General features: G+C 40.8%; 1 long non-coding RNA gene across 1 annotated transcript; it reads left to right on the top strand.

Annotated features, from left to right (window-relative positions):
* The first annotated feature begins 47,404 nt into the window (after positions 1–47,404).
* Positions 47,405–143,369, top strand: LOC125882745 (uncharacterized). Its single transcript, XR_007448407.1, has 3 exons — positions 47,405–47,514; positions 142,959–143,016; positions 143,193–143,369. It is a non-coding gene; the product is annotated as an uncharacterized LOC125882745 (long non-coding RNA).
* Positions 143,370–144,179: the final 810 nt, after the last annotated feature.

The raw sequence follows: 144,179 nt of genomic DNA, 5'->3' as shown, positions 1-144,179 counted from the left end.
AAAGGAGCAGCAGCTCTACTCCGAGTTTCCTTTGGCTGTCTGAGCTCCTGATGCTACCTCAGAGGCTGAGCCCAGCTAGCCTATGGTGGAAACTCATTTCGGCCCCTTGTATCCTCGATCTCATTCTTTAAGTCGCTACCCAAAGCTCATGACTATACGCCTGCATCACTGCTAACGCCGTGCCAAACTGCCTGACCATCTCATGCTCCATTTTACCTTCATTCCTGGACAAGACCCCAAGATACTTGAACTCCCTTGCTTTGGGCATTAACTCTCTCCCAACCCAGAGAGGGCAATCCACTGTTTACCAGCAGAGAACCGTGGCCTCAGACTTGGAGGTACTGACACTCATTCTGACCGCTTCAAACTGCCCCGATGCATGCTAGAGGTTGGGGAAACCAAGAGAACTGTTTCTCTTGCCATTTCTCATTTTCCTTGACCGCAAAAAACTCAGAGGGTTTGTGCTGATTGGGATTCAGCCCCTGGAAAGCACTACATTTATATCACACTGCAAGACAAACAAAATGCATTTTGTATTGAGAATGAGATGAAAAATGTAATGCGTTTTGTCATAGCATCCCGCATAAAAAAAATTGGGTAAACAACAGCAATGCTGGAGACAGTGTGAGCAGGAGAGTGCCAATCACATGTATACAAATACATACATTCTGGGACAGGGTTGTTCAGGGTCTTGAGCAGGTTTTATGCAACAAGGTGGATTGTTAACCTGGGATTTTTTCCTTTATTAACTGCCTGGTCTTTATTTTGGAGCTGCTACAATAAAGCTATTAATGGATCAGTCAACAGACAGAAAATACATCACCAACTTTCTCCATCCATCAATCAAAATATGTCCAATACCCTCCAGCACAAGATTATTGATATAATATATAAACTGGATGTTGGACTCCAAGATGGTGTCCATTCATTTCAATGAAAACTGCCTGGCTCGTGGATAAGCCAATAAAGTTTTGCCACCTCCCGGTTTGATTCTGTGTCATGCAGCCTACTGCACATGCACATTATTACATTTTTTCTTGATTGCTAAAAGATGCTTAATGAAACTGGGATTCACTCGGTCTTCACTATTACCCTCCTCGTGCAGCAGAAGTCTTTTCTTGTTAACACTTTTTTATTGGTTTCACACATTTTCAAAGCAGATGTTACAACCCAGCTCGCAGGGGAAGGGGAAGCAACACAAAAACCCAGATGTTAAAAGGTAAAGCAGTTTATTGTAAGTCAAATTAAGGAGAACTGGTTAACAATAAAAGGAGAACAAACCAAGGAAAAGGGCTGGTGGGTGCTGTTTAACTCAAAAGCCAAATATAACAAAAAGAGGACTCACGAGGAGCTTAACCTATGATCTAACAAATCAAAAATCAAAGGAAAACAAATTCTGATTATCTAATTTTTAAAAAAACAAAACAAACAACAACAAAACCACCCCTGCACCTAGTGTCTCTCATACAAATAATTATCTAAGTGTGGATGGAAATATTTGGAATCAGTCAAGAGGGTAACAATTTCTAACAACCTGGCCGCACTTGAAAGGTTCACAAAATCTACAAAAGCTTATGACAAGCTACAAATGCTACAAGTTGGCTGTCTAACACAACACAAAGTTCTCAGACAAAGAGACGAGCTGCCACCAACCAGACTGACAGGCTGGCAGGGCACTTAAAGATGCTGACCTTGGTTGAGTGGCTGGGATTAGCCCACTGAACTCGTGGATAAACTGTGTCAAACAAAAGAACATCTATTCACAGCTGATAGAATTACTTCTACATTTATGAATCTCTAATGCACCAGTGGGAAACTCCTTTGCACAACTCTTTAATCAGCGATCAGTTCTTATCCATCTATAGAAGATGTCATCCCGGTCTCCACCAAACACTTCCGGTATGGTACCTCTGGAACCAACAGTAACCCTTCAGACATGGTACCTAGACCCTAATGTTTCCACCGCAAACAGAACTCTTAAATGTGGGCGGGGTTGTTGTCACTCACTGCTTGGTCCAGCGCTCACTGTATTTCCTCATTACCGATGACACAGATGGAAGTCTACACCTTGTTTATCGTCCACGGACTGAGTTTGCACACAGACACTTTCAGAACAAAATAAAACAGGCTGCAGTGAGAGTCTCTCTCCATGGGATATTTAAAAATAGCAGGTTTGTGTATTTAGTCATTCTCAGGCAAACTCAGGGGTTTAGTGTTGCTGGAGCCCACAGGAACAACGCTCCACGACGCTTTTTCTTCTGTGTGTGAGGATTGGGACATGTGCTGTCATGGTATGAATTAAACGCATGAAGATCCACTCAATACTAAAAGTGTATGTCATATAAAAACTAATGAAATGGTCAAAGTTGTCACAGTGAAATTTAAGGTGTGTTGATGGATTCACGTCATCAACTCATGTATTGAGTAACATTACATGTTAATGTTCCACCTTAAAAGTCGCCGGCAGTCGGCCCAGTGAATCAAATAATTTTTTTCTCCGACTCCAGCTGCTGCGAGAGGCAGCAAAACATCCTTTATTTTTACAGTTATAGTTTACTAATGTAAAACTCTCCACAGTATGAACAGTGTTTACAACACCAGCCACAACTCAGCCCTGAGCAGAGTCACCGTCTGCTATTGACCAATCAACAGACTGCAGTGTTCACAGCTCCACCTTTTAGTACCAAATCTGTGTGAGCCTCATCCTTTATCTGTGATCAGTCCTGTGCACATGCTTGCCTGGTGAGCCAAGCAAACTTTGTAGTGTAGTGATGCAAGCACACCCCGAGGTACTGGCTTTTTAAGTGTTACTATTAAATTTGCTGTATTTTTAATTGCAAAAATTACAATTACAAAATATGAGTCTGCAGTCTACAGTCCAGGAGTGGTGGCAGAGGAAAGGTATGAGTGTCTTTTAATATTAAACATTTGCCTGTGGTTGGACAAAGATTAACATGTGTTCAATTCACAGGCAAAGTGCTGCTCGCTGTTTATTTTCCATTATATTTTCCATGACTCATTGCAAATTATTTTACTTGTAAACTAGTACATTTATCTTTTAGTGCTGCAGTTGGTGTTGGCTCTTGTCACAGGTGCAGCTGGTGCAGTGGGAGTTCACTTGTTGAGTTGTGGTGCTATATTTTAAGGTTTGATGTGTCACTGGTAGTAGTTTGGGTTTTTTTTCTGTTGGAAAAGGGGATTTATTCTGTGTCTAGTTTTGGTTATCCATGTATAATATACTTCCAGTGCACTGGCCCCTGCAGCAAAATGCTCTACCTTTTAGTTGCTTTTATAATGTTGCTGTTAGGAACCCCGCATTTAATAAAAACCTGTTATGGCATTTTGACTCACACTGACTGTTGGCTTTGTTGTTAAAGTTCACCTGTAGATATATGAACGTTAACCTGGGTGTTCCACTTGCTTGCCTTTTTTTGGCACATAACTATGTAAAGTATCAACAGATGGCACAGGCACACAGCACAGATTACAGTTTCTTAGTGTTTAGGCACTATCTTTGAAACATTTTTAGTAACGCTTGTACTTATCGTACTCCTATTGTTACTCTATTAGGCACTGGTTTTTGCTCCTGCTCCTTAAAAACACTTCTGTCCTGTATATTTGTATATTTTGCCAAATTTAATACTCTATTGTTCCAAAACTGGGCCCAGTGAGTGACCCGGACCCAGGGAACCCACTGGTTGTCTGGTTGGTACTGGTTGTGAATCATTATAATTGTGGCTGCTGTACTCAGTGTTACTGTAATTTGAAGCATTCTCTAGAGCAAGAGTTTCCTTTTGGGATAAATGAAGTTCTATTGAATTGAACTGAAATGAATTTGCAGCCCGCAGGCCAAATCTGGCCAAGAACCAACTTCCCTGTGGCCCAACTAGGGATGATTACCAAAAGCTGGTGTAACATTTTTTCCCAAGTTTTTAAACACATTTTGTGAAACTATAATTAAAATTTTCAAAACACTGAACACTGAAAAGTTAACTATTCTGTCATAACTCCACAAATCTCTTGCGAAATTAAATGCTGCAATCGAAATCGTGTTCTCTCTTCTCAAAACTGATTCTTTATGCCAAAACAGTTCACACAGCTGCCATATGAATATCTCTTACAGAGCATCAATTAAACACTGGTAAAATAAATATAAAACGCTACCATCAAAATACTGTTTATATATGTTATGGCTTCATGAGTCCATGCTACATATTCAAATGTATAAAAATGTGTAGAAATCGTTTACCTTTTCTTCTTCTTTTTTTTTTTTTTAAAGTTAAGGGGGTTTTGTATCAAAATAGTCTGCAATTCTATGGTGCACAGAGTCTGACTGTTGCCATGTTGTAATACAATACTGTCAATCTATCATATGAATACTGCATTGACATAGTCTCTGTATCACCATAGGATACAATGCACAATTGTCTATACAGTCAGCTCCAATTGGGCCAAACTCGCAACCCAGCTTCCCCGTGTCCCACTGTTAAATTACAGGATGGTTGATACTGCAGCACTGTCAAAGTTCTAAGAATACACAAACGCTACCATCCATCCATTTTCATCCGCTTATCCAGGGCCGGGTCACGGGGCCAGCAGGAGGCCAAGCAAAGCACCCCAGACATCCCTCTACCCAGCAACGCTTTCCAGCTCTTCCTGGGGGATCCCAAGGCATTTCCAGGCCAGATAGGATATGTAATCTCTCCAGCGTGTTCTGGGTCTTGGGACATGCCCGGAACACCTCCAGTGGGAGGCGCTTGGGAGGCATCCTGATCAGACGCCCGAACCACCTCAACTGACCCCCTTTCGACGTGAAGGAGCAGCAGCTCTACTCTGAGCTCCCTCCAGATGTCCAAGCTCCTTACCTTTTCCCTAAAGCTGAGCCCAGACACCCTTCTGAGGAAACTCATTTCAGCCGCATGTATCCGCGATCTTATTCTTTTGGTCACTACCCAGAGCTCATGACCATAGGTGAGGGTTGGGACGTAGATGGACCAGTAAATCGAAATCGAAAGCTTTGCCTTCTGGCTCAGCTCTCTCTTCACCATGATGGTCTGGCGCAAACGTTACCTGTTTTGGCAAAATTAACAAAAATTGCACAAGGAAAATGAGGAAATGTACAGGGAGGAAATGTTTAGACTGTCTTGGGGCTGTAATGAGGAAATCGGAGCACAAATTACTGTAAAAAAAAAAAAAAAAAAAAAAAATTAACAAGGCATCTTCTTCTTCCTCCTCTTCCTCGTCTCTATTTTCCATGCTGCTCCACTCCCATACTCACTTCTCAGTTTTTATTGTTAAGAGCAACTGAACAACTTGGTATGGGGGCGAGAAAACCAGAATATGAAAAACGAAGTCAAGGAAGACAAAGAGGAGAGGAGAGTAAGACATGAAGAGAATGAAAAGAAGACAAAGAACAACAGTGATTGAGAGAGGTGACAAGCAGATAGTAGGAAGTAAAAGCAACGGCCAAAAAAGGGAGATGAAAGAATGGAGAGAGGGCAACGAAAATCGACAATTAAAGACAAGGAGGGAGAGATGAATTATGCATCGGTGTGACTGCAGAGGGCAGGAGGAAACCAATCTGGAGGGGAGGAGATGCCAGACTGATACAAGCTCCATTTATCTCTACACTGACCTTCTCTATCTTTCCCACACCTCCGCTAAAACCAACAGTCTGAAAGAGAAGGTAGAAGATGACTGCTGAAAAAGATGAGCGTGCGAATGTAAGACAGTGAGCAGGAAAGAGAGTGATGTGTGAATAAAAAATACAGTGGACTACAAAAAGACAGTGTGGACAAAAATAAATAAAGGACAGCGAGAGGGAATACTGTAAATAGAGCGAGGAAGATGAGGCTTTTAAGGATAGAGGAAGAGGAAAATGAAAGCAGATGAGGGGAGGAAGGGATAAAGGGACGGGACACTGGGGAGGGGGACGCTTTGACTTTGACTGCAGAGGTGAGAGGGGATGATGAAGTTGATTGCTATCTTTCTTTGGCTTAAGTGGAAGTATCGCTCCCTCTGCTTTGACCTGGGCAAACACCACAGACAGCAGCTGCCATCCTAACACACACTTAAAGGCCTTAAAGAGATACTTCACCCACAGATTGAACCTTTGTATAGCAATTGCTCACCCCCTCTTACCCTGGATTTAAGGACACTTTTCACTTTTCAATTTGACTCCATCCCAGGCCACCCTGTCCATGCAAACAAGGGCGTAGGTTTCATTGAGGGGGCGCATATCATTTTGAGCATCAAACACTTAATTTTCTGCAGTTTATGCACCAATTTTTGCCTTTTCCACATTCATTTATGGTAACTGCCTTTACTTTTATCAAAATAATCTGCTACTTTCATGTTTTCTTGATGTAGGCTGGCAGTGTCAGGACAAGGGGCTCAATAAAAAAGTCTACGAACTTAGACAATGGAGACCATGGGGAGTATGTCTGTGCCACAGTCGGATGGCCTGGAGGGTTGGTGAGTGATTTATGTACTTAACTTCAAGGACTCCTGACATCACGAGGCTTTACACTAACATACCCCATGAAGGTAGTGTGGAGGCCTTAAGTTTTTATTCACAAAACCATGACGGCACTTCTAATCGACTTCTCATCGACTTAGCCAAATTTGTTATGAAATACAGCTACTTCAGTTTTGAAAATAATTTCTATTTGCAGGTTTCAGGCACTAGTATGGGCATTCAGTCAAGACCAGACGTTTGTCTAAGACTAAAATGGTAAAGATTGATGGATGACATCTTCTATATTTATGATGGAAGTCCTGATGAATTAGCAGACTTTGTCATTTTATTAAACAGTTTTGACAGTAACTTACAGTTTACATCAAGCTATAGTACTGAAAAAGTAAGTTTCCTAGACATGTGGGTTATTTAAAAACAATGGCTGTATCACTACAACACTCGGTGATAAAAACACCTTGTCAGTACGTTTTTACCTTACCCCCCCGAAAAAGGGTCTACCCATCAGTCAGTTTTTCCGATTGAGAGGGATTTGTCACTCCAAGGTGGACTTTATAGAGAAGGCTGTGGTTATGAAAAATAAATTTGCACAGCGGGGATACCCATCACAGTGGACTGACCAAGCGTTCGAGTTGGCTCTAAAAAAGACGCCCTCGGACTTACTTTAAAAGAGTCAAAAAACAAAAGAACTTTTTTGTTTCATGCATCACTGAAAACTCTGTCAAAACACTGGGACAGACCCAGAACTTTCTCATCTATTTTGCAGATCCATCCCATTCGTAAACAAAAGGGGGGATCGAACGAGAGAGATCGTTTGGTCCACGCCAATTTTGACTACAAGACAAGCTCGTCATTGTTTTATGTAGGATTCGTTGGCCTGGTTGCAACCTAACCAGGTCATTTCAATTTAAAGTCCCATCGGATTGGAATAATCTTCCTCTTTCACTGTGATCTGTTACCTCTTTCTGTTGTTTCAGGACTCATCTATATTCACATCTCAAAACAAATTGCTTATGTTTGTAATTTGATGCAATATAACTTGTTTTGTGCTGCTGTTATAATTGATTTATTATCCAGGTCTTGATTGATTTACTTATCTATTTTTCTATCTATCCTTTAACAACATAAAAACTAATTATTTCTCCCATCCCCATACAGGTAAAACGTTTCCCATCAACCGCGTCATCACCTGTGTGTCCACACACGTGATCTATCTGATACGCTGTCCATGCGGGCTTGCATATGTTAGAAAAACTACCAGAAAACTCAAACAGTGCATCAGTGAGCACAAAAGCACTGTACGCAGAAACAATATGGACTATCCCATAATAGTGCATTTCATTTGACACTCACCATGGCATCTCATTACGTTTGTGTGGTACTGAATAGGTCACTCTACCACCTGGGGGGGGGGGGTGACCATGACAAACTACTAAAACAGCGGGAGGCATACTAGATTTAAATTCTTCAGATGTTGGCTCCAAAAGGACTGAATGATGAATGACTTCTCAGTATCTACCTGTGATCCTGTATATACTAAACATTCCCTAAGAAAATCTGGAAGATCTGGATGAAGGTCTAGTTGCTGAAACGTTGCAGCATTAATCATTATTTTTGCAACTTAGACAGTGTGCGGGAGTTTTTCTCTCCTACAATAAGCACCTGTTTGGAACGAGATGTGCGAAGTATTCCTTTGTGCTGTTACTCATCTGACACTTCATGCAGAAGTTTTTAGTAAGGTTTCAGCAAAAATGCATGTGTTTGGTGAGAACTGATTATACAGTACAAGTTGTCTGAGAGTTTGTTGCTAAACGCGGTCCCCATTTATTTGAATTCATTAAGAATTTTCTCAGTTTTTGGATTCTCATGGAGGCATGCAAGAAAAACAAAGTTTGTGGGTGAAGTATTCCTTTATTTTTTTTTCTCAGCCAGCTTCTTACTATAAGTGATGGAGTGCATGAACTTGCTATTTTCTGCAAAAGTTGGAACAAGTTTGGCATGTCAAATCTGAACTGCAGTTGACCCAGACAGAAATTACTAATGCAATTATAACTTTTTTTTTTTAATCAAGCTCCAGTTAAGGAGTCATAAATGATGAGTGCCCAGAGAAGGGCAGCTATTACAGGGATACAAAGATAGCCAATCCTGCTTGTGTCTGGATGACAGAAAACTCCTCACCTCCAAAACACAACATGACCCGAACATGACCTCTGTGACCCTAAACAGCTTGGCATCGCTTTGTCACTGAGATGTCTCCACAAGTCCGTCCACGTGTGATCCGACCAACTAAACCGACTCATGAGTCAGCAACCTAATCACTCAGCCACAGCATCCAGCTCCGGTCAAACCAGTCGGGTAACAGAGGAAGCTGGCCAGCTTATTAAGTAACAACTGCGTGACTGGTCACTCAGCCTGCTGGACAGCCAGTCACTGACTCAAGATGGACAGATAGACAGCCAGTCAGCCAGATTTACATCCAGCCAATCACTCTGTCAACAGAGCAGACAGTCAGTCAGTCTGTCACCGAGTCAAATGATGCTCAAACAGTCAGCAAACCACTCAGCTGTTCAGTCACTCTGTCAGATTTGTCACAACACAACCCTTCTGAGCGACACAGCAAGAAAGCAATTTTTGCCGGCGCCGAACACATCAACACACGGCTCAGAAGAATGGATTGAATTTGTCAACGAGTTCGAATGGAAGGAGGGAGGAAGAGGAGAAAACCCAGCCGCATGAAAGACACAAATCACCATCTCAGCTTGACATGAAACAAACAAAAGAGGACGGGGCATAATGTAGGAGTCAGGACACATGTGAGCACGTCAGAACTGGGCAAGCGAGCAATTAAAAATGCACATACACGAGTGAACAGACGCACACAGGAAGTGACACATTAAGAAGGCCACACATGCACACACACACGTCAGCGTAAAGAATAAGATGTGATGGGTGAACAAAAGCGCCATCATATTCACATCAGAAAGGAGATTATATGCTTCATACAAATGTATTTTAGGATGACAGGTGGACACACACATGTAGTCTAAAAGCACAAATGCACAGACATGCAGGCTTATTCAAAAGCATGCTTTTTAAAAACACACAAGTAAACAAGCTATGACAGGAATTCAAAAGACATAATGGCATCCAAATTCCCAGGGTGGAAGCCCAATTATTTACCCCGTACAAAATGCTCATTGCAGGCTGTTAACTCACACAAACACAGCTCAAACCTGTCAATGTCTCCCCGGATGATTTTATGCTCTCTTGGCAGTTTTCAAAGTTGGAGAAACGGAAGAGACGTTGCCTCGTGAGACTCGCAGACAAAACACTGTCGATTTTCAACCATATCCAAACAGAACCCAGAGCTGCTGCCGTGGTTGCTTCATCTTCTACCATTTCACACACTGTCTGCCAAGAAATGTCTGCTGCACGTCTGTCTCCTACGTCTCCTGTTGCCTGTTCACTCATAAAATCTTGTCTTTATTGAAAAGTGTTTAAATTCAAACCATTGGAGTTTTTGGGGGTTGATACAAGTGTAAATATCCTGAAGCAATAACAGCAACCACAGATCAGTGTATGATAACAGCAGACAGGACAACTTGGAAGTACATCTTAAACCATATATCTCTCAAAAAATAGTTCCTGACTTTGCCTCATGAGGCCTCCTGTGACTGTTCGTCAAAACAGGCTGTTTGTCATGGCTGCCAGTGTCCTACCCACTCCTATCTTCCAGCACCAATAACCAAAGCCATTTTCATGTCATTCCACACCCGTCCAGCAGCCGTCACTGGAGAGCTTTCCAGCTTCAGACTTCACCTGCTCAACCACCTGATCCCACAGCTGTTGCCCATTTCCCCTTGAGCTCCATCAGGTTGCACTGCAAACAAAGATTAGCCACAGGATAACATGGAGCCCTCAGAGATGTCTCCTGACCTGGTAAGATCACAATTTGCTAAGAATGCATTAAATCTGCATGTGCCGGATGGCCACGTTGGTTGTGTGATTTCTGCTCAAGTTGATCTCAGTACAAGTTGTCTAGTCTTTGAAAACCTTTTTGGAAACCGTAACAAAAGAACCAAAGAGCATCTAGAGGGAACGGCTGTAAAGGAGGTGTACTGATTACTTCAGTTTGTATACCATGTGGACTGTTTTACCAAACCAAAATAGTTTTTGGATGTGTGATTTTACGGCCTTTGATAGATTTGGGATGGTTGTGCCCCAAGTATGGACTGACATGTCCGTCTCACATTTGACACAGGGGCTTTGGTAGTAACTGATGGGACCAGTTAATGGCATAGTCCATGTTGGCAGAAGAAATATGTTGCTTTCAGGAGTGTCCAGTCTTTTGGTGGCAATTATGGCTGACAAAGCATTTAAAAGCTATGGTTACAATTTTGTTACTGATTATTCTGACTGATTAGACCACAGGGTGAATTTGGCTGGAGCAAATGTTGAAATTTGCAAACTTTACAAACCAATAAGGATCATAAAAGAGTAGCTTTTCCCACCCAAACAGATGCAACAAAACAAAGAGGAGGGTCAGACAGATCTCAATCACATGAAGTCTGTGCACACCCCAACACAGGAGGAGTCTAATTGGTCAAAATAAGTGATCCTGACACCTCTGTGGGTGGACCGTGCTTGTGAAAGGCCTTTCAAGGTATCAAAGTTAAGGTTAGGCAACTTTGAGGCGTTTAAGTAAATAGAATTCACTTAACTTGACATAAACTTTCCATTTAGTAAAACAAACTGGAAAGATACAGGGTGAGCATTGACGTTAAAGGGACAGTTCACCCCCAGATCAAATCTGGATTTTTCCTCTTACCTGTAGTGCTATTTATTAATCTATGTTATTATTATTATTATGTGAATTATGTGAGTGTTGGAGATATCAGCCATAGAGATGTCTGCTATATGTGATATTAGTATATTATTTATTTATTTAGTATATTAGTATTAGAGTATTTTATGCTATGTAGTTGGAAGATGATGGAACTACTCTGAATATGTCTCATAAAAGACTTTAAAGAAATGCTAGACTGGTCCTGTTATTGAGTAAAGAGTGGAAAAGTGGTTTATGACTGATGAGGTCTGTATGACCAAAATGTTGCATTTATAGTAACTATACTAACGGGAGCCAATTAACAGTGTGTGCATTATTTCACTGATAAAATATTTTCTTTCTTTACCTAGCTCTCACGTCACAGGTGTCTCATGTTATTCTGAGCTGCAGTGATGGAATCAGAATGTAAAATAGCAACGCTATCACTGAGCCCTAAAATAAGCTTTGCATAAATTAAATTACGGCTAAAATCATGTGTTAAGTGTTGTAAACAATCTTTCTGTTTACATATCGGCTCTGGATCCTTTTTTCTTCAGTGATCTGATTGGTCAGAGGTCAGGGTGCTGACAGGCTGTGATCCAGTACTCTGAAGTTAACCAGCTCTGGAGCAGGTAAGATGATCAGCAAGTTGCCATGGTGATTTATCCTGATATAAAGAGAATCAGCTTCGAATCGTTCGAAAACCCAGAGTTAACCCAGAAGTTACCTCGCTAACTTCAAATTCTGCTTCGTAGTACAGGCCTCAGGTCATGATTTTTGGAAAGATTCATTAATGTTGAGTTTTTCTCACGTGTTTTTTTTCTTGGCACTTTGAGCACCACAAGCTGAGTGCCATCTAGTTGCATTATAGTGGAGAGAAGGCAGACATCTCTACAGCTGATATCTCCAACACTCTGCAACTCACACCAAAACAATGTAGACTGATAAATAGCATGACAGGTAAGAGGAAAATTATGTATTTTTGATTTTTGGGGTGAACTGTCCCTTTAAGGTAAGGCAGTTAAAATGTGACAAGTGACTTTGGAGCATATAAGCAAATAAAAATTACTTGACTTGATATAAATTTGCATGTAGTAAAGCAAACAAAGGCACAAGCTGATCAGTGACAATAGACTTAACTCGTAGAAACCTGTCCTTTTAATTTATGAATCTGGATTTGGGTGTTTACTGGTGTTGGTGTGTTTGTTACAAGGACACTTTAACACTTTCCGATAAAACAGATGAGATTACAAAGTTTAGATCCGACTGTCTCCTCTCTGCTCCTGCTCCCGTTTGTTTTTCTTCTCCCTTTGTCTTTGTTCCTCTGCGTTCTTATCTTCCCTTTCCCCCCTTTTCTTTTCATCTTTTTTTTTTTACCAGTTTCTGTGGGCTTTCTCCAACTTTCTCTCATTATCTCCTTCTATCTCTCTCAATCTATCCCCCTTCTCTTTGGCTGCGGTCCTGTTTGGCCCATTCTCTCACTCTCTTAGATCACTGATCTCTCTGTGCTGAAGCCTGAGGAAATCAGCATCCGGCGAGGCTGCCTCCTTCCACAGCTTGACATCGATTTTAAAAAAAAAATAAAAAATGAAACAAAAAAACCCATGCTGGCCTGCTCTGACCAAAACAGTAATTTCTGGTTGAACTAGAGTCACAGCTGGAGGACGCAGGAACTTAAACTTTTTGGAATACTTTAAGGATGTATTGCAAAAGACAAAACCACATATTTGTGTTTACAGTACATTTGGTGCAAAGTGCCTGAATCTAATAGAATTAATTTATGGAGAATTCCAGTTAACTTGTGGCTCTGAGTGTGAGAGAGAGATTCAGATGGATATATGGATTTGTTTGTTGCTATGCAGCTGTGGAGGAGGGAGCCACTTGTGTGTTTAGTATTATAGTGGACTGACAGGAGGCAGTGGAGTGATGAACGAGTGGTCAGCATGCTTCTGGCACACACCCACACACAACTGTTCTATTACATGTCTGTACCAAACATGCAAACACTTCTAGATGTGAATATGTTAAACGGTTGTGCCCACATTTTCATATGTTTGCATTATACCTAATCAAATCTAGAATGTAAGAAGTACTGAAGAACATTTGTTCATTAGCTGGTTCCAGTCTGTCTTGTTTAATCTACAACACATTACTTCTCATCTGCAAAAATATTCATAAGGTTGAAGCACTGTACATGCAATAATGAGAGACAGATAGAGAGACAAGGAGAGGCAGAATAAGACAGAGATAGACAATAAATGCATGAAATAGATTAGTTTGGCAACCTTTACTATCAAAAGAGCCACCTCTGCTTTTTGTAGATGATATGTTTCTGTTGGGTTCATCACACTGTGACCTCCAGCATGCACTGGGGTTATTTGCAGCCAAGTGTGAAGCGGTCAGGATGAGAGACAGCACCTCCAAGTCAGAGGCCATGGTTCTCTGGAGGAAAACAGTGGATTGCCCCCTTCGGGTTGGGAAAGAGTTACTGCCCCAAGTGAGGGAGTTCAGTTATCTCAGGGTCTTGTTAAAGAGTGAGGATGGAATGGAGCGTGAGGTGCATAAGCAGTTTGGCCAGAAGGGAGACTTGAGCCTGAAGGCGAAGCTTTCGATTTACCGATCCATCTACAGCCCAACCCTCACCTATGGTCATGAGCTCTGGGTAGTGACCGAAAGACTGAGGTCGCAGATACAAGCAGTTGAAATGAGTTTCTTCAGAAGGGTGTCTGGGCTCAGCCTTAGAGATAGGGTAAGGGGCCCGGACATCCGGAGGGAGCTCGGAGTAGAGTCGCTGCCCCAGGGGTCAGTTGAGGTGGTTCGGGTATCTGATCAGGATGCCCCCTGGGCATCTCCCATTAGAGGTGTTGTGGGTATGTCCTCATCATAGGAGGCTCCGGGCAGACCCAGAACACACTGCAGGTATTACATATCTCATCTGGCCTGTGAACGCCTTGGGGTCCCCCAGGAGGAGCTGGGAAGTGTTGCTGGGGAGAGGGACGTCTGAGGTGCTTTGCTCAACCTGCTGCTCATGTGACCAAACTTTGGATAAGGCATTGGAAATGGATGGATGGATGGATGGATGGATGGATGGATGGATATGGAGATGCAAAACACATTAACACATTACTAATAGGTCAAAATGAGCATTCATTAATATGATTTACCACAAGGTGGCTACTCTGTGGAGGACACGGACAGCTGTGGTCACATGGATACCCACACAGTTCTGTTCATAGCACAACTGAGAGTCTGCATCAGCCCCCGTGAGTAAACTGGAGGGCTGGGAGGTGAGCTTAACATCCTCCTACTGCTAACATTGGGTGAACTGGAAACTAAGCAGAAACTGGTGGGTCCTGAGTGAATGTCTGTTGAATATCAAACTTAAAACTAACTTCACCGTTGTGCAGCAGCAGGCTTGATCGGCTGGCTCCTCGGTGTCCATGACTGAATGGTTCCTACCTATATTGACAGATACCCATGACATGGCCCCTACCGGACAAATTGGCACCCCACATAACATTTTACAACAGGGGTGGCTCCTATAGAAGCACTGTGGTGCTACAGAGCAACCCCAGCCTACAAACCATATTACAGACATAAGGCAACATGCTTGTTTGGTACAGACTATAGACTCTACATAAAGATGGATGACTCATCTTTCATGACTCACCCTATCATCTTGCTCTGGTGACATCATTCAGAGCCATAGTCTGCACTGTAGCGACCTCTGTGGTATGAAGTTTCCTGCCCATACACCTGTCCGACCAAATTTATTGGAAGAATTAACACTTTAACACACAGCAGCCTGATAAAGACTACCTTAAATGACAGACATGTTCCATTAATTAACATGGAGAGGTCAGGCTTTATGTCCTATACTGCAGCCAGCCACCGGAGGGCGATGGAGATGTTTTGGCTTCATTTTTGGGGCACTGTCAGGTCGTCCATCATTATTTAAGGTTTACAAGTTAAGTTAATTTATGTGTTTTTAGTAATTTGTTAAAAATATATTACAGTGTTCACAATTATTGTTTACATATTTACACTTTAAAATATTCGCAGCAGCTTTGCTGGATCTGCCTCAGTAATTCTCACACACATTTACCTCAGTCTAAGTCCTTCTAGCTTCTCATTGGTTAGTTAAGAGACATGTGACCCATAACAAGGAAGTGTAACCAGGAAAGGTGGTTGTTGTGAAGCTGTGGAGACTAGTAAAGTACTGCTTAAGAGAATATCTGCCTCCATACTGCTGTGTACTCGTAAAACCTCACATTAATACAGTCCGTGATACAGACCCCAGCAAAATTCACATCATCATTTTAATATTTTCTTAATGAAAATGAAATGCAAAAAATCCCATTCCCACCTGAAATCAAACTCCTATCGTCATATCACTCAAAATAATATCAGGGGTTTTTTTGTTTGTTTTTTCTTTTTCTCCGGGAACCATAGGTAATACGGTTTCCATGCCAACTCACCCACTATTCATTCAGAACATTTCCCAGTTCATGTCAAGGATTCTTTCAAAAAATAAATGATGTAAAAGCTTCTATTAAATTCATGGGACCTTGCAAATACGTACAGCTCTGCTCCAAATACCTTTTCAGTTGTGATGTTTTTTTAAGTTTGACCTTTGGATCTTAATTTCATAATTTTTGTGATTCTTTTTATGTTTTCTGAGCCTTGCCAAATCTGTAGTGAACCTCCAAGAAACCCTGAGGACTCTTTGCAACATGTTAATACTTGTTGCTGAATTGTTAAGAACCTCTAATTTTCATGAATTCTCTCCACTAGTTTTCACTTTCTTGCAACCAAATTTCGATTCTGTGTAGTATTAACATGGGTGCAGATCCCGGGGGGGGGATGGGGGGGGACATGTCCCCAAAATTCTGAAAAACACAAATTGCCCCCCCCCCACTTCTAAATAGCTTAAATGATTGAAATTGAACAAATGTATACAGTAGTCCTATATACTGGGAGAAAGGGAAGATGATAAGGAATCCGTGAGAGGCGAGAGATGAAAACGTGAGTGGACATAACATGCCTGAGACCATCAGATCTGTACCCATGGGTATTAATATAGTTGTGTCACAAAATGTTTTTAATGATATTTTGACTGTGTGCTTTCTCAAGAAGTCCTTTTTAATTTCCTTGAAACCTGTTTTTTTTTATGGAAACGTGTCAGAATCAATTGCAGATATATGAAAAATTTAAAGATGTCATGTTTATGTACTTTGTTAATCCTCCCTCCAACCAGCTAATACACGCACACTCACATAATAATCAGAATAAATGAATGTGCTTCAGCTGCAGGTAACCTTCACTCCTCTGTGAAACATCTGTTACTGCATTGCAGAGGCTGCTGGAAAGCAGAGAGAAAAATAATTTTTTTGTCTTTCTGCACTAAGAGAAGTTATTTTGTCAAAATAAATAGTGTAGAAACAGAGGCGCAGAGGTGGGGAGCCTTGACAGACAGATAATGTCGGGGTCAGATTCCGAGGCTGGGAAATATAAAGAGTAAACTGAAAAAAAGATGCGGGGTGGGGGGGTGGGGGGGGAATACGTGAGGAAAGTCAGCGTGAGATGGACAAGAAAAAAAACGAGTAGGAGGTAGGGAGTGAAAGGAAGACAGAGCGAGAGGGAAGTCAGTCTTCCATTATGAGACATTGTGAACGTATAGGTTTATAATGGAGCAGAGGTCAGGTTTGCAGGTCTGAACATCAAAAGAGGATCTTCAAAAGAGAGGAGAGGGAAGAGAGCAGGAGGGATGGAGGCGTGACGAGCATTCATGGCCACAGAACGTTTACGTGTGTTTCATATGTTGCAGAGGTCAGGCTTGAGGGTCAGAAACTAAAACAGATACAACAGAGCAAATGTCTGAAGTGGATCAGAGGTCAGGTTTAGGTGCCAAGCCAAAGAAAGAGCAACGTGGAGGCAGAAATGAAATGAGGGACAAAGGGGGGAGAGACGAGGGGAGGGCGTCAAGTAAATTTAGTGTAAACTGTTATTGTGTTGTAGGGTTGACGACTGGTGCTTTCACAAAATATTTACACAATGACATTTTTGATAGATCATTTAGTAATGTGGATATAATAACCAAGTGGATAATTTAACAGGTAGAACAGTAGAACAGTCTGGTAAGTTCAGAAAATTACATCGCTTTACCGTAATGCTATGGGGTGCCGTTTGTAAAGTGGCTCACACTGAACACAGCAACATTTTGCCACATTTAGCTTCAAACAAGAATGGAGCAATGTTACAGCAATGTTTGAAATATGTTAAATATAATGTCACATTTAAATCTAAATATTAAATAGTAACATTTAGATTTAACATTTAAAATTTAGATTTAACATTTAGATTTAACATTTAAAATTTAGATTTAGATTTAACATTTAGATTTAACATTAAAGGGCCAGTGTGTAAAATGGGTTGAAAACCGTTGAAAACAGTGACATCAGTGGTCAAATTCTAGATTGCAGGGCTCACTCGCTCACCCCTCCTGTCGGGTAAATGACAGTGGCCTCGTAGGGACAAAAAGCCTTGCGCACGAGTTTTTCAGGAGTAGGTCTATCTAGCGACAAGGTGAATGTTTATTTAGAAATCTAAACCATGTTACGATATTGTAATGAATCCCTCACAAGCAGGAGACCAGAGGAGCGTTCGGGAAAAAGGCCCGTTTATTTGAGCACTCCAGAAACTCTGGTAACACTCCACTCCATCCCAAACTCTGACTCTTCTGGCGTAACAGACACACTTCATAACTTTACACACATACTCGTTTACGATACTAAGTGGGGACCGACCCCCCTCCCCTCAATGCTCCACCAATCTCCAGCCCGCACACTGACTGACAGCGTAGCCGGTAAACAGAGCTCAGCTGTTTATTTAGCCTAGCAATATCTCCGGACTATAGCAGCTGCAATGGACGACTTTGAACGCGATTTTGAAGAGTTTCTTGTAGCGGACACAGACCCAGAGCCATACCTGTTTGAGCTGGAGCATACAGATGAGGAACTCCATGTGTTTGATGCTGAGCGGGTGAGAAGAGAGGCTGAATGCATAGAATGGGATTCGGTGCTACCATCGTTGGGGAGATATATCATCAGGAGGAAAAGCGCCGCAGAGAGTGCATCACAAGGAGTGAAGTTGCGTCTTCTTCTCCTCGCAGATGACGGTTCGGGTTCATTCTGTCCTGTTGCGTGGTAAGTGTGGTCCATTCGCAAACTTTATAACTAAAAAAACTTTTCACTACACTCTATCGACGAACTACTAACACTCTCTGCTGTTTCCTCCTCCTTCTTCCTTCTTCCGCTGTCTTTGTTGGTTCATTTATACACGCGAAACGCGTTCTCTGGCTGGCTGGATTGTCCACTCGGTCTGCCGTACATACATGGTGGCGCAAGATGGCGACCTCTCTAAAGCAAGGCCCTTGCTATATATATGTATATATATACAGTACAGGCCAAAAGTTTGGACACACCTTCTCATTCAATGCGTTTTCTTTATTTTCATGACTATTTACATTGTAGATTCTCACTGAAGGCATCAAAACTATGAATGAACACATGTGGAGTTATGTACTTAACAAAAAAGGTGAAATAACTGAAAACATGTTTTATATTCTAGTTTCTTCAAAATAGCCACCCTTTGCTCTGATTACTGCTTTGCACACTCTTGGCATTCTCTCCATGAGCTTCAAGAGGTAGTCACCTGAAATGGTTTTCCAACAGTCTTGAAGGAGTTCCCAGAGGTGTTTAGCACTTGTTGGCCCCTTTGCCTTCACTCTGCGGTCCAGCTCACCCCAAACCATCTCGATTGGGTTCAGGTCCGGTGACTGTGGAGGCCAGGTCATCTGCCGCAGCACTCCATCACTCTCCTTCTTGGTCAAATAGCCCTTACACAGCCTGGAGGTGTGTTTGGGGTCATTGTCCTGTTGAAAAATAAATGATCGTCCAACTAACGCAAACCGGATGGGATGGCATGTCGCTGCAGGATGCTGTGGTAGCCATGCTGGTTCAGTGTGCCTTCAATTTTGAATAAATCCCCAACAGTGTCACCAGCAAAACACCCCCACACCATCACACCTCCTCCTCCATGCTTCACAGTGGGAACCAGGCATGTGGAATCCAGCCGTCACCTTTTCTGTCTCACAAAGACACGGCGGTTGGAACCAAAGATCTCAAATTTGGACTCATCAGACCAAAGCACAGATTTCCACTGGTCTAATGTCCATTCCTTGTGTTTCTTGGCCCAAACGAATCTCTTCTGCTTGTTGCCTCTCCTTAGCAGTGGTTTCCTAGCAGCTATTTGACCATGAAGGCCTGATTCGCAGTCTCCTCTTAACAGTTGTTCTAGAGATGGGTCTGCTGCTAGAACTCTGTGTGGCATTCATCTGCTCTCTGATCTGAGCTGCTGTTAACTTGCGATTTCTGAGGCTGGTGACTCGGATGAACTTATCCTCAGAAGCAGAGGTGACTCTTGGTCTTCCTTTCCTGGGTCGGTCCTCATGTGTGCCAGTTTAGTTGTAGCGCTTGATGGTTTTTGCGACTCCACTTGGGGACACATTTAAAGTTTTTGCAATTTTCCGGACTGACTGACCTTCATTTCTTAAAGTAATGATGGCCACTCGTTTTTCTTTAGTTAGCTGATTGGTTCTTGCCATAATATGAATTTTAACAGTTGTCCAATAGGGCTGTCGGCTGTGTATTAACCTGACTTCTGCACAACACAACTGATGGTCCCAACCCCATTGATAAAGCAAGAAATTCCACTAATTAACCCTGATAAGGCACACCTGTGAAGTGGAAACCATTTCAGGTGACTACCTCTTGAAGCTCATGGAGAGAATGCCAAGAGTGTGCAAAGCAGTAATCAGAGCAAAGGGTGGCTATTTTGAAGAAACTAGAATATAAAACATGTTTTCAGTTATTTCACCTTTTTTTGTTAAGTACATAACTCCACATGTGTTCATTCATAGTTTTGATGCCTTCAGTGAGAATCTACAATGAAATAGTCATGAAAATAAAGAAAATGCATTGAATGAGAAGGTGTGTCCAAACTTTTGGCCTGTACTGTGTGTGTATATATATATATATATATATATATATATATATATATATATATACATATATATATATATATATATATATATATATATATATATATATACATTTACTATTTAATATTTAGATTTAAATGTGACATTATATTTAACATATTTCAAACATTGCTGTAAATATCACGCTCCATTCTTGTTTGAAGCTAAATGTGGCAAAATGTTGCTGTGTTCAGTGTGAGCCACTTTACAAACGGCACCCCATAGCATTACGGTAAAGCGATGTAATTTTCTGAACTTACCAGACTGTTCTACTGTTCTACCTGTTAAATTATCCACTTGGTTATTATATCCACATTACTAAATGATCTATCAAAAATGTCATTGTGTAAATATTTTGTGAAAGCACCAGTCGTCAACCCTACAACACAAACGAGTGGCCATCATTACTTTAAGAAATGAAGGTCAGTCAGTCCGGAAAATTGCAAAAACTTTAAATGTGTCCCCAAGTGGAGTCGCAAAAACCATCAAGCGCTACAACGAAACTGGCACACATGAGGACCGACCCAGGAAAGGAAGACCAAGAGTCACCTCTGCTTCTGAGGATAAGTTCATCCGAGTCACCAGCCTCAGAAATCGCAAGTTAACAGCAGCTCAGATCAGAGACCAGATGAATGCCACACAGAGTTCTAGCAGCAGACCCATCTCTAGAACAACTGTTAAGAGGAGACTGCGCGAATCAGGCCTTCATGGTCAAATAGTTGCTAGGAAACCACTGCTAAGGAGAGGCAACAAGCAGAAGAGATTCGTTTGGGCCAAGAAACACAAGGAATGGACATTAGACCAGTGGAAATCTGTGCTTTGGTCTGATGAGTCCAAATTTGAGATCTTTGGTTCCAACCGCCGTGTCTTTGTGAGACGCAGAAAAGGTGAACAGATGGATTCCACATGCCTGGTTCCCACTGTGAAGCATGGAGGAGGAGGTGTGATGGTGTGGGGGTGTTTTGCTGGTGACACTGTTGGGGATTTATTCAAAATTGAAGGCACACTGAACCAGCATGGCTACCACAGCATCCTGCAGCGACATGCCATCCCATCCGGTTTGCGTTTAGTTGGACGATCATTTATTTTTCAACAGGACAATGACCCCAAACACACCTCCAGGCTGTGTAAGGGCTATTTGACCAAGAAGGAGAGTGATGGAGTGCTGCGGCAGATGACCTGGCCTCCACAGTCACCGGACCTGAACCCAATCGAGATGGTTTGGGGTGAGCTGGACCGCAGAGTGAAGGCAGGTGAGAGAGAGAGACAGAGAGACAGAGACAGAGACAGAGAGTGTGTGTCTGTGTCTGTCAGAGAAGTGCACTGTGTGAGGGTGCGACAGCAGCACTAACACACAATGCTGCTGTCCATGGTTCTCACTTCTGAACAGCCTGTGAGGAAGAAAATATGCATGTCTGTTAAGATTATTCCAAATCCATTCATTAGGCCTATTCAATGTTATGTTGTTGATATTTGAAGATTATAGTTACCGTTTTTAATAAAGTGTTCGAGTTGAAGTTGAAGTATCGTCTGCTGTATGTGTGTGTGTAAGGGGGGTGATAATAGGGCTATAATAATTAAGCAAGAAGAAAATGCGAATTATAGGCTAAAAATAAAGAATACTGAATTCCGTTCTGACAAAAAAAATAATAATACTAAAACAAGATATGCTGCTGTGAAGTGTGAGTGAAGTTCAGTTAGTCAGTCAGCGTTCAGGTGCAGGAAAAGTGTTGAGAGCGGCTGCGGCTCATTAAATGCAGCTGCGCAGCGCTACATGATGCGCAATGGTTGCTCTCCCCCATGCTGACGTTGAAGCCTGTCTGTCTGGTAATATTATTTTGGGACATGAATGACTGGTTGACTTTAAGTGATTAAACATACTATATTTGAGCCAGGGAAGTCAGACTGCTGAGGTGCACAGGGGGAGCATCATTTTTCCCCCCTTCCATTTAAAAAAAACAACAACTCGGGTTCAGTTGGGCTCGGACCCAGTGATGTACGTGATGATGTTGGGCCGGGCCGGTTTCAGGCTTCAAGTCCCTCGGGTCATTTCGGTTTCGGGTTGAATTTTTGGGCCCGTTGAGAACTCTAAATGTCAGTGTCAAAAAATACACCCTACTGTTTTTTTTATGCACAACCCCACACTGGCGGCAGCAAGACACTTGGTGGTGCTTCTGGATGCGCTGCCGTGTGGCACTTAACGCCACTGTCCTATTTCCAGCCTTGCCGCCTCCAGAATTAAGTGATTACCCCCCCACTCGCTCTCTGCTTGTACTCACCAGCTCCCGTAGCAGCTCTTTTTCTTTGCTCCTATGGCAGCTTGCCTCCTCTCCTCATACACAGCAGGACAACAACTTAAGGGGACAGAAGTTGCGGTAGGGTGGGTGGGAGGGGTTGTGGATTGGTTCCAACAGCCATTGACTTTCACTTCCTGTGTGATTGAAAAGCCAAACCCTGTTCTTTTTCGTAAACCCAACCTTTTGTGTGTGTTGGCTAAACGTAACCTTGTGCGTTTGTTGGTGAAGGAATAAAACCTCATGTCTCCGTGTTGTACCTACGTAATGCATTCATTTTGAAAGCGACTGTATGCAAATTTTGCATTTCCTGTGAAAACCTAAGTGTATTTTGAAAACAGATAATGCATGTAACAGGCTGAAGTTGATATGGCGTCCCAGGATGTCAACAACTGATCTACCCAGGGTACCTTTCATGCCATATCTAGACATGGAAAGTCCATGACCAAACATCGATATGTAACAAGGTCGGAGTGAGAATGTGTTGGGTATGGATTTGATAGCAGAACCTCCTCTGTTGCTACTCACTCCTGATACACCTCTGCAATGTTCACAGTAGAAGTAGCCAGACTGAACACCTGTGGTAATGTCAATCTCAGCCTTCCATTTAACAGTTCAAGGACACACTGTCTGGTCCCCATTACAGATTTGGGGATTATTTTGCCCAATAATAAGTAGTGACTGACTAATCCATCCCGTCATTTTAAGTCGACATAAAGGGAGCAGTCAGCTTACGGTTTTCCAAAACAGAAATGTTAAGATTAGCGGCACTGAACTTTTCTACCCTTGTTCATATTTGCCGTTCCCGTATTTTGTCACCGTTGTCTTGGCTCTGGCATTGAAAGATGATGTCTGTGCAAACAGCCATCAGTGACTGACATCGACGTGATGAAATTAGCTAGCTAATACAGTAAGAACTAGGGCTGTGCTGATGGACAATCCATCACTGATGGTAGTCAGTCATCGACCACCCCGACCCCCGTCTGTCTGTTTGTCAATCTGTCCCTCCGTCATTCCACACCAACACCAAGGTGTGAGTTTGCAGTGGTACTAAAGGCATTCACTGCCTGCTTCTTGAAAACTTACAATTCTGATTTACCTACCAGGTGAATTGTAGGCTACCAGATGGGGAAGTGGTACCGTTTTCAGTGAAGTTTGTCGCCACCATCGTAAGGATTCACCACGTCACTGATCAATTTCTGCTCACATCTGCTGGGCTCACTGCCTTTTTGGTGAATAAATATTATGGGTTCCAACTGACACATCCCAAGTAAGTTATTAATAACTTACGGAAACACTGCATGCAATCGTTCACCTTCTTGATGTCATCGATGGATGATGTCATCATCCATCGGGATATTTGGCAATGGACAATTTGGTAGACATCGCCCAACTCAAGTAAAAACTATTCTTTAAGATACTGGCTTACACTTAACTGGTAAATTAACAATATACCCCTTAAGTAAAAGCCATTCTGACAGTGTGATTGGACACTAGGGTCTCTGCCACCTCTGCTGGAATTTGAGTGCAGAAATGCATGTGAGGTTACAGACTTCTGCTTGGCACATGTGCCAAAGTTGACATGATAACACACACCTCTGCCTTGTAAAATGACAGTTATTAGGACAACACACACAGATACGGGAGACTTGGAGAAGTTTAAAACAACAAGGCAGAGAGAAAGAGGGGAGTAACAGAGTAAGCGATTTTCTCCTCACACCAAAATAAGGTCAAATTGGGCCGTTTTGAACAAGCCCTTGTCTGACAATCGAATGTCAGCGAAATGAATAGAAGTGCTTGGGGCACTAGAACGAAAGAGAGAAAGTTGGGGGGACTGCGAAAAACAAAAGGAAGGCAGGGAAATACTGAAAGAAAGAAGGTGAAGGGGAAACAACATGAGGAATACAAAGGGGAGAAAAATATCCAACTCCGAAACACCAAACGGGGACGCAGGTGAGGATACAGACATGAAACAGGAGGTGAATTAGAGCGAGGAACAAGATGATAGCGACGAGACATTGAGAAAACGTGTGAGTGGCTCGGCACATCTGGCGCTGAAATGGTTTTCCAAAAGGTCAGATTCGTGTTAGAGCATTAGGGATAAGTGGGGTAGCGCTAGTTCAGGTCCTCGCTGCCTTTGGGGGCTTTAGAGGTATTAGTCATCCAACGTTTAACCCTCGCCGCCACAGAGACAAAGGAACAATGTCCCTGAAATGAGCATGTGACTTTTATCGCACATTACCATTTGTCATTCTTTACAAAGGCTCCACAATAGATGAGAGGAGTTGCCAACGGTGTGACTGACTCAAATCCTCCTGAGAGTACGGGGCTTGCATGGGAGTTTGATGTATGCAAATTGGGCCTAAGTAGTCATCACGCTGAATGCTCATCCCCTCTCTGTCTCTCCGTAGCTCTGCCTCTTACCTGAAAAAGGAGGAGTCGTTATTGAAATGACATGCGGTGCTCTTTGTGTATGGCATTTGCGTCCTGTCTGGTAATGGCTCATCAAGAAGATATCACAAGTGTTGGTGCTGATATCATTGGCTGGATTAAACACATTGTGTGTGTGTGTGTGTGTGTGTGTGTGTGTGTGTGTGGGTGTGGGTGTACGGGAGCTGCATGATAATTAAGCACAAGTGATCATCATGTGGAGTGCAGCCTCTTATTCATCCAGTTTACCTGTCTGTCTTTGTGCTGTTAAGCTTGTTAGAGGCGTCTCGCACACACACACACACACACACTGTACAAATCATTGACAATATTATATTATGCATTTTGATTTGCTCTGCTTGTTCCCTGCACCTGAGTGTACGCCCATGCACACAAACAATTTCCCTGAGTAATCGGCTTATGGCAGCGTTTCCATTATACTGTATTTACAGGGTTTACATGAGGTGTTATAATTGCAGTGGCAGACTATGACTTGTGCGTGTCACACACTTTAAAAATCAACGCCATTTGTGTCAGCGGCTCCGTGAGATGAGTGGTGTTGGGTTCAATGTGATTGGCTGTATTAACCTCATTCGCAGAGCGGTGGTGTGCCTGCCAACGGCTATTTAATTCTAAGTGGTAATTATGCAGTATTAAACGGATGTGCCATTTTCTACACATCAGTGGGTGTATCGGACAGCGCATATTTCCATTACGGTAATTTTTCAGCATAACATTAACAACAAAAGTTGGACATGTTGCAAAATGCAGCCATTTTTCTACTTCTTTGCTGGTTGTGGCTGCTGCACATTAAATGGTGTTTAGGTCACTTTACATTAGACTTGTTGATCTAATACAGCTGGAGGACAAATCCTGATAATGTGGGGGAGTGATGGGCGGCATATTGTCTACTGGTAATTACTGTTTATGGCTGTGCTCCTCTGTGGTGAGGCTGGAGTTTGACCACGCACAAACACTGAAGGCTGAAAAGTTCACTGTTTGTTTGTATTTGTCGTTTTCGCTTGCACTAAATTAAATGTTTGTAGAATTTATTGCAGAAAAATCCACGAGCTTGTGCAACCCTGTTTGTGTGCAGCTGTGTAATTCTTTGGTTTGGAGTGTGTGATTTTGTTGGAATGTGACCTTGCTGAGACTAAAAATGTTATTTCTGATGTTCAGTCAGGCGCGTGGGTTATGTTTAGATATTTGAGCTGGATATTTGAGTTTTGCTGTCAGCATGAGGTTGCCAGGCAAACAGCAGAGATTCCAGGAAGTGACTGCACTCGGCTAACGCTGGGGTCACACTGGAGGTGCAACTGCTGCGAAGTGTGTGGATTCTCCTTGGAGTGCTACCCACTACCTGTCCTCACTGATGTTAACCAGTTGTGCTGTTCAAACAGGACGTGCTGCGGCCTGAGCTCCGTGGCTTTTGGCATCGAGTCTATTTGTTTTGCAAGGGAATCTGACCCAAAAAAACACTGATAATCTTATCTTACTATATAATGACGAAAACTCTGTCTGTGGGTGTGTCTGTGTGTGTCTGTTCCACGTTTTTCTCCTCACTGACTTGGTCAATCCATGTGAAATTTGGCACAGTGGTAGAGGGTCATGGGAGGATGCGAATGAAGCAATATTACATCAGTTGGGCAAAGGGGGGCGCTATAGCAACTGATTGAAATTGCAAACTTTGAATGGGCATATCTCATGCCCCGTATGTCGTAGAGACATGAAACTTTGCACAGAGATGCCTCTCCTCATGAGGAACAAATTTGCCTCAAGAACCCATAACTTCCTGTTATATAGACTTTCCACCATTTTGAATTTTTTGAAAAACACTTAAAATCAATCTCTTCCTAGGAAGTTTGACCGATCTGCATGAAACTCGGTGAACATAATCTAGGGACCAATATCTAAAGTTCCCTCTTGGCAAAAGTTGGAAAACTTAATAAAACTGAGCTTCTATAAGGCAATGAATATTGCAGAGGGCGTGGCTCATCACATAAAGGTACATAACATCTCAAGGGCTTCACCGATCACCATGCAACTTTGTAGGCATATGACCACACATAATCTGAGGGGACCCCTCCATTATTGACCCCATCAAACAAAATGGGGGCGCTAGAGAGCTAATTTCTTATCTAGGCCTAATTACCGTATCGATTTTTACTAAACTTGGTAGATATGTAGAACAGGACGCCTCAAGGTGACTGGAGAAATCTGACTCTCATTGGCAAGTGGGTGGCGCTATAACAACAGAGAAATGAACGTAGGCCGGATTCCAACCCCTAGCCTCACCTTTCCCATGTGAACTACCAGTGCGTCCCCACACATAAACACTTAACTATCTGCCTTCCAACCTGCTACTGACATGCTTAGCTCACTAACTATCCCACTATTGTCAATGGTACTACTGTACTTTCAATAAAGCAATCGTACTATCAAATTCACAAAAACTCTGTCTGAATACATTGCTCTTCTTAATGGGTTCAGCTGACTATTTAATTTGCAATTTCCTATGACCTGTATCCCAAACACACACCATGTGAAACTGTACATGGGCTACTGTGCACTCAGTGGGTATGGACTAGTCTATTGTGAATGATATAAAGGATATACTAGATATGATATTAATGATCTGACACAATTTGTAACATATCACACAAACAGTCGTATGAGGATATTTTGTATGGTGAACTTTAGAAGTTCGGGTAGGCTGAATGTTCCCCCTTGTCTTTGGCTAAGCTTAGATATCTGTCTGACAGGCCACACCGAGTCATTTACTATCACCTCGTTGGATTAAATCACTTCTGAGATCAGAGGTGTTGACATCAGTATCATGACAGAGGTGGGAAAACTGAAATATGCTGTTTGACGCAGTGCTTTCAATTGAGATTTTCAAAGACTTCTAATGTGTCTGTAAAATCTTTGTGTGTGTGTGTGTGTGTGTGTGTGTGTGGGTGTGTGCCTGTGAGACAAGGACGAACAGAAGGTGTTGCCCTATCACGTTGCAGTCTCGTGACCATATGACATTTGGGACAAGAAAGATTATTAGAGGCTGCGGGCTATGCATACACAAATACACAATCACACACACACACACACACACACACAGGCCAAGCTGTCTAGATGAAATGTCTGAGACCATATTTGAACATGCTAAGTGTTTCCTAATTCCTGTAGGTATTTCAGAGGAAAACTTTTGAAATTCCCAACTCTAGTTTAAATATAAGGAGGGCGCGCAGAAATCCTAAACTTTTTTAATAGGGACCCAATTTTAAATGGCTTCTTCTATTATCCCTGTGATGAAAACATAGTCAGAGTATTTTGTTGAATAAAGCTCTGCCTCAAGCAGCAAAACCAGACTAATACCAATGTGCTACCAGTGAAACCAGTCGAATCTTTTTTAGTTTTCATCCAAAATGGAAAGAAGTTAAACCTCTGGTTGTAAACACATATGAAAACCTTTTCCTCCCAGCTCCTGTCTCAGCCTCAGTCCTCAGACCTCTGTACTCTCAGAAGGGGAAAAAAATCATTTAAAAGGAGGAGTGAAGCTCCCATTAAGTGGCAGAGACAATCAGAGCTTCTGCCTCGGCCTTGATATCTGAGTTGGTTTCTATCGCCTGTCTTAATAAGGGAAGGAGAGAAATTCAATACACTCCTAGATAAAATAAGTCCATTGAAACTGGTTGACAATTATCTGGCTCCATCCATCCCTTGAGTGTTTCTGTGCGTGTGTTGGCTTGACTGTGCATGCACTTTCTAACCTACATGTGTGCCAATGCTCATATTATATTCCTGCGGGCATGTGTATGTTCACATTGTTACCATACTTATCACTGTGTGCCTGTGTATGTATGCATTGACACGTTGTTTGCAGTAAATTTCACAGTACAGTGCATGTATGTGCAGATGATTTTGACTCTGTTTGCGTGAATACACACGATGTCCTTGAGGCTCTGTGTTCTTGTGTTGTGGATTCACACACACGTTCATAATGTGGAGAAAATATTATGAAAATTCCTCAAGAGGAAAAAAAACTAACTGGACTGATATACTGTAGGTCTATTCAAAAGATAACACGCTCATTCCTTGGAGTGCTGGATGAGAGTAAAGCGAAATGCAAGAACAGAAGAATGTATGATGGGAAACAAAGGGGGGAGAAATGGCGAATTGATTATTAAACTCAAGGAGGGATTAACTTCTTATCTATGTTTACGATTGTGAGGAGTAAAAAAATAAAGAGGACATTTGATTTAATTCAGAACATACAGGAAGCAATTCTGTCAAACTGGGAAGGGGAAAACAAAAGTAAGTGCAAAAGAAGAGGAGGAGAGGGGTCGGAGGGCAGAAAAGGACCTGTTCAAGGCTAAATAATTAATTGAATCAGAAAAGTGCACTCAGTAGAGTGCAGATCTCCACCAGGTGGCCACCCAGGCTTAGCAATTCTTGTATTTTCAGCAGATGCACCGCAGCAAGTTTTGGAAGCAACCCAGAAGCTTATAAAAACACACAAAGGTCACTTTATTAGGTACACCTTGCTAGTTCCAGGTTGGACCCCTTTTGCCTTCAGAGTTGCCTTAATTCTTCGTTGCATAGATTCAACAAGGTGCTGGAAACACTCCTCAGAGATTTTGGTCCATATTGACATGATAGCATCACACAGTTGCTGCAGATTTGTCGGCTGCACATCCATGATGAGAATCTCCCATAGCGCCACATCCCAAAGGTGCTCTATTGGATTGAGATCTGGTGACTGTGGAGGCCATTGGAGTACAGTGAACTCATTGTCATGTTCAAGACACCAGTTTGAGATGATTTGAGTTTTGTGTCATGGTGTGTTATCCTGCTGGAAGTAGCCATCAGAAGATTGGCCATTCTCCTCTGACCTCTGGCATCAACAAGGCATTTTCACCCAGAGAACTGCTGCTCACTGGATGTTTTCTCTTTTTCAGACCATCCTCTGTAAACCCTAGAGGTGGTTGTGTGTGAAAATCCCAGTAGATCAGCAGTTCCTGAAATACTCAGACCATCCCACATCCAAAGTCACTTACTCACCTTTCTTCCTTATTCTGATGCTCAGTTTGAACTTCAGCAGGTCGACTTGACCATGTCTACATGCCTACATGCAGTTGCTGCCATGTGATTGGCTGATTAGCTATTTGCATACATGCCTCATCTATTTTTTACGTCGTCGTAAAAAGGTTACACAAGGCTGATCCAGTTTTCCCGCTAACAGACACAAATCTTTGATCCATGTCGTCCATGACTGGACTTTTAATGACATCAACTTTGTCTGTAGTAGGAATTAACAACAATAACGCAATTTAAACAGGTAAAAAAAACAAACAAAACATTTTACTATGTAGCCTCCTTGTTTATTTATAGTGTAAGCACAAATACCAAGGAAAAATTACCAAATCAACAAAATCTGCAAGTCCACAAAATCAGGCAGGTAAAATGCTCCGCTTCTGAAACCCTCTCGGTGTGGTATGACGCTGTGTGAAGGACGAATCAACCTTGTCACAGCTGTGCCTGGTGGAATTGTCCCTCTCAGCTCCCTTACAGTCAAGACATATCATACCATATCTGGTATGGAATCAATGTGCAGATGCTCCATTTCAAAATAAGACTAACTTTCTATTCAAGTTTTTGACCTGCAACAGATGGTAAGGCTGGTTGTTTTGAGCAAATTGAAAATGAAAACTTGTGGCCCTGGTTAAGAAGAGTGAGGAGTCAGCAGTCAATGACGGAATGAACAGGTTTTTAAACTATTGTGAATCAGACAGTCGTTGAGCAAACAGTCATAAAGGTGCACACAAAATATTAGGCTGATTGGTCCAGTAGTTTGTGTGATTAGCTGTGGAAATACAGATGCACATAGTCAATCTAGCATGCACACATATGACCAAACACATGATCCCTTCCAGGCCAAACACATGGCGGAGATGAAAATCTCCTAAATCCTCTCAAATAGTTTTCATAAGACTTGAGTGTGTATCTTGAGACGCAAATGTTTCCACTGTGAGCCTCTCTGTCTGCTGTAATAGTACATTCACAGGGTAGAGCATGTATGCATACGTGTATGAGGCACAGCAGGTGTAAAGAGGCTCTGTATTGTTACTGTGAAAAATGTGAGTATCTGCATGAGTGCTTTTGTGTGTGTGGTCCAGTGGGTAAAATAAGCATTGATTTCTTTTTGTTTCAGAGCAGCTGGGGTTGTCAGGTCCTTTTGCCGGATCAATAATTCCAGCACATTACCACGCTCATACAGTAGCTGACCAGTGAGGGAATGAGTCACTCTTTGCAATGAGCCTGTGTGTGTTTGTGTGTGTAGGTACCTTGAAACTCATCTACAAATTTGCCTTGTGTTTTTTTTTTTTGCCAGAAGCAGAAAAATGTGTCATGACTTTTTGATCAATCAATGCTATTAATCAAAACGTCACAGCTGCAGTTCTGTAGGAATAATGCAAGTTTGCATTTAGGGTGTGTGTGCACGTGTGTGTAGGAGTGTGTGTGTGTCTCCAAGCTTTTAAGCGTGAGAGCAGGAGACAAAAGATTGAAAACTGAAAATAAAACCTGAACAGAAAATTGAATTTGTTCATCCAACTGTGGGTGCAAGAGCAGTGGAGGGAAAAAAAAGTTCTCAAATTTTTTACTTGAGTAAAAGCAGCAATACCCTATTGAATTACTTCAATACAAGTACAGAAACCAAATCCGAGCTCCAACAACTGTGCTGTTTTGTCAAGGGCTGTGTGTTTTTGTCAGGTTTGGTTGTGGACTACAGCGGAGAGGGAAGTAAAGAAGCTGAGTTGCAAACGACTCTCTGGGACTTTGACAGAGATACAAGCCAGAATTTATTTTTCTCTTGTTATGTTTTACTTTATCCATGTTTCCTGCTCCCTGTTTGCTTCCTCTTTTGTTCTCTTCTCCCTAACATACATCTTCACAGACTGGCAGAGTGAAACACACAGATATGCAGCATAGACACCAGAATAAAATGTTGGCATTGTAACCCATTGTACCCATAGTTTGCAGAAACGTACATTTGTGCATTCAGATTACATGCATTAGGGGTGGGAATCACTAGAGGGTCCACGATACGATATTATCATGATACTTAGATTATGATACAATATTTTTGCGAGTATTGTGATCAAATATATTGCGATTTATTTCCTTTTTTCAACCATAAATTATATCCCCAAAAGGAAACTTTGTCAACATATGTTTTATGTAATTAAGATGACGTTTTCAGTCTGTTCATCTCACTTCAGCCATTTTTTGCAGCAGCAAAATGTATGTGAAAAAACAACTGATTATATTATTCTGGTCAGCTACCTAAAGTTTAATTTGTATTTGTAGCATTAATAATTTCTATTAAAAAAAACCTGATACTTGCCACCGTGTGATGATACGTTATTGCCACTCAAAAATCTCGTGATACTATGCTGAATTTTTTATCAGGAGGAGAGGATGGTGGATGGTGTCACACCTGGGCACCCAGTTGGTCAAATTATCAAGAATGTGATATCCCAAGAACGCTTTTAGGGAAATTCTTTATATTTGGCACAAACGTCCACTTGTACTCTCAATGAAGTGATTAGATTTTGGTGGTCAAAGGTCACTGTGACCTCATAAAACATGTTTCTGGCCATAACTCATGTATTAATTCACTAATTACGACAAAATTTCACAGGAATGTTTTCACTGTGACATCATAACGTTCTGCAAAAACACTTTTTTGGCCATTATTCAATGCTATACAGTACCTCGGGAGCAGAAGGGGAGACATTTAGTTTGACACTCATCTTGGGTGTCCATTTTGAAACAGTGCTTACAGCGTACATCCTCTGTACTGCCTGGTTGAAGATATGTGTGAAGCATCCATGTTTTAGAATTTGTAGCTTCTTGGCAGCAACATCCATATTGAAAGCGTATCCTACTGTTATGGCTACATATGAATCTGACAAGGCATGGATGAAACAGTAACTGCAACATGACAAGTTTGTGCAGGCATACAACCATGTGACATAATTTGTAGTTGAACAAGAGTTTGGGTCATGTTCAGCTGTGTTTGTTTCAACCAAACCGGGTATTCTAAGCCAAAACATGATGTTTTCCTAACCCCTGCTTAAACAACTTGTTAACAACATTAAATTAGAATTAAAACAGAAAGAAATGTAGAATGTCAACATATCTGCGAAAGATGAAATGTACAAATGTAGTATACCCACTGTAGCAGAAATGAACAATGCCAACATTTCTTCTGGTGATTGGTTTACCAAATGCTAACACATGTAAACGTTTACCTCAGGCTAACTCACGTACTGTAACCATACATAATCTATTGTGCTACTATGCTTAACAGTGTTGACAAGTAACCTAAAAACATCCTCACAAGTAACCTAAAAACATCACCTCACATCAATGTGACAGGATTGACTGGGCATCCAGCATCGGTGACTGCACAAAGAAGTCTTGACCTCAGCTGCAGCTAAACAAAACTAGGTGACTTAAGAATGTACAACACGCTTTCATTCCCAAATCGTCAAATACTGGTGCTTGGTCAGTGGCCCTCTGCATCAGATACCGATGCACCGAGGCACCCTCGAGCAGGCATGAGACACACTGCCCAGCTGCAGTTTTTACACTTCAAACATATAGTATCAAGAGTGAGAAACTCCCCAAAGGGTAGGTTGGTCAAACAAACTGTTGACTTTCACCTAGGAGACCGTTGTTCATGTAGTGTGCTATGCATAGCATATTATATTACGGACATATGTGACGTGATATTAGTAAACCCACTTATTATTTAGATATTTTTTGGGTGCTTTTTCCCTTTATTTGATAGGACAGATACAGCATGAAAGGGGGAGAGAGATCAGAGATGACATGCAGCAAAGGGCCATGGGTTGGAATTGAACCCGTTGTCACTGCAGTTAGGATACAGCCTTTGTTCATGGGTCATCCGCTCTACCAGGTGAGCTAGTAGGTGCTCCAAACACACTTATTTTAAGCCAATACCTGATTTTTCTTTCTAAACCTAACCACATGCTTTTGTTGCCTGTACTTAAGGCAGTAAACCTAAGAACAATTTTTGTTTTTACCTATGCTCTAGATTTATTTGAAAAGAGGCTTTATGAATTTTATGACTGTAAAGTGTACATTTCCTGTGAAAACATACTTTTATTTTGAAAAAACACAATGCATTTAACAAGTATAAATTGACATGCTGCTCCTGAGTGTCCATAACAGACACTGGAGGAGTACACTGAGCGTCATAGTTGGACGTGTAAGGCCACTGACTATGCGTCGGTACTTGACGAGCTGGGAGTGAGAATGTGTTGGCATGTATGTGTATTAATGGCTAAAGTTAGCCAGCCAACAAAGAACACAGCATGTGAATAAGACAACTTTGGAAATAATGAGAAACACAAAAACATCCACAGTGACTACAATAATTTTCTAAAGTGTACTTTCTTTCTTTCCACCTCAGCAGTGATATATCTTGGAATCATTAGCTCTGTGCATAATGGCCATGTTCCCGTTTGTTACATGTACCGTATGCTTGCATGTTCACTTGTGACAGTTTTGATAGACATCCTCGCAGGCAACCTGTCCCGTCCCCTGATAAATCCTTCATGCTGTCAGTTCCTGTGGGAGCAGGCGATGAGACGAGGAGATAAATGATGTCAGCATGGAGATTACAGGGAGAGACTGGGGGAGAAAGAAACAGGAAATGAGACAACAGGAATGGAGTTGGGGTTTGGAGATAGGAGCTGGGAGTCAGCGAGATGGATCGGGAGATGTGGATGCAACATTAAAAGAGGTGGTGTAGTGAGATGGAGCGGTAGAATAAAAAAAAACTCGGCAAGACAGGGTGGAATGAGAGAGATCTTGTAATGTAGATGAAGAAAGGAAGAAAAAAATCTGGATTATACTTGATGTAGATACAAGAAAAATGTGGCCACTTGAGGTTCAGCGGTGAATATTTAATAAGTTGCACCACACATTGAGATGTCCATTTATGTTGACTTCTTTTGGTTGGATGATTATGAAAAACTTGAGTTGTGTTTCAGAAGGGAGTCTTTTTTTGTGGCAAAGTTTGTTTGCCAGGTCTGGGACAGCAGGCAGAGTGTTTTGTTTAGTCACTGAACAGTGGGGTAACGTGTTTTGTTGTTGTTGTTTGATCACTGCAGCGTTGTTCTTGTTGGTGTCTTATAAACCCATGTGGGTTGGGCATGTGTGCATGATACCAAAATAAAGAAAGAAATCAAATCAAATCAAATGCACAGTGCATTCAGCAGGCATTTTGATAGTGACATGTGTTTTTTTGTGTGTTGGCTCTGCTAAACTGGATTTCAAATGAAATACAGTTAGTGACAACTTTCAGCCTCAAACTGAGGGTGTTCACAGAAACAGTTTACAGAATCATGTTGTCAGAGTCAACTCTCACTTTCAACATTACATTGTGGCAAAAATGAAAAAAACTGGTCCACTTTTCAAAAGCTGCAAGCTGCTGTACACGATGAATGTAAAGAAAATATGTAAGAGGTGGATGGGTCAAACAAACCTGGACTTTCATCCAGGAGACTGCTGTTTGTGTCCTGCATGAGACCAAATGTCAGTGTTGTTTTAATGTAATGTATTTCCTATAATTCATCTGATACTGAACACCCTATATTAAAGCTCCAGTTGTGCGCCTGAGGGTCACTGACCCCTTTCACACTGCCTGTTCAAGGCAGGAATATTGTGCCATTATTCCACCTACAATCACAGAACGGGAGGACAGCATAGTCTCACCTCTAAGTTGGCAGCGATGGTAATAACGGCGCCGAATCAACGTCTGTGTAAAAGGTACAGCTGGCAAGACATTAGGGGTAGGAGATTTAAAAATCAGCTAGCAACAGCTTACGACTTACTGAAAGAGGATGAACAGCAGCTGGAAGTGTCTGCAATTTGGGAAAACAATGAGGTCGGGGAGCTCCTTACCCTCTGTGCAAAGGACGAGATCAGCCGGCATGTAACAAAAATAGTAAATGATTGTTATGCTATTGTAATTGTTTAGAAAGTGCTGCCAACAGGTATGTTATATGTCACACTAGAGACCAACTATGTAATGTCAAATGTCATGCCCATCAGCCTCTTTTGCTCCTGAGGTGCCGGCATGCTGTCTAAAAATCTCACACTGGAGCGGGATGGTGCCACCGTTGTTTGATTCTGTGTAAGAATGCAAAGGCTGCATACAGATGGGGCTTCGTCGCGGCTCTATAGTGTGATCTCTGTGTAAAAAGGGCTACTGTGTTATTTCAAATCAGGGTGCTAGAGTAAAAAAGAAAACAGGAAAAGAAACAATTCATGGATTCTACTGTCTGTATGTGTGCTTGTGTGTGCCTAATTTAGGCTCCCTCCGGGGACACATTTTACACTAACGACCAGTTAATTGGGGATGGCTTATGCAATGGGAACAAAAGCTGCGTCCCCATTCGAGAAAAAGCTGATTTTTGGGTCGGTAGTTAAAGGTTAGCGTTCGGTTAAAGTAGGGGTTAGTCCAAGGTCAGGTCTAGAGTTGAATGCAAGTCTATGTAATGTCCCCAATAGTAACATAAGTATATGTGTGTGTATGTGTGTTTATGTCCTTGTACATGCTGCACAGCGAGGAACCAAAAATGTATTTTAGCAACATAGTAAGGACATTTTTGCAAAGTGAGGACATTTTGGCTGATCCTCACTTTCCCAAAGGTCTTGTTGAGGGTTAAGACTTGGTTGTAGTGTTCAGGTTAGAATTAGGGTTAGGTTTGCCTCAGGATGTCTCCCTGGCGCCTCCCACTGGAGGTGTTTCAGGCACGTCCCACTGGTAGGAGGCCCTGGGGCAGGCCCCGAACACACTGGAAGTACTACATATCCTATCTGGCCCGGGAACACCTTGGGGCCCCCCAGGAGGAGCTGGAAAGTATTGCTGGGGCGAGGGTCGTCTTGGGTGCTTTGCTTGGCCTGCTGCCCCTGCGACCTGGCCCTGGATAATGGATAAATGTATGTATGTATAGATGGATGGATAGTTAGGGTTAGGCATTTAGTTGTGATGGTTAGGGTAAGGATAAGAGGCTAGAGAATGCATTATGTAAATAAAGGTTCTCACAAAGATATAGGTACAAGAATGTGTGTGTGTGTGTGTGTGTGTGTGTGATGTCACCTTTAACAAGAGAGGATTATCCAGTAGTCACCTAAAAACTAAATTAAAATTAAGACTAGAGGTTGAGTGAAATGTTCCTGTCTTCACTTAAAGACACAGCGCCGTCAGAATCGTCACAGCTAAGGGGAGGCTGCAGAATATTAATTTCAGCAGTGTGTAGCCTACAGTACACAGGCTCATCGTGTATATAAACCTAGTGAGCCAATCTAAAGGGATTATGCAAATGGCTGGGAGGAGACAGGATAAGAGCAGCTTTAGTGCCACTCAGCAGAGAGGGGTTTCTCATGTTTTTGTACTCTTGTTGCACAGGTTTGCACTGCTGCTGCACTCAGCTGCTGTTGGCTGCTACAGTCAACAGATGGTGCTGTGGTACTTCAGTTGCCACACGCACACACACACACACACACACACATGCACACGTCGCTGGCATTTAAAACCAGTAGACGTGAACGGTGAGCTGGAGCACCATCAGAAGATCGAATTTACAGACAAAAGCATGCTTACATCTAAAAGCAGTGTGTTTATGCAATTGAGACATTGGATTACATAACTAAGACGTCCCCATGCCTGCATTTTTGCTGTCATGTAAAGACGGGAGCATTGCTTGTATGGGGGTGTGCGTGAGAGAGCGAGGGGAGAATGCGTGCGAGGGGTTACGTGCTAAGCTTTAAAAAGTACAATTTGGATCTCTCCTTTCTCTCCCTTCTCATTTTTCTCTTCCTGTGTCTTTAGACAGACAAGTTTGATATTATGGCTGTATACCCCAGCTCTCCATTTTTCCCACTTTCTATGATATCCATTTTAAGCCTGCCTCCTTCTCTTTTACTCTCAAGCTTCCTGTTTCTCTGTGGTTTTTTTTTTGCCCATTTTCCTCGTTCCTACCATCTCCTGTTTTTCAGAGAATACTCACTACTTCTCAGGACAGTCTTTTGTATACTCTATTCCAATACTCCCATCTCCTTCTCAGCTAAAATAACACTGTCTGGTACACACACACACAGACACCATGCGATCAGGAAAATGCATGGTTACAGTGCACGTTTACACACACAGACGCAACCACTCACACACACACACACACACACACACACACACACGGGTCTGGTTTCTCTATTAATTTCTGCCTAGTTCCATTTAATTTCCAAAGAATGAGGATAATGTAATATCCAGCAATATCTGATAATCAAGTCACCAAGTCGAGTGTTTTGATAAAGGTGTTTTTCCCTCATCTCATCTAATCTCACACCCTCGGTTTACCACGCTTGAATATGTTGTTGCTAACTGACGTTCCCCCTAACGTGCCATTTCAAAAGTGATATGACATTTCAACTCACATTATACGACACATTTTAAAAAACTGCACATAATCAGAAGGACGTGTGCTGAATAGCTGCGTTGCTGGGTTCGTTTGTGTCCTTCAAGAAGAAAAGTCGATTCATTCCTCATGCCAAGCCATTAATAATGGTTTGTAAATGTCACAAAGTCATGGGAAACAGTCCATCCATGGCTCCAGTTTCACTAATTGTGCCCAAAAAAATGCCATCAGTGCTCTTTACTTAAACAGTAAGAGTGTAAACCAAATAAAAATATCACTCTCAAAAAACCAGAGCAGAAAACAAATAGTTAACTTAATTGACCGCTACTCTTCCTACCCTCTGTGTATCTGCGGTCTGCATGCTGGCCTGGTGGATTGATAGTAAGAGCTGGAGCGGATCGCTGGAATGGACTACTTGAATCACGGAGCGCTGGGCCATGAAAAACTGGATCGGAGTTCATGGATCGGCATTTGTCCATGCAGTCCGATCCGATGCCGATGCCCGTTTTTTGCTAATATCGGCGGCCGATACCGATCCGAATATCGGATCGGGACATCCCTAGAAACAGATCTGAATGACATACATGAGAGAATAAAGCAGCCTGCCTTGGATACCGTTCATACACCTGCCCCTGACAGTGAGTCAAACTCAGCATGGAGGCTACTTACAACAGGGAAGACTCCAGTGTACAGTAATACATGTGGAATACTGCATGAAACATGGTTGAATTAAAGAAAGGCTCCACCTGTGCACATACCAGTGTTTCCCTTGCACATGATTTATTTTGGCAGCACACAAAGAGTCTCAGGAGTCTCTCTCTGTCACTATGCAGGTGTCACAGGTGCTCCGTGATAAAGGTACTCTGCCGTAGGGCTGATATGCAAACACATTGCAATTCAGAGGCAAGGGTGAGGGTAAGCGAAGGAGCACTACACATTTCACAGGGCTACCTAAAAACTTGGTATTTCGCATGGGAGCGGTGCCTTCAGTCCTGTGTCACACAAAGTGTATTATGCCTGATGCACGTTCTCATTGGCTCACAACTTTTTGGATAAGCTAGCAAAACCGTAACCTAAACAATTGTTTATTTACCTAATCTTTGCCTTTACCCTAAGATTAAACCAACAGGAGACCTCACGCCTTGAAACAGAGTAGTCTGCCTCTCTCCAGAAAATATCGACTTGTATTAATTTTTAATGTGTACATACACCAGACTTGTGTTTTCATGTATAAATATGTACATCTCAGTCATGACTTGTATAGTGTTTTTCAGAAGTTTTTTTTAAATCTTCCTCAGACTTTCACTCATATTCCACAAAACATTCTAAGGACCTTTATCTTCCATATTGTTTGACTTCTCTCAAAGATGTTGCGGTTCTCTTTGGGAGTGACGAGGATGGATAGGATCAGGAATGAGTACATCAGAGGGACAGCTCATGTTAGATGTTTTGGGGATAAAGTCAGAGAGGCCAGATTGAGATGGTTTGGACATGTTCAGAGGAGGGATAGTGAATATATCGACAGAAGGATGCTGAGGTTGGAACTGCTAGGCAAGAGGCCTAGAGGAGACCAAAGAGATTTATGGGTAACACTTTACTTGAAGGTATCTACATAAGAGTGACATGACACTGTCATAACTATGCCATGACACGATCATGAACCTGTCATAAACATTATGTACATGTCATAAATGTTTGTGTCATTCAGTTTTTGTAATGACAAGTTGACATTGTTTGGGTTGTCTTGATTATGACAAGTTGACATTAGCCAGGATGACATTACCAGAAGTTGTCTTTGCATGACAAGGTGACATTAAATTTGTTTGGGATGTCCTTATAATGACAACTTGACATTAACCATTTACCAGAAGATGTCTTTATGTTTATGTCAAGTTGTCATAATAAGGACATCCCAAACAAATTTAATGTCAACTTGTCATGACAAAGACAACTTCTGGTAATGTCACTTTGATTAATGTCAAGTTGTCATAATCAAGACAACCCCAACAATGTCAGCACTGTCAACTCAATTTATGGATGTAGTGAAAGTCATGAAGTCAGTTGGTGTGAGAGAAGAGGATGCAGAGGATAGGGTTAGATGGAGGCAGATGATTGCTGTGGCGACCCCTCAAGGGAACAGCCGAAAGAAAAAGAAGATTGTAGGACTTCTCTTAACCAACTATCATTGACAAACAGAGGACCATCTCATTGGAACAACCGTCTTCCATCTCTAAAGTCATCATCTACATTATCGTTATCATAATTTGCAAAGACTCTTTTCACTTCAATGATTCATCTTTTTTTTTTTTTTTTTCTTTAACAATTTTGTATTACTTCTTAGTCTGGAACTCTTGTTCAGTAATGCAGCAAAAGGGTTCCTGGTTTATATCCAGGGTGGGGGAGCCCTTCTGTGTGGAGTTTGCATGTTCTCCCTGTGTCAGCGTGGGTTTTCTCTGAGTACTCCGGCTTCCTCCCACAGTCCAAAGACATGCAGGTTAATTGGTGACTCTAGATTGGCCGTAGGTGTGAATGGTTGTCTGTCTCTGTGTGTCAGCCCTCTGATAGTCTGGCGCCCAATGTCAGCTGGGATAGACTTAAACCTGGAGCCACATGGCCTTCACCTGACTGCTAATGAATTCTCAAACTGACCACATTATACTGGAAAAATGTACCACTAAATAGTGCTAAATTATATTGACATTTAGATGGACTAAATTATGTCCAAAAATAAAAGTCGACTCAGATCGGAGGTCTGTATTCTGATATCAATGCAGTAACTTGCATCAACAGATGCTCAGACTATCAATTTCCATGTACGTGTGTAAGTCAGCATGAATACTATATTCTGTATGCCTTCATGCTTGTATATTACACAGACTGATTTGCCTCATTGTCTAAGCTTTAGAAATAAAAGTAGCCCATACTATGCCACTCAATCCCTCTTCTCATTTACATCAAATCAAAGAAATTCAGGATTTTCCTCTGCAGTCAAACCAAGATGCACACAGGCTGTTATATAAAGTACAGACATGCACTCAGAGCACGAGGCAGTAATGGAGCTCACCAAAGCATGCACTGCTGCATCCTGCAAAACCACACCCATCTGAGTGACACACTGAGTTTTTAGGGAACCCCTATGACTTACAAGGCAATGACAGTGGAAGGAAACAACAGCAGATAGAGAAAGTGAGGTCAGGTAACCAAGAAACAGCCAGAGCTTTCTTTAATTTATTTCTGTCTGGCACCCTCCAACTATAGTGTAACAGTTATACTACCCTTTACCATATCTTAACAACACTGTGGTTGCCAGGCCAGGTTGTATCAGTAATACAAAAAGACATTATTACATTGTCGACATTCTTCGTTCTGTTATCATGACTTTCACTTTTCTGCATTCCTCTGCAGAGTCTCTGATTCTTACATTCTTTTTTTTTTTCTTTTTAAAATGCAATGGCATCGCCACTAACATGTGAACAATCCACTGTTTTGTCATAGCAAAGTAAAAAGCAGGCATTACTGACAGTATTGAACTAGAGCTATAAACAGCAGAGGAGAAAATACAACCAATAAAATGCTTTTTTCCAACACTACAGATAATATTAAGTCAACAAAATCAGACATTAAAAATGGCCTTTTTTATTTACATTGGATCACAAGACTACTGGTTTGGGAAAGGGACTGTACGCTACTCATAGATGTATAATAATAAGTAGATACCTGACGCCAAAATGGCACCCATTCAGTTCAATGAAAATGCTCATCTGGCCCATTCACAAAAAAGTTTATAGCTTCCGGGTTTAACTTTGCAGTATGTGACCCACTGAGTATGCACAATCATGTTTCCAGCTCGGGTAATACACTTTACATTGTGATGACATCACAGATTTACTAATATAAAACCTCCATGAATCAAAATGTAAAAAAAAAAGAATCATCATTGACCTTGTTTATGGTTAGCAGTGTCCTGTCAACAGTTTTACAGACGTCCCTTTTAGAATTGGTCTATGGAGAAAGTGGTTGCGGCGCGACAGGGAATTTTTTCGCTTTAAAACCATGAGTGACCGACCACTGGTAAAAACTGGAAGTAAGACAGAGAGCCAGTCCTGAGGGCCTGATGCGACTTTTCCAGCACCATCCTGCAGGCTAAGGTAGCGATTAGCAACATGGTGGATTTAGCAGCTAAAGAGCAAAATATTTCTTCCAGGAGTTTGCGGAGACCAAAACTAATGAAAAACAGAGTGAATATTAGACCTACATCCATCAGCTGATCTCAAACAGTCCAATCAACAGATGGAGCAGCTGATTGATGGAAGTAAGTCAGCTGATAGATCACATGATTCCTTTTTATGCAACGAATTGGTAAATCTCATTCAGGGTGCTCTATTTAAACTGCTCTGGCCTGCCTACTGTTGCTGCTCTCTCTGCAAGCCACCTCCACCCCAGCTCCTCCTCTTCATGCTGTGTCTGACTTATCAGTGTCATTTCTGTTTGTCACTGATGCTGCTCTGTTCTGTTCCTGGGGGGTCTTTACTGCTCTCCATGTAGGTGCATGGAAGGGCAGGGAGGTTTACTCTCTCTGCCTTAAAGCTTTCTACATAGACGCGTGGACGGGCAGAGAGGTGTGCTCTCTCCACCTTAGGCTTCCCATGTAGGCGCATGGAAGAGGCTTTCTACGTAGGCCTTGGAAAGGCAGAGAGGCCCCAGAACAGAGCCATACCAATAAATATAATACCGCAAATGGGAATTAAGTTTTCTTTGACTGACGTGGTCCTGACTGAACTCGGATTTAGAAGGGCCACGCTACATTTATTTGTATTCTACGCAAAACAAACTGTAAAGAGCAGTTACACAAACATTGTCGATGCATGTGAGCTTGCCACATCTGGCCTCCAACAGTGCTTTGTTCAGATCTTTTATTTTTAACTGTAGTCCTTCCTATGAATGCAGTTAGTTTTTTATCCGGAGAATCTGCTTTGGAAACTTTCTTGGATGCCTCTTATGGTTTTCTGCCACAGCTTCTGCCATACTCCTCGCTGCTGAATCGTTATGGTCCCAGATTTCTCTGCATTGCTTTTGTTCTGTGTCTCTCTCTGCTACTATCTTGTCTCTGCAAGCCGAAACACAAATGCCTGATTATCTTTTTGTACATAAGTGGAGTCTCAGACCCACTCAGACAAACTTCAGACACATTTAGAGAACAGTTTAGCTTAAATTACAATATCCCAGCAAGTCTGGTCTTCCTTCATTTATTTCATCACACTCCAGTCTTAAAGTAATGATCTTTGACACAGTCATGAAGTAAATGTCTGCTGTTCTTCATAACACAACCAGGATTAGACATTCTCAGCTCATGAGTAGAACAAAGATGACAGATTATTAAATAAGAATAAATTAACAATCCAAACTTTATATTGAAATTTACACAGATGATACTGTATCTGTTCTCATGGCATTCTGCTAAGAAATGCACACCACAGACACAAGATGCAGTCATGCCTCAGATACATACACAAACAAGAGAAGCCTTAAAACAACACAGAAACAGATATACTTTACACAGGTAGAGAACTGACTCCGCACCCCCGTACACACACATTCACACACTACAAGGAGCAGCTTCATGTAATTACAAGGGGAAGCACGTTGCACTGGAACATGGATTGTGACATGTAGAGCAAAACTGGAGTCTTTCATGAAGTGCTGGAGCTCAGTGAGCACGATGATGTGAGATCCAAACCCTCAGGGGAATACATGTGTCCCTTGCTATACACAGAACGCAGGAGGAACAGACAGCTGTTGTGTGTATAACTGTGTGTGGCTGAGATGTGGGTGTGGAAGTGTATGTGTTTACGGTGTTGTTCTATGAGCATATGCGGGCAGGTGTTTTGCAAATATGTGACTTTTTTATGACAGTAAATAATAGACGTAAGTATTTGAATGTTAACAGACGCTGAATCCATCCGCCCATCCGTTTTCATCCGCTTATCCGAAGGTAGGTCACAGGCAGCAGGCCAAGCAAAGCACCCCAGACGTCCCTTTCCCCAACAACTCTTTCCAGCTCCTCCTGGGGGACCCCAAGGTGTTCCCAGGCCTGATGAGATATGTAATTCCTCCAGCAGGTTTGCGGTCTGCCCCGGGGCCATCCTGATCAGATGCCCGAACCACCTCAAGTGACCACTTTCAAGGCGAAGGAGCAGCAGCTATACTCCAAGCTCCCTCTGGATGTCTGAGCTCCCCCTGTCTCTAAGGCTGAGCCCAGCCACCCCACAGAGGAAAGTCATTTTGGCCACTTGTATCCACGACCTCATTCTTTCCGTCATTACTCATAGCTTATGACCATAGGTGAGGGTTGGGACATAGATGCATTGAAAGCTTCGCCTTCCAGCTCAGCTTCACCACGATGGTCCAGCACAGCGCCTACATCACTGCAGACGCCGCACCAAACCACCGATCCATCTCACGCTCCATTCTACCCTCACTCATGAAAAAGACCACAAGATACTTAAACTCCCTCACCCTGGGCAGTAACTCTCTCCCAACCCAGAGTGGGGAATCCACCATTTTCTGGCAGAGAACCATGGCCTCAGACTTGGAGGTGCTGAATCTAATCCTGACTGCTTCACACTCGGCTGCAAACTAAATTAAAACCATGAAATGTATTGATTAGCAATTTCTAAAGCTCAGTTTGAAAATATGTTTTTCAATATTCAAAAATTTGGATCCAAAAATGTAAGTTTCACAATTAAAAAGAAAAAACAAGCAAACATTCAGGTTGCACATATTTGATTGGTTGAATTCAGATAAAATTTTCAACTTGAAACTTTACATCGGAATTGATTTAACAAATTTGAGCAACCTGAATCTATCATTCTGAAATTCTGAAGCTTAAATTGTTGGATTTCAATTTCAATTCAGTTTTTGAACTTGCAAATTCTGAATTTTAATATTTCAATTTCAAAGTGGTGAATTCAGAACAAATAATTTCAAATAAATGGTTTTCAAATTAACATATATTTCAATGCTATTATTTCAGTTGTGTTTAAAATTCAATATTACCTATTTAATGGCCGTTAAAATTCAAATACTTGTGTCTCTCATTTGCTTCCATACTTTTTCCATGTGTGAATCTGTGTCCCTGTATAAAGTAACTAACTGCCACTTGTGTGGTTGAGTCTTACCTGAGCTGCCTTTGTTGTAGATGTGTGTGTTGTATTTACATGTGTTGAGAGAAATGGGAACGACGGGAAGCTAAATGATGGTGATGGATGAGCGAGGCATCTGTAACTCACTTTGAATTTGTTTTTCCCGGAAGACAAAGAGAAGAGCATTATGAAAAACTTGTTTGCTCAGTCAATCCCTTGTTGAATGAGTGAGTCAGCCTGTGTCTGATAGCCTTCAGCAAGCCAAGTATCACTAAGATGCAACAGCGTCCTCCAAATCTGAATTTGCTTTCATAATGCCACTTTTCATTTCTGCTCAAGAACTATTAGCAGAAAGGAAAGCGATGACACAGTGGAAGTCCTTACAATTCACATTATTGCGACAAATGTAAATTAACTCAATTCTGGCTTGACTGTAGTGCAATCAACAGAGCTAAATGCTTGCTCTGAGGCAGAATGTAAATTATGCACAAATCTGGCTTCACACTGTTAATAATAGATTTAACCCCTCCAATTCCTTTTGTTAAATAAAGCCAAGATACGACTAAGGTTCAGTGCACAGTAATTCAGTGTAAAAAGTGCTGCCCTTCCACAAAAATGGTGGGTTGTCTTCCTAATGTACCACTATTATTAACGGAACAGTACGTGTTTAAATACAAACAGTATTCTTATTTTAAATTACAGTGATTTTATGTTGCTGCCAAGCAGAATAAAACGCCAGCGTTTACTAGATGGAGATGATGTGGGATTGGAAGCCGTAGAGCATTTTCCATTTCTTGACTGACAGAGCAGTTTGCATATGTAAGGCACACTCAAGCACGGTTTTGACTTGTGTGTATTCATGACAAAAGGAATGGAAAATCACTATTTTACATACCGCCACTTTGTCAAATCATAGTACAGTAAATCATGTTTTCATATTCTATGGCAGACGGCATTAATCTTTCCAGCTCAGTCAGGAAATCCTGATATAGTGGAGAGTCTGTGTGTATGTGAAAATCCAGGTGGGCACTGCACCTATTGTGTTGTTACAGTACATGATGCCAAACAATGTCTGTTTTGTGTGGATTGAAAGGGTCAGGATAAATAATCAGCATCCCTATTAGCTGTGCTTACACTAAACACTGCCGGCTACAAAAGCCAAGTTAACAATGAACTACTACAAATTGGGCCTGAGCCCAGTAGATAATCTGTATCCCTGTGTGGAGACTCTGCCTCAGTGGGTGTTTGTGGTCAGGTATAAACTCAGCAGTAGGTGGCGGCCTTGCAGAAACCCACCAGATTAGTAAAAATAATTTAAACTCTAGAGTAATTTTTGAGCTCACTCCAACTCCTGCAAACACTCACCTGCACCAATTCATCAAGTCAGCAGGTGTTGGCTGAGATACAGTTTTAAGAGTTAAAGACCTTTCTATGAACTCTCACCCAATGTGAAGGTTGTAGAGATGCTGTTAATTGAAGATTTACCCTGATGGTAGACTCACAAGTCAGTCTTTAGATGCAGAAGGCGGAGATCTCTGATTGTCTGGTGGCGAAACTACCCTGATGGTGAAGTTCTTAAGATTGTTTTGTGGATTTTTCCAGCAGGTGACGCCTGGAAGATCTGTTGGTTGTGGATTTAACCCACTGGTGAAGTTCTAGAGACTGTTCGTTTTGGATTCACAAGGCTGGTGAAGTTTTGACAGTGTTCGTCATCTGTTCCTCTCACTTCAAGGGAAACTGGTGAGTTTTTTTGAACATTTACTAAGCGTCTTCTTTGAGTTCACTGTCATCATGTAAAGTCTGCGAGGGCAGAGACCACAAGCCGCCGACAGACAGCCCTTGAAACTGTTTTACTCGTTGCCATGGAAACGTTAGAGTGACGATTACAATCATTGTAACTGTTGTCATATTTTGCCTGCTTATTTGCATCTGCAGATAACAAGCTCTCATGTGTAGGGTTGTTTTGTGAGTGGACAAAATACATTTCTGTACAACATATAGACTGCAGACTTTCACATACACACGATTGTAAATAAGGACCGAGCTATGACTAAATAAATCGGGTAGGCCTATTAGTTACATGAGAAGATCTTCTTTTGTTGTTTTTCGGCCACTTTTCTAGCCAATATATTTGGCATTACACTGCACAGCCTATTGAGCAGGCTGGAATAATACAATGCATTTTGATTCCCTCTACAGCCTGTATTTCTACGTTTCCATATCATGATGTTATTGAATATTATTTCTGGCCTACACGATTCAAGTATTGTTTTAATAGGCTACAGTAACTGTTAAACATCCCGTCAGTATTGCAATGAATTGTGGGCAATTAAATCAATGAAATCTGCTACAGTCTGCACCCCAGGTGGACTCTCTTAAAGTCTGCAGAAAGTCCGGTTTAGGCCCCTTGTGGACTGGAGTAATTGTGGATTTGGTCAGCCTTAAGCACACCCAGACTTCCCAGGAATACACCCGCTAAGTCTGCAAGTGTGGTGAAGTCCGGACATTTGCATTCAACCTTACGATTAGCCAGCAGACAATTTGAAGTAGTTTGCCTTGTGATCCAGCAGAGGGCGCTCTGAAATTTCAGCTTCAAAATATTAGCTCGACCTGTTGCATGCCCTCAAGACCTATCAGTAAAATAAGCTAAAGCAAAGATGATACCACAGTTCTGAGTTATACACTGTGGGCCGTTTAATAGAATAGACAAACGCATTATAAAAATAAATTTCGATTTGGACTTGGATTTGGTGGGGCCTCCGATTTGTTCATGTTTTAATGGTTACAGTCATATCACTAGTTCCAGTAAAGGTGCGGACACACCAAACCGACATCAAAGAACTAGCGGCGACAAAAGCCAACTGTTCCGTCGTCTACTTTGCCTCACGTCGCCCTGTGTCAGTTGCATTTGAACACACTACACGGACTACATCCGACGGCCAAGTGGCACGTACGTTCTGCGCCTGCGTGAGAGAGAGTGGAGTGACAGAGTGGTACATCCTGACAACCGAGGGGTTTCCTGTCTGTGCAGCCATGCACCGCAGCACCTCCATGGACTATTACATCCAGACAGTCCTGGTGTTTCCTCTGCAGGCTCCACTTCACTCAGCTGCCCGATAAACCCGCTGCTTCTTCCCACTTTAACCTGAATAACAAACCAGGGCTCGGTGCTCTGGTTGGATCCAAACGGAGAGCCGGGGCTAGCTCAGAGACTATCGGAGGCTAACTGGCTGTGCTTCCCTCTGGTCATGCTGCGGCTAGTCTGAGTGGGTGGAAGTTCGCTGCAAAGATCAACCTCTCATTGGGCGGAACAAGCCACCCGCTTAAGTCCTGCCCTACCACCTCCGGTTGCAGTTTTCAACACGTCCTTTACTAACTTTACAGTGTTTGATCTTGCGGGGATGTGGCCATTTTTCTGCCATGGTTCGCGTCCTGTAGGCGATATTTTTGTGGGCGTGTTACACCAAAACCTGTTTCCCCTCGGCAATATTTTTGCAAGCGCACCGTTGCTGTGGCACCGCCCAGAACGATTGTGATTGGTTGAAAGAAATACAAGCAGCCGGGGCGTTTTTTTCTCCAATCTTAAAGTGAAAGTCGGCCCAGCCAGACCTTTCTTTTCTTGAGAAAGGTCTGGTGAGCGAGACTATGCTGCGGCTAACGCTCCGCTAGCCGCTTCCAGCTAGCTCCAGTTTGTTATTCAGGTTAAAGTGGGAAGAAGCAGTGGGTCTGTAGGCAGCTAAGTGAAGTGAAGCCTGAGGAGGAAGCACCGGTTAGCTGGTTTCACTACAGGTAGATTCACTCGGCCAGAAAATAAAACCTAAACAACCAATCAGAGTGATCTCTCTCACCGACAAGCTCTGCTGCCAATTCAACATGCTCAATCGGCTGAGAAGCCGCCGCCGCCAAAGTGCCGACGGTGCGGGACACACCACAAAAACTAGGCCGACAGATGCTCACCGACGGCCCTACTTTGGTCGACGGCCAGACCATCGGCTTGGTGTGTCAGGGCCTTAACTCAGTCCTGAGCCAGTTTCTGTAATCCTGTTCCTGTTTCTTCACACTAACATTTGAGAATGTACATTGTCCTCAATGCACTGAACACACTTTTAGTTTGACGTGTTTATATTTTCTTTGTGTGATATACGTGTACTCTTAAAGCTCCTTCAGATTGAAAAAGAGAGAGAGAGTTCTGAGTTTAAATAGTTTTTGCCTGAGAGAGCTATTTGACATCAAAACATGTCTTCAGGCTGACTTATTTTCCTGCGTGCAGCGTGTTGTTCAGAATTCGGATATACTGCTTATTAAACAGAGATCCTGGCTGGTTGATTTTTCTACAAATTTAATGTTATTACATCGCAGGACAACATACCAAACATATTGTCGAGAGAATCAAATAAAACCTACCTCACTATCAATATTCAACATTCAAAACTGACCTGATGCCACCTCAATGATTATTAGTGTACATGGAAACAAGGCTGTAAAGTATCTATGTTTCTTTTAATGGTTGTAATCAATAGCAAGGACACACTGGTGTAACATTCCTGTGGCATTGGAAGCTGCAAACATTTATACTTTTAACAAAGGAGCAACATACTGTAGTGAGCAATGGGGACAACTCTCGCTAATTGCTTCACACCAATGCCACAACTAGCACTTTCCCTGAACACCAGTTTAATGTTAATTGCAAATGAAAGAGGTGCACTGTGCATAGAGCTACAGTGTGTGTACTATAAAAGCAACGCAGTTAATTGTTCTCTTTCCTACTGTAGCGATATAAGTTCACTAATTTCCCGAGAACTCTGCAGAGATGTGAAATTTTAGTGGATTGTGTTCGCTGTTAACAATATTCAAGAAGACATTACCCATGTTTTACTAGATGTAGCAATTACATGTAACATCCCATGTTTATATTACACTCTCGATTTCTCTCTCAAACACACACACACACACATTGTATATAGGTCACAGTGAGTCATTTGATTTGATTAGCAGATGGCTACTGACTGAGTATTAAAACTCCTTTATCCACTGCTTAAAGGTGTTTCCATTCATATTATACAACTGTGCGATCCAATCATCAGTCTTTACCTTATGGCAATGAATAAAGGTGTTTCATGGTCAGTCAGCAGCCTACCATCTCCACATTCAAACAACTTCTCATAAAGGCAGTAAAATATGCAATTTCACAGCTGCAGTCTGAGCACTAGGATGAAGGCGGATACTGATAAGCGTAAATGCTGTTATAACAGTCCAATCTCATTCCCAGGGCATCAAGTAAGGCAACTTGGTAAGTGGCCATCCACGTGTGATTCCGATGCACAAGGCACTCATTAGTGTCTGTCTAAGATGAACCAGTCTTTCAACAAATTCTTGATGATTTTATTAGGGCTGTAGTCAACCTAAGAAAATCTTGGTCGACTAAAGTCGTACATAATCTTCAACTAATCAATTAGTCGTGGGAAAAAAAAAAATATGCACGTTATTTTAACTTCTGCGGTGGTGTGTCTGTGTCACTCTGCAGTTACACCTCCATAACACTAGTCAGCGGTGGAGGACTGTGTTAAGTGCTGTAAAGTTTAGTTCAAATCAAACTTTATTTATATAGTTGATTCAAAACACACATTAAACATGGCTTAATAGAGACAATTTCAAACACAAGTACGCAAACTGGCTTCACTATAAATCGCCGAACTGACAGACAAACACTTGTCTTCATCTGGACACATTTCCCCCACCAATACAACATGCTAACGTTATTAGCACAAGTCTATGGCGTTTTATATTGTATAAATTAGTGTAGTGTCTAGCAATCTTTTCCTCTTCTCATATAAAACCAGGCACAACAGCAACATGTAACAAAGGTAACGTTACGTAATTTGGCTCCATTACAACTCACAACATTCACCGACAAAACAACTGTCTTACTAAACACGTTTTCCAAGCAAATACAACATGCTAACGTTATTAGCGCCAGCCTATGGCATTTTACACTGTATGAATTAGCCTAGCGACAAGCGGAGATTTCCTCTGCTCATATGAAGCCAGGATAAATCACACACGCGACTTACAATGCTATTTTACTGGAGGCTTTACTGTCTTCACAACTTATTGTTTCTTATCTGTGAAATACAAGTAAATACAAGCTTCGTTCCCACTGAGGGAAATGGTTTCAGCTTACAGAAACAGACAGGAGGTCTGCGTCACCGCGACGCTGAGCGTGATGGTGGGCGAGTCCAACTTTCTGTCAACAACAGGGGTGTTTTGAAAACACCCTCATTTTCACAGGTAACTTAGCCTGTCCCCCCCTGCGCAGGAAAAAATGCATTAATCCTGGAAAGCTGTTGATGAAGCACTTTTCTCCTTATGAAAGTAACACAGCGATTATTCGACTATGAGAATTTGGTCGGACGAAAGCATAGTGACCAAATAATCCACTAGTCGACCAGGAGACTACAGTCCTACATTTTATAAACCTTTATCATTGCAGTGCTGGGTGCACATGCACAGGCCTCACTTCCAAACCCACAGTTCTCCATAAATGAATGTAGAAATGCTCTTAAACATCTGTTTGCATATCAGTACTTGTGCCCCTCCACCATGCATCACACCTGTCAATGAGATGTCTGCGAGGTTCTCCAACCGTGCCAGAGCAGCTGTCACTATGCACAGCTGTGGTTATTTGTAGTGGCCGTACCACTAATTCTTCCCATTTCTGCAAACCACCACTGCAGTAAAATCTCAAATATCATTATAATCAAATGTCAGAAGGATAATTAATGATTCATTTATAGCGCTTATGTTAAAATGGATTTTATAAAGTGCCTTACAGGATGAAATGAATCATTAACAGGGAAATTAATGTAAATAAAAATAATGATGAAATTCATCACTCATAATTTGAAATTAACTTTATGAATGCACCTTTGATTGACATGTTACAGAGCACTGTGGAGACTGCAAGAAAAATTATACAATCAGTGAAATTGGCAAATAACCTCAAAACAAGGTTATCGGTCTCTTAAATTATATCCAGTCTCCTCCTTATCAAATCACATATAGCTATCTCGGCTAAAATTGCGTGTATGCCTGGTATGAAGTATACTTTAGGTGCACATTTTCACCACAGTGCCCCATTTATAAATACTAGAAGTGGGACTCACCAGAGCACTCACGATGCGATATTATCACGATATTGCAATATGCTAAGTATTGCTATACAATACATTGCGATATATTGTGATTTATTACCTTTTTTCTCAACTCAAAATTATATACCCAAATGAAAACTTTGTCAACATCAGTTTACCTCCACAAGATACATTTCAGTCTGTTAATCTGACTTTAATCATTTTGCTGCAAGAAAAATGTGATGCAAAGCAGACAGACTGACCAACAGCGTCTTAAAACCTGTCAGAAATGCTGCATACGGCTGACAAACTGAACTGTTGGCAGATTTAACACCCCCTGCGAGGCCAGATTAAGCTTGAGTGAAACGCTTCGCATGCAGGTATTCCGCTTTCTGAATAGCATCACTTGTCTGTTACAACGATAAAATTTCGTCGACAATCCCCCCATTCTTGTGCTGCATTTTGGAGGAGGTCTGTGGTGTTTGCTTTGGTGTGGCTTTCATGTACTGCTCTAGTTTGGAGAACGTGAGACAGCAGCCGCCAGTTCTCTGTGAGATAATGTGCGGTAATAGTCTCATATGAATCCACAACACATTCTCACTCCGACCTCATCACATATTGGCATTTTGGTCATGGACTTTCCACGTGCACATACCACGGGCAAGATATCCAGGGTGCGTTGGTTGTTGATGTTCTGGGACACTGTGTGAAGTTCTCTTCTTCAAGATACACTTCTGTTTTCACAGGGAACATTTACATAGAGTCTCTTTCAAAATAAATGCACTACATTGGTACAACACTACAAATTGCATTTTTTTTCCCAACAAAAGCACATGGTTGGGTTTGACCTTCACCGTCTTAACTTTAGTCCTTGTCCCGCTGTGTTTCCCTATGGCGCTGCAAGTCAATGCCCAAGCGCCAGATTTCGACGACTTCAGAGTGAGACCATGCTCGAATCCACTGACCTTGAGGTCCATGCATTACAAGTCAATGCCAACCTTCCTGCTGTACTCAAAGATTCCTCAACTTCAGCTTCACTTCTCTGTAGAGCTTGGGTACGGCTATGTTGGTGGAAAAAATGTTGGTACAGAGTCAGATACGTGGGTTCCAGTGTTTTTAGCATGTAACAAAAGCTTTGTTTTCAACACTGCCGCACAGTGCGCAATTCCGACGGTGCGCTTCTGATTTCTTTCTGCAGTGCCTCCATCTTTATTTTTAGGTAACTTCCTGCCAAATGCTGCAGACTGAGACCTCTGCTGACCTCACCAGGAAACAAAACATCAGCACCATCTAGTGGCCTGAGAGAGCAATTGATTTTATTATTCTAGTAACAAAAGTTGTATTAAAATGTATATTTGCAAAAGTGAATAATGTGTATAATAAAAGATCGATACTTGGCGTCTGTGTTTTGATACAATATCACCACGCAATATATCCCAATACTGTATCAATTTTTTTCCCATCCCTAATAACTATAATTTTATGTGTGGGAAAAGGCGTTTGCATGGTTTTTGCGCGTACACATGCTAAGAAGCCGTAGTGAATTAAAATCAGTAATGCAGATAAATTAAAATGTAATGTGGTTCAGTTTGAAAAGTGGCCACTTGGACTTGTCTTGGAGGTCTTTTGACTTTCACAGTATTTCACTAATGTGCCCCACATTAAACAACAATTTAAAAACCGTAGATTCTTTTTTCCTCCAAATGATCCTATTACTGATAAAGACAAAAGAGGTGCACACAGAGTCTTTAAACATATAAGAGCCACCGGGCAAACAGAGTCCCACACATCTCACGGGGTAATTGGGCTGTCAGAGTGCAACCGAGACTCCTTATGACCCATAATGGTCATGCTTACCAATACTTTGACCTTGTGCACCAGCGATGATGAAAGAGGCTAATTTCTACTGTGTGGGAGGCCACTGTGATGCATGGCATAATTTTTAGCCTGCTTGGAGATGCTCTCGGGACGTTCTGTGTATCGCTAAAGGTCAATTCGAAAAGGTCACACGCTGATGGAATACACAAATATCCAAAAATATTGAGTATTTTGGGGGGGGGGGGGTATTGGTAGGGGCATGAAATAAAGAACATATCTGCATTTTCAAACATATGAAAATACCTGACGAACACCAGTGTGGACGTACATTGTTTAGTGATTTATTGAAACACACATAAAAGCAGCACATATATATCTGTAATGTACAGTAGCTTTTGTTCCTCTCCCTGTTCCTTCAAAAGTGCACAAAAACAACCCACACGTACAATTGCAAACTTCTTGCATTCAGACCATATGTTGTTGTTGATCTAATGACATCTGAGTTGTGTATGTGAAACTCAAGCCCAACTTAATTTCATCGAGTCATCTTCATCTCCCCAAAGCTCCGTCTGACGTAACATGTTTTTCCCACTCCACACCAACTGCTCTCAGCCAAGAAACTTTCTGGACATGGATCAGAGTTTGAAGATGTTTGTGCGATTAAAGGGGTGTGTGAGATAATGCGTGCATAATCTGCGGCATAATTAGACCATAATGGCGGGACTCCCCTGGGAGAGAGATGGAAAGATGCAGGTAGAGATGCAGGCAGAGATAGAGAGAAGGGGAACAGGGGAGAGAAGAAAGGAGACAAAAGGGAGGGTGACAGAAAAAGATGATGATAAAAGAGTCATGGAGTCAATAGAGACATGAAGAGAGAGATAAATTAAGGAGAAGCTGCTGAAATTAAGGCAAAAGACGCACTGACAGGGCTAAACAAACACTGCTATTTGTATTTCATTCTGTTTTGTTGGTACACAATAGACGCATCCTCTCTGTTGTGTCGTGTTTCTGCACTGGGGCCATTTCTCTGGGCTACATCTTTTATAGCTTATATGAATGTGTGTATAAATGTATGCCTTCACATGTCTTAGCGCATGCATGTGCATGCACGTAAGCGTGTGTGAGATCCTCTTGGCTCCAGACGCCAAACTGTGAATAGGAGTGGGATGAGAGCAGCTCTATTTTGAGGTCTGGAGCCATGTCCGTCTGTCAGTGTGGGGAGAGAGATAAACCATTATACAACAAACACACACACACACACACACGCACACACAGAAAGAGGGGGGCTGAGTAGGTTTGAAAGCTTGTTTGCTAGTCTTCAGAAATATACATTTCATACACTGCTTTTGCGGTATTGTTTCTGATTAACACCGATGGAGTTCCGAAGTTAGAAAACCAAACAGAACGGGAAGAGACAGATATTGAAAGGAAGTGAGGACTGTAGAGACAGAAGAAAATAGATGCAGCAGCAGACTGGAGCATATTGGCATCGCAGAACTGCTTTTAGCTTCTCATAGATCAGTGTCCTTATATATGCAGGCTAATAGGTAACAAGAAATCGCAGTAAAGAAATGCCAAAGAGATGTTTGAGTTAGTTTACAAACAGTTTTTCCACTATCACCATGGATACAACGTAGGGCTGTCAGCGTTAACTTGTCAATCACGATGCGACAAGGTCCGATCATAACGCATTATTTGGTTTCTTGTAATCGTCTCTTCGTCACACCCTAGTCAAGCTGTGTAGTGTCTCTCTGCTTCTTGCTGCCACAGTGATGGAAAATAAGACATCACTGACCTTTTTTAATGGGTTATTTCTCTTGAATATCTCAGCGACAGTTCAGTTGACAAGTCAAAAGTAAAATGCACCTGCAGAGAAAACACAGTTAGTGTCTCTCTGGGTCACCGCTGCTGTTGGTCAGTGAAGAAAAGTACAGCAGCTATACCCTGGGCATCAGAGCGTGATGTAAGTCCATGTTGTTGAGGGTGCTTTCAGACCTAGAGTTGTCTTGCTTTGGTTTGAATCAGGGACTATTGTTGTTCCAAAGTTGCATATTTGCTGAGAGTTGGTTCGTGTTCTCACAGCAGCATTTACAAGCAGACCAGATAAAATACCTTGCTCAAGAAAGCTGCTCTTGATTGGTCAGAATTTCCTTGTGGGAAAAATCCAGGAAGTAAACAAACGTTGAAGAAGAGTACACTTGCAAGATAAATGTGACACTTTCTAATGTGACAATGGAGGGACAACTACGCAGGTTGATTTTAGCGCTGGTCATCGTGGACTATATTGCTGTCATTGTTCATTTTAGTCAAACCATACAGTTTGAAAACGAGGCGCGGCTCCAACTAGAAAACAATGTTTTGATGCATTGGATGTGCTGAATGTTACCACCTCTTCAAAAAGGTCTCGGTCTGGTTGTTTTGATGCACACTAGAATGTGATTGCTGTGTTCACACCCGCCCAAACGAACCGCAATTAGGGGGCAAACTAACTTGAGTTCGATTGAACCGAACTGAACCAAACAGGGCAGGTTTGAAAGCACCCTTAGGTCTCAAGCCAGTGTCAGTGGGAGGATCATCGCTGTGATGTGATGTGTGTTTCTCTGTCTGAGCTCCTCCAAGAGGTTGGGTCTTGAAAGAGTTAAGTCTGCCGCTGCAAACTGACTGACTGGACAAACAAACTACAGACTCAGTGGGCTGAACTCTTGAGATTCTGGGATGATTTTTCACACACACACACACACACACACACACACAAGATTAATCATTTGACAACCCAAATACAAAAATTACCATCATTACTTTGCATGTAGATACAGTTGTTTTTGTCATGAGAACTGTCACACTAAACACGAATATTAAACTGCAAAAAGTGATTTTTTAAATTCGGAACAAGATCGATTTTTCTGAACTTTAGCGCCGCAAGTTAAGGCATTAATCAATCATGTGCAGAATGACATTACATCACATCACAGCAATGGCGGAACCATAGAAATAGAACCAGAGCAGAATTGACATTTCCATTTCAATCAACGTAGCAGGATAGTCACCGTTATTATTTGAACCATTGTGTTAATGCTGTAGTGCACTGACCTCTGTTATTTTGTTAGTGCCTACGTCTGTCAGCACGCTACAACTGACCTGAGGCTTTTTTGGAGTAGTACATATTTAACTAAGATATTTGTTCTTTTAAAATATTACAATAATTATATTTTTCCTATTCTTCTGTCACCATTGATTGGTTGTTTGTTAAAACATGATTTACTGTAACTGCCTCTGAAGAGTGAGAGCGATCCACTGCTTAGTGGACAACTGAGGGGAACACATCGCAGGAGTAAACAGCATGCAGATCAGCATGCTTTCACATCTATGGTGATTGTTAGAACAGTGCACTCACTGAATAGACGACTAACAAGACTAACTTAGAAGGTTTTGGTGAGTTTTGTTTTGTTTCCATTTAAGTGTGATTGAAGTGTGTTTTACCATCAGTTAGCAAAGCAATCAAGCCAGTGTTTGTCTTACCCCCAATTTCCACCAGATGCGTGTTGGTTGCGTCTGCGCTTTGGAACGGCAGCGGAGCCGATAGGATTCAATTCTAGTCAATGTGTGTGTTTCCACTGGCTGTGGCTGTGCTGCGTTCCGGCTCCGTCACAGCTGCGGCGCTCCGGAGCCCTCCGCAACAGATACGCAGGACTTCTATTTTTGCCGGATGCCGGAGCACAACGCAGCAATTCAGCACAGAGCAGATCGTGTGGGGCAGGAAGTCATGCACAGAAACAAAATAAAACATCCGGTTAATTTTCAAAATAAAATACACAGTGTTCAGGGCGGATCATATTTCCCTGCACTACACCTTGAAAACTACATAATGGGCAGAGGCAGGCCTGAAGTCAACAGGTCAGAGGTTTTCAGATGTCATTTCACCCTGTTGACACCATGGATGAGGAGATGTTAATCATGGAGGTGCACCGAGATGTCTTCCAGCGGAGCTGCACTGCTCCGCACAGCAAATGCAGCCGGTGGGTATTGACAGACGGCGGAGCATGCAGCGGATAACCAGCGCTGCTGTTCCGCAACGGACACGCATCCAGTGGAATTCCAGCATTACGGCAGATTTATACTTGTGCATCAGCTCAATGCACATGACCTACGTCACTGTGAGCATTTGTACTTGTACGGTGGTGTGTCTGTGTCACTCTGCAGTTACACCTCCAAAACACTAGTCGGCGGTGGGGTTTCTGTAAAGTGCTGTAAAGTTTGGTTGATTCAAAACACACGTTAAACACACATTAAACATGGCTTAACAGAGACTATTTCAAACACAAGTACACAAATCAGCTTCACTATAAGTCGCAGCATTCACAGACAAACACTTGTCTGTATTTGGACACATTTTCCCCACAAATGCAACATGCTAATGTTATTAGCACAAGCCTATGACATTTTACGTTGTATAAATTAGCCTAGTGGCTAGCGGACTTTTCCTCGACTCATATGAAGCCAGGGACAACAGCAACATTTAACAAAGTTAACGTTACAAAACTCAGCTCCATTACAACTCACAAAGTTCACCGGTAAAACAACTGTCTTATGCTAAACATGTTTTCCAAACAAATATAACATGCTAACGTTATTAGCACAAGCCTATGGCATTTTATATTGAATAAATGAGCCTCACAACTAGTGGAGTTTTCCTCTAATCATATGAAGCCAGGATAAATCACACAAAAGACAATAAATGCTATTTTGTGAAGGTTTTATTGTCTTCACGATTTATTGTTTCTTATCTGTGAAATTAAAGTGAATAAAAGCTTCGTTTCCACTGAGGGAAATGGTTTCAGCTTACAATAATAGAGAGGAGGTCTCGGTCCCCGTGACATGTAGTTACATTTTTGGGGAGGTGCATATTAGGCTATGGTGTAGGCTCTACGTCGACTCAGACGTATAAATTTCGCTTTATTTCAGTGAAAGAGAGAAACTTGGATCGGTGCACAAATGTATTTTTCTGTTTTATCAGAAAAAAAGACAAATAGACCAAAACAGAGTTCTCAAACCAGTGAGCGTGATGAACTACATGGCCCCACTGATGTGTGTCATCACCATAACAGCCAACAACAATTGTCATTTTCTTGTGAACCATTTAAATAACCCTCAGCAAACAGTTCAGTGTCGTTTCTGTCCGTTCTATTTCTATGGGCGGACTTGCTGCAATAGTCACAAATATGCATTTGCATGGAGTTTCTTCAACATGCCCTCGGTGTGTTAAGGTCCAAATTCTGAATAGATACAAAAATTCACCAAAGAGGTGTAACGACCATGAATACAAAGCAACCATCTTCATCCATTTTTTTTAATACAACACAGCACGTTCTGTCCTCTTTCAAGCTTAGTTTTTTAAACCCAAACCCAGTGTAGTCAAATCTCTATCTCTCAATCTGCATCGACCCCAACTCATTTAAAAGTCATGTTCAATTTCACACATCCCACCCTTTTACCAGGCGAATATGAACCAATATATTTTTTATCTGATATTTTATCTCGTAGATATACTGGCCCCAAAAATCCAGGAATGGTTGGGTTCTAATAAATACTCCTGCTATTAAATTTTGAAAGTTAGAAAATGAAATAAGGCAGGAGAGGAAAGATGGGTATGAATAGAAAGCAAGGAATATGGAAACGGCAAAATATAGACAGAAGAAACGGCGGGTCAGGGAACTGGAGAGGCGACTAAAAACTGAGATATAGGGGAAGTAAGTCAGTTTGACACAAGGGAAAGTTCAGTACGTGAATGTGAATAAACAAATATATATGCTCAAAATTTTACCACATCTTAACAGCCTCTAAAAGAGCTCCACAGGGCTACATACAGTAGCGTCTTTGCACTTCCTCATGTGGAACAATAGATATAAACAGTAAAGTAAAATTAAAGTTTGTGAGAAAAGGTGAGTGGGAGGGAGAGGAGGCGGGAGGAACCAGACTGAAGAGAATGTACAAAGCATACGAGTTTGAGAGATTGAGTTCTTCTCTACTACTTCGGTATGATGTTATTACACCTGCTGTCTCTCACACACACACACACGCACTGTCACATCTAAGCCTGCATTGTTGCGATCCGGTAAGACAGAATAAATTACTCTGTCTTACCGCATTTCATGCATGACTGCATATGCACACACACACACAAACAAATGCACATGCACACGCTCATCTTCACAACTACCAGCGCATGGAGGAGCAGGCACAATGAATACAATCGCTGTAAGAAAATAAAGTACATACATATATGCTACCACACACAGACAGATACCAGGGAATAAGAACTATGTGCTCAGAGAGAATCCAGGTTCAGCATAGACAGACCTGCGTGATGGCAAAATGACTGAATAGTTGGTTTTCATTCGAATAAAAACGCCTCCATTACACACAGCCAAGGCCGCTTTCACCGTCCATCACTCCGTAACAGCACGCAAAGTTGCAAAGCAATTTTGTATTCTTTCTCCTCGACAAATACGCTCTTTCAAACTGTCCCTGTCTACCGCTTTCAAGGATGTGCAATAGAAAAAAATAAAATAAAATCTCACTTTATTTGAGGGCGCACTTATCTTTGGCTTTTGTTAAGTGACCCCGGAGAGTACATCATTTCTGCAGAGGGAGCGTGCTCAGTGGCTCCATAACGGCTTGAGAATCAAAGCACAGAGGCAGAGTCATAACAGTTTTAGAATTGCACAAGAAGAAGAGACTCAAGAGAGTTCATTTCTTTGCTTACAATGAACAATCAGGGCATGTGCCAGTGAGATTAGATAAAGGCGGCCTTTAGTAATTGAATGAAAAGATTAATTTACATGTGAAAGAGCAAAAGACTTCACATCGACGCTGTGACTGTAACTACCCCAGAAGGGTAGGTGTAGCGGAAAGCCTCCCAGCATGCACCAGGGCAACGGCATCCAGTATTTATTATTTTTTTAATTGTGTTAGACATTTTGTTCTAAACTGTTCCCACAGATCATCTGTTGTTATTCAGTCAGTATTGGGAGCAAATATGATGAGAACCTGAGTGTATAAGTGTGTAGGTTTTGTGATTCACATTCAGATGTGAATTCAAAGATGATGGTCTGTTGATGCTCTACAGTGTAGGTTCTTCTTCGACGAAGAGCCTACACTGTACCCTGCGCTATAGTCTGACATGCACCTCCCCAGAAATGTAACTACACGTTGCAGCGAGGCAGACCTCCTGTCTATTTTTTTAACTGAAACCATTTCCCTCAGTGGAAACGAAGCTTTTAATTTCACAGAAAACGATCAATAAATTGTGAAGACAATAGAGCCTCCACTAAAAATAGCATTTTAAGTCTTGTGTGTGATTTATCCTGGCGTCATATGAGCAGAGAAAATCTCTGCTCATCGCAAGGCTAATTTATACAGTGTAAAATGCCATTGGCTTATGGTAATAACGTTAGCATGTTGTATTTGTTTAGAAAACGTGTTTAGTATAAGACAGTTGTTTTGTCGGTGAACCTTGTGAGTTGTAATGGAGCTGAATTATGTAACGTTACCTTTGTTAAACATTTCTGTTGTCCCTGGCTTTAATATGAGTCAAGGAAAAGTCTGCTAGCCACTAGGCTAATTTATACAATGTAAAATGCCATAGGCTTGTGTTAATAATGTTAGCATGTTGTATTTGTGGGGAAAATGTGTCCAGATAAAGACAAGTGTTTGTCTTTGAATGCTGCGAGTTATAGTGAAGCTGATTTGTGTACTTGTGTTTGAAACTGTCTAAGCCATGTTCAATGTGTGTTTTGAATCAGGTAAACTTCAGTAGCACTTCACAGAAACTCCGCCACTGACTAATGTGTTGGAGGTGTAACTGCAGAGTGACACAGACACACCGCTGCACAAGTATAAATGCTCACAACAGCGTAGGCCACTTGCATAGGCTACAGTGTAGGCTCTGCCTAAAGCTGACACACAAGTATAAATCCCATTTAAGCCAAGGAGGGTGGCTGGCATTAATGTTAAAATCTCGATGCAGAGCCTACGCCACCGGTATGGCGTTGATTCAGTGCAGAAGTATCAATTCTGCTTTAGCTGTAACGTTAGCAAGCTCAGGTAAGCTAGCAGTAGAGGCACGCTTCCTTCTGTGCATTGATATGGTGGGTGTAGTTTGGTAGAAAGAAAACAGTTCCTACATGAAACTGCTCACAACAAGGTCTGTGGATTATCTTTAGTAACTCGGTCATGATTTCTGGAAAGAGACATTGCTGTTGAGTTTTTCAGATGAATTCTTTCGGCACTTTGAGCACCACAAGCTGAGTGTCATCTAGTTCCATTATGTGAGAGAAGGCAGACATCTCTACAGCCGATATCTCCAACACTCTGCAACTCACACCAAAACAATCTAGACTGATAAATAGCACTACAGGTAAGAAGGAAAATAGGATTTTTTGATTTGGGGGCAAACTGTCCCTTTTTAAAAGATTCATCTTGTTGGTCTTTTTTAATCAACTAATTTATGATTGACCAATTGTTTCATTTTATTGTTAACATTGAGAGATTGCTGTGTTATTCTTGGTCAAAATTAATTCATTAATGTATTCACCACAATCTGATGAAAAGTTCATCCCTGATTACCTTACAATAAAAGCTGTATTACTTTACATTTTTATTGTGTTGCTCAGCTATTCAAACACTCCTCAAGAACTATATTGTATGTCAGAGCATACACGTTAAATGATTAGAAAAGCAATAAGCAGCTTCGGCCTACTTTACACCTCTTAGCTGTTCTTAAATCACTGTAAAGCACTGTGTGCGCCGGCGGCTAATTGTTTAAATACCATATAGGAACAGTGCTTGGAGAGACATCATCAGTGGAGTAGACCACAGTAATAGAGGTGGTGTAATCCAGTTGGGCACTTCCCATCCTAGATTTTCAGTTGAATTCAGCTCATGATGATTTGTGAGGCCGAAGCCTACGCGAGGCCAAACTGTTGATAGCTGTATACTCACTCTCTGCTGCTGTGAGGGACCTCAGCAGTTATTGTGCCAAGTGCGCTGACCTTGGAAGACGTGGAAGAGTGGGGGGGAAAAAAGAAGATTAATTTTTTCTTCACACATGCAGCTCTTATACGACGGTGTATTGGAGGTGTGGAGCTGCTCCGCAACTTGAAACTTATGACTACCCCATAGAGGAGAGTGTGACTGCGTGGATTATGAGAATCTGTGCTCCCAAAACTTTATTATGAACACTAAATTCTTTATCTGGGGAGCATAAAACTAGCGTTGTATGCAGTGTCCAATATTTCCTCGGTGACAGATTCATCATTCATTTTGATCAAACAATCCGACTGAATAAAAAATTCACGTTTGCTTGTGCCCATCCACACAAATTCAAAATATAATGTCAATGTATCATACCAAATGATGAAAAAATGTAAATTTCTAAATAGTTTTAGGCCCAAATAATATGTAAATTAAGACTGTCACCATCAATAACAATCCATAATGATTTAGAGCTGAACTGAATTAATTCAAATGTCAGCAAACATTTTTGTTTCAAACATTTTTAAACTAAATACATTTGTGTAGATGTGAGACAATTAGTCAATTAACTAGTCGAAATAATGAGGAACTATGATTGTGTCTCTAGGGACGGCAGTGTCGGTCAGTCATCTCAACGACAGGTCAGTCAGGGGAGACTTGTTCTGAGAGAAAAGAATATTTATTTACATGTGCACATAAGTATGAGAAATGTGAAAAGTCTTTGGCGATTAGATCCCATCATCATGTCACATATTCCAGGAGGGTGGTAAAGATGTAGTAGATTAGGGATCCCCCTATGGAGTCTAGACGCTGGTGGTGGGGATGAGATGAGATGAAGAGGGAGCTGAGGGTGTGGATGTGAAGAGGAGTGGGCTTTTGATGAGCTCGTCCTGGGCTCTGGATAAGGTGACTGGAGGGGAATGGGGTGGAGGAGGGTGAATTGTGGATGGATATAGCATAAAGAAAATCTTCCTGATTGAACTCATTTGGATGGATTGTGTTTTTATTAAGAGAAATGTGATGTTTGTCTGTATTTTACAGTACATTACTGTAAACTGAATATTGTTGGTGTTAGTCATACACAAGATATTTCACCTCGGGCTCTTGGAATTTATAATGGATATGTTTCCCCTTTTGACATTTTATTTTGCAAAACATGCTAAAATCAATTCATTGCAAAACAACTTTTGGTTGTAGCCCTGCTTTTGGTTTTGGGAGTTGTGGCAAGACAGTGTACACAATTTGAAGATGGGACCTGGGGCTCTTTGAACTTATGGGTGCTCTTCCAGAGGTGTGGACTCGAATCACAGCAAGTCAGACTCAAGTCACAAATTTCATGACTTTAGACTGGACCTGACAAAATAAAAAAAAAGGACTTGCAATTCAACTACGAATTTAACACAAATGACTCGTGACTTCACGTTGACTAGGCTTTTGACTTGGAAATGCAGGATACCTTCATCCAAGCCCAAAGACTCAAAAGTAATGCTCTTTAAAAGGTTGCCACAAACCACTTTATTTCCCTTCATTTCCTGAATCAGTTAACATTAACACTATTCATTCCTAGCAAGTCTCCAGATCCATTTTGTTTGAACCAATCCCACAGCATCCAATGAAGTTGCAGGAAAGAACCATGAAGAAAGAAAGCTAAGTTAGTCAGCACCAATTGGAAAAAAATGAAACCAAAGATAATTTTGTTTATGTAAAAATACTAATTACAGTACGCAAAACATGGGTGGAAAATCACAGATGAAGACACAACAACCTCCAACTACCTTGTTTCAACAAATAAAAAAAAATTAATTTTATTTATGTTAACCATGTAATATATTTTTCTACTCTATTGTTAAAATGGCATCGCATTTGGTGTTGCAGCCCGGTCTCAATCCGAAGTTGTCAAAATTCGGCACTTGGGCAGTGACTTGCAGCACCAGACACTGACAATAAAAGCCGTCCTTTAACGGCATGTCTGGTAGCTGTTATGGTTTAACTGAGCTCGGCGGGGAAATGTGGCGGAACAAGGACGAAAGATAAGGTGGCAAAAGTCCGAGTAGGATGAGTCCAACAAATATCGACTTTCCGGGAGAGAAGTGTTCGCGTCCCGTAAGATTATAAAGCCAAACTCGCTTTTTTTTTTCGTAAACCCAACCATGTGCTTTTGTTGTTGGACGAAAAAAAAAAGTCAATTTGTGGTGTTGTACCAATGTAGTACATTTATTTTGAAAGAGACTATGAATGGTAAATTTCCTGTGAAAACGGAAGTGTATTTTGGAAGAAGACAATGCATGTAACAGGCTAAGGTTGACACGCTGTCCCAGAACGTCAACAACAAGGGTACCTCTCACGTTGTATCTGGACGTGGAAAGTCCATGATCAAACGTGGATATCTGACAAGGTCGGAGTGAGAATGTGTTGTTGGTGAGTTTTTTAGGACTCAAAACTCAAAGTTTAGGGCTTTGTAGTTGACCTGGGACTTGAGTGCAAAGATTTGGGATTTACTTGATATTTGCAAGACAGTGACTTGGTCCCACCTCTGCTTCTTATTATTGATTGACATTTTTATAGTACAATTAAACAGCTGATTGAAGCAGTAACTGACAGATTAACTGAATAAGAATAAATTCTAATATGAGGAGAGACTTGTGCAGCTATAGTGACACCACTGACACATCCAATCAGCTGAATGTTTTCTATAGTTTGCATACATTCCTAGTCAGACTCCCCTGGTTCTGGCTGAGTTTTCTGTGTGAGTGTAACAATCTTGGCAGTCAGCTTCGCTGGCGCTCCTTCTGCTCGCAGCAGTACTGAGTCTCAATCTGCTAATAATGACAAACACACTCAGTGGATACAATGCAGCCGCAACAACAAGTGGGCATTTCAGCAACGCGTTTTCTTCAACACAATGTTTCTGCCACTCATAAATAATTCCTGTGCAGTATACAGCACTGTATGGCTGCCAAATTGTATTTTCATTGCAGGCGAGGGAGTGGAGACTGACTGAGGGTTCAGAAAACAAGATGGACGATAGAAATGAACACTGTACAAATACTTGCCAGCCATTGTCACTTGATTGGGATGTATCAGTCTTCCTCTCGTCTGTGTGTGTGTGTGTGTATGTGTGTGTGTGCATGCGTGCGTGCGTGTGTGTGTGTGTCTATAGGTGGATGCTGACAGTTAGTTGTCTGCTACCATCTATTCTCATTATCTTGCTGTCTGCCTGTGCCAAGCTGATTCTGTCTTTCTGTCTTCTGCGACACCCTCCCTTGATACAGGTCCTGAGTGTGCTCATTGTTGCATTTCTCTCTTGTCAGAAAGTGAGACGTAGCAGAAAGAGAAAGAGGGAAAGAAAAGGAAGGAGAGAAAGAAAAGATTCTCACTCCAGTTCCTCTCCATCATTGACACGGGCTTAGAGAAGGACAGTGAAGCTGAATCTCAACACATTTCAGTGACACATTTCAGTCTCATTTCAGTTGAGACAGAGGACAGACAGTCGGGAGAGAGAGACTGATTTGGTCTCGGCCCAGAAAAGGATGGAGAAAGAGGGCAAAGGGAGAGGAAGACAGGGGGACAGGCGTGCCCTCATACATTTTGATGACACAGTCTGTTACCCTGTCGATCCCTGTGCCATGACATTGCAGAGACATGGCGTGATGACACACACACACACACACACACACCCACCCTGTGGATGTTGCTACTGCTGCCCACCTGACAAGTCGACATGGCTCTGCCTATCAGTGCTGACAAGGACATCCATCCTTCGTCCTAGGGAGACCACACACACATGGAGAGCCATGCAGATACACCACCTTAGACACACCACACGGACATGAAAACATATTCACATGCGGTACATACTGTACAACAACAAACCCCTACCTGACATCTCCCACAAACACACACCTGGCTGTTAACACTGGGCTTTCATCACAGTCCAACAAAACCTCCGACAGCGGCGTCACAGCCTGAGGAGGCCGAGCGGGAGTAAAACAGTTTTCTGAGGCCAAGTTTACTGAACTCTATAGAAAGATGGGCTTTGTTATTCATCTCAGGGGACTGAACCGTGGTGCTGCCTCACCCTGCTCACAATAGGACCAGAAGTCAGCAAAGTGAGGGAAAGGTGGAAAAAAAAAAAATCAATGTGTTTGAGGTGGTCTTTTTCCAGTGCGCTGCTTGAAATGACCAATCACACAGCACAAGGCCACAGTCTGTATGAGATTGAAGCTGGAGCATCTGGCAACAAAGGGAAAACTCAGTTATTGTTGAAGTTAAAATACTCAAGCTGTCATCTGTGATAAGATTATAATTGGAAAGATTTTGAATAACTTTACTTTGTACTATGCAGTGTTAGGGGAATAAAGCCACAGCTTGATACAAAGGGACTGTTTCTGTTCATTCAATGGTTCAAGCTTGAAGACACAGACCATTTCACTGCTGGAAACAAGATCTTTTTTTAATAAAACTAGGCTGTCAATGCAGCAGAAAGACACAAATATTTTTTAAATTGGTGCTACATGAGCAGAGAAAATGAAAGCTGTGGCATTCACTTTTGCTCAAGAGGTAGAGAACCTACAACTATCAGAATGCACTGTGCCACATCAGACCAATAAAATACTTCTGCTGGTGGGTGATGTAACGCAAGCTTTTCCAACTTGACAAAGAAAACAATTTGGCAGCCAGCTGGTAAAAACAATTTTGAATTACAGTCAAATGGCAAGTTAAAATATGTTTCTGACAACATAGGAGAGTTGGTTAATGCTGATTTGTGTCTTATCACCACTGCTTAGGGTGCTTTCAGACCTAGAGTTGTCTTGCTTTGGTCTGAATCAGGGACTAATTTTGTTACAAAGTTGCATAATTGCCTAGAGTTGGTTCGTGTTGTCACGGCAGCATTTACAAGCAGACCAGATAAAATGCCTTGTGTGAGAAAGCTGCTCTTGATTGGTCAGAATTTCCATGTGGGAAAAATCCAGGAAGTAAACCAAACGTTGAAGAAGAGTACACTTGCAAGATAAATGTGACACTTTCTAATGTCACAATGGAGGGACAACTACGCAGGTTGATTTTAGCGCTGCTCATCGTGTACTGTATTGCTGTCATTGTTCATTTTAGTCAAACCATACAGTTTGAAAACGAGGTGCGGCTCCAACTAGAAAACAATGTTTTGATGCATTGGATGTGCTGAATGTGCATATTAAGGCAGTACAGGAGGAGGTGCACATTAATAATCCTCCAGGACTGTAACATGCTCATGTTTAACCCAAACAATGTGTCATGTGACTGCAGTTGGTTCGGATCGAGGTCGGAACACCTCTTCAATAAGGTCTCGGTCCGGTTGTTTTGGTGTGCACCTGAGTGTGATTGCTGTGTTCACACCTGGCCAAATGAACCGCACTGAGGGGTCAAACAAACTTGAGTTTGATTGAACCGCATTTTTTATTTTACTGTTTGATCTCAGGTTTTTCAGCCTCTGCTTTTAAAATAGATGAAACAGCGTGGTGCTTACCTCATGTTCAGAAATTCTCATATTATAGCCAAACAGTGCACTAAAATCTGTTTCTGAAGACATTATAAGTGAGAAATAGGCAACACAGTAACAGAATCTTTTTTTTATTTCATCAGCACTGCCTGGTTTTACTATTTGATCTGAGTTTGAGCTCGGAGTCAGATAGAGAGGGGCATCTCTCTCCCTCTTGATCAACTTCTATACGCTTTGTGTCCATGGTGGCGGGCATATGAAAATGCAGCTGTACAATCTGTAGTTTAAGCATCAGCAAAGATTCACGATGAGACGAGTTGAAACAGGCAACTACTTGCAATGCACCATTCTGCTACATCCTAAAAACCTGCCAGTTCACACCAATGCAACTAAATGAGATGGTGTATCATCTCTATGCAACAACTCTCTGTTCTTCTGTTCTGATTACCAGTTTTTCAGGCTTATTTTGTGGCTGAATGTAATTTGTTGGTTCGTAAAATATGAATGAGGATAGTGATAGTGAGATACTGGCCACAGCTGCATTTGTAGTAGTGATGACACGGTGAAAAACAAAGTGAGCATCAGATGGTCTTAAGACTGTCTTTAAATACCCAAGCTGCTGCTTTGCCTTTGTAATATTTAAAATACAGGGAATCAGAGAGCCTCTAGGAAAAAGTAGTGAAAGCAGATAGGCAAACAGCAGCATGTTAGGCTTTGTTAAAACTCTATTGTGCACTTACGGTTGTGAAAGTGTGCAATTATCTGGATCCCCTGGTTATAAGTGCAACTTCTTTCTCTTAATGTAGCCGATGTTGATTTGATCAGCTCTTCGCTGCAGCATGTTAACTTGATTTGTACTGTTTCTGATGCACTCACGATTGTATTTGCGCTCACTCATGGGGCCCAAGGGAGAAATAGCAGTTGCGAGCTAGTGTGTGTTTTGTGTGTCCGATGTCCACCTCGACCTACAGTATGCTCGTCTTGATGAAGCTTGTTTGTGCTCCATCAGCTGTGTTAAGTTTGCAGTCGAACTCTGGTCACGCCTTCAGAAAGCATTACCACAAACACACACACACGCAAGTGCAAACACAAATTGTTGAGGACATGGGAACAACAACACACAGATACACACCCACATATGTCCGTGAGAGTAACAGAATTATGACTGACAGGAACAGAACAGACTGTGATTGTTAGAGAGGAAGACGGCGACGGATTCAGGAGCTGCTGATGTTGACTTGGAGACTGTTGGTCCAGTGAGATGCTGATTGACTGACTGACTGAGGACAGAGATAATGAGATGACATGAGCAAACGAAAAGGATGATGAACTTGGGAGGAAGAAAAAGGTGCAAATGAGAAATGTAAGGAGACATTCACATATGGTGTGTGTACGTCTGTGTGTAAACTGCCTTGATCAAATGCAACATGCATTAAGTTATAGCGAAATAGGTGGTTTCACTTGTTACACTTTACCATGAACTCTCCATATGTTATGCAAATTACAAACACGTATCCAGAATGCAGAGACATTTAACTGAATTTATTGCTGTGTGTAATTAACATGATGATTCTGACACTTCCTTATGGCTCCTTGGGACCAGTATTCTTTGCATATGAGCTGCACACACAAACAAATGTGATCATACCAGACTTTAATCACGGGCAGATCTTGAGGATTCAGAGGAAACAGACTGTGGAAGTGCAAAGGAGGTTGAAATCCAGCAGGATTTGGTCCAGACAGAGTGGAATTTGTGCTGTGACCCCATCTCCGTACAGTTGCACAACAACTCTCATACAACATAAGCTGCAAAAGACTAAGCAGGAGAACTGCTCATGATATATGTCTCAGTTTCTGCGTGTTTGTGAGAGTGTAGTGCACAAAGGGTCAAGTGGACTGCTGCATCGATAATCCTGGCAATAGAAGACTCGGCACATACTGCATGTTTCATACACAAGAATACAGTACAGATAAGCTTACATGGGAATATGGAGAATACATGCAGCATATTCATAGAAAATAAAGTTTTCCGAAACGTTTATTTTATTTAGAACACTGACTCATTCATATTTTTGATTTCATTCATTTCTACCTTGAGGCTATAAAAGGACAAAAGTCAAACTCACTAAATCCAATGAAGACCTTATACATTTAATTCGTGATCCAGAGTTCTAAGAGGTGTGGAGAATAAGTTGTCATGGGGGGAGGGAGACAGAAGGGAGAGGTAAGGCAAAGATAGTGTACCCAAAAATGAAAATTCAGCCATTATCTACTCACCCATATGCCGATGGAGGCTCATGTGAAGTCCTCACAACACCAGAGATCCCAGGGGAGAGTGGGTAGCAACACAACTCCACCTAATGGTGGAGAAATGTCATTTGAACAGTTTTTAGCCTCAAGTTTTTCCAAACGACTTTTTATGTCAGGGCTTCAGGACACTTGGATCACTATGGACGAGCAGTATGGAGATATTTTGTGGTTTCAATTATGTGTTTTCGGACGTTTGAATCTGGGGCGCCGTAAGCCTCCATTAGGTGGAGTTGTGTTGCTACCCCCTCTCCCCTGGGATCTCCGCAAGGGATGTGAAGACTCTAAAACTTCACCTGAGCCTCTTTCGGCATATGGGTGAGTAGATAATGGCTGAATTTTTATTTTTGGGTACACTATCCCTTTAAGGTGAAAGGGACAGGTGCATGCAGATTTTCTACAAACAACAGGAAGTTTGTTATTGTAGTCTGCCGCGCTGATTTGGCCCACTTACCAACACAGTCAGCAGTTACTGCAGCAGCTGTGGCACAAAACTCATGAAAGCAATCAAAAGCTATAGCACAATTCACAATTAAGTGATTCATCGTTTAGTTTATTATAGGGATGCACTGCAATATCATCACCTGCCTGTGATCCCTCTCTGGTGTCTACCTGCTCCACCATCTTTACTGACTTTCAACCTGTGTCTCTGTCCAACATTTATGATAGAATTTCACACACTAAGTCCACAACCTGCCCCTTGGACATTGTTCCTACACTCCATTTAAAAAACCTGTTGTTTTTAAAGCCATACATGGGCTGGCACCCCAGAATATTGCCGAACTTTGCTGCCTCTATACCAGCCTCCGATCCTCAGAACAGTATCTTTTAACTGTCCCACAATCGAGGCTTGTGGGTAAAGGAGATCGTGCCTTTGCAGTAGCTGCTCCAAAGCTTTGGAAACAGCCTTCCACTCTCAATCAAATGTTCCCCCTCCTCTGACACTTTTAAGACAAATCTGAAAACGTACATGTTTTCAATGGCCTTTGGTTGTTTGTAGTGGTTTTAATATTTTATTATTTTATAATCCTTTCACGTTTTTATTTGTTCTTACCACTTTTATCCAGCCCTTTGGTCAGCTGTGGTTGTTTTAAATGTGCTATATAAATAAACTTGACTAGATTTGATTTGGCACGTCATCAGTATCGGAGGATATTGGCTTGAAAATGAAATATCGCAATCGGCCAACATTATAACATCGGTGCCTCATCGGTATCAGAGAACATCAGCTTTAAAATGAACTATTAGAATCGGCAAAAACGCTTTTTCTTATTTTGCACAATGAATGAATTTTACATACATTGAAAAATATCGTATTACATGTCTCCATCTGCTGGTGAGCCATCACGATAAGAGTATGCATGCATAATATAATGTTAATTTCACTACAGAGTAGACTTGATGATCACTAAAATTAGAAAAAGTGGTTATATCTTTTATCGGTATTGGTTATCTGTTATTACCAAATGAACTGTTATGTATCGGCATATCGGATATCTGCAAAAAAATCCAATATTGTGCATCCCTAATTTATAAAATGTCACAAATTTGTGAAAAAACGCTCATCACAATTTTCCAGAGTGAAAAGTGATGTCTTTAAATGAAGGAATTATTTGGATTTTATCTCTGTTTTTATTTATTTTCCCCAAAATGTTTTTTGTGTGTGATCAAGGGAATATAGAGCAAACAAGCGTTGGGGTTGTTTTGATAAGATATCCCAGATTTTTTTTAAAATTTTCATAAATCATGTTTTTTAATGGCGTACTCAAGGGAATATCAGTCAAAGTGGTGTTGGTTTTTTCATTTTAAGAATGTCTTTCATCTATTTTTGCAAATGAACTCTTAAATTGCTTTTTTTTGTCCAACCAACAGTTCAAAACCAAAAGACTCTTAATTTTCTTTCATAAATGACAAAGAAAAGCAACAGATTTAACATTTAAAAGGCTGGAACCAACAAATGTTTGACATTTTTGCTTCAAAAATAACAGAAGCATTTAACCGATTATCAAAATAGTTGGTGATTATTTTCTTTTGATCAGCTAATTGTTGCAGCTCCACATACATACTACACTTTTTTTTTTTTTTAGATTCAATCTGACTCACGCTTTCCAAGCATAACATCATCTCATGTTTCATCTCAGTTTTCTTGAGTATCAAAGTAATCCAGTGATAGCTGTCTGTAAATCTGTGGGTGTAGTTCAAACAGGAATTGGTAACAGCTAATTGGGTGTACTTTTAATGGTGCCAATTTGTCCAAATTTAAATATAGAGTAAAAAAAAGCCACAGCTAACTCCATGATTCTGTGGCTGTGAAAACTTCCTCCAGAGCCCTCTAATTTCACATTCATATCTCATGGGACGAATAGGAAAGGTGCCCATGTTAACAACTCATAAGTGCTCACATTATTAAGATGGTTGTATAATTACTGACGATAGATTAGCTAACTATGAAGCATTAGGTTAAAAGAGAGGCAGTTAAGGTCAGGGTAAGGGTCATGTGGAGGGTTACATCTTGCTTGTTATAAAGTGAATCACATCTTCATGTATAATGAAATATAAATGGATTATCGCCATTTATTTTTCAATACAGTGTTGCGTTGTAGCAGGGTCCAGATAATGTCATGTTGGTGGGTTTTTCTTGTACTAATGGTAAGCACAGTTTGTAGGCACATCATATCCATGACTGTGCACAAAGCTGACTGTAACCAGGCAAGAAGCCGTGTGTCGCAAACTGCAGTGAAAACCCCAACTGAGACACATATTTCTAGTATGCTGTACACATGTCTAAAGAGTGCTGTCAAAAATCGAATAATACGGCAGATCCCACGTCTTAATCATCCATCCATCCATCTATCCATCCATTTTCATCCACTTATCCGGGGCCGGGTCATGGGGGCAGTAGGCCAAGCAAAGCACCCCAGACGTCCCTCTCCCCAGCAACGCTTTCCAGCTCCTCCTGGGGGACCCTGAGGCGTTCCCAGGCCAGACAAGATACATAATCCCTCCAGCATGTTCTGGGTCTGCCCTTGGGCCTCCAACAGTTAGACATGCCCAGAACACCTCTAACAGGAGGTGCCCAGGAGGCATCCTGATCAGATGCCCGAACCACCTCAACTGGCCCCTCACAACACAAAGGAGCAGCGGCTCTACTCCGAGCTCCCTCCGGATGTCCAAGCTTCTTTCCCTATCTCAAAGGCTGCGCCCAGCCACCCCACGGAGGAAACTCATTTCAGCCACTTGTATCCGCGACCACAGGTGAGGGTTGGGACGCCGATGGACCAGTAAATCAAAAGCTTCGCCTTTTGGCTCAGCTCCCTCTTCACCACAAGCGTCCGGTGCACCTGGTCTTATTCATGAGTGAGGGTAGAATGTCTTAATCAGAAAATGCTAAATTAAGAAAAGGGCCTAGTTCACAGTACCCAAATGGCATATGTGGTTTCTGTATCCGTATCAAATTCAGAATATTGTCATATTTGGAATGATAGTGGAAATTGAGTATGCATGTAAGCGTAGTCAGTGTCAGACTTTGGAAAGCCGTGGTATAGAAAAAGCATTGCATGTGAGATTACAGCATACAGTCGGAGGTCTCATTTCACTGCACGGTGCTGGCTTCTACAGCATACTCCTATTTGTCCATGCATAATGTACTTCATCTTGAGGATTTCTGAGGGGTACCTAGGCGTTAAATCCTGTTTACTGTGTGGTAACAAGTGCATTTACAAAACGGGGGAAACTCAGCCTTTTCTGTATATTGGGTCCTGTTTATTCTTATTTTTGAGCAAAAGAAATTGAAGAAAAGCAAATTTATTTTTTAGTTTTCTGACAGAATTCATATCATTTGGAGATCCTGTTAATACTTTTTTCTGAATCCTGCCAGAATTGCAAAAATAACTGCTTTTTTTATGCTTGAGGAAACTGAAACATGGGCTGAGCTGCCAAAGATGCAACACACATGTTCAACTTAAAAAATGTATAAACACAAAGATTATGACTCGAGTCAGCAGGGATCTCCTAATGTGATGCTATTTTTTTCTTTAAAACTTGAGTATTACTTTTATCTGCATGTGTGTGTGTGTGTGTGTCTGCATGAGGGAGAGGAAATGGGTTTTGTGTACACACAGGTAGTAATTTATCCCAGCAACGACAAGCTGTGTTAATGTCTTTGTGCACAAGCGCTACACATCCAGCTGAGACTGTGATACAGCGCAGATGTGTGGTGCTTTATCCTCCACCATTCATCCATCAGAGGTTACTATCTGGAAGACTGGAGATGTACGATAAGGTGTGTATGTGTGTGTGTGGTAGAGCATCTGTGATTCTCAAAATGTGTCGTGAAACAGACAGATGTAATGGCTGAATCTGAGTAAAGGGGACTGAGGGAAAGATGTGGTGAGAAAATACGAGCCGAAAAGAATAAAGAGAGAGAAAGAGAAGGTGGAGACAAATATGTTGTGAAAATACATGCAGCATGCTAGAGAGACACAAGTACAGGTACAGTGGGAGAGAGATTTTTAATCTTGGCAATACATCATCAATCATACTTGGTGCAGACTACTATAAATGTTCCAAGCTCCGATAACAGGGAGAAAAGTTAAGAAGAGTTCATTATTTATGGATTATATGTTCATACAGACACAGTACAGTACACAGTATTTGGGCACTGAGATGCTCAAATATCGTTACATAGTTTCTCTTGGCAAGACACCTCATATTTCCAAAATATCAAACTATTCCCTAACATTTTCATGCATGGTGTCAATCACAATGGACAAACATTAAGACAATTTTCAAAAAGCCAAAATGCATGATGACCCATTTTATCTTTAAAAAGACTGGGACATAATGTTGGACCTTTGAATTAGGTGAAGTTGTGCCAGAAACTGCCACCCTGCTTCAAGAACAAAGACCTTTACATTTAACACCTCTGTAGTGTCAGCAGGGGAGGGTTGAAATGCACTTTAAGGTGTGTTTACTCTTGTTTGGTTGGTGCTTCTGAGGTGTTACTCTTGTATATAAGTCAAATTCTGGTAGATCTTTACTTGTTGTACAAACAGTTTTTGTTTTTATATCAGGCTTTGTTTGGCACCATAAATGTATGTTTTCCATGCCAATAAAGCCCATTTGAATTCAATTTAATTGAACTGCACTATATTAAAAGGCAGTACGCCTCCTAAAACAGATGTTTAACATACCATAGTTTCTGTCGAATTTAAGTTTTGCTATGTTTGGATAGGGCTGAACGCAGCCCAGGTTTTTGTTGGTCAGTGGTGCCTCACAATAGCATTGCGCTAACAATGCACCTGACCAAACCTTATTTTAAGACCTACACACCCATAGGGGCACAGACAGACACAAGTACCTATTTACCATGGGCACTGGCTGAGAAAATGACGACTGCTTTGGGCTGAAGTAAAGCAGAATTTATACTTCTGCGTTTAATCAAAAACTGTACCTTGTGGAAACAAAGCTTTTATTTACTTTAATTTCACAGATAAGAAACAATAGATTGTGAAGACAATGAAGCCTCCACAAAAATAGCATTTTAAGTCTTGTGTGTAATTTATCCTGGCTTCATATGGGTAGAGGAAATCTCCGCTTGACGCTAGGCTAATTTATACAATGTAAAATGCCATAGGCTTGTGCTAATAACGTTGGCATGTTATATTTGTCTGGAAAATGTGTTTAGTATAAGACAGTTGTTTTGTCAGTGAACCTTGTGAGTTGTAATGGGGCCGAATTATGTAACGTTATCTTTGTTAAATGTTGCTGTTGTCCCTGGCTTTATATGAGACAAGGGAAAGATCGCTAGCTGCTAGGCTAATTTATACAATCTAAAATGCCATAGGCTTGTGCTAATAACATTAGCGTGTTATATTTGTTTGGAAAACGTGTTTAGTATAAGACAGTTGTTTGGGCGGTGGACCTTGTGAGTTGTAATGGAGCTGAGTTTTGTAATGTTATCTTTGTTAAACATTGCTGTTGTCCCTGGCTTCATATGAGTAGAGGAAAAGTCCACTAGCCACTAGGCTAATTTATACAATGTAAAATGCCATAGGCTTGTGCTAATAACATTAGCATGTTGTATTTGTGGGGAAAATGTGTCCAGATAAAGACAAATGCTTTGTCTGTGAATGCTGCGAGTTATAGTGAAGCTGATGAAGTTGCTATAAAGCCATATTTAATGTGTGTTTTGGGTGTGTTTTGAATCAACTCAGCTTTGCAGCAAGTGTGTAGGCTGTGGTGTAGGCTCTGCAAAGAGCTGATGCACAAGTGTAAATCCTGCTATAGTAATGACAATTTTGCATCAAGTATAAGATAGTGACCCTTGTGTAAATACACACTCAGCTTACCTTGTTTTGTTTGTTGTTTCCTGTGACCCATACAATACAGATATTTTCACTTAAGTGACTTGGACACCTTCTCTTTGTGACCGCACTTTAATTTTCTGACAGTAAAAGGGCAGGTATACCTGCTTCTCCATAATGCCTCTGTCGCAGTATTTTGAGGAACTAAAGAAAACAAAATCATTAATGAATTTAAATGTCAGTTGGTATTCCTCTTGTGTGGGAGTGAAAGACAAGATACATTTTTCAGTATGAATGATTTTTCATCCCCACTCTAAGGGTTTTTCTCCTCATCAAACACATAGCTTAATAGATAATGATAATAAACAAGTTTATAAAAAACAGTAGGAAGACACTGAAGACACTGAATGTCTTTCTCCCGATGTCGCAATTGTCACATGGCATAGGTCAAGCCAGTAAAAAGTCCGAAACAAATACATCAGCTTAGGTAGACTTTGTCAAAAAATTAATCTAATATAAAAAGCAATTTAGTATTTTGCTGCTGTGGGTGCAGAAAGAAGTGATACCATCTGAATATCAGATCTGACAGCAGCCCTCCTGATCAGAGACTGTAGGAGTCTGACTGCTCCTGAACTCCTACAGAGTTTCTAGCACCACCAGATGACTATTTCTACCAAAATGAAATATCCCAGTAATTATTAACTTGGCAGCAGTATTAGTGCTGCAATGTGAAAAGACCCTCATTAACCTCCACTGGGCTGCATATCAGGTTCAAACTCCAACTGCTTCTCACTTGAGAGTGCAAATACAAGAGTGTGGCTGTGGTCCTGTAGTATATCAATTGCAAAAGAATGGCCTCTGAAAAATGCATGGTAGCTGGAAAGCTATCAGCCTGTCACCAGTTTGCACAGTGATCTGTGAAGCAGATTTTAACTCGATTAGACTGTTCAGACTTTGAAGTTTGCAAAAACAAAACAAAACAAACAAACAAAAAAAAAAAACAGTGAAGAACGGTAGATAAAACAGAGGAGAAAAGAAGAGAGAGATGGAGAATTCACTGTAACAGCTGCATCATCTCATATCCTCCGTGAGGCAGCTGGCATTAGAGTTTCTGAGGAGGGAGAGATTTGTAAAACATGGACATTACAACAATGGCTGGAGCATAATCTGCTCAATCCCATTACTGGCTAGAACCATCCACAGAGACAGACACACACACATAGATGAAAGGAAGAAATCTGTCACTGTGTGTGTGTGAGAGAGAGAGATGTGGGAGGGAGAAAGGATGGGAGGAAGACAAGGAGGACAGGGGAATGCTAGAGAGAGAAAGTGACAGAGATGAAGGGGAGTGTGTGTGTACAGTATGTGTGTGCATGAAATAGGAGAACTTCAACAACCTCAGCTGCATAATGCGACAACATGGCAAGATGTCAGCATCACAGGTGGGACAAGGCAGTTCAACAAAGAATATCACTTTGGACTGCATGCAGCAAGTCATTGAAGTGTCAAGCTACTGGGAAGCTACTGAGAAGCTGACTGACTTTTTTTTTTTTTCAAAGGGATGCCTTGGTTTCTATGGAAGTTTTCCCATAGATGTACTTATCCTGGTTTAGGGTAGCTCATTTTCTTAGCTACACAAAACATACATAACCAGCACACTACGTTATTGTGAGCTCTGTGGTTGGAGGACTTTTCTTGTGTTGAGATGAGCCTCTAGAGCGGCACGTCCAAACTCCACCATCTTCATAACCAAACAAAAACATTGGTGGTTATGACCATGGTTAAAGGTACACACAGTACACCTCAGTATCAAAAATTTGAGCATAGTGTTAGTTCAGGCAGGACACGATGTCAAGCTCAGCTCACATCCCAGCTGATCTCAAACAGCCCAATCAACTGATGGAGCAGCTGACTGATGGAAGGGAGTCAGCTGATAGATCACATGATTCCTTTTCTCTGCATCCAAATCTCATTCAGGGCACCCTATTTAAACTGCTCTGGCATGCCTACTGTTGCTGCTTCCTCTGCAAGCTGCTTTGCAACCCACCTCCACCCCAGCTCCTCCTTTTTATGCCGTGTCTGACTTATTAATGTAATTTCTGTTTGTCATTGATGCTGCTCTGTTCTGTTCCCGGGGGTCTTTGATGCTGCTATCCCTGCCTCAGGCTTTCCATGTAGGCGCATGGAAGGGCAGGGAGGTTTGCTCTCTGCGCCTTAAGGCTTTACACGTAGGGGTGTGGAAGAGGCTCTCTGCGTAGGCCTAGGAAAGGCAGAGGCCCCAGAGTGTTCTTTGACGAGTTGCCAGATGTTGGAGGTACCGACCGCAGAGATGTCTGACTTCTCTTGAATATAATAGAATTAGACGGTGCTTGGTTTGTGGTGTGCCAAGCAAGATACATTTAAAAAAACTCAACAGCATTGTCTCATTCCAGAAATCATGACCCAGTTACTCAAGATAATCCATGAACCTTGTTGTGAGTACTTTCATGTAGGAACTCTCCTAACTTCTAATTCCACTAACTCTTTGGCTGAACTACAACCACAATGGAAGGCGGTGTGAAAGGCCAGTCTTCACAAAGAGCTGGTAGATGCGATATAGTTTGAATATGAGAATACATGCACATACTTTTAGTCTGTCCTGGAAGGTGTTCATAGTGTTGCACTCAGTTGTTCAGATTAAAAGTGACAGAAACAGTTTGGTGTGAAATGAAAGAAGACAGCTAGAGAGAGAAGTTCAATTATTGGTTTCAGAAAGTTGAGAAATTGTCAAACAGAGCTACTTAATTGTGTCCACTCAGACTGATAGTCCATTTCTGGAGACATTACATTTTTTCACAGTCGCTTTGGTGCATTTCTTGAATCGTCCTTCAGGTTTGCAAAACTCAAGTTGGGTTTCTCGAAACAATTCGTACAAACCGCACAATGGATTATGTGCAAAAGCTCGTCACTTGCATGAAATCATTGATTTACCTCTCAAAAATAAGTATGTGTCAATTTACGTGTCAGTCCCATCAGAATGACACGTCCTTGTATTACTTTTAACAGCAAGATTGTCAGAATTCTTGGTTATGTTGTCAGTATAGAAGTGTACTTTAAGCATTTTCTGATGTCAACGATTAAGCAGGTCTCACTCCAAAGTTGGATGAAATCCGGTGCTTGGGCAGTGACTTCTGGCATCAGACACCGACGTAAAAAGCCGTCCTTATGTCAGCATGATAGACAAACTACAACGGCGCCCAGCGGCGTCAGGGGGAAACATGGTGGGACCAGAACAAAAGTTAAGGTGGCGAAAGTCCAAGTAGGGTGGGTGGGAGCGGTAGTGGATGGGCCCAACAACCATCGACTTTCACCCGGAGGCTGGTGTTTGCTTCCCGTAAGATTATAAAGCCGAACCATGTTCTTCTTTTCCTAAACCTAACCATGTTTGTTGTTCAAGGGAAAAAAACGGCAATTTGCCATGTTGTACAGACGTTGTGCATTTGTTTTGAAAGAGACTGTATGTAAACGGTAAATTTCCTGTGAAAACAGAAGTGTGTTTTAAAAGAAGACGATGCGTGGAACAGGCAGAACTTGACACGGTGTCCCAGAACGTCAACAACCAATGCACCCTAGGTACCTTGTACATCTTATTTGGACATGGAAATCCATGACCAAAAGTCAATTTGTGACGAGGTCAGAGTGACACTCCGTCAGCAGAACTTTGCATGAAGCGCTGTATGGAGCATTACAGTTCAGCCTTTCTACACCTTGTGATGTTCCTTGTCTGTCGGGTCACAGATTCTCCATCCGCATCACAACGGATACCTTCTTTTGCAATGCAGCGCAGAGAGAATCTTTTTGGAATGTCTTATCCGTGAGATAAGATGCACCTGTGAGCTATTTTAGAGAATTGTTTGATAACACTTCACGCATTCCCTGTCATTAGTGAAAGTCAAGATTCACCTGAGAGTCATTCATCAATTCAGGACACATTTACAAAAAAACAAGTCTGATCGAGATGTGTAGAAAATATGCTTGACAGATATTAACAACAGGTTCAACCACTTTGCATGTAATGAGTCATGCAGTGAACTAATGCCTGGATGTTTTGGGGGGTATGCAGCAGAGAACCAGTATAATACATTTTAATCAGTGTGACATAAGCAACTGATAATGCAGGAAACAGCAGACAATTGTACACAAATGTGCCAAAGCATTTGGAATTGGTTCAAAGGAATGATAAATTGCTTTTATGATCTGCACAAGGTGTGAAGTAGTTTGGAGAATTTCAGTGCTGATCTGCCAAATGTAGCGAAGCGACTGAGTAAAACTGTAAACAATCCATTTCCCTCCCTTTGAACAGAGCTGCTCCTTCGACCCATGAATCTAAGTAACTTAGACTCACTGTTCAGTACACTATATAACTGCATGAAGGACAGAAAAACATCAAGTAATGTGTCTCAGTCTTGGTAAACAGGGAAAAAATGCTGTAAAACTGCCATTTTCAAACACTTTTAGTGTCTCGTCGAGGTACATCTGAGTTCAAATGGTACAACATCTCTGGTGCAATGTGTAGCAGTACTGTAGTACTTGGTTTCTTGCTTTAAAGGCTGTGTTGCATTATTCTGTGGCCTAGATGGAAGTGTATCTCTCTCAGTGTAACAGGATTACCAACTAGTCAGAGGGTCAGAAGTTGTGTGTTGAAGCACCCCCTCAGGACTATCGCAGTGTTGACAACCTAGGCTAAGAGGAAATTGAAATGATCTCAGACAGGCTAAACTGTTGATAGAGTCAGTAGCTCCGAGGAATGAGCTATTACGCAGACTCTTGGAGATTGTGCATCCAATCAACAATGTTCATCTTGAGTATCTTCTTTTTCCCCCTCCAGCATCCAGGTGAAAACAGCCCTGAGAATGGGTTTAAAATCTGCTCTCAGACTTACATTATTGCTGTGAGCTGTTACAGTAAGTTGTTAAGGTTATAGCATTGATACCCGACTTTATGTTTAATAAAAGATAGCTGGAATCTAGATAGGAAATTGGAAAGCTCGTGTGGGATAAGTCCACAAGCAGTGAAACTCAGTGAGTTATTTAATCGCTGATGTTAATGGTGCACCCATCCTCTACTGAGCTTTACCGTTCACTGGCTTATTAACAGAGCTGTTCACAACAACAAGATGTTGGGAGGGGCTGGGAGTGTCTCCATATGGTGTGTGCTTGTTATTAAATTAACACTCCTATAAATAAGATGACAAAGATTTATAATCACATGGGATGTTGCAAAGCAGACAGAAGAACTAAGACCTTGTGTTTTACAAGAATCAGTTCACCCTGTGGATCTTCCTATATGTTATTCTTTTGAGACTTCTGTCTGATTATATACAAGTACACAGATTCACAAAGATGTGACCGAGTGTTACTGAGTGGGAGGACAGGGATAAACTTTAGACCTTGTGCACATCTGATATAGGCCCAATCCTATTTCTACCCCGTAAATCTTCCACTTGGTATTGAGTGCCCTCGTTTGCGAGATATCCCTTGATGAGGGAAGTGAGAAATATTAGGGTAGAGATCTTTCCCTAAGAAATGAGACACCACTTCATGCAAATCAGCGTGGCCGACGTGCAGGCATACGTCAAGCGTAGTGGCGACGCAAGATACCGGTAGTCATTCAGGTTTGAAAATGCTGGCTCCAGGGCTTGTGTTGTGGCGTGTGCTATGTTTATTGTTCTCAGTGTGATGAATCAACAGAGAAGAAACGCTGAAAACAGGAGGTGCCTAAGACATTTTCTAGTTCTGATCGGTTTTGTTCGGGTAAGTTGATTTGTCTAAATATTTTTGACGCTGTGTTCAACCGAGTTGCTGATGAGTTTACGCTAGTCCAACCATCTGTTGTTTGTATAGCCTACATTCCGATCATACAGTAACAAATTGTTTTCCAAAACTTGCCGAAGTTGCTGACTTTGCAAGGTGTTCTGGGAAATTTCATCTTCCACTTCGTTCAAAGTGTGGGTCGGGGCTCCCTTGGAATCTAGGGCGGGTTTTAAGTGTTGGAAACCACTTCCACTACCTCAGTTCTGTTTTGGGACACCACAAGCCTAAACGTGAACGTGCACAACCAAGTGCAAGTGGGTATTTCTAGGGATAGTGAGGGTATTGGGACAGGCCCTTAGTCTCATGCTAATGATCTTTCCAAAAATGAAGGCCCAGGATTGCTGTGAAAGGAAGGGCTCAGGGGGTAACAGTGTTTTGTTAATGAAAACTATGATGATAAATTACGCCACTAAATCTCCCAAAGTCTTACACACTGAACCTTTAATCACGGATCGCTGTATTGTGGCTGGAGTGATCGTATGGAGAGATGGGCTCGAATTATTGCTGAATTTATTCACTTTGGCTAGTTATGTCTTTTCCTGGTCCCACGAGGCTGCTGTATATGAACATGTACTGTATTTAAGGAAAATCAGCCTGGACCATTACATGAGTAACACCAATTGTGTTACTCAGAAGAGGCCATAGAAAGTCAGTCCCAGCCATTTCTTTTCAGGAAACACTGTGTGTCACTCTTAATTAACACAGCTTCATTAGCCACAAAATAAAGTTCACCTTTTACTCCTCTCTGTCTCATTATGAACTTCATGACTTACTCCCACTGCCGATCCTGCATTCTGTAAAAGGATGTCATTTTAATTAAGAAAACTTAAATACCTAAACTTTTCTTCCATAAAGTGTAACGCTGCCCTGCTTTGATTAACCTCAGCAAGACCTAACTTCTCGCCTCCTACTTTACAGTACACTCATAAAAATAATGCACGACTTTTAAACATTTTTGTTTGGACAACATGTCTGGTATTGAACTTGAATTTATTTGTAATTCTAATCATAACTTCTGTGTCAATTTTCCAGCACTATATATTTTCTCTCCATCTGTTTATCAGGCAGTAATCTAATTTTGTTTGATCATACAGTTCATTTTCCTCCTCTTCCTTCAAACCTAACAGAGAAATCAGAGATTAATGACACTATCGTCACACTAATTTAAGGAAGGAAGTCTCCTACCTGCAAATAAATGATGGAATTATCAAGTCAGTTATGAATGTCTGCATATGAAACAGCAGTAATAGTCGACACAGACTCCAGTCCTTTATGATATTGTTGGTCTTTTTTGTCCTGAGTCAAGCCTTTCTTCTCTCCTTCACTCAGATCTGCAAACACCTTACCCTCCTTTAACCTTAACATAACAATTTGACGGGTGACGCTTGTTTGAGGAGGCGAGCTGCCCGAGAGAAAGTGCTTGATGTTTCACTCAGACCAAAGAAGTCCTTTAACCTCAAAGATATGTGCTCACCTGCCTGACCGGAATTGCCATTTGATGCCCCTGCTGCGCTGGGGGATAAACATTTTTAAGGTTATGGTTTTTCTTTGCAGTGCCAAGTTGCTGAATTCTCACATCTTCTATACAGAGAGACAGATGGTTTATTTCATGCTCTCTGTTGTTCAGCTGCAGTCATGATAAGCCCAGTTCAGACCAAAGATTTGCAATGAGACGATACTTGCAACATGCTGTTCTCCAACGTTGTAAAAACCTGCCAGTTCACACCAATGCAACTAAATGAGATGGTGTATCATCTCTACGCAACAAATCTCTGTTCTGATTTCCAGCTTTTCAGGCTTATTTTGTGGCTGAATATAATTTGTTGCTTCTTAAAATATGGCCGAGGATAGTGATAGTGAGATACTGGCTACAGCTACATTTGTAGCAGTGATGAAATGGTGAAAAACATAAAATGTATTCATAATAAATACGCCACAATAACATAAGTAAGCAGTGCCAATTAGTTAGTCAATGAGAATTTTTTGTTCACTAAACCCTAGGCTATTTTCTTGTTTTATATGTGTAACCATATAATGGGTAAAATGTGTTTAAATGTCCATTTCCTTTTGAGTAATGGCATTTACTATTGACAGTGAATGCACCGCAAAAAGGTTGTTTGCAAGGTGTTGACACGTGGAGAGGTGTTTAAACCTAACATGCTAATTTGCACCAGCATCATTTGCTATTTGTTTGAGCCGAATTCTAATTAGTCAATCAAAAGGCAACATCAAGATCCTTGGTTTCTGATTGGTTAGAGGGGCGCTAGCCTACGCAGTGGTGTCCTGTCAGGGGGTTGAGCCACAAGGACGCCAGGGTGTGCTGTTGGTCTCAGCGTCTGGGAAAGTCTGGTTTGACTGTTTGGATAATTAAAAAGTCAACTTTGTATTTTGAGTGTCAGGGCTAGAGCAGACTGAGTGGAGGGAATATTTTGTGAGAGTATCGGCCGACGGCCTGTATAGGTCTGGCAGACGATACACTTACACATATTCTTTACCATGACGGGGAGTCAGGGTGATAGTTGGAATATGGATGAGCTGGAGGAGGAGGATGAGAGCTGGCAGTTAAGGAGGGTGAATAAAGCAAAGCGGTTTAAAGGGAGTTAAGAGATGGAATGTTGTTGTGAGGTTTGATGAAGGTGGAGTGAAGAATATGGATCCAATAAAGCTGACGAAAATAATAAAGAATCAAGTTGTGGAGGTGAAATATGCTAGAATTTTGAATGATGGCAATTTGTTAATTGGGTGTAACTCGGAAGAGCAGGCTGAAAGAGCTGAAAAATCGCAAGCGGTTGGGAGAGTACAGGTGGTGAAGGTGGTGAGAGTGGGCGAGCAAGGAATTAAGGGGTGATCTACGGGATTCCTGTAACGGCAGAGATGAGGGACCTAGTAAAACATTTAAAGGAAAAGTGTGATGTGGTCCAGAGTGCAAAACTGTTGACTAGGGGAACTGAGAAAAAAGAAACTGAGTCAGTTTTAATTCAGTTCAGTACTAAAGAGTTACCTAAAGAGGTGTTCTATAGGTATATGAGGACCGAGTATCCTACGCAGAAGCAGTGAAAAGAGTGGAGCAAACAAAGAGGGTCAGTGGAGGAAGAGGCAGAGAGGAGGCAGCCACATGGAGAGTGTGGGAACAGAGTCAAGAAGCGGCAAGGGAGAGGGAGATAGGGGAGTGGAGGGGAAAGAGGGACCTAGTTATCTTTACTGCAGGGGTAATCAATGCAACAGGCGAGGTTAAATCAAAAACTGAAAGGTTTCAAATCATTACAAAGGTAGCAGTTCAGCATTTGGGTATGGCAGGTCTAAAATGGGAAGAGGTACGAGATGGTCTTAGTGTCACATCAGCAAGCCAGGAAGTAAGTAGTGTAGGATGAGCATACTAATTATGCTACTGTTACAATGGAATGCAAGGAGTTTATTAACGAATGGTCAGGATTTTAAGCAGTTTGTTGATAGTAGAGATGTAAAACCAGATATGATTTGTATTCAAGAAACCTGGTTAAAGCCTAATTTGGATTTTGTCTGATTTGATTATATTGTTATTAGACGAGATAGAGAAAGAGGAAATGGAGGAGGCTGTGCTACTTTTGTAAGAAGGGGTATAGGAAAAGAAAAGGAATATGTAGTAGTGGAAGTATGGACAGATAAGAAGAGAATTGTGGTAATAAATTATTATAACCCTAGCAGACAGTTAGAGGTAAATGGGCTAGAGGAAATAGAAGGCCTGGGTGGAGATAATGTTATTTGGTGTGGGGACATTAATGCCCACAGTACATTGTAGGGTGGAGAAAAGACAGATAATAATGGTCAGGTAATTGAGGAGATGTTGAATGACATGAGTTTAGTATGTGTGAATGATGGCAGAATGACTAGAATAGACGTCAGAACGGGTAAAGAGTCAGTGCTGGATCTCACATCTATGTCCAGTAGTTTGGCTCCAAAGTGTGAGTGGGAAGTGTATGGAGAGGGCACTATTGGAAGTAATCACTATCCAATTATGTGTAGTCTAGACATTAGTATGGTGGTACATTCAGTGAATTGTAATGGAAGATGGATCTTCAGAAAGGCAGATTGGAAGAGGTATAAGGAAACAAGTGATGCTTATTTGAGTGCAGTCCAGGAGTCAAGTGATATTGAGAAGTATGAGACTGATGTGAGGCAGAGTATATATATGGCTGCAGTGATGTCAATTCCAAAAAGCTCAGGAAAACTGGCAAGGAAAGCAGTTCCATGGTGAAATGATAAATGTAAGAAGGCAGTTAAGGACAGGAATAGAGCTTTCAGAGTACTAAAAAGAACACACAATTATCAACACCTGATTGAATATAAACGATTACAGGCAGTGACGAGGAGAACAATAAGACAAACTCAATGGGAGTCGTGGAGAGATTAGTGTAGCTCAATTGGAAGTACAACCACTGTAGATGAAGTTTGGAGAATGATCAAGAAAATGGAGGGAAATAGAAGAGAATGGAATTATCCAATCCTCTCTGATGGGGAACAGGTGGCTATAACAAATTTGGAGAAGGCAGAAATGATGGTTAACACTCTGAGCAGAGTACATAGTTCCAATAACTTGTCAGAGGAAGAGAAAATGAGTAGAGCTGAAACTAAGAGATTATACAGGGTTGTTTAATTAAAGACCAGGGAAAGATGCGAGTAAACCAACAAACTATAGACCAATAGCCCTAACATCCCGTGTAGACAAGTTAATGGAAAGGCTGGTGAGTGTCAGCTAATGAGACAGTGGACCGATTAGCAAAAACAGCTGTGAGGAAAGAGAGTGCGGATGTGAATCTAAGTCTATCTAAGGCTGAGGGGAAATGTCTTGTGTGGAGTGGGATTATTGCTCAGTGGCAGCAACTATGGGAGAGAGAGACTAAAGGCAGGCATTTATTCTCAGTGGCTAGTAGAGTAACCGACCGAGGTAAATCTTGTGGTAGAGAAGGGATGAGTAAGAAGGAGGAAGTCACTATTTCAAGACTGAGAATTGGCCACACTTTCTTAAATAATACACTTCTCATTATAGGGAAACACCAAAATGGCTTATGTTCTGAGTGTCCGGAGCCTCAGCCTGTGCAACACGTCATTGTGTCTTGTAAAAAATACAGTAATGAAAGGCGGGAGATGCTGGGAGAGATGAGAGAGCTGGGGTTGGAGGAGGTCTCAGGAAAGGACATTCTAAGAGTGGGAGCAAGTAGGAGAGGAAAGCGCTGTCTCTGTAAGTGTCTGCTGAAGAGAATATAGGTGATGATGAGTAGATCCTGAAGGTGGCAGCAATACAACTCACTGGATGCCAGCTGCCGTTAAACCTCATTGAAGAAGAAGAAGAAGAGTTAGGGGGCAGGGCGACGACATCGGAGGTGAGCAGAGGTGTGTGTAGCCTCGCGTCACCAGGCCCTTCAAGCGAAGAGCCTGGTGTCTATTCACTCTGAATTTTGTCTGGATTCTGGTTCCGGTCTAGGGAGCGGATGCGGTATTCACCAAATTCACCAAACTAAAAGTGTTCACCATAGTAAAACTTTAAATTCTGGCGCACCATCGATTTGGGGTGATGAGGGGTGTAAGAAAATCGATTAACTTAATAGCTTGGGGCTTTTCTTGTAAATTAGATTCTTTAAATTAAAAGTTTCACCGCATTTTTATTAGCTTGGTGCTTTTATTTTTACGGAAAGGCACATCCATCAAATTCCGGATCCTGTCTCACTCACCCTGGTTCCGTTTCCTTACCAAAACGGCCACTAACGGCCCCAGACTAAGGTTTTTTTTTTTTTTTTTTTTTGTTTTTATTGAACACACAATAGAACAAAAAACATAGAGAAACATACATGTTCTCGTAAGGACTATACATTTTTTGTACAGTGAAAAGTTGTGAAATTGTAAAAGAGTCGCAAGGAAAAATACAAATAAAAACAAAAAAAACAAAACTGGGGTTTTTATAAAGTGCAAGTACAACAAAAACAGTATCACATCATTTTATAGATCACCAGGCATACAATTAAAATAACAAAGACCCTAGAGAGGAGCAAAGTCTAAGGCATAAATCAAATAAGCAAGAAACGAGATATATCTCCACAGATCTTTCTGGCTATTTTGCTGGAGTACAGTTTTTTAAGAGATAGGAAAAATAATTTAAAATCATTAATAAACCAGTCAAAGGAGGGTTTGCTATTTCTCCATTTACTACAATGAATATGATATTTACCCATTAGAATGATCATATTTATCATATCAGAGATATTAGATTTCAAATTATCTATGTAAAGGAATATATGAGAAGTATCAAATTCTGGAATGTCATTTATTTTAAGTAACAACCAATTTCTTATTTCTGACCAAAATTTTCTGGACACAGGGCATGAGAAAAACACATGTTCTAGTGTTTCATCTGTTGTGTTACAAAAGGTACAGGGGTCAACTTCAAATTTAAATCTTTTTTTTTAGAAATTCTTCAACAGGGTATACTTTATTGAGTATCTTAAAATGAGTTTCTTTAATCTTTGGGGAAATAGGCCATTTAATATATTTAGAGTGTGCTTTTTCCATCATAGACGCAGTTACCTTATCAGTCACTCGTTCTTTAAATCCTCTGTTGTAATCATAAAATACTATCGATTTCAAAGCAGTGCTAATCAATTTGTTGTTACATTTGTTATCATTTAAGTTACGATCATTAATCATCACTTTTGGTAGTACGACTTTAACATTAGAATACATTAGGGTATTCCGGATTAGTTGAATCAGTGGTAAGGGGATTGCTTTACAAATCCTATTATACTCTCTCTGAGAACAATTTATTTCATATTTTTCTAACCAAGTCCTGTAGTCCAAAAAACCTCCATCAGAATCCATTACATCCTTTACGAACAAAATGCCTTTCTCATACCAATCTCTTCTGAATATCGATTTCCTGTTTACTGTGATCGCTCTGTTATTCCATAAAATAGATCCATGAGGGGAAAAATTATGAGTAAATATCATTTTCCAGTATTGAAGGATCTGCTTGTGGAAATTAGATAGCTTAATAGGAACCTTATACACCTCAAAATCACATTTTAAAAGGAATTCAAGCCCTCCTGTTTTTTTAAACAAGGATCTCGGAATATGAAACCACATGGACTCTGCCTGAGACAAATATGTTTTCAGCCATTTAATCTTGAGAGTTCCAACCATTGAATCAAATTCTAAAGCTTTAATACCCCCATTCTCATATTCTTTCACTAACTGTGATCTTTTAATATAATGGGTTTTATTTTTCCATAAAAACTGAAAAATAATAGAATTGGCTTTCTTAATATTATTTGAAGAGACATACAGGGAGTGACATGGATAAATTAATTTTGAGATACCTTCTGCTTTTGATAAAATTACTCTACCAAAGATTGTAAGATCTCTGGTTAGCCAGCGACTTAGAGATCTCTTCATATCTGTTAAGCGATTAGCTATATTCACGTCTTCTCTTCTGAAAACATTTTTAGATATCATTATTCCAAGATATTTTACTTCAGATGCAACTTTAATTGAAGCAATACTGGGATCTGTACATGTATGAATGGGAAGTAATTCACATTTCTTGATATTTAAGGATAGCCCTGACGCTTTGGAAAAAATAGAAATATTATTAAGAGCTTTCTCAACCATATATTTATCTTTTAAAAAGATGGCTGTGTCATCCGCGAACTGACTTATTTTAAATTCCTTATCGAATACTGTAATACCTTCTATTTCCGGATTGTTCTTAATGAGCATTGTTAACAGATGAGTGGTCAAAATAAACAATTTCGGGGAGATTGGGCAGCCTTGACGAATACCACGTAGCACCTTGAACCTCGGGGTCATTCCAGGGTTTAATGAAACAGAACTATAAATGTCGGTATAAAACATCTTAATAATATTACAAAACTTTTTACCAAAACCTATAAAGTGCAATGCTTCTAATAAAAAACAATGTTCCAAGGTGTCAAAAGCCTTATAAAAATCAAGAAATAGCACCAAACTATCAGTATCAATAAGGTCTTTATAATCTAACATATCTAATATCAGCCTGGTATGATTGTGTATACTTCTACCTTTCATAAAGGCTGACTGACATTCATCTATTATTTGCTTTAAACCCTCATTTAATCGGTTTGCATAAACATGTGCCAATAATTTGTAATCGTTACACAACAAGGTTATCGGTCTCCAGTTATCCAATAAAAGTACATCTTTGTTTGGTTTTGGGATTAGAGAGATAAGACCCTGTTTCACTGTGGGAGAAAGATTGTTAGTTGAAATACATTCTATGTAGGCATTGTAGAGCAACTGTCTAATATCTTTCCAAAAAAATTTATAGAACTCGACGGTTAGACCATCTAGTCCTGGTGACTTCCCTTTAGCCATCTGCATAACTGCTCTGTCTAACTCTTCAATTTCAAGCTCATCCTCCATATATTTTTTGAAATCATCATCCATATTCTTTTTTTGTTCTCTAATTTTATTTAATAACTGAAGACAGTTTTCCTTAGAAAAATTGGATTTATACAGATTGCTATAAAAAAAACTCTAATTTCCTCATTTACTTGGTCCTGATCTTCATTAATAACATCATTAATAAGCAACCTATGAATTTTCTTTTTTGCCTGTCTTTGTTTTTCCAAATTAAAAAAATAGGATGAATTTTTTTCCCCTTCTTCAATCCAACGAGCTCTTGAACAAATAAATGCTCCCTTTGCCTTATCCAAATACATATTATCTAGTTGAGATTGAAGACTGTTCAATTTAACATGTTCCTCCATTGTTAAATCAGTTCTACAACATAATTTGTTAATTTCTTTTGTAATATTTTGCTGTTTCTGTTTCTTAATGTTAGAGGACACTTTACTTATCTTAACTGCAGTCTGTCTAATTTTAAATTTAAACCATTCCCACTTACTCGAGGCTGACATTTCCAGAATAACAATTTCTTCAATAAGCTGTTTGACCTCTTTGCAAAAATTTGTATTTTCCAAAAGAATATTATTGAATTTCCAGATAGAATTGTGAATAGACACATTTTTCGATAAAGAGAGACACAGCAAGATGACACAATGATCAGTTAAAGGTGATGCTGAGATTTCACACTTGGAGACATCATTAACTAAACAAACTGAGATTAGCCAATAATCTATTCTTGAGCATTGGCCATTATTTGATGCATTAAACCAAGTATATTGTGTAGTAATAGGATTTTTCATTCTCCAGTAGTCAGTCAAGTTGGTTTTTGTAACAAAATCAATAATAGTAGCATTATAATTATGAAACTGACCCTTTGACGGAAAACGATCCAACCAGAGATCTGGTGCCAAATTAAAATCTCCTCCAACTATTATTTTATCAGTTGTATATGACACTTTCCATTCTTCTATCAGTTTACTCAGAGCCAAAAAGAATTTTTTGTTCTGCACAATTTGGTTATACCCATATACACATACCAAAACATAGTTTATACCATTTATCTCTAAAGCCACCATTAGCCAGTGTCCCTTTAAATCACTTCTATGGTCAAATACCTTTCCAGAGAATCTGTTGAACAAAATCATAACTCCAGCAAAGTGCGATGTTCCATGACTACAGAAAATAGAGTCTCCCCATTGCAGTTTCCAAAATTTCGTGTCTGCCTCAACTAAATGGGTTTCTTGCAAAAAGATACAATTAGCCTTTTGCTCCTTACAAAAAAGAAAAATAGCCTTACGTTTCACATTTTCTCTCAACCCCCTAGCATTTAAAGATAAAAAAGAAAACATACAAGACTAGTAAATAGCCTAACCTTTGAAGAAATGCGCAATTTCCTAGTGATGCGCAGGAATGAGTAAACAAAAAACCTTAACCTTCACATAAAGTGCAATAACCCTTTAAAGCTTATATTAAAAAACCACAGAACCAAAACCACTTAAAGATACCTGCTTGGAGCACAAAAGCCTTGACAGCATGTTTACTCAGGGTCCACTCTTTTGTTGTCAATTAACGCGTATCCTTCCTTCAGGAAGGCTCTCTTTCCCCGTCTTCTGGCGTCCTGTACCAGCGGCCTCCCGGTCCTCTTTGGAAAAATCTTCACGGAAGCGTATGTGCATCTCGCTGCAGACCCTCGCATCTCTCGACTTTTTCCAGACTTCATCCCGAACAGTTCTCATCCCAAATTGGATTATGATTGCCCGATGGGCACCGTTGGAGGCAGCAGGATTGTCCTTTCTTCCTAGGCGATGGACAGTATCCACGGACTGCCGCAGCCACTCCACCGACAGCGGTACAACTCTGGTAAGTATTCCAATAACCGTCTCTCTGGTATCTTCTCCCTCCTTTTCTGGAAGACCAGTCAATCTCAAGTTCCATCTTCGTTTGTAGTGGGCTTGCTCCGCATATGCATTTTTCAGCTGGTTGTTTTCTTTCTGGAGATCACTTACTTTTTTTAAGCACACCGATCTCCTCTTTGTTTTCCCTTGTTGCCGTTCTATTGGCTTCGATAGGCCTGTCAAAACTTTTTAAAAGTTCAGTTTGTTCGTCCATCTTTCGGGTTAAAGCTTGCACTGCATGAAGAATTGCAGCACTGGTGCTTTCATCCTCCCTTTCTTTATGCGGTTTCATCTTCTTGGGATTCGGGCCTTTTATTGGTGTGTGGGTCAAATTTATTCTCTGTTCCTTGGGAGTCGCTTGATCCACTTCAATTTCTTCGATGTCGCTGTCATCACACGCCTCACGGAGAGCCCTCAGGTCGTAATCGTGATCAGTCATTTTACCAGCAGGTCATTTCAAATTTTTTGTTATTTTTTTATCGATGTACTTAGGTACTACGTGTTGTGCCTTTGAATTTGTCAGGTTATTGCAAACTTAGTTCACAATTCAAGGCCTTAAAACAAAACTTTTTACCAGAGCCTGCACGGTGCTGCCACTCACTCCGCCATCTTGGATCCTCCCACCTGTCCCGCCATCTTGGATCCTCCCATCTGCCCCAGACTAAGGTGTGTGAGGGCAGTTGGTTTCAGGTCATCTACACGACTGAATTGCGGTCTACGAACTTTAATAAGAGTCATAATGAAGTTACAAGACACAGTGAGTTACTGCTGCTGCAATTGTGAGTTTAATGCAGTGTGTTAAGACCGTCAGAGTCTAGTGTGAAACTGCAGCTAATGTTAAGCTAATAGCCGCTCTAATGTCGGGCTAGCATGTTGGCTTTGGACTTCATTAGCTTTGAGGCTAACAGCCACGCTGTCGATACTAAAGTGTTAGTAGACTTTGGGCTTTATTAGCCTGGGTGCTAACCGTCAGCTAGCGCTCCAGCCCGACCTTGGCCGAGAGGAAACCAGACAGCGCACTGGGTGACCAGGTAAAGCCCAGCTGCACCTCTGGCACCGAGGGAAGAGAGACTTTTCTTCATATAAACGAGGACTGCTGTGAGGAGCCGCTCCTTCCCTTGGCGTGAGGACCGCCGTTACTGAAGTGAGAAGCCGCTGTAAAGATCAGTAAGCATAGGGGTAAACTGTCTGGACCTCTGAGCGTGAGTAGCCCGCCATCCCAGGTCACACTTGGCGACCATCATCTCACTGGTGGCTCAACTTACACCGTCACCCATCAGGCCTGCAATGGAGGTGTTATATAAAGTACTTTCGCCGGCATTTTATTTTCTTTATTAAAGTGTGGGCGCACAATTATTGTGAAGTTGGCTTCCGATTGGAATTTCTCGGTCCACCTTAAATGCCGCATAACGCCTGTAGATGGCGGTATTCACTCATTTTCAAACTAGTTCATGAACTGAAAAATTAAACAAACAAGGGGAAGATGAAATGAGAATGATCAGTAGAGTGTAGTTGTCCTAAATTTTGGGCATTTTAACTGTAGCATATTTTCTTAATGTCCTTACTCGTGGTAAACTGCTTTTTAGTCTTGCTATTTCTGCCTATTTGCTGTGGTCTTGTTTGCTCTGTATTAAAAAGTCTTAAACTAATACTCCATTGCGATGGGAGATATCACAGGGTATTATAACCCTGAGTTTTATTCATCTCAATTAAGAAATGGTCCAGATCACAAACTACTATGCTTAGACCTGTCAAATCTAGACTAGGTTAACATGGAGACCCCAGAGACTCATTAAAACACAGTTTCTGCTTGTTCAATGGTGTTCATTATGTCTTTAGTTTCTGAAACTTCCGCCTTCCTCATGAGTGTAACTTGTTGGTGGTTGTGAGGAGTCTTTATTAGCTGCTCTGTCAGTCAGCTGATATTAGGAAGACGTGCCACCTGCTGTCAGTCCGCTGCTCCAGGTGTGGGAGAGCATGTATGGCCCCTCGTCCCTGTTCATCTTCCCTGGGCCCTGCTTCCTTATTTTGACAGCCTCCCTGATCCACCGCCAGTTGTCCTCGGTGTGTATGACTCTGGCCTTGTCCCAGTCCATATGATGGTTTTCTCTTTTGCAGTGATCTGTTATGGCTGATTTGTAGGTTTCTTGTTGTGACTTTTCGTATATTGATCTTGTTTGTCTTATTTTTGTCTCGTTCTTGCAGTCCTTTTGATGTTCTTTTTTACGTGTGCTGAAGCTCCTCCCAGTCTCCCCGATGTGTCTTTTATTGCATGATTGGCATGGTATCTCGTATATGATGTTGCATTTATTGTTTTGTTCGATCTTGTCTTTTGGGTGTACCAGAATTTGTCGTAGTTTTGTGCGTGGTTTGACCGGTGTGTTTATGTTGTTTCCTCATTGTTCTCTGAATGCATTCAGTGACCCCTTTGACGTATGGTAGCGTCACAGCTCCTCTGTATTCTGTTTTGTTTGTGTACGTCTTTTTCTCCCACTGTGTTGTTTCTTTCTTTTTTACCTGTCCTGCACCTTTCTCTATTGCCCATTGTGAATACTGATATGTTTTCAGTGCGTCCTGTATGTGCTTTTCCTCCTGCGCTCTGTCTTCGGATCTGTTATTATTGCTGCGCATTCATATAGCGTTCTGACCACTGATAATTTGTGTTGTGGGGTGTTCTGTCCATAGTAAATATTGGTCTGTGTGTATGGGTTTTCTGTGGATTTTTATTTTGTCACCATTGTCTGTGTGGTGAATTTTAATGTCCAGAAAGGGTATGGATTGTTCTGTTTCCTTCTCGTGTGTGAATTTGATGTTCCCGGTGGTGTCTATGGTGTTTACATGGTCCGTGAGTTTTTGAGTGTGTCCTGCTTTTATTTTTTCCACATGCATGAAACTTTTTGTATGTTTGCAAAGCACAGCCTGCTGGGATGTTTCTATGTATCTTCTGGCACCAGAAGGGCTCTTTAGGACTAAGTACATACAGTACATGTGTGCACAGTATGAGCAGGTGAAATGTCTGTCTAGCTTACATATGAGGTGTCTCAAGATTTAGGAACATACAATTTTATTGAACATAATAAAAATAAAAAGTCACTTGACATGCTACTGTTTGTGCTATGACCTATTCAAGTGCTGGAAGTTGTTATTTACGTGATAACGCCTGAATGCAACACAAGCTCCACACCAAATGAGTGCTGTGCTGCGCTGCTGTGCGAGGAGCGTGTTTGTCTGTGCGTAACAGCAGCCCTTTGATGTTTACACACTATAACAATAACTACGTCAGCTGACAAACTGCACCGGGGACAGGTTTGGTCAGGAAAATGCGGCCCCAGCCGTGTGTGTGTGTGTGTGTGTGTGTGTGTGTGTGTGTGAGAGTGAGTGTGAGAGAGAGAGAGAGAGGCCCTGTAGAGACAGAAATGACACGATGACATAACAATATAAAAAGTATATTGTTGTGTAGGGATGTCAGCGCTGATCACATTATTTTTACAAAATTGGAATCGGTAATAAAAGATCGGAGGAATCAAAACAACAACAATGGCCAGGTTTTTCATCTATGCTGTTGACTGTTGCCTCCGCTTTCCAATATATAAAGTGTGGCGATCCTGTATATCTTATAAATATATTTTTTTATAAGACAGTCAGCTGATGGCTTGCTAACCTCCAGACACTGAGGTACCTCCAGACACACCCACCGGTGCTATCGCCAGTGGGATGGTTCGATCAGCTGAGCCCAGGTAGACCGGCCCCTACATTATGCCGCTCCTGTTAGTATGGTGAGAGACGCGCCGAGTGAGAAATGAGCCAAAAGTCCTCTGCGTATTCAGCCTGCCACGGCATTTTACACCGCTCAAAGTCCCCGAAATTGGTGCGCTTCCCTGTGGAATATCATCCATCCGGCCACTGGCCTCACCTCAGAGATTCCGCCACGGATATCAAGGGATCCTACGGAGCCTCCACGCCCAAAACAACACCGGAGCGTTACGGCATTCATCCACGCAAAAGCCGGGGGTTACTTTCCGTTTCATTGTTCCTTATTTGGAACCTTTGGGCCGGGTTGATTTATTTTGCAACTGAACTGAGTCAGAGCAAACGTGGATTTTCTTTACCTCTTTGTTTGCTGGAAAACCTGAGGTGCAGTTTTCTTTTGTTTAGCAAACTGTGTGGATTGAACTGAACTGAACTGTGTTATGTTATTTGGAAATCCCAGAGTGGAGTTTTTTGTTTGAACTGGATTGAACTGACTGAACAGAACGGAGCATTTCTTTTCTTTGGTGGAAAAAATATATACTTTCTTGAAACTGATTACTGTTGTATTTTTGTATAGTATAGTATAATTCTTTTGTTCTACAGAAACCAGGTAAAAACAATTTAATTTTGGTGTTAAGGGACCTCTTTATGGGGTTTGACTGAGTAAAAGAAAAGTATTTGTTTTATGTGTCAAACCGCTACAAAAGATATAGGCCTACTTTGTTGAAGACAAGAAGATATTGAATTTGTTTACATTTTGTGCTGCTGAACCACTGATGAGCTTTTCAGATACTATTTAGATAAAAAACAAACCTTATGGGACAACTTGGATGCATTCTTTTTTTTTTTTTCCTTTCTTAATGCTTTGCAAAGTATTGGATCAGACTTGGTATCGGACTTGGTTTCAAAATAAAGGACTGGTATCGGATTGGATGCAAAAAAATTGTGATCGGGACATCCCTATTGATACGCAAAATAATACTTTAGTTTATGAAGAGATAAGACAGAGCCCTCTCTTCTTATATGCTTTACTTACAAGTGTGTGAATTGACCTGGTTATGAAACGTCCGTAGTGCCAAATAATATAATGGTAGTTTCTAAAGAGCTAAGACGGGGGAAAAAAAAAAAAAAAAAATCAGCAGCAGTGCGCCGCTGCTAGTTGCATAGGGGAAACACTGATGTAAACTCAATAATATCTCCTCTCTCTACCTGCAGGTAGAGAGAGGAGAGGGGGGAGGGTTTGGTTTGTCTCAGCCAGCAGCTAAAGTTTACAAGAATTTGCCAAATTTTAAGATTTGTGGCAAACTAAGAAACAGATTACACACAGACAGCTTTAATTTTAGCGTGTTTTTAACAAGCTGTTTGCTTACGTAACAAGCACGCTGTGGTCACTAGCCATAAAAAACATGCACAGGGAAATATCGCCGTTTATGCTGATATGATGCACATTTATGCTTGTTGAACAAGTGGTAGCCTACTTAATACGTCCGACAAAGACGTTATTTATTTTTGGGGCTTTTAACTAGAACCACACTATAATTATATTTAACCTGAAAAAGCTTTTTGTACACCTATTGTTGTTACATCAATACATTGATGTATTTTTCAAAATTCAAGATCAAGGGGTGTCGGTAGTGTAGTGGACAGTGCCGGCGCCCCATGTACAAAAATAATCTTAAAAACAAAATTAAGATCAAAACTTGAATTTTCAGTTTCAAATTTTATTTTTTCAAGTACAAAACATTTGGCCCCAATATAGCTCCATACTTTGCATTTGTAATAAAATGGTGACTGGTGTAGTGAATCAAGGCTACATAAAATGGAGGAGGCTGCATGTATAATATGTCCATCAGTCACAGGCAGAAAAGAAGCTTCCACAAGATAACCACTGTCAACTTCACCCCACTCACATCACCCCAGTCAGCGTATTTTGTTAACAAGTTTGATACAGCTTTTATGATAGACTATGACCTCACAACGACCTTCCATTGCTTGAAAAAGTATTCCTAAAAGTAGTGTTTGGAGTTGGAACCAGCAACTCCAGATGTCCGTTTGTAGAGCTGCCTTAACACACCACATGCATAATGATGGCAAAAGACACAAAAGCTGTTTTTAATATGAATATGTCTTTTATGAGTGTGCCGCTATTTTCCTAATCTCCATAAACTCTAAATGCAAAGTGGCTGCTTCTCTCAAAATCAGTTGTGCGTGTTACAGTATGCTTCCTTGCATCTTAAAACTCCTCACACACACTTGCTCTCTTTATGGACAATATTAGCTATGATGCTCCCCCTCCCTGTCTGATGGTATTCAGTGAAAAGTTATGGTTTTTTTGCTCCAGACAAGTCCCCAGCCACTAATAAAACTCCTGACCAAGCAAGACCTAATTACACTGTAGTCGCTGCTGTGCTGCCTCTAGAGACACTGTGGAGAAACTACCCTGCTGTGTAGTCTGCATTTGTTGGTGTGTGTGAGACAGAGAGAGAAAACATTTCAGAGTGTGTTGCACTGTATATGCACCTCAATGTTAATAGTTACTCATAGACTTTTTTGTGCACCTGGCTTTGTTTGTCTGTAGGTTTAAATACTGTCAGTTTGTGTGCTGGTGCATTATGAACTCTGCATCCATCATGACAAGCTTCTTATTTTGGTTACTGTGAGTCAGCAGAAACATAAAAGTGTGTCTATGGCTCCTCCTCTGTTTTCCTCTCCAACTTTTCTTCCCATTATCTGGGTTATATTCACTTCAAGCTGGTCCCACTGTGATTCATGATGTCTGGGTCAGATTAAATATCAGACCTGCACACTGACATCTTAACTTCTTCCTCTTTTGACCTCTCTATCACAACACACAACTCATCTCTCAGTCTTGCTCGGCTCTTGTTAAGCTTCCTCCTTCACATATCATTTTAAATTCCTCTATTTTTAAATTTTCCTGTCTTTCTTTTTTAGTCACTTAATCACTTTATTTTCATCATCCCTCCATCACTGTCCCTCCCACCATTTCCCCTTTCGCCCATCCTCGTCTATCTTTCCTGACTCTTGTTTATCTCTCTGTCCTTCCTCTATATCTGAGTCTATCTCTTCCTCCATCTCCACATCTCTATGTCCACATTTGTCTCCTTTCATGTCCTCCCTTCATCTTGCTGCGTCTTTTTCTTCTCCTCACTTCTCCTTTCTCCATCTCCTCTGTTCTCTAATTGACCAAAGCTGAGGAAAAATCCATTTACACCATGACAGACTTTCTGAAAAATGAATAGCTTAGGCGAAAATGTCAAAGCCAATGTTGTGTATATAATTTTCATCACACCATCCTACATACCATTACGGGCTGAGTCATATTTGTCTGGTGCAAGAGTTCAAATAGTTAAGTTGTTTTGCTAGTCCTCAAAGTAACACTAAGCCCATTAATGAACTTCAAAGTAGGACGAATGTCATTTGAGAGAGAGAGGCATTTTGCATGTGCATATCTATACATGTACGTCTGCCTTTGAATTCACATCACAGCTTGTAATGAATCACAGAGTTATGTAGAGTCTTTGTCTCATTTCCACTCCATTGTTTGACTCAACTTCCTTTGGTACCAGGTTCTTTTCTGTGTCGTGTTCAACTGCAGATAGTATATATAGTATATATAGTGTCAGGATTCTCAGCTGATCGCTGTGGCGGCACAACGTAAAACTGCTATGACATCATTTTCAACGTGACACTTGCTGAATCCTGTCATTGGCAGCCAGACAGAGGAGCGTTTGCACTTTTTAAATTGAACGGGGTAGAACACAGCATAGTTTTTGGGGCTGTTTTAAAAATTTGGCTTGAGTGGATTAAAAGAAAACTTGGAGTTGCTATTGACGGTAGTTGACCATGTAAAAATGGCAGGTTTGTGCAGGTTAAGGCTTCTAGTGTTGGCTAAGCTCACTTGGAACCTTGACCAAGATGGTACAGTTAAGACCCTGATCAGACAGAGTGCGTTTTAGCGGCCTGGGATGGCTTTTTGTAATTGTTTTCAATGTGTAGCGATTTGCCTGCTGCCTTGTGCGTTGCTGAGCGCTTTGTGTTTTTCAGCTCTGCGTCTCACGTTTTTGCAGGAGTAGGCCCTCTGTGGTGTTAGTGACGACAAATGTGGCATAAAGAGCTCATGATTTGTGTTAAGCTAACATTAGTTTACTTTCATCATTGCCCTAGGCAAGCTGCAAGACATATCTGAATGAATTGTAGCCTCAGCTACTTTTTAACCTTTTACCAACCATAATTAGGCTCAACAATTGACAGCAGATTGTCATACTGTTCCTCAGTCATCTTAAAATAAGCCTTGAACCGACCATTAAGGCGAAGCTCCTGGACCAGCTGGTGATACTACCTGTGATTTCTCCTCTTCAGAGGATCTCATGTACCAGCAGGGATCTCTGGTTCTTTGTGATCAACGTTCCAGCTTCTCACTCTCAATCAGAGCCAGACCAAGTGTCCTCTACCAGACTGATCTCTACGTAACAGCAAAATATCTGTTAAGCTAACGACAAGTGATTCAATGGTTTGACAACAATTTGAAAAAGACGCAGAAAGGTGCAAGAAGCACTCTGTTTGATCGGGGCAGGCTTCAATAAAAAAGGCAGCGTGATGCACCTTAGGTTTTGCAAAAAGCTTGTTTTCTGATTAGGCCTTACAGGGACTACCCACAACTTTTGCTCATGGTAAACTGAAGAGCGAGCTGAGTAGAGCCTTCCCTAACATGCAGGGAAAATATGGCATAAATGGTTGCAAATATGTTGCACTTTTTTGATGGTTTTCTTTTAGAAGATTAAAATGTTCCTGGACTTAGTGCAAAGTACCTGTTTAGTGAACGCAACCAAATGTAAAGCTACTAATAATCAAAAATGCCAACTGAAATTTGTAAAATGTAAGCGCGGGCAGTTGCTTTTTTTCTTTTCAGGCTGCTTCAGTGATTGATTGCAGTACCATGTTCTGTAAAACTTCAGTTAAAAGCCTAATCCCAATTTAACAGTCCCAGTCCCTTTTACTTGCCCGGTGTGGCTACACAGTTTGACAAATAAAGGTCTGTCTCCATTAGAGGCCTGGTCTGGTTGCCATTTCCCGATCTGTGCCAAGCAAAAGTTTTGTGTCAAAGGAATTAAAGGTCTGTCCCAGATTTAGGCCTGTAGATCTTAGTGATTTCAGCAATTAATAGCCTGGGCTATTAATTGAAGTTTTATGGTGTGTGTTATAGATGTCCGTGTAGTTGCATCTACTCTCGTCAGTATGTCTACAGCAGCAGTCTTGTGATCTGAATTGGCCAAAATATGACAACTTAGTCAATGTAATGTGGTTAGAATTAGTGAAAAAAGAACCAGTTGTTGTTTTCTCTGATTTTCATAAAATGTCTAGTGTCTTAAAGTATAAATGGGTGGCATAAACTAATGGACAGAAACACTTTTCTATTTTTAAACTTGAAAACACAGAAGAGAGAAATAGTGAATTGAGTGGACTGTGTGCTGAAGAAGAGAGAAGATAAATAGACAAAGTAGAAAGTGACTGTACGAGACATACGGGACTTGAACCATGGCTTTCCGCGTACAAGTCACACACTTGGTTGACCCATTCACCCCGACTGCCTCTGTAAGACATGTTGTGACAGCATAACAACATCACGCTTCTTCTTTCCTACTTAGCAGAGACCGTAAATATTCTCTTGGCCACAAGAAGTTACTTGTCAGGAAAGTGCCAGAATAGGTTCTTTGAACAAAGCAGCAGTAGTCAGGGCAGTCTTGTATTAACACAGAAAAAAAAATGCAACATTATTCATAACATAAACTGGGTAATCCAGTCACGTTAACCTAAATCTAAAATTAACCCCTGAATTTAACCGCCCTGACTTCAATGAGTAGTAACTTCAGCATGTGAGGACCTTTCATTACTCTGCCTCCAGTGAAGAACCATTTCACTACTACTAGTAGTTTTATTAAAGCTTTGTGTGTGTGTGTGTTTGTGTGAGTGTGTGTGTGTCCTGCATGCCCGATTGCATCAATGAACCACCCACACTGCAGGCAGAGTGAGCTCGGAGTATGAGACCCTGCTTCGCTTCCAACACATTTATAATTCAACATACTGTCACAGCTCTACTCATCTCTCCTCCTCTCTTTCTCCCACTCCCATCCTCTCATCTCCCCTCTTCTCACCTGTATCTCTTTCTACCCCCGTCTTCTGCGCGCCCTCTCCCTTTCCAACAACCGCACCTCTCACCCCTTACACCCTGTCTCACCTCCTCCTTCTGCTCTCTTTTTCATTTCATTTCCCCCCTCTCTGCTCCCCCGCGCTTGATAATATTATTTCCTGGAGCAAGGGATGGCATTAGCAGTCCATATGCTTCAGCGCCAACATGCAATATGTTGGCACATGACAAGATTGTGTCCCCCCTCTGCGAGCTGCAGAGAGTGAGAGAATGCGAGCATCAATACCATCCACCAGCCAACCGTGACAGGCAGACATCCGCCACATGATAAGCATGGTTACTATTCCCCTTATCCCCTCGTAAATGACCCCTTATATTCTTCTTTTTTCTTTTTTTTTGGTGTGTCTTGCATCCATCTTTTGTTCCCTGTGACAATAACAACATTTACATATCTTATTGATCAGCCCCAAGGAAATGTACAGTGCTCTCAAGGTATTACATGTGTACTGTTCCCTTGTTTTCTCTTTTCCCATGCTGTCCACCTCCCACTCGTCCTCTCCGGCTGTCTTCTTTTCAGCCTCAATGTATCATTTTCCCTCATTGTTCTTGTCATTTTCTTATTGTTTTATCTTCCTTCAATATTTTTGTGTCACTCAGTTTTTAATTCCCGCTGTTTTTCTTTGTTGTTTGCTCGCATTGATATTTCTCTTTTTTGTCTTTCCTGCTCTTTCATCCTCCTCTGCAATATTCTGTCTCTGTCTCTCCCTCACCAGCCCCGCTGAGTTTCTATCCCTTCATTTTCTTATTGTCAGTGTTATGTCTACCATGTTTTGATGACTGGCGACAGTTTTTATTCAATATACAGTATGATGTTCCTCAGCCAACATATATACAGTATTTAAGGTAAGCCGCAAAACCTGAATGACACTGACAAGTTAAGACTAATCTCTAATATATAAGGCACTTAAAGCATCGTATGTACCCAGGAAATACAACGCATTTTATCCCAAGGGGAATGCAGTGTGCTTTAGAGAAAAGCAAAGATCATTAAAAGTATATAAACACACGTATACCAGCAATTATAACAATGAAATCAAATTAAAAGCACCAACACAACAAAACAGTTTTAATCAAATTGAGAAAAGCAGTTTTTTTTTAATGTACTTTTAAATTATGTTCACATAAGAGCCCCTCTAATGCAATCTGTAAACCTCCAAACATACAGATGCGGGTAATTGGGAGCCGTAGTAATCCCAAAGTACATTCATTTCAATTTGGCAAAGCACTATCATAAGAGGGAGGACGTTAGATGGAGGACATATTCAAAGAGTTCTCTCAAATTCGTCCCACATGGGTCGTGAAGTGCTCTGTGAAATAATTGACATTCTAAAATTATGTAATTTTCTAGCAAGGATGTTGAGGCACACTAAGGCCTAATCTTAATGTGTAATCTTAATACACCCCTTCCCCCTACAACGGGATTTATACATGTGCATCCTCTCTAGGCATTTCCCCACAATATAATACGCTAATGTTTTTAGCACAAACCTGTTGCATTTTACAATGTATAAATTAGCCTAGGAGCTAGCAGACTTTTCCTATATTCATATAAATCCAGGGACAGCAGCAACATTTAACAACGATAACATTATAAAATAGCACAAGCCTACGGCATTTTACATTGTATAAATTGGCCTCACTCTCTCATATGAAGCCAGGATAAATGTTTATCCTTGAAATGCTATTTTGTGAAGGCTTTATTGTCTTCACAATTGAAATTAGAGTAAATAAAAGCTTTGTTTCCACTGAGGGAAATGGTTGCAGCTTACAAAAATACAGGAGGTCTGTGTCGCCGCGAAGTGTGGGTGTGTTGGCTGTTGACGTTCTGGGAGGCCGTGTCAGTTTCAGCCTGTGAAATGCATTGTCTGTTTTCAAAATACACTTATATTTTCACAGGAAATGTACAATTTGCATATAGCCTCTTTCAAAATAAACATACTACGTCAATGCTATACCGCGAATTGACCTTTTTTCCTTCAACAACAAATGCTCATGGTTATGTTCAGCCAACACGCGGATGTGGTTGGGTTTAGGCAACAAAAGCACATGGTTAGGTGTAGAGTAAAAGAACAGGATTTGGCTTTACATTCATACAGGGAGCAAACACCAGCGTCCTGGGTGAAAGTCAGTGGCTGATAGACCCATGTACTACCGCTCCCATCCATCTACTCGGACTTTCACCCCCATAACTTACATTGTAGTCCTGTCGCCTTTCCTCCCAGTACTGCTAGGGACTGGCTGCATATCATGCCAACATGAAAGGGAGGCTTTTTTGTCAGTGTCTGACGGCGGAAATCACTCCCAAAGCACCGATACTCAATGACCTCAGAGTAAGACTGGGTTGGGTGTCCAGATTCTTGTAGGGATAGAGAGGCAGGGCGAAATTTTAGGGCCACATGGGCCTCCAAATGTTAGCAGAACATAGTGAGCAAGCAACAAAAAATGACAAATGTATTTTCTTCATTAACAATTATTTAAAAGTGATAATTACCATTGTAATTACCAAAGTGTATTACCTGAGTTACCTAATGTTGATTCATTGCATTATGGTTCTTTCCCTTATAACAAGCATAAAAAAAAAAATCACCAGTGTCTGGGTAGCTGACCAGCTAGCTAGCTAATGATACATTATTATTAAAGATTTGCGCATGACAGCGTGGCATTTTGACATATTTTCTTGTTGCACCCCCCTCCCAAAATTTAAGTAAAGTCCAGCAAAGTTGCTGCACTTGTCACTGCTACCTGAATATCAGTGCTGACTGGCAGGGTAGGTGCATGGGTTGCTAACGTTAGCTTACAGAGCTCTGCTAGTGGCCGGGCAATGAAGCAGTGTTCTTTTAAATTTAACAACCTTTTTGATAGATTGATAGCATGAAACTTAAGTTGTGCCCTGACAACCGAAGAAGGATGTCTGTAGCTCTCACAAGGTAAAAGACAGAACAAAGCAGGAGACAGCATATTTTCAATGTCCAGCAACACTTGTCATGTCTGTTTACATTAACACCAGTGTCAACATCTACCAGTGACATATCAGGGTCTTGAAGGTTGTCCAACCACTACCCCTCTTAGTTCTGTTCCGAGGGGCAAAGTGGCACTTGTAAAAGAGGGTAGGGTTAAAAATACGGAATGCAATTAGGCCATAGGCTTTGGTAGGCTGTTCATAATGTCATTTGACTGAACTACTTCTGTTACCTGCATGACTTTGTATTTCTCCCTACGCCCCATTCGTTTTGAATTTTCACCCATTCCTATGAGAGGCCCTTTGAGGCATAATTCATACTTGGTTTCACATGTAACATCATACTCTCATACATACACCACTATACTCTTACACAAACACTACTATACCCTCTTACATGCACAAGCAGAGTTGGGTATAACGCATTACAAAGTACAAAGTACTTTTACAAAGTAACGCGTTAGAGTACTTTGATTACTTTTTGCAGTGACAAGTAACCTGACGCGTTAGTTTGCTGTTTGAGTAATCAAAAATACTTAAAGGGCCAGTGTGTAAAATGGGTTGAAAACAGTGACATCAGTGGTCAAATTCTAGATTGCAGGGCTCACTTGCTCACCCATCCCGTCGGGTAAATGACGGTGGCCTCGTAAGGACAAAAAGCCTTGCGCACAAGTTTTTCAGGAGTAGGTCTATCTAGCGACGAGGTGAATATTTATTTAGAAATCTAAGCCATGTTACGATATTGTAATGAATCCCTCACGCGCAGGAGACCAGAGGAGTGTTCGGGAAAAAGGCCAGTTTATTTGAGCACTCAAAAACTCCAGTAATACTCCAGGGGTAAAAGACTCCGTCCCAAACTCTGACTCTTCTAGCGTTAACAGACACACTTCATACACACATACTTGTTTACCATATCGAGTGGGGACACCCCTCCCCTCAATGCTCCACCAATCTCCAGCCCGCACACTGACTGACAGCGTAGCCGGTAAACAGAGCTCAGCTGTTTATTTAGCCTAACAATATCTCCGGACTATAGCAGCTGCAATGGACAACTTTGAACGCGATTTTGAAGAGTTTCTTGTAGCGGACACAGACCCAGAGCCATACCTGTTTGAGCCGGAGCATACAGATGAAGAACTCCATGTGTTTCATGCTGAGCGGGCGAGAAGAGAGGCTGAATGCACAGAATGGGATTCGGTGCTACCATCGTTGGGGAGATATATCATCAGGAGGAAAAGCGCAGCAGAGAGTGCATCACAAGAAGTGAAGTTGCGTCTTCTTTTCCTTGCAGATGACGGTTCGGGTTCATTCTGTCCTGTTGCGTGGTAAGTGTGGTCCATTCGCAAACTTTATAACTAAAAAAACTTTTCACTACTCTCCATCGACGAGCTACTAACACTCTGCTGTTTCCTCCTCCTTCTTCCTTCCTTCCGCTGTCTTCGTTGGTTCATTTATACACGCGAAACACGTTCTCTGGCTGGCTGGATTGTCCGCTCAGGCTGCCTTACATACATGGCGGCGCAAGATGGCAACCTCTCTAAAGCAAGGCCCTTGCTATACATACATACATACATACATATATATATATATATATATATATATATACGTATATGTGTGTGTGTGTGTGTGTGTGTATATATATATAAAAGCATAATTATAAGGCTATGAAAACCAAACAAATTTTATTTTATAGCGATTATACACTTATGTAAACATATTAATGGGTAGAATATTCAGATTCAGATTGACAATGAACCATGCCAAATATTACACACTGGCCCTTTAAGTACATTTTCAAACAAGACATCAGTTACTTCTGTTACCTGTAGAACGCTGGTCCTTCAGCTCCGAAACAGCAACGGCTGACGTTTGGTTCTAATAACGGAGATAACGTTAACCCTATCGGTCTGAAAGAAGCCACAGAGCTTGTGGTTCGCTACGTGGTCAGAGAAATGCTGCCGTTGTCTACCGCGGAGTCTCAATAGGTGGAGTAGGACTTGCTGACAGACATATTTCAAACTCAGGACTTGCATTATGCCTGGTACTCGCTACATGCTGGTACTCACCAATTATCCCCGGTCATCTTTCATGGCGTGTGTGATGTCATCGCGTTATTCTTGTCCTGTTTTTATTACTTTGACTATTATTTGAGTCATTGTCTGTTCATGTGCCAGCCGACATGTTGTTGTTGTAGTCACCTAAAAGCGTCAGCAGATGGCAGGAGCTACATTTGAAGCGCCATACGTAAACTGTCAGGCTACTGTATCTTCCACAGGAAGTTCTGACAAATGTTTCAGAATAAAAGCCTATTTAGAAAATGGAGAGATTCTCTCAGCTGAGGTTATAAGGGGCTTTTAATTTGAAACAAGTGTTGAGTTTGAAATGACGGTACGATGTGTTAACTTTATAAAGAGAATGGGAGCGGATAAAACGTAAATATATAAACACACAGAGGGATTAATAAATAACGGACTGTCTATAATGTAGTTTGTTTCAAATGAGGCTGGGAGCCTCTGCAGTTGTGGTGAGTAAAAGCCCCGCCGCTATTTGTTAATGTTATTACTTTATGTCTGACCGTGAGGATGTACCATTGTTTGCTAGCTTGATGCTAATTAGGGATGCACCGAAATGAAAATTTGTAGCCGCAGCCGAATAATATCAAACGCTTGGCTGAATACCGAGTACCGAATATCATTTAGTTTTTCATTAGTTTTTGCAGATGAACCCCCTCCAGATTAGTGTTGTCACGGTACCAAAATTGGGACCCATGGTACGATACCAGTGAAAATATCATGGTTCTGAGTAGTATCATGATACCATAGCAAAAATGAGGCAGATGTGCCTTTTGTCATTTATAAAAAGATAAATCACTTTTCTATAATACATCAATGATATTTCAATGGAATAAATTACTTATTGACGTATTCATACAGCATCAATAAGTGATTAACATGGAATAAATAAATGAAATAAAAATCAACCAGCCACCCTCCTCCGCTGACAAGTCCCTTCATAAGTAAAGAACAGTCCCTAAAGTGCGGTGAGGTTTGTGGGCCGTGAACGGCTCATTTCTCCTCTGACACATCACATACAGTCTGTGTTCGGCTGGCTCCCCTGACAAGTAAAGAACAGTCCCTCCATAAGTAAAGAACAGTCCCTAAAGTGCGGTGAGGTTTGTGGGCCGTTACTGCCACAAAGAGTAATGTGATCGGCCCGTTTCTCCTCTGACACGTCACATACCTGTGTGCCGCCACGGCTCAGCTGTTCAGGTACTTCTGAGCAGTCATGACGCCAAGAAGAGGATATTATTGGAGCCGACTTCTCCGTCGCCGGTAAGCCGATGGCCGCCATATTTGACAGGGATACATTACTGTCTGTGACCCCCGTTCAACCCACAACCAGTTGGATTCGCCTTTCCTTTCTGCTGCTGGTTGAAATCTGTAGGCTGCTCGCATAGCGTGCTGAATGATTTAAGCCTATTTTGCTCGCTCAAAACTATTTTTAGTCGCAAATGCGTGTGAGCTGATGGACAGATCGCCACACTGCCGACATTTTACTCCGCCCGTCATGGCACGCTGTTTGATTGCGTTATCAAAACACGCCACTATTATTCGGCCTTGCTTTTAACTTATTCCACTGAATAAGTTAAAAGTGAATAATAAAGTATGAATAAGTCAATAAGTAATTTATTCCATTGAAATATCATTGATGTAACCTATAATAGAAAAGTGATTTATCTTTTTATAAATGACAAAAGGCACATCTGCCTCATTTTTGCTGTGGTATCATGATACTACTCAGAACCATGATATTTTCATTGGTATCGTACAGTGGGATCCAATTTTGGTACCGTGACAACACTAATCTGGAGGGGGTTCATCTGCAAAAACTAATGAAAAACTAAATGATATTCGGTACTCGGTATTCGGCCAAGCGTTTAATATTATTCGGCTTCGGCCACAAATTTTCATTTCGGTGCATCCCTAGTATGAGAATATGATTGTGCATGTAAAAGGGTATACAGTAGTAGTGTTTGTGTGAGAGTACAGGGCTCAACAGTAACGATTGCCCAATTGCCTGGGGCAAGTAAAACTCAAGGTCAGGCATATAAACTAACAACTCACTTGCCCGATCGGGCAGGTTGCTAAAAATAGTAAAAGTTAATAACTAATTGATAAAATAAATGTATTTTAAAATGTGCTCTTCTGCTCTGATGCAGCGGTCTCTCTGCCTGAAGTCACAGGCACACGCTGTGTAACAATGTCCTGCTCACAGCCCCCATTGATATTATTTTGCATGACGGACGCTTCATATAATAACATAACAATATACTATTTATGGTGTTATGTCATCGTGTCATTTCTGTCTCTACCTTGTCACGTGTTAACAATTCTCCTATGCTCTCTGTATCGCGCACGGCGGAGTTCCGCCACACACACACAGGTGAGCATGCTAGAGCAGCTCAGGCTGCATTTTCCTGACCAAACCTGACCCCGAACCCGGTGCAGTTTGTCAGCTGACAAAGTTATTGTTATGGACACTGTGTAAATAACCATCAACAGACTGCTGTTACGCACAGACAAACACGCTGCTCGCACAGCAGCGCAGCACAGCACTCATTTGGTGTGGAGCTTGTGTTGCGTTCAGGCGTCACGTAAATAACAACTTCCAGCACTTAAATAGGTCATAGCACAAAACAGCAGCATGTCAAGTGACTTTTTACTTTGCAAGCATACAAAAACGTTTCATGCATGTGAAAATTATTTTTCATGCGTGTGCTTCACCTCCGCTGCTACAACTCCATCCTAGGGGAAACACTGCTGTGTGCGTTTTGTGCAACAGGTGGATGTGGTAGTCTACTGGTAGGGTAGAAAAAAAGAGCTAAGTAGCGTTGAAGTAGAATAGAGCAGGGCAGAGAGATGGAAGCAAAATATATTAAACCCGGTGTTAATACAGCAGAACTGGATAAAGGGGTGAAAAATAAATAGAGGTGGGCATGGCTCAAGTAGGGTGCAAAATTATAGACGGAGAACGATTGACAAATTTTTCATTTTAAGCCCTGACACTTTAATTACAGTAATAACTGCTGTCTTTGTTATTTGATAGCTGCTTAAATTAAACAATTTTTATAGGGCAAGTAGATCTCTGACCAACTTGCCCAACCGGGCAAGTGAAAAAAAACCTTAGCGTTGAACCCTGGAGTATGATTGTGCATGTAAGAGGGTATAGTAGTGTTTGTGTAAGAGTATAGTGGTGTATGTATGAGAGTATGATGTTACTTGTGAAACCAAGTATGAATTATGTCTCAAAGGGCCTCTCATACATTCCTGTCATATCACATTCCTCCCTGCATCTCACCATCTGTCTCTCAGAGGGCAAAATATTACAGATAAAGATTTGGACTTGGGAGTTACAAAAACGAGAAAAGGCGAGCAGTATCTTGCTATATAAGTACACTATCAGTGACACGCACCAATGCTACCTTTTTCAAGGCTCAGTATTTACCCACAAACTGACACCTAAACATGGGCCTTACCAGTCAGTCGGATAAAGTCTGCTATTTCATAGTGAATCATTTGTCCGCTGATAAGGACAAATTGCAGGAATGTATCAATCAGGTCATCTGTCAAAGACTAAATTATGTTACTGTCTCATGATTGAAACATCAGATCCAAGATCAAGATGTTTCATTTACTCCATAGATGAAGGAAGTATGTGTTTGTTACATGCCTCAAGGTCCTTATCAGCATGTATGTGATGTTTCGTGGTGGTCCAGATTATGGGACATCTACTGTATAAGTAGATAAGTAGTCAGTACTTGCAGATATACCTATCGACATTTAATCAAGCCATCATGAAGCAGAAACTTAAAGTGCAGCAGTAGTAGAGTATCTTCTCATCTGAAATGTCAGCCGACTAAAAGCTCAGCACTGTTGCTCATTTCAGGCTGCACTCTGTCTCAAAGTCATTCACCACAGATGTCAACATACATTGATTATAATATAGAAAATTAACAATCTAGCGCTAATTATTTTTACCCGAGCTGGCGGAGGTGGAATGAGTTTGCATTAAAACTCTTGTCACAGACAAGCTGTTATAAGTCTGTGACTGAGAGCCAGTGAGGGAGACAGAGAGACAGAGTGTGGTGTTTAGGACATACACACAGAGCCAAGTCTGGCTTCTAATTCTGAATGGAGAAATTAATTCTCCCTTATAACCCTCAGTGTTCGGGAGCCACAGGGACATGGTTGACCTTTGCACACAAATGCACGTGCATACACATGCACACATATCGCCTTTAGCTGTGGGAATCACATTGAGTCATCTCCCAACTGAGCTCCACAAGAGCTGTTCACTACAGAGGGAGCCCTAGTGAGAGGACAAGAGATAATGGGAGGGTTTAACTGTGTAAAGATGGAGGGGAAAAATCAGAGATACATCAACAGAGGGGAAGAAAGGGTTGAGAGTTGAGCTGTAGTTGGTAACTTTTATTAAAAAAGTGTAATATTTGCTGAAAATGTTTATATTCACACAGCACTGAATGAGACAGATAATCTCTTAAAAAAAAAAAAAAAACTTTTCTGCCCAGTTTATTGCCTTGTATCATTTCTAATGGCCTTACAGCATGTGAACAAAAATAACTAATCAGAGCTGAGGAGTTTCTAATGCAGCTGTCAATCATGTCAATCACTGCTCATGAACTGCTGTCAAACGGTCAAGCTCGGCAAAACATGTGCGATCTGCTGCTCTCTGCGCTCTCTACTCTCTTGTATGTGTGTCTTGTCTCTCTCTTTTGTGTTCTCCTTGTTTTTTTCCTTGTTTTTTTCTTTTGTTTCTTCTTTTTTGTATCTTAGCCTCTTCCGTATTTACGTTCCGTTATGCCTTAATACTCGCACGATCAAAATTACCCACAAGATTGCACAGGCTCAACCGCTCAACCTTCCACAGTGCGCCAGCTGATTTCATTCTGCTGGAAAGTCCGGGAGTTGCAAAGTGAAAGTTCGGGGCCCCAGGAGAAACGTCTGCATGGTTCGCCGCTAAGAAGGGAAAAAAGTAAAATTTTTGTAGTTGCAGAACGGTGTATGTGCTCAGACAGTGTTTGGCTGTAGGAGGGTTTTGGTCAGATAGTCCTGTCATTCTGGCTGGAGCATTTGTTTGTTCCCCCAGATAGGCTGTAGCTGCAGTTCCTCCTAAGGAGGGATTGTTGAGTTTGTTGTTTTTCAAGGCTGTTTGTTATTTTTGTATGTTGTCCGTGTGGTTAGCAGTAGTTGTCTCAGGGGCACCATCTGTAGCATTGGCTGGGGCAGTTAGCCTTCCCTAATGCAAGCTGTTTTTAGTTGCGTATGTACCCACCACCAGTACGCATACGAAGACTAGGGTTGAGTTAGTTAGATTTGGGCTAGGCAGTTCAGGGGGGAGGCTCCTTTCTTGGTAAATCCTCTCTATGGTTGTGCACTGTTTGAGTTCTAGTACATAGGGATGCTGCAATCCAACTTTTTCACTTTCGATCCGATACCGATACCGATACCACAGCCCTAGTACCGATCCGATATTGATTTGGTATTCAGTTATCTCTACTGCCAGTGGCAGCCTGGTGCTGCTGCTGTGTTTGAAACATAGAACTGCAGGGACCAAAGTTCACCGAACACAGACCCACTCTCCTCTCTTCTTCGTGTGTTACAATGAAGTGCTGGATGCAAAAGCTGGAGCGGATTTGTGGAATGGAGTGCTAGTATCGCAGTGGCTGGGTCGCAGCATATTTTTGATCTGCGATCCGGATCGCAGCATCCCTAGTAGTATGGTTTTGCCTCAGTTGGTGTTGTAAAGAGAATTTTAGTTGTATTTTTTTTCCTTTTTCTGTCAACAGGATGTCATGTGAACATAGTAATCCATTGGTTGCTGAGTTTTTGCAGCATCCTGTGTGTAATACACTGTCTCAATTTAAAAAGGCCGATTTTGTTGACTTAGGCTGGGAAAAACCTGAGCAGGTACCTAAAAAGGTTGAGTTAAGGGTCATTGTTGAGGAATTGGAAGAGTCAAAGGGTAGTTTGGGACCTGGGCAGGGTAAAAATTTTGATGTAGAGCTTTCAGGGACACGTGAGAAGCTGTCTGTGGAGCAGTATATGCAGCTTGAGAGGGAGAAGCTCAAACTGGAAAGAGAAAGGTTGCAGTTTCAGTTGGAGCATGAGAAGTTGCGGGCTGAGCAAGCACAGAGAATCAGGGAGACAGAGATACAGGCAGAGAGGCTGGTTTGGAAAGGGAAAGGTTGAAGTTGGAGCAGTTAAGGTTGGAGACTGTAAGGGAGAGGAAAGCAGGTGAATCTCTCTTGGGCACTGGGGTACCAGGGCAACCTGTTGGTCCTACTGGCTTTAATGTTACTGGTAATTTGCGCTTGTTACCCAGATTTAATGAAAAGGATCCTGACACATTCTTTTCTTTGTTTGAGCGGGTAGGGGTGGCCTGATACTGATAGAACATTAATGCTACAGTGTGTATTCACAGGTAAGGCATATGAAGCATATTCTACCCTTAATCCTGTGGATAGCTTGGATTGTGCCAAAGTGAAGGCTGCAGTGTTGAAAGCATATGAATTGGTGCCAGAGGCATATAGGCAGAGGTTTAGAAGCTGGAAGAAGGGTGACAGGCAAACTCATGTTGAGTTTGCGCGTGACATTTCAGCTCACTTTGCTCGCTGGTGCTCTGCCTCTACTGTAAATAGCTATGAGGATTTGAGTGATCTCATTGTTTTGGAACAATTCAAAAACCTTCACCCATGCTGGTGGCTCAGAACAGCGTAAATATGGTGTAAATGTCATGAAAAAAAGAGAATGGGAGGTCTAATCCAGGCAAATTTGTTTGGGCTTAGCAAGGTTCTCAGGCCAGTGTCAGAAGTGTTCCAGGGACAGATGGGAAATTTGATCCGGTATGGGTCTGTCATTCCTGTAAAAATAAGGGTCACTGGAAAGGGGAATGTCCGCTTTCTAGGTCGGATCGAAGTTCAACTGAGTCTAGTGTGTATGTGAAGTCTGCTGGTCTTGTGGCTCCATTGTTGCCAAAGTAGGATGATGATATTTATGCCCCTTTAATGACAGAGGGTTTCGTCTCTCTTGGTGATGGTGAGTGGAGGCCTGTTAAAATTTTGCAAGATACAGGGGCATCACAGAGTTTCATCTTGAAGGAGTTACTGCCGTTTTCGTCAGCTACTGACACAGGTGGTACTACTCCAGTTCTTGGCATTAGTTTGGTCCCTTTATTTGTACCTTTGCACCAGCTTAACCTGTTTTCTGACTTGGTTAATGGCGAAGTGGTCATGGGGGTTTGCAACTCATTGCCTATGGACGGGGTGGACATTATCCTGGGTAATGACTTGGCTGGGGCGAAGGTGTGGAAAGATGTTCCACCACCACTGGAAGTGACAGCTTCACCTAGGTGTTTTGATGAGCTGGAACAATGTACAAGACAACATCCAATTTTTGTGTGCTGTGACTCGAGCAATGAGCAAGGTTAAATGGATTCAAAGTTCAGCCCTAGTGCTTCATCATTTTTTTTTTTTTTTGGCCTCTGTTGAAGCGTGACATGTCAGCATATTGTAAAATGTATCACACATGTCAACTGACTGGCAAGCCCAACCAGAAGATCAAGCCAGCTCCATTGTGTCCAATTACAGTAGTGGAGAACCCATTTGAGCACTTGCTTGTGGATTGTGTGGGTCCACTACCAAAGAGTCAAAAATGGCAACCGTTACTTGTTAACTGTTACGTGCAAGAGTACTAGATACCCAGCAGCATTTCCTCTACGCTCTATTAAAGTTAAGCCTGTGATAAAAGCTCTGACTAGCTTCATCTCCACTTTTGGCATTCCGAAGGTCATACAAACAGATCAGGGAAGTAACTTGATGTCTCGAACTTTTGCTCAGGAGCTGAAGCAGCTTCAGGTGCAACATAATATCTCAAGTGCTTATCATCCAGAGTCTCAAGGAGCTCTGGAAAGGTTTCACCAAACTTTGAAGTCAGTGCTGAGGTCTCATTGTACTGAGCTGTCCCATGATTGGGTCTTCCCTGGCTGTTGCTCGCAGTGCGAGAGGTTTGCCAAGAGAGTACAGGGTTTAGCCCTAATGAGTTGGTTTTTGGTCACAAAGTCTTTGGTCCTTTGGCAGTTTTAAGTGATCACTGGAAAAGTGTTGATTAGGGTTGGGGTCCGGATCTGTTTTTTTTTTTTTTTTTGGAACCGGGTCCAAAGTTCCGGTTCCATCACATTTGGAGTAACGGTTCCTGCAAACGGTTCCTAGACTGTTTAAAAAAAACAAAAAAAACCAACCCGTCACGTGCATTTCCATTAGAGTGCGGCACGGGCTGCATATTTCTGTCCGAACCCAACCGAGCCCGACATTATTTAATTACTAAAGCACTGAGTTTGTGTCACACAGTTGTTATGGTTACAGGCTATTTAACAGGCCGGGCATGCGCCATGGGTGCTCCGGAGAGGGAGACCTCCGTGTTTGAGATGAGAGTGGGCAGCGGGAGGTCTGCTTCCAGTGAGGGGAGCGGTAGAAACAAACAGCCAGTGTGTGTGTGTGTGTGTATGTGTTCTGTTCAGGTGTTGTCACATAAATAACAGTGGCCAAGCATGAATTCATGTAAGTATTTTTTATTACATTGCTGTGGTTAATTTGAGGTAATAGTGTTACTGTAGAAATCAGAGAATCACTTTTTGTTGTTATATATTCTCAGGGAGATGATACAAGCTCTAAATCTGAAATACACACCACACACACAAATGTGTATTTTCATCTAATTGTACTGTGCAACAGTTAGAATAAAGTTTTTGTATTTGTATGATTGCATTTGTGTTTATTATTATTATATATATATATATATATATATATATATATATATATACCTAAGATCATGACATCAATACTATGAACAAAACCAAAACAGTTTTGACCAGAGAGAGACAGAGACAGACACAGAGACACAGAGACAGAGAATTATAACCGAGTTAACGAGATGTTTTCCGACAGGAGGGGGTATTCTTGCATTTTCCTAGTCAGAAAGAGTTTTTCAGATTATGCCGACGTCACTTGAACGCAGCATTCACTGCAGGCCATTCAGGTCTCATAGTGGGAGTGGGGCACTGCCTTGCTGACAAAATTATATATGCTATCGGGGCTATTCGTCATGATATCAGACTTATCTGAATGATGTAATAATTTCCTGTTATCAGCCCGATAGTTATCGTGCATCCCTAAAAAAAAAAATTAATAATAAATTTTAATATTATTCGAACTCTACTAAATTAATTCGAAAATATTCAAACTCAATTTCATGGTGCTTTTGACAGCCCTAGTGTTTATTATATACTTGTTTAAGTATAGCAAGTATAATGAATATATAATGTAGGAATCGGTAAGGAATCGGACCGTTAAGAGGGAATCGGAATCGTTAAAATCCTAACAAGTCCCAACCCTAGTGCTGATCCTCCTAACAACATTCTGACTTATTTGAATGACTTTCGTTGCCGTTTGTATACTGCTAACTGCCCAGAAGAAGCTTGGTGTGGCTCAGGAGAAAATGAAGGATCTGGGGCGTCGGTGGCTTAGTGGTAGAGCAGACGCCCCATGTACAAGGCTGTTGCCGCAGCGGCCCAGGTTCAACTCCGGCCTGTGGCCCTTTGCTGCATGTCACTCCCTCTCTCTCACCCCCCTTCATGCTTGTCTGTCCTATACATTAAAGGCTAAAAAAAGCCCCCCCTCCCCCACACACACCAAAAAAAAAAAAAAGAAGGATCTTTTTGATCAGAACGCTAAAGCTTGCCAGTTTCAGCCATGTGATCAAGTTTTGGTATTGCTGCCAATTGTAGGCTCTCCTTTTCAGGCAAAGTTTCATGAACCGTACACAGTTAAGAGCATGATGTCTGAGTGTGACTACCTTATCCATACCCCTGAGAGGAGAATGGTGTCATATCGATCTACTTAAAGCCATATTATGCTTGGCAGGCATATGTTGGGGCTGTGAAGGGGGGTAGTGTTGCATCACTGCAAGCTGTCACCTTGTGATAGTTCCTGCTTCTAAAATGTGAGAACCTGCTGCTCCTCTTGGAGCTAAAACTTACATTTTATTACATACCGGCCGCCACTGCCCGTCAGCAAAAACAAAGACCACTATGGTTAAATGTGATAAGACGAAAGGACTGGACGGAGGCGATGTAGCACTAATGTGTAAATGTTCATGTGTATCAATAGCCATTTTATTGTTTCAAGGCTCGATATGTCCTCTGGAGTCAAGATGTCCACACACACAAAACACATACACACACATCAGTATGCTGTGTTGCCAGGAGTAGCAAAGGGAAATTCATTGCTCCTGGCAGATTGTGTAAACAGCCTTCGCAGGCAATGACACATTTGATTAATTGAATTCTGCCACCATTTTGCCACCACAACAAGGAAGACGTGGGTGATTGTCACACATCGCACACATCAGCAGTGGGAGGCCTTGAGTTTCTCATCCTTGCACACTGAAATTTAAGATTGATTAAACCAATTTTGTACGGTGTGCCATCTGTATTTAAAAATTATTTGTCCCGGAGTCACTAACACAAATAAAACATATGACACACAAAAAGATGCACATGGTTTATGAGGATTATTATGATAGAATGGGTTTAATGAGACTGTTTCCTGCAGTGGGTGTCCTTTTGAAGTAAATACTGAAAACTGAATACAGCGCCATTGTGAGATATACTCACGTAACACAAACCTCAACCCCAAAATAGCTAAAAATAAATCAAATTAGTCATATTAAACACTACATTATTTCTCTGTGACACTCCTTCATATTCTCTTACTTGAAATCTGTCTCTCATACTCTGAGCACTTCCACACTCCTGTTTAAGTCGGTATGTGTGATAACATTGAGCTCTTTCTTTACTTGGAAGAAATAAGGGAAAATGGGGACAGAGAAAGTTAAGGAATAAGAGAAGGAAGCTTTACGAATTGAAAAAGAAATTGTCTTAAGGTCACCCAGAGGTGGGAAACTGTCTTCTCTAATGCACTTTCCATTTGTCAGAGAGTATCAGTCAGACACACACACTGAGAGGCACACGCACAGGCAATACTGAGCGAATAAAACACACTGTCACCCATTTCAGGCATCATTACTCTGCAGAATGTTCCAAATTTGTTGCAGATACAATTTTACACGCTTTAACCGGAGAAACAAGCTGATGCGGAAAACTTGTACTGAAGAAATAAGCTGATGCAGGAAACTTGTACTTGTTAGGAAGTTATCATTCCTAACCTGACAGTTAGGCTTAGGGTAGCGCTGTTTGACGCAGTAGCCAAGTACTGTATTACGTTTTTTTTCCATGACTTTTTAATGCCTTTTTTATGACGTACTACAATGTGACTTTTATGACATTTTTATGACACACTATTCTATGACTTTTTTCATCACAGTTTTAAAGACATATTCTTCTATGACATTTTTATTTTTACAGCAGATTTTAGCATGTGGATTTTGAGATGTCATGATAAAGCTTTGTCATAAAACAGCAACCTATACCATAACCTTTTATGTCATACTTTACTTTGACTTATGTATCACATATTTAATGATATTTTCATAGCAGATTGTACCATGAGGGGTTTTTTTTTTAACATAAAAAAAGCTGTTCATTAGAAAGGACCAAAATAAATAGAAGTGGGGAATGACGAAGAAGTGGGCTGAGCTTTGAATGCAATATGCAGCCAAAGATGGTGATGTTTTAGCCAAAATTTGAGCATGACACTAAGTATATGGTATACTGTATAAAATATAAAAGTGAAATAAAAAGTATAAACATATAAAAAGTCATACTATATAAAATATTAAAGTGAAATAAAAATAGAAGCATAAAAAAAGTCATACGATATAAAATATTCAAGTAAAATAAAATATAAACATACAGAAAGTCATATTATATAGAATATAAAAGTGAAATAAAAATATAAACATACAAAAGTCATACTATATAAAATATGAAAGTAAAATAAAAAAGTATAAACCTACAAAAAGTTATACTACAGTATGCACTAAAAGCCATAAAAAGTCATACCATATTGTGCTGCAAAATATTAAAAAAAATCACACTAAGATAATTAATAATTAAATTAATAATAATAATAATAATAATAATAATAATAATTAATAATTAAAAACGCTGTCATAGTAGTATGCCATTAACAGTGTCAAAGAGAGACAGTGTTGTGTGTAACAGAACAGTCATAAATACAATACTATGCCACAATATAGTCATTAACAAAAGTCATGGTTAAGTATGCCTTAAAAATAACCCAAAAAAATCATATTGTAGTATGTCATAAAAATGCCATAATCAGTGTATAGTATGGAACAAATGTCATAAAAACTCATAGTGCCATACAGTGCCATATAAAGTCATCGTAAAGTATGATATAAAAAATGCCACAAAAACTAATACTAAAGTTTACCCTTATAAAACAAGACATACTATACTATGACTTCTTGATTATATTTTTGATGACATACTATACTAAGAATTTTCATAGTCAAATCTGATTTGACAGATTTTTCCTTTCGTTGAATCATGTTGTTTCCCCCCCTCACTGATTAATGAGCTCATTTGTGTCAGTTTCCGCTCCAGAGAAAAGAGCTAAAACACCCAAATAAACAAATTGAATTCTTCAGTTGGCATAATAAGATAATAATAAAAGTAAAAGGGTTATCATTTTATCTTTATTCCTTTCACTTCATCAAGGTATAATGCTCTGAACGTAGATGCACTGCCCAGCCAGGGACAGCCCTCCATTCTGAAACACCGCCGTTCCGGAACACCCCCACTCCGAAACCCCCCACTCCAAAACTGTTTTTCAAGTCTATATCGAGTTTCCTGCATCAAACACTGCCGCCCACGCACAATTCTGAAATTTGCTGTGCTACAAAAACTTGAAATGAACGTTTCACATTTAAAAGGAGACGTGTGTCAAGTCTTTTATGCGTGCTGTCCGTGGTGCTTAAATCCCCACTCCCGACCACATCTGCTCCCCCCCCCTCGGCTCAGACAGACTAGTGATAATAAATAAATAAAAAATCAGAGTCTATTAAGAAAACAATCAGTGGTGAAATTCGTTCCAAGACACTTCAGGTAGACGAATAATCCTTCAAAAAAGTTTGATTTGAGAGCACATACCTCCTCAAAGTGTTTAAAATCATCAACCACATGATTCCCGAGCGCGGCACCGCTGCTGCTCACCGCTCCCTCAGGGGATGGGTCAAATGTGGAGAACAAATTACACACACTCAGGTGTGTGACAATCTGTGGGACTTTAACTTTAAATCACCGTAGGCTTCGATGGTGCTCTCATGGTCCTGCAGCGCACTCACTCACCTCAGTTTATTTGGATCAAGCAACTGGGTGATTTATTCATACGTAGTAATGATTTTGCCCACTGATTAAACACACACGTCATTTTCGTTAATTGTCGTGGTGTGGCCGTGCTGTGGCCGTGCTGCCTGCTCTTTCTGGTATTACGCCAGGCTCGGCTCCTTTCAAAGACTCCTTGCGAAGCATCCTCCGGGGTTTTTTCGAACCTAATTGTATTGCAGAGTTTTGCGCAGCAGCGACCGGATCTTTGCTCTCAAACCACAAAAAAATGTGATGGCACAACAGTCTCCTTCAGTACATTATTCTGTCCTTTCTTTTGATTTTTACATTGGCTAGTCATCTTGTTTAACCATTGAAACAAGTTGTAGGAAGCCTCTGCAAGTAATTGGTTGCTGGCAGACACTGTACTGCAATAAAATGGTTAATCAGCAGTGCCGTGCACTGTAGAGCTGATGCTGCTGGTTCTGCCGGCCTGAATAGAATATAATGTCTACTGTTGTGTACAGCATTTATAGACTGAGCTGAGTCGGCCTAGTGATGCGCAGGTCGACCCGTAACCTGCGGGACCCGCAAATGGACCTGCGGGTAGGGCAGTTAAATCAGTCTGTAAATGATAGGGATGTAACAATTCCAGAAACTCACAATATGATATTATCACGATAAAGAGTCCACGATACGATATATATCATGATATTTATACAAGGGGGAAAAAAAAGAGAAAATGTATTGTTAAAAATGGCTATTTTATTCAAAAATGGTGCATGTACACTGTACAGCATGTTATTTTTAACTTGGAAGCATATCATAAACAAATCAACACACATGTGCTTTCATTTCCCCCCTATTACTGCTAGGTAGGCAGACATTAAAGTGCCATAGCAAAGTCATGTCAATTAAAACTACAGTGACAGAATATGAAAATGGAAATATTAAGTATTTTGTAACCTACTCTGAACAAAAGTAGTGTTGTACTATTACTAGAAAGTATCTGAATGACATCAAATTATTAGGATAGAGTAGTCTTAATATTCATCAAATATACAGAACTTAGAACCCTGCAACTGAACATGAACATGAAATCCAAAATACTTTGACTTTTTTTGTAATATTTTTGATCACATATCAGGTTATACGATTACTTTTTTATGATATTTTTGATCACATACTATACTATGACTTTTTTATCTTTTTGATCACATATGGCTTTTTAATGATATTTGTGGACATACTATACTATGACATATATAAAAGTCATTGTATAATAGTCAACTTTCATAAGACATTGAATTTTTTGGCTACTAAACAGAGTATATCAATCAATCAATCAATCAATCAATCAATTTTATTTATAAAGCCCAATGTCACAAATCACAATTTGCCTCACAGGACTTTACAGCATATGACATCCCTCTGTCTGTCTGTGACTCCTATTAGTGTGTTAGAGATTAGGATTCTTGTCTGTATTGCAATCAACTGAGCCCTCGTGCTGTCATTCCTAAGGATGAGAGCACCTCTGCCTGTGCCAGTGAGGAGGAATGGGGGCATTACTCCAACCGCAACCACTTTTTGGCACCTTCAGTGCCCTTGTTTTTCCTGTGTGGCTTTTTCCGCAGCTTGTTGCATAGACCCATTCTGGCTCTCCTTCCAACTACAAGGCAGTTCTTGTGGTTAGCAGAACTTAGCATGGACCTCTTCACCTGAGAAATAAAGAGACATGAACACAAAACAAATTAAACACACAAGAAAAACAATCTCTTGGCTTATAAGTATGGATATCCTCATAAAAAGTCATGGATTAGTAAGCCCTGAAAAAGTCATGTAAGGGAAAAAAAAGTTCATAAAATGTTATTATACAGTATGCCAAAAAAGTCGTAGTATAGTATTTCATAAAAAGTCATTGTATACTATGTCATAACAAATGTCATTTAAAAAAATCAGGGTATAGCATGTCATAAAATTTCATAAATAGTCATACTTTTGTACTCTATTAAAATCATCAAAGTTATTATATGGTATGTCATAAAAGTCATAGGATAGTATATCAAAAAGTGCCATAAAAACATAAAACATAAATCATTGTATTATATTCCACAACAACCGTCAGTGTAGTATGACAAAAGAGGTATACTTTCTTGTAAAAATGCCATAGAAGTGCCTCATAAAAATGTTATTAAAGAAGTCATAGTACAATATGAAATAAAAACGTGGTAGTATAGTATGTTCAAAAAAAAAAAATTCGAAAATGACACACTAATATATGTTCAGAAAATATCAAAGTGGCATTAAAGGCCAAAAAAAATCAACAAAATTAATAGTATATTAAGTCATGAAAATGTCATAGAATAGTATGCCACCAAATTGTCATTAAAGAAGTCAGTATCCTATGGCAGAAAAAAAAATCAAAGGACACTATGCTATAAATTTGTCACAAAAAGGTCCCAGTTTAGTAGGTCATGAAATAATTTCATTGTATAGTCTGCCATAAAAAGTCATAATATAGTATGTCATAAAAATGGGAGAAGTCATAGTATAGGATGTCACAACAGTCATAAAAAGTCATAGTATAGTATACTGTAAAAAAACGTCATGAAGAGTGACGGTGTACTACGTCACAAAAAAAGTCATAAAAAGTCATAGTATAGTATGTCATAAAAATGCCATTAAAAGTCAGTGTATGTTAAGTCATAAAAAGTCTCAATGTAGTATAACAAAAAAAATATCAAAATACTTCATAGTATAGTATGCCAGTAAGGGCCACCAAAACAGGCCAAAAATAGTTATTAAAAAAAAAAAAAAAAGAATTAAAGTATAGTTTAAAAGTGGCATATAAGCACCATAAAAAGAACCATAAAAATGTCACAAAAATGTCCCAGTTTAGTATAACATAAAAAATGTCATAGTATGGTATATCATAAAAAATATCGTAAAAAGTTATAAAGCAATTTGTAATGACAAAAGTCACTAACCATTAACAGCTTTATAACCACCATGGAAAATTTACATCTGTGAAACTGTTGACAGGACACCTCAAACTGCAAACAAGGTTTATTACGACTCTTTCTATTATGATTTTTTTTTATCCATTAAGGGTTATATATTTGTAAACGTTTGTAAAATATGTACCGTGGGACCCGAGAACATGATCAAGGTCCTCATCTTATCTTAACCCCCAGACACCCAGAGCCTCCTCACATATAGCATGCTAAGTATGAAGGACTCTTTGGCCTTCCAAAATACCACACCATGACAATGCACAAACCATACATTCCTTCATGTCTAATAATTTTTCCACCACCCAAGCAAGGTGGATCTGCAACCCCAAGATATTATGCATCACAGCAGAAGGCAGAGTGAGGAGGGTTGGAGGAGAGCAGTATCTCTCTTGTTAGCTCATATCATAACATGTTTCCTCATGTTCTCAATAAAGCTCTGGTGACTGAGCTGCGCTGGCTTATTGTGAGATAATTTCACAGTTCTGATGTAAAACAAGTCAGACAAGTGATACATATCAAGCCTCTCTGTCACTGCACACACAGTCGCCGTAATACAACAAATGGTTGAGTGCATAAAACTGCTGGCACACATACATCTGGAAATATGACCACCAGTGGCCAAACATGCGAGCACCTGCCAAGTGCTGCACTGTGGGAAAGATAATTTTATGTTTCTAGTGAAAGTTTGTAGAACTGCCTCCTCTTGCAAATGAACATCTGTCCTTCTGAAGTGAGGTTTTTAAAAGACGTGAGAAGATTGCTGAGTGTGTGGCAAGTAGTATCAGTAGTTTAGGTAGAGCCATGTATGCACTTTTATTTGTTGTTGCTTTTTCTGGTCGAGTTCAGTTGGTTGTTGCTGATGGTTTTATATCAAGTCCCCAAATGGTTGTCAAAGATGTTCCACAAGGGTTAATACTAGGTCCCTTGCTATTTTAAAATTTAAAATTTCATAAATAAATGTTAATTATTTATGCTGATGATATCATCTTGTATGCCATCCCTTCTTGTTGGGAACACATTTATAAGGAGGTGATATGACCTGACACCACCATATCCATTACATATCTGATTAAATCGGTCTTTGCCGCAAAGTTACATTCTGCATTAACTAGCTTACAAGTAGCTTGTATGATTAGTTTCTGTTGCAGCAGTGGTTATAAGTTTTCACTATGAAGGTGGTTTGATACCTCTTATGCTTAACTTATCGGTGTGATGATGTTTTTACCTTATTAACATTAACTTTCATTCTTCAAAAGCTATCATTAAACAAGATGATTATTGCTTTGTTTGCCGACAAAACTAACTTCGGTTTAGGTAACAAAACTAATAATAATAATTTAACAAGTGCTACTTTAAAAAATGTTATAGTGAAATGTTCATTTTCTATGCTGATGACACCATCTTGTATGTCATCTCCTCTTGTTGGGAACACATTTATAAGTAGGTGATATGACCTGACTCTGTTGCAGCAGTAGTTGAGTGTTTTTATGACATAAGTTGGTTGAAACCTCTTATGCTTAACTTGTTGGTGTGATGTTTTTATGTTATTCACATATTCATTAAACAAGATGATTTTTGCTTTGTTGGTTTGGAAATGGATTTATCATGAATTTAGATTTTTCACCTAGGGTGGTTTCACACCTGCCCTATTTGGTTCGGTGCAATTGTACTCAAGTTTGTTTGCCCCCTAAGTGCTGTTTGTTTGGGCAGGGGTTAACACAGCAATCACACTCAGGTGCACACCAAAACAATCGGACTGAGACCTTCTTGAAGAGGTGGTCTCCGTCTGGTTACAAATGAACTCTGGTGCAGTTCATTTGTGGTGTGAATGTGTTCTGACCTCAATCCGAACCAACTGCAGTCACATTACACTTTGTTTGGGTTAAACATGAGCATGCTACAGTCCTGGAGGATTATTAATGTGCACCTCCTCCTGTACTGCCTTAATATGCACATTCAGCACATCCAGTGCATCAAAACATTGTTTTCTAGTTGGAGCTGCGCCTCGTTTTCAAACTGTACGGTTTGTCTAAAATGAACAATGACAGCAATATAGTCCACGATGAGCAGCGCTAAAAACAACCTGCGTAGTTGTTCCTCCATTGTAACATTAGAAATCCACCAAACCTGCCTCCTGTCCTACTCAGACATTCTGGCTCTTTCTGCAACTATTTCTGGGAACAAGATTCTACTGGAGTTATTCGAAAGCCTGGTTTGTCAAATACAATGCTGTAAGGTGGCTTTTGCGTCACAACAGAAGCCATGGGCTGCCGACCAGGCTGTCGTATTTGACTTTCTGGGTATGAGACAGGTTGATATATTATTAGACTGATCTTGATCTCAATCTTCATGAATAAATAAAACTTTATTAACTGATCTTAGTCATAGTGATATATCATTAGACACAAAGGTCACTATAGATTCACTGGAAGTAACAAAAGTAAATCTTCGTAGCCTCTAGCACAAATTTTCCATTCATCACACCAGTCTCACATCTTGATATCACATCTGTCAAGAAACACCAAAATATGAAAATGATGATTTTTCAGTGTCTTTCCCTGAGTATTTCATCATTGTGGACAGGAAAGGCCCATTAAAGATTTTTTTCCTCCTCACGAGCATACAAATGAATAAAGAAACACAAAACATTTCATTATTTTATTTGTGTGGTTTCAAGCAGAGTTTATAGTCTGTGTCATTGTCGCTTTAATGACTTATTCATAAACCCTGTCAGAGGCTGAATCTATTTTAACAAATATACAGCGGTATGACAGTTCTGCATTTGGCCCCACTGAATTTTTCATAACATGAAACAGAGTGGGGAGGAAAAGGAAGAGGGAGAAAAGACGGGTAAGGCGTTAAGAACAAAATACACAGAGTGTGAGTGGCACACATGAATAAAGGACCTCTATCTCTTCTAAGGGCAACATGCAGACATTCAAGGGGAGGGCCTGATATAAGATGTGTCCATGACCTGCTTATTGTTAAGTACAAGTAGCCTTTGTGTGTAAGGACGCTCACAAGTGGAGAGAGGTGTTATTTCCCTTCTTCTTTCCCCTCCATCCTTATATCTACCAAACCAATGGACACAGCTTCCTCTCTCATTATCTTTTCGTCGTTCTCCAGTTTTTATTATCTTTTCTACTCTATGCTACTTTATCTGACTCTTCCTCTCACACACTCTCCCACGCAGCATTATTTTCAAAAAAAGAGGACGTCTTTTATCAAAGTTTGGAAACCTCCTTCCTTTTGCCTTTCTTACTCTCTGCAGCTCTATTTTTTCCCCCTCAATATTCTTCATACCCTCTCTTCCTCATTTTCACATGTCATTCAGCACTCAGTCATCCTCTCATGTGCATTCAGCATTTGTCCCTCTGTTGGGTCCTTCCTCTCAGCCAATCTCACCCTCCTTTATAAATCCCTCCCACATCACCTCTCTGGGTCGCAGAGAAAATTGGAAACTTGTCATTGCTCTAAGATTAACTTTCGCTTAACTGTACAACATTATCAGACACAGACTCTAATGTCGTCAGTCTGTTGCATTAAGTAGCCTGTCCAGCTATGATATGATGGTAAAGAGAGACACTATATGGACACATATCAGACACTTGACCATTACACCAACAGGGACTGTAATGACATTGTATTCAAATACGTATACTTTAATATGGAGGGAATGTGTGCCCATTCATTCTGTAGAGCATTTATGAGGTCAGGCACTGATGTTGGATGAGAAGGCCTAGCTCACAAACTCTGTTCCAGTTTATCCCAAAGGTGCTCAATAGGGTTGAGGTGAGGGCTCTGTACTCTGTTAACACCACTCCATCCTATACTTGGCATTGGACTTGCATGAAGCTGCTCGGCCATGGAAACCCATTCCATGAAGCTCCCGCTGCACAGTTTTTGTGCTTACATTAATGCCAGCGAAAGCTTGGAACTCTTCAGGTGTGGAATCAGTAGAGCGTTGGCAACTTTTACGTACCATGTGGCTTAGCAGTCGTTGACCCCGCTCTGGGATTTTACACTGTCTTCCGCTTCGTGGCTGAGTTGCTGTTGTTCCTAATAGAGCTGGGTTGAAAAAATCGATTTAATCAATTTGAATCGATTTTCCTTTAAATGGCACAAAATCGATTCATTAATTAAAAAATCGATCTTTTACTATAACTATTTTCCTCCCTGGACGTGTTGTACAGCCGGTAGCAGACTGCAGCAGCCTGCAGTACTATCAACCCAGGTAGTCTCACGAGAACAGCATTTAGCACTGGAGGTCATAGCGAGAGATCTCGCGAGATGGCCAGACACTGAATGAAGACAGAGCAGCAAACAATGGTGGGAGCGTGTCCACTGAAGGCATGGGTCTACGGTGCAAGTATTTTCACTCGCATTTTCCCCTAAAAATATAATGCTAATAATGTACACATGTTTATTAAATGCACATTAGTTTCACGGAAAAAGATGAAGAAATACCACTAAGCATTAGCACACTGCTAACTGTAGCCTCAGTTGTACCTCATACAGATCTGCTGGTAAAGTTAACTTAGCGTTAGCAAGCGTGATAAAAGATGGCAGAGAGGTGACGTTGTGCAAATAAACCAAAGATTTATTAATTCTCTGAAGCAGTAAACGCATGGGCCGATAACAAATGTGTTAACTAACTATGCTAAAGCTTTACAAGCTATTCAGGGCTGCCGACGATAACGTTAACATGACAAACAGCAAGGCTAACGTTACGGCTAACAAGTTAACGTACTGACACTCCTCAGACACTCAGACACACACACACACACACACACACATACTGGACAGCCTCTGAGAAGAAAGACGGTTCACTCTGCTCTGCCGCCAGGAACAAACTGGGAGGCAAAGATCCTATCTGAGGAAGAGGGCTCACTTTGCTGCAGGGTTCACCTACGTATATTGTTTCTCTTCTGATACAGTCAATGTGTGCATCACAACCACTGTAGTGTATTGCACAAAAGCTTTATAAGACGGTTACAGGCAGCAAACTTGCGGATGTCCTTTGTTTACATTTTTTGTAGCCACTTCATTTAAATTGTCTGCCTTGTGATTAGATTTAATTTAAAATAGGCCTATTTATTTTGTATGTCAGTAATGTTAAAAAAAAAAAAGTACATACAATACAATGCAGTACAATACAAATTTATTTATATAGCACATTTAAAAACAACAGCATTGACCAAAGTGCTGTACATCAAATATAATATACAAAAGTCAATAAATAAAACACAAGAAAAGAAAACAGAATAAGACAACAAAAGGCTGCCAACTCTCATACAGGGACAGAGAAGGCCGACGAAAACAGGTGGGTTTTTAAACGAGATTTAAAAACAGGGAAGGTATCTGCCAGTCTAACCTGGAGGGGGAGCTCATTCCAGAGTCTTAATGTAAACAGTATTTTTAATAGTAATGCACCAGGTCAGAGGGTTCCTTGTTAAATATACTTTGTTAGTTCTCCAAGCAAATTTTGTATCATAATTGAATTATACTTGACTGAATCAATATTAAACTGAATTGAATTGAATTGAATCGTGAATCGGATCGAACTGAGTCCTTGAAAATCGAATCGATCTGGAAAATCTGAATCGATCCCCAGCCCTAGTTCCTAAACACTTCCACTTTCTAATAATATCACTTACAGTTGACAGTGGAATATCCAGCAGAGGTGAATTTTCACAAACCATCTTATTGCAAAGGTGGCATCCTATCATAGTACCACGCTTGAAGTCACTGATCTCCACAGAACGACCCATTTTGTATCACAAATGTTTGCATATGAAGACGGCATGGCTAGGTGCTTGAGTTTATACACTTGTGGCAACAGATCTGATTGAAACACCCGAGTTTAATAATTAACAGGTGTGGCCAAATACTATTGTCCATATAGTTTAGTTTGACATTTTGGGAAATCTGATTTGCATTCCTGTCGAAAGTGGTCATTATTTTGAAAACAAATTCCCAAACACTGATATCAATTAGAGGTGATTACCACTCATTAATGATGCTATTACTGTAGATAACAGGCTGCAGACAGAGTGCTTGACAACTGCTGATCTAGTCTGGGAAACACACTCAGCCAACGAACACGCATGCTGTAAATTCAGAAGATAAGAGGCACTTTGCAACAACAGAACACAATACAAAAAGCTGCCACTTTGACCCACACTTAGTATGATCCTACCCACATACTGTACATCTGGTGGAGGTTTGGAGACTCAGAACATGATATAGTGTTTGCGTATGCAGACAAAGTTCCAAGTACTACAACATGCCGAGGGAGTAGTTTGTTTGATGTCGTGACTGATCTGAAAGTGGTCTAAGTGTTTTGTCTGTTGGAGTGCTTTTTAACACTGCTTTTAAGGGATACCTGCCCCATCATCCAACCGTGCGTGTTGTGTTTGAATGTGGCCTCAGCCACTCTCCCTAAATAAAAAAGGTCTTTTCCCTGCAGTAAAAGCAGAGAAAGTACAAGAGGCACAAACGGGGGGCGAGATGGGAAAAAGGAAGGAAAAAGCAAGAAAAATAGCATCAGCAAAAACAAAGAGAAGGAGGACAGTGTGAGGTGAGGGGAAAATAGATTTAAAAAAGTGTACTGCAGTTCAGCAAAGCAATTTCAATTAGTCCATATGAAAGAGTGATCCTTTTGCTCTGCTTTAAAATGTCATTTCTAATGGCCAGGATTACCAAGGCATTGTGTGATTGAGCTTTTGCACACTTTGAAGCGGTATACGGCCTGCTAATAAAATAACAGCAATAATTATGGACAAATGACATCAAAGAATAGTCTCAGAACAAAGAGAACCGTTTCAGGAGGTTTTCCACTCTATAATTTTTTACAGCATTTTCTAATGCAAGGTTTCAGTTGTGCAGGATGAATTAACACAAAATGTATTCTTGTAAAACTGGCTGCACTTGTGCTGTCTTTCTACAGAGACTTGTTTTTGGAGTCAGGACTTAAAAACACAACAAAACAAGTACAACTTGTGGTGGTGGTGGTGGGGGGGGGCTGATCTGTCATTTTATAAATGTTGCCCTCAGTTCACTGTATATATTTACCCTTTAGTTCCCCTAATCCTCACTGCTGGACCTGCAGCAAATGTTAAGTAGGGATGCTGCAATAATACTACGGATTCTGTTTCTTAATACAAAACAGGATGCATTTGTGATGTAGAAACCTGCTAATATTCAACCACTATTCAGAATATGACAATCGGAATTTGGCGCGGCCATATAAACGGCATATTCTGTTTGGATTTTCAGAATTAGGCCTTTTTCCAAATTTAGCATTTTCAGATGAAGATGTGGGATATGTCAGTATTATTTGGGTTTTAATAGCATTCTGTGGACTTGCATACAGCGCATTTGGAATATGCTACTCAAATGGGTTTTTTTGTATCACACATCCTCTTGTTAGTCTGTGGTCGGCTTTGTGTCTGTCATGGCTATATTTTACACAAACCAACTTGCCGACAGTTTTGAGGCTGGTGACAAAATGCATGACCAAAAGAAAAGGCCACATTTCTAGTGTTAAGGAGAAACACGCCTACTTTTAACCTCCTGAGACCCTGACATATGAGGATATGTGGACATCACATTTTGGGTTTACTTGACCCTATACTTCATTCAACTTGACTTAGACCTGTTGTCCTAATTCATGGACACATTGTTGTGCCATCTAGTTGTAGTAAGAGCACAATACAGTTCTTTATCCTAAAACAAGATGGCAGCCATCTCTGCTAAGTCAATCTGCAGCTGATCCCGACACAAAAGTGGACAAGGTACAAAACCTGATCGCATTTTATGGTTGAAACTTGTTTATTTATTATATATATAATATATATAATATTCGTAGTTTGATATGGCAACAAATTTGACCAATTTTAGCAACTGTAACAAGCTAAGACACTGTTAATTAGAAAGTACTCATTTGAGGATACTGGGACTTTATTATCATCTCATCTTTTTGACATTGAGACTTTATCATTGTCTCATTTGAGGACATTGGGACTTATTTGTTGTCTCGTTTGAAGACATTGGGATTTTATTATTGCCTCATTGAAGGACATTGGGACTTTATTACTGCCTCGTTGGAGGACATTGGGACTTTATTATCATCTCGTCTTTTTTACATTGAGACTTTATCATCGTCTCATTTGAGGACATTGGGACTTATTTGTCGTCTCGTTTGAGGACATTGGGACTTTATTAGGGCTGTCAAAATTGCTCAAAAATGATGTTTGAATATTCCTTCTAAAAATAACTCATAGGTTCGAACCATTCGATTTTTTTTTTTTCCGCATTATGTCCACAAGAGGGGAAACTAATACAAGGAAACATAACTACTTGTATGGTAAGGTATTTTTATTTCAACATAAACGTTTTTGAAAACATTTACATACCTACACACTAAAACACATAAAACAATTATCTATAACATTACGTTATAAACGACCAGTGTGTTCAGTGCAGCGGCCCAGGCCAACGCCCACTCGCAGAGCACAGCTGCGGTGGTGTTGTTTTTCTCTCCACAGTCGAATATCAATTTTCACATTCGAAGGTCCATTTTTTTTTTTTTTTTCCAAATTCAAATTTAAATTTGAATTTAGAATATTCATTGACAGCCCTAGACTGTATTATCGTTACGTTTGAAGACATTGGGACTTTATTATCGTTTCGTTTGAAGACATTGGAACTTTATTATTGCCTCGTTTGAGGACATTGGGACTTTATTATTGCCTCGTTTGAGGACATTGGGACTTTATTATCGTCTTGTTTGAAGACATTGGGACTTTATTGCCGTCTTATTTGAAGACATTGGGACTTTATTATCGTCTTGTTTGAAGACATTTGGACTTTATTGTCGTCTTATTTAAAGACATTGGGACTTTATTATTGCCTCGTTTGAGGACATTGGGACTTTATTATTGTCTCGTTTGAAGACATTGGGACTTTATTATCGTCTTGTTTGAAGACATTTGGACTTTATTGTTGTCTTATTTGAAGACATTGGGACTTTATTATCATCTCGTTTGAGGACAGTGGGACTTTATTATCGCCTTGTTTGAAGACAATGGGACTTAACTGTCTTCTCGTTTTAGGACATTGGGACTTTATTATCATTTCGTTTGAAGACATTGGAACTTTATTATTGCCTCGTTTGAGGACATTGGGACTTTATTATCATTTCGTTTGAAGACATTGGGACTTTATTATCATCTTGTTTGAAGACATTTGGACTTTATTATTGTCTCGTTTGAAGACATTGGGACTTTATTATCGTCTTGTTTGAAGACATTTGGACTTTATTGTCGTCTTATTTGAAGACATTGGGACTTTATTATTGCCTCGTTTGAGGACATTGGGACTTTATTATCGTCTTGTTTGAAGACATTGGGACTTTACTATCGTCTTGTTTGAAGACATTGGGACTTTATTGCCGTCTTATTTGAAGACATTGGGACTTTATTATCGTCTTGTTTGAAGACATTTGGACTTTATTGTCGTCTTATTTGAAGACATTGGGACTTTATTATTGCCTCGTTTGAGGACATTGGGACTTTATTATCGTTACGTTTGAAGACATTGGGACTTTATTGTCGTCTTGTTTGAAGACACTGGGACTTTATCATCGTCTCGTTTGAGGACATTGGGACTTTATTATTGCCTCGTTTGAGGACATTGGGACTTTATTATTGCCTCGTTTGAAGACAGTGGGACTTTATTATCGCCTTGTTTGAAGACAATGGGACTTAACTATCTTCTCGTTTTAGGACATTGGGACTTTGTTATTATCTCATTTGAGGACATTGGGACTTTAATGCCGTCTCATTTTAGGACATTGAGACTTTATCGTCTCTGTTGAGGACATTGGGTCTTTGAGTTGAGTTTGAGAGGTTGATATTTTCATGGTCTTTTTCTTTGCTCCTTGCCATTGTCTGTGTGGCACAAGGCCACTAGCACTGTTCAGTTCTTGGGAACTAGGTGTGCTTGGATGGAAATAGTGATACACAAGTGTCAGGGGGATTTTAAAATTAAGCTGTATCTTAAAAATGAAGTTATGTATTGATGTTTTCACTTTGTATCAATGATAATGGACTGTGGTCATCGAATCAATATGTCCTTCCAAATCTATGTTACACCACTGCCACCCATGTAAGACACAAGAGAAATATTTTTCCCATCAGCTTTTTTTTTTTCAATGTTTTTTTTTCTCCACCCTTACCTCAAATCAAACACTTGCATGAATGTGCTCCTAAAATAAAACCCCCAGACTAAATTAATGAAAGAAATCTAACTGAACATCCCTGAAATGTGGTCTTAGCCTTGAAAACTTTATATTAAAAACTTTGTAAGAAATATATTGTGTTGTGGCCCATGAAATCCCTCAGCTTTGGATAATTTAAAATAATATTGTTGTCCCTGGGAAAATAACTGTTATTACAATAACTGATACCTTCTTTTTTTCAAGTGATTGGATTTTGTCAATCTTGTTATTTATTTTTCACTTAGCGCTGCCAGATGTCTGTGAAACAAGTCAACATTTTGATTAATTTCAGATAAGCTCAGTCCAAACACGTCTGCATTCAGTAGCTGGCTGCTCCTACCTGTGCTTCAAATTAAATGATTTTGGCTGGCCACCAAGACAACTTGTTCCCTGTTACCACCCAGCAGAAGTCAAACCGCCCTCTTGGTACACAACTCTCTTCACTCATCCTCCAAATGCTGAAAGAGTGAGTGAGAATGTGTATGTGTAAAGGAATGTACAGATTCCACTGCAGGGACTGGAATCTGTGCTATACTGACAATGTGTGTGTCAGTATTAAGTAATGTACATGTATTTGCATGCATGACTACTTAAGCTGCATAGTTCTGTATGTGTGTGTCTTCTGAATGCTAATACACAGGTCACTCAGGGAACAGTATCTCTCCAATTTAACACAAGCAAGTACAGGCTGAAACTGGGGCTGACAGCGTGACATTAATTTGAAACCGAAGGCTCAGTCTAAAGGATAGGTGTAATATTCATTCTGCATACCTGTGCCCTCCCTGTAGTCAAATAGAGTCGGCTGTGTTAAATAGAAATTGATGCAGACATTAGGGATGCTGAGTTGGGAAAATGGCTCAGACTGGAATACAGAAAAACTTTGGGTCTTCAAAGCTGCAGCAGGCAGGATTTTTACTACTGACATTTGTAGGCAGTCAGACACACACTCTCTCAGCAGTGTTTGCTGGTTGACAACAAAATAACTTAATTCACTGGGCTGACTGCTGACGACTTTTAAGGTGGAACGTTAAGTTGTAATGTTACGCAGTGCACGAGTTGGTGACGCGAATCAGTCAACACACCTTAAATTTCACTGTGACAACTTTGACCATCACTTTAGTTTTTATACGACATACACTTTTAGTAATGAGAGGATCTTCAAGCATTTATAGATATTAATTTCAGTCAGATTATGTAAACAAAATATGTTCTAATCCTCACTTGGAGAAAAAAAAAGTGTTGTGGAGTGTTGTTCCTGTGGGCTCTGGCAACACTAACCCCCCAAACTTGCCTTAGAAGGACTAAATGGACAACCCTGCTGTTTTTAAATATCCCATGGAGAAAGACTCTCACTGCAGCCTGTTTTACTTTGTTCTCGAACTGTCTGCACGTAACCCTGTTCCGACTTTCAGACTTCCATTTGTGTCACCGGTGATGAGGAAATACAGTTAGTGCTGGACGGAGCACTGAGTGACAACAACCCCACCCACACTCAAGAGTACTGCTTAAGTAATAATCTTATTATATAATGACAAAAACTCTGTGTGTGGGTGTGTCTGTGTGTGTTGCACATTTTTCTCCTCACTGACTTGGTCAATCCATGTGAAATTTGGCACAGTGGTAGAGGGTCATGGGAGGATGCGAATGAAGCACTATTATATCAATTGGCCAAAGGGGGGCGCTATAGCAACCGACTGAAATTGCAAACTTTGAATGGGCATATCTCATGCCCCGTATGTCGTAGAGACATGAAACTTTGCACAGAGATGCCTCTCCTCATGAGGAACAAATTTGCCTCCGGTTATATAGATTTTTCGCCATTTTGGATATTGAAAAACACTTCAAATTGATCTCTTCCTAGGAAGTTTGACTGATCTGCATGAAACTCGGTGAACATAATCTAGGGACCAATATCTAAAGTTCCCTCTTGGTAAAAGTTGGAAAACGTACTAAAACTGAGCTTCTATAAGGCAATGAATGTTGTGGAGGGCGTGGCTCATCACATAAAGGTGCATAACATCTCAAGGGCTTCACTGATCACCACACACCTTTGATGAACTTTGAACCATATGACCACACATAATCTGAGGGGACCCCATCAAACAAAATGGGGGCGCTAGAGAGCTAATTTCCTATCTAGGCCTAACCGCCATATCGATTTTTACTAAACTTGGTAAATATGTAGAACAGGACACCTCAAGGTGACTGGAGAAATTTAACTCAATTGGCAACTGTGTAGCGCTATAACAACAGAAAAATGCTTAAAAATGGCTAAAATGTGACGGATCGCTGTGGCTCCCCCTGTTGCCGAATGTTTGGGGTTTTTTTTCTAAATTTTGGTATGACTAAGTCATGGTATGGTATGCTGTACATAATCACGGAAACTGTCAGTGTGTCATTCTGTCAGTCAGTCATTCTCATACTGACTGACATGGTCAATTTATGTGAAACTTCACAGGCATTGAGGATTGGCATAGGTAGCAGGTGACAAAGCTACCAATGGGTATGGACTAGTTTAAATTAACCTAAAAACAACAAACAACAACAATGTATGTCAATGGCAATAAAGATGTTTTCACATATCCCTGCAATTTAAATAAGCTGCCAGTTTTATACCTAGAAGTGTTGTTGTTTGCACAATGTCACAGTGATTCAGTCTATACGGTGTCTCTGAATTCACACAGCATAACTGCGAACAGACAGAGTTTAGCACCATCACTTAATGACTAATGTGAATTGCAGCATGCAGTGATATTGTTATGTCACCCTTCATGCTGCACAATGAACAACAAAGTGGTATCAAATACAAGCAGCTGTCAGCATAACGAGCAGAGCTTTAAAGAAACTGCAAGCGTCTGTCTTTCACTCACGATTTCTTCCTCTGACACGTTGCTTCATCCCTCTCTGTATTTCTGTTTTATTTTCCTCTTCTGTCCCTCTCTCTGCTTCACTCACTCACATCGCTTGTCTCTCTCCCTCAACATTTCACGCCCCTTTATGTGATTGCTCTCACATAAAATCTACTGCAGGTGTTCCAATTTATGTGTGTATCTGTTTACATGGTTGTGTGGAAGTGTGCAGCTATTCTCTCTATCTTTGAGTTGAATACTGCAGAACCAAAGCAAGCATGCCCAAGGCTACACTTATCCCAGCTTCCTGGCCACTCCAATAGGATGCAGCTTGCTTGCTCTTTATCCTGAGACAGGGAGTTTGCTTTTTTTCATGTTTTAGGAGGCAGTTGTGTTTTTTTTTTTTTAACTGTCTTTCTCTCTCTTAACCCCCCTCATAGCAGCTGTGAAGCTTTGGACCGTGAACATGGTGTAGTAGTCTGTGGATTGCTTAAAACTAGGGGTTGAAAGAGAGGACAGACTGAACGAATTAGGGAAAATAAATGAAAGTGTAACACGGTTATGGTTCAGAAAATGGTGCCAGGTGAGGAGGGATTTGTGACGTTAAGTTACCGAGCGGCACATTTGCAATGCATGTTTTGCTCAACAGAAATGTCCTTTTGTTGGAAACGTCTGCAAGGTATTACACAGTGTAACAGCTCCACCTTCTCGGGGCAGGGTGACTTGATGGTAAATTATTGCACACAACTGATCAGCAGCTATGTATCCTGGAGGAATGTAATGAATCCAGTCAGTTATGGACAGCCAATATTGTCAGTTTGACCTTTTCCTTATTCCACATTCCTCGCATGCTCTGAACTAAAAGTTAACTATGTTGCATTCACTGTAAAGCAGCAGAATGTGGTCGCACAGATGACTCATTAAATTTGAAGAGTTTTTCACTTTTCTAGCAGCTCTCTTCCTGCATGTTCTGCATACTGAGTTGCCATTTTCAATTAATTTACCCTCAGCACTCTTAATTAACCAAAGTATGGTCAAAATGGACCTGGAGGGCTGGAACACTTTGGAGAAGTCACTGCATTTTGCTATATTTAAACACATCATGCCCCTTTGTTTCCAAATATATAATACTAATAGTACTAGAAATGAGAGAAGATTTTGAACTTTATAGTGTGACAGATTCACCTAATCATTAATTAAATGCAATTTAAGATATGGAGATCTCTGGGAAACAACAGGTTTCTTCAATTATGTAAAAAATAAATAAATAATTCCCTGTACATGTATAAGGGTAAGATGGGGTATCCGCTGTCGTGGGTGTAAATTTCTGTATGTGTAAAATGGTAATTTACAAAAATGGACGAGATTATTTAGGGAGGAAGAGGCGGAGAAGAAGGGACCGGGAAAAGGAACAATAGAGCTGGCGGACCTAAACGTTAGGACCTGAATGTAAGTAAAAGTAACGAGCTGTGGACATTAAGTAAATTAAAAAGACCATTAGAAAGAAACCCATCAGTGGTTACCTTAAAAACCCGTCCTTTCACGGTATCCCAGCTGGACATCTCGACCTCAGAGGACGGAGCGTGTGCCCAGGACCTAACCGATGGATTACTTTCCCTGATTGACTGCGCGGTCCCTGGGTGAGATCGTTTCTTTTATATATTTTTCCTGGTATACCAGAGGTACAGCGATCGATTGCCTATTTTTGTTTTTTTCACTGGTTTTTGTTGTGTGGATCTGCGCTATTTTTGTTTGACACGCCTGGATGAGTGACTGTTTCGTTTGCGTGCGTCACGGACTCAAAAATAATCAAAAAACACTTAAAAGTTATTGAAAATGGACAGTATTGTATTTTTCGTTCGTTGGGACTGTGAGTTTATTTTGGGGATTGCAAAGACTGAGATTGGTTTTGTGATGTGACCTTTTTTTTTTCATTTAAACTTACACATGACGTGCGTATAGGTGCTGGAGGGAGGAATTAATTAAACGTGTGTTATTTGAATTTATACACTCTGTTGAGAGTTTCATATATCTTTATTCCTTAATATTTGTTGTTGTTTTTTGAGGGGGGATAAATATTTTTTTACTTTTCCCAAAAGTTTTCTATTTTCCTGAAAAGAGCCCCCCTTGTATAGTTAACGCTTACTTGAGAAAAGGTAAAGTGTTACAATAGTACTGACTTGTAGACTTAAAGACCAACTGTTTTTCACTATCATTGCCATCTGACACACTGGAGCCATCCTGATCGTTACCCCTCCCACACACTACATAAACACTAAAGCATAAGTTTTTCCCCCCCACTCGTAATGTAGCTTTTTTTTTACAACACATTCTCACTCTGACCTCACCACATATTGACGTTTGGTCATGGACTTTCCACGTCAACATACGACGTGCAAGGTACCCTGGGTTCATTGGTTTTTGACATTCTGGGACACCATGTCAAGTTCTGCCTGTTACATGCATTGTCTTCCTTCAAGATACACATAGTTTTCACAGGAAATTTAACATTTACATACAATGTCTCTTTCAAAGCCTTCAACAACAAAAGCACGTGGTTGGGTTTACCGAAAAATGAACAGGGTTTGGCTTTATAATCTAAACACAAACACCACTCTCCCAGGAAAAAAGTTGGTGTTTGTTGGACCCATCCACCACCCATTTCACCCACTCTTTTCGGTCTTTCAGCGCTTTAACTTTTGTTCATGTCCTGCTGCATGTCAGTGTGCGCTGCTGTCTCTTTTGTAAGGTGTCAGAAATAATGCTGGCTCTGTCCTTGCTAACAGGACTTTTAACATGTTTACATAAATGTACAGTAAAGGCTCATTTATACTCCCTTTACATATTAAAATAGATACAATACGATATACTTTATTGCCCCCACAGGAAAATTTGTCTTGGACAGATATGTCCGTTTCAAATGTTGTAAACATCACTGCCCTCATACTTCCATGCATCCTGTATGTTTGCACAGGCACAGCTAATAAATGGCACTCGAGGGCAGAGTCGAAACACAACATAAAATGAGGCCACAGTTCAGGAGGTTGCAATGCTATACCTTTAAACAGAGGCGTCATTGTAGGCGATGGCAATGGTTCATACAGGCGGATGGAAAATTCTTTTAAATATAATATGGATTCGTTATGTGGGCCCATTTTTTAAGTTTCTTCCTCATCTCCTATGGCCATATCTTGCTTGAACTATGCTAAACTACCTCCACGATCTCCGGTGGTACTGCTCTAGTTCATCCTTATCCGTAAACTTTCAAGAAACGTGCACAAAAACAGACAAAATGAATGTAGTGTACGGACAGAAGGCTCCATCCATCTCTGTCTCAGTCAACATTGAGTATATATGAGCCCTTCCTCTTCCACTATATAGAGGAACAGAGACATCAGAATGCAGTACAAAGGTCACTGCTACAGGTCACCTTCTGATAATGGCTATTTTTCAAGCTTCTGATTGACCAACATCATTATCTTTGTCTTTCTTGCGTGGCTATAGGGTTAAGGGTTATATTGACGTCTATTGATTCGGCATGCCTATGGCAGCTCTTCAGTTGTGTTTTTCATTTTTATTAAGACAGGGATTTTTTATAACAGTGCTTGTGTGGGCAGGATTTTTTTTGAGAACAAAGGAAGGAAAACCCTGTTTTCATATGTCCATGTGGACTAGGTCTCACTTCAAAAGCCTATAGTTTACTGAGGTAGCTACCAGCAATTAGCTATTACAAATACCTGCACTCACATGACTTGTTATAAGAGCCCTACACACAAATATTTTAACCAACAACCTGACCCAACCCGCAAACTGCCAACCTTATGTGTTAAACTGTCAAGACTGCTCTGTGTGTGTGTGTGTGTGTGTGTGTGTGTGTGTTTGAGAGTGAGAATGCAAATAGAGGGAAAGAAGGTGGAAGGTGGACTATTGCATGCAGTGTTTCTGTAGGTCATTAATATCTTTTTTTTAAAATTCTGTTTTGTCACCCTACAGGCTGTAAGGAGTTGGATTTAATCCAGGGCAACAAAAACATGCAAAGGTCCGTGTCAAAAAAACAACAACCAAACAAAAAAAGAGTCATAGTTTTGTATGTCAAAAAAGTCATACAATAAAAAAAACACAGTTTGTATGTTTAAAAAATGACAGCCCTCACAATCTTACTATAAAATGTTGAACGTATACTTTTTTTAAAAAAAAATCATGGGTCAGAAGTGAAGATGATGAAATCATCAAGCGAGTGTGAGCGAGCTTTTGAGAAGACCATGAACTTCTTTCCAAACAGTTAAAGAGATGTGACTTGCTTTTTATTAATGATGCAAAAACAGGATGAAAAACTGGACTCAGCGGGATTCATTTGAAGAACTAAGGACAAAAAAAGGAGATGAAAAATAATTTATCAGTGTAAACTTTGTATTTCAATATAAAAGTTTGATTTGAATGTGTGTGCAACTCAAATTTTGATGAATTTATTCTCTGTTTCATGATATAGACGGTAGAAGGTGGACTGGTGTTGACATGGACTGTGGGAGCAATGGGAGAGTATTCAGGTCAGTCCAAATCTCTGTATCTTTTTAATTCATTAACATTATGCAGTTTTACCAGTGTCAATGCTAACTTTACATCTAGCCATACATTAGTTTATTGTTGTGTGATTTTTACTTAAGCTTTTAGTTATGTTACACGTTAAGAGAGGTGCTTAGATTTGCCATTTTTGGATATATAGTGTCAATGGATGACATCTGGGAAGAAGAGGAACATCACAAGACCACCTGAAGGAGCATCTTCTCTGTGCTGAAGCGCCGATGTAGGAAATGTATTCTCTGTAGCATCAGCTGCTGTGTTTCATGTTGAATATTGAAAACATAATAAATATTTTAAATTGAGGGGTTTCTTCATTAAAAAAAAGATATGAGGGAGAGAGATTAGGAGTTGCCACAGACCCAAAGTCACAATATTTCCAAATAAAATTCTCCACAGTATTGATTGGAATAATCTTCTGAGCTCTTCTGTCAATTTGTATTTGTCACGTGTTATTAAATAAGGTACACTTCCAGTGAAATGTAATGTTAATTAAGTTCCTCTAGTTTGTGCATTATATAAAGAGTGCAATAATAAATATATGTGTATGATTAGGGGGCCTGTTTCCGTACCCAGGGTCCCCATCAGGATGCTGTTGATGGTGTGAGACTAGATATTCCTGGGTATCGGAGGGGATATCTGAATATATCTGGAGTTTCTTGAAACGTCTGAGGTGGAACAGTATCCAACACCCAGGTCAGGCTGCCAGTGACATGGACACCATGGTACTTGACGCTATCCACCCCTCTACATTGAGCACCTGTTGACATTAAGGTCCCAAGCTTCTTCTCAAAGTCAACTATCAGCTCCTGACTTTGCAAAAAAAAAAAAAAAAAAAAAGTATGTGTCTTTTTTATTGTTTACGTGTTAATGTAGTACAGACCAGATTACTGGTGATGGTAAACTTTTTTCTGGATGAGATTGATCACAGGATGTGTAGCTCCGTTATATCTTACAGAGCTCATAGTGCCTTATTATCCCACCAGAACACTGCGCTCTGAGAACGCAGGGTTATTCGTGGTCCCTAAAGTCTCCAAAAGTAGATCAGGAGCCAGAGCCTTCAGCTATCAGGCTCCTCTCCTGTGGAATCATCTTCTTGTTACGGTCCAGGAGGCAGACACCGTCTCCACAT

Source organism: Epinephelus fuscoguttatus, linkage group LG22, assembly GCF_011397635.1.
Source record: "Epinephelus fuscoguttatus linkage group LG22, E.fuscoguttatus.final_Chr_v1".
In the NCBI taxonomy this organism is placed as follows: domain Eukaryota; kingdom Metazoa; phylum Chordata; class Actinopteri; order Perciformes; family Serranidae; genus Epinephelus; species Epinephelus fuscoguttatus.
Note: the sequence above shows the minus strand (reverse complement) of the source record. Positions and strands in the feature narration are given on the sequence as shown.